This window comes from Ranitomeya variabilis, chromosome 5 (genome assembly GCF_051348905.1).
Source record: "Ranitomeya variabilis isolate aRanVar5 chromosome 5, aRanVar5.hap1, whole genome shotgun sequence".
Taxonomy (NCBI): Eukaryota; Metazoa; Chordata; class Amphibia; order Anura; family Dendrobatidae; genus Ranitomeya; species Ranitomeya variabilis.
The window spans coordinates 30434819-30578997 of NC_135236.1; the positions used below are offsets into that span (position 1 = coordinate 30434819).

The following is a 144179-nucleotide window of genomic DNA, read 5'->3' on the forward strand; positions in this document are numbered from 1 at the left end:
GTGTACAGGTCACGGTGCAGCAGTGTGTATATATACGGTGTGTACAGGTCACGGTGCAGCAGTGTGTATATATACGGTGTGTACAGGTCACGGTGTAGCAGTGTGTATATATACGGTGTGTACAGGTCACGGTGCAGCAGTGTGTATATATACGGTGTGTACAGGTCACGGTGCAGCAGTGTGTATATATACGGTGTGTACAGGCCACGGTGCAGCAGTGTGTATATATACGGTGTGTACAGGTCACGGTGCAGCAGTGTGTGTATATACGGTGTGTACAGGTCACGGTGCAGCAGTGTGTATATATACGGTGTGTACAGGTCACGGTGTAGCAGTGTGTATATATACGGTGTGTACAGGCCACGGTGTAGCAGTGTGTATATATACGGTGTGTACAGGTCACGGTGCAGCAGTGTGTATATACGGTGTGTACAGGTCACGGTGCAGCAGTGTGTATATACGGTGTGTACAGGTCACGGTGCAGCAGTGTGTATATATACGGTGTGTACAGGTCACGGTGCAGCAGTGTGTATATATACGGTGTGTACAGGTCAGGGTGCAGCAGTGTGTATATATACGGTGTGTACAGGTCACGGTGTAGCAGTGTGTATATATATGGTGTGTACAGGTCACGGTGCAGCAGTGTGTATATATACGGTGTGTACAGGTCACGGTGCAGCAGTGTGTATATATACGGTGTGTACAGGTCACGGTGTAGCAGTGTGTATATATACGGTGTGTACAGGTCACGGTGTAGCAGTGTGTATATATACGGTGTATACAGGTCACGGTGTAGCAGTGTGTATATATACGGTGTATACAGGTCACGGTGCAGCAGTGTGTATATATACGGTGTGTACAGGTCACGGTGCAGCAGTGTGTATATATATGGTGTGTACAGGTCACGGTGCAGCAGTGTGTATATATACGGTGTGTACAGGTCACGGTGTAGCAGTGTGTATATATACGGTGTGTACAGGTCACGGTGCAGCAGTGTGTATATATACGGTGTGTACAGGTCACGGTGCAGCAGTGTGTATATATACGGTGTGTACAGGTCACGGTGTAGCAGTGTGTATATATACGGTGTGTACAGGTCACAGTGCAGCAGTGTGTATATATACGGTGTGTACAGGTCACGGTGCAGCAGTGTGTATATATACGGTGTGTACAGGCCACGGTGTAGCAGTGTGTATATATACGGTGTGTACAGGTCACGGTGTAGCAGTGTGTATATATACGGTGTATACAGGCCACGGTGTAGCAGTGTGTATATATACGGTGTATACAGGTCACGGTGTAGCAGTGTGTATATATACGGTGTATACAGGTCACGGTGTAGCAGTGTGTATATATACGGTGTATACAGGTCACGGTGCAGCAGTGTGTATATATACGGTGTGTACAGGTCACGGTGCAGCAGTGTGTATATATATGGTGTGTACAGGTCACGGTGCAGCAGTGTGTATATATACGGTGTGTACAGGTCACGGTGCAGCAGTGTGTATATATACGGTGTGTACAGGTCACGGTGTAGCAGTGTGTATATATACGGTGTGTACAGGTCACGGTGCAGCAGTGTGTATATATACGGTGTGTACAGGTCACGGTGCAGCAGTGTGTATATATACGGTGTGTACAGGTCACGGTGCAGCAGTGTGTATATATACGGTGTGTACAGGTCACGGTGTAGCAGTGTGTATATATACGGTGTGTACAGGTCACAGTGCAGCAGTGTGTATATATACGGTGTGTACAGGTCACGGTGCAGCAGTGTGTATATATACGGTGTGTACAGGCCACGGTGTAGCAGTGTGTATATATACGGTGTGTACAGGTCACGGTGCAGCAGTGTGTATATATACGGTGTGTACAGGTCACGGTGTAGCAGTGTGTATATATACGGTGTGTACAGGTCACGGTGCAGCAGTGTGTATATATACGGTGTGTACAGGTCACGGTGTAGCAGTGTGTATATCTACGGTGTGTACAGGTCACGGTGCAGCAGTGTGTATATATACGGTGTGTACAGGTCACGGTGCAGCAGTGTGTATATATACGGTGTGTACAGGCCACGGTGCAGCAGTGTGTATATATACGGTGTGTACAGGTCACGGTGCAGCAGTGTGTGTATATACGGTGTGTACAGGTCACGGTGCAGCAGTGTGTATATATACGGTGTGTACAGGTCACGGTGTAGCAGTGTGTATATATACGGTGTGTACAGGCCACGGTGTAGCAGTGTGTATATATACGGTGTGTACAGGTCACGGTGCAGCAGTGTGTATATACGGTGTGTACAGGTCACGGTGCAGCAGTGTGTATATATACGGTGTGTACAGGTCACGGTGCAGCAGTGTGTATATATACGGTGTGTACAGGTCACGGTGCAGCAGTGTGTATATATACGGTGTGTACAGGTCACGGTGCAGCAGTGTGTATATATATGGTGTGTACAGGTCACGGTGCAGCAGTGTGTATATATACGGTGTGTACAGGTCACGGTGTAGCAGTGTGTATATATACGGTGTGTACAGGTCACGGTGCAGCAGTGTGTATATATACGGTGTGTACAGGTCACGGTGCAGCAGTGTGTATATATACGGTGTGTACAGGTCACGGTGTAGCAGTGTGTATATATACGGTGTGTACAGGTCACGGTGTAGCAGTGTGTATATATACGGTGTATACAGGTCACGGTGTAGCAGTGTGTATATATACGGTGTGTACAGGTCACGGTGCAGCAGTGTGTATATATATGGTGTGTACAGGTCACGGTGCAGCAGTGTGTATATATACGGTGTGTACAGGTCACGGTGCAGCAGTGTGTATATATACGGTGTGTACAGGTCACGGTGCAGCAGTGTGTATATATACGGTGTGTACAGGTCACGGTGCAGCAGTGTGTATATATATGGTGTGTACAGGTCACGGTGCAGCAGTGTGTATATATACGGTGTGTACAGGTCACGGTGCAGCAGTGTGTATATATACGGTGTGTACAGGTCACGGTGTAGCAGTGTGTATATATACGGTGTGTACAGGTCACGGTGCAGCAGTGTGTATATATACGGTGTGTACAGGTCACGGTGTAGCAGTGTGTATATATACGGTGTGTACAGGTCACGGTGCAGCAGTGTGTATATATACGGTGTGTACAGGTCACGGTGCAGCAGTGTGTATATATACGGTGTGTACAGGTCACGGTGCAGCAGTGTGTATATATACGGTGTGTACAGGTCACGGTGTAGCAGTGTGTATATATACGGTGTTTACAGGTCACGGTGCAGCAGTGTGTATATATACGGTGTGTACAGGTCACGGTGTAGCAGTGTGTATATATACGGTGTGTACAGGTCACGGTGCAGCAGTGTGTATATATACGGTGTGTACAGGTCACGGTGCAGCAGTGTGTATATATACGGTGTGTACAGGCCACGGTGTAGCAGTGTGTATATATACGGTGTGTACAGGTCACGGTGCAGCAGTGTGTATATATACGGTGTGTACAGGTCACGGTGCAGCAGTGTGTATATATACGGTGTGTACAGGCCACGGTGCAGCAGTGTGTATATATACGGTGTGTACAGGTCACGGTGTAGCAGTGTGTATATATACGGTGTGTACAGGTCACGGTGTAGCAGTGTGTATATATACGGTGTGTACAGGTCACGGTGCAGCAGTGTGTATATATACGGTGTGTACAGGTCACGGAATAGCAGTGTGTATATATACGGTGTGTACAGGTCACGGTGTAGCAGTGTGTATATATACGGTGTGTACAGGTCACGGTGCAGCAGTGTGTATATATACGGTGTGTACAGGTCACGGTGTAGCAGTGTGTATATATACGGTGTGTACAGGTCACGGTGCAGCAGTGTGTATATATACGGTGTATACAGGTCACGGTGCAGCAGTGTGTATATATACGGTGTGTACAGGTCACGGTGCAGCAGTGTGTATATATACGGTGTGTACAGGTCACGGTGTAGCAGTGTGTATATATACGGTGTGTACAGGTCACGGTGCAGCAGTGTGTATATATACGGTGTGTACAGGCCACGGTGCAGCAGTGTGTATATATACGGTGTGTACAGGTCACGGTGTAGCAGTGTGTATATATATGGTGTGTACAGGTCACGGTGCAGCAGTGTGTATATATACGGTGTGTACAGGTCACGGTGTAGCAGTGTGTATATATATGGTGTGTACAGGTCACGGTGTAGCAGTGTGTATATATACGGTGTGTACAGGTCACGGTGCAGCAGTGTGTATATACACGGTGTGTACAGGTCACGGTGCAGCAGTGTGTATATATACGGTGTGTACAGGCCACGGTGCAGCAGTGTGTATATATACGGTGTGTACAGGTCAAGGTGTAGCAGTGTGTATATATATGGTGTGTACAGGCCACGGTGCAGCAGTGTGTATATATACGTGTGTACAGGTCACGGTGTAGCAGTGTGTATATATACGGTGTGTACAGGTCACGGTGCAGCAGTGTGTATATATACGGTGTGTACAGGTCACGGTGTAGCAGTGTGTATATATACGGTGTGTACAGGTCACGGTGCAGCAGTGTGTATATATACGGTGTGTACAGGTCACGGTGCAGCAGTGTGTATATATACGGTGTGTACAGGCCACGGTGCAGCAGTGTGTATATATACGGTGTGTACAGGCCACGGTGCAGCAGTGTGTATATATACGGTGTGTACAGGTCACGGTGCAGCAGTGTGTATATATACGGTGTGTACAGGTCACGGTGTAGCAGTGTGTATATATACGGTGTGTACAGGTCACGGTGCAGCAGTGTGTATATATACGGTGTGTACAGGTCACGGTGCAGCAGTGTGTATATATACGGTGTGTACAGGTCACGGTGCAGCAGTGTGTATATATACGGTGTGTACAGGCCACGGTGCAGCAGTGTGTATATATACGGTGTGTACAGGTCACGGTGCAGCAGTGTGTATATATACGGTGTGTACAGGTCACGGTGCAGCAGTGTGTATATATACGGTGTGTACAGGTCACGGTGCAGCAGTGTGTATATATACGGTGTGTACAGGCCACGGTGCAGCAGTGTGTATATATACGGTGTGTACAGGCCACGGTGCAGCAGTGTGTATATATACGGTGTGTACAGGTCACGGTGTAGCAGTGTGTATATATACGGTGTGTACAGGTCACGGTGTAGCAGTGTGTATATATACGGTGTGTACAGGTCACGGTGCAGCAGTGTGTATATATACGGTGTGTACAGGTCACGGTGTAGCAGTGTGTATATATACGGTGTGTACAGGCCACGGTGCAGCAGTGTGTATATATACGGTGTGTACAGGTCACGGTGCAGCAGTGTGTATATATACGGTGTGTACAGGTCACGGTGCAGCAGTGTGTATATATACGGTGTATACAGGTCACGGTGTAGCAGTGTGTATATATACGGTGTGTACAGGCCACGGTGCAGCAGTGTGTATATATACGGTGTGTACAGGTCACGGTGCAGCAGTGTGTATATATACGGTGTGTACAGGTCACGGTGCAGCAGTGTGTATATATACGGTGTGTACAGGTCACGGTGTAGCAGTGTGTATATATACGGTGTGTACAGGTCACGGTGTAGCAGTGTGTATATATACGGTGTGTACAGGTCACGGTGCAGCAGTGTGTATATATACGGTGTGTACAGGCCACGGTGCAGCAGTGTGTATATATACGGTGTGTACAGGTCACGGTGTAGCAGTGTATGTATATATACGGTGTGTACAGGCCACGGTGCAGCAGTGTGTATATATACGGTGTGTACAGGTCACGGTGCAGCAGTGTGTATATATACGGTGTGTACAGGTCACGGTGCAGCAGTGTGTATATATACGGTGTGTACAGGTCACGGTGCAGCAGTGTGTATATATACGGTGTGTACAGGTCACGGTGCAGCAGTGTGTATATATACGGTGTGTACAGGTCACGGTGTAGCAGTGTGTATATATACGGTGTGTACAGGTCACGGTGTAGCAGTGTGTATATATACGGTGTGTACAGGTCACGGTGCAGCAGTGTGTATATATACGGTGTGTACAGGCCACGGTGCAGCAGTGTGTATATATACGGTGTGTACAGGTCACGGTGTAGCAGTGTGTGTATATATACGGTGTGTACAGGTCACGGTGCAGCAGTGTGTATATATACGGTGTGTACAGGTCACGGTGCAGCAGTGTGTATATATACGGTGTGTACAGGTCACGGTGCAGCAGTGTGTATATATACGGTGTGTACAGGTCACGGTGTAGCAGTGTGTATATATACGGTGTGTACAGGTCACGGTGCAGCAGTGTGTATATATACGGTGTGTACAGGCCACGGTGTAGCAGTGTGTATATATACGGTGTGTACAGGTCACGGTGCAGCAGTGTGTATATATACGGTGTGTACAGGTCACGGTGCAGCAGTGTGTATATATACGGTGTGTACAGGCCACGGTGCAGCAGTGTGTATATATACGGTGTGTACAGGTCACGGTGCAGCAGTGTGTATATATACGGTGTGTACAGGCCACGGTGCAGCAGTGTGTATATATACGGTGTGTACAGGCCACGGTGCAGCAGTGTGTATATATACGGTGTGTACAGGTCACGGTGCAGCAGTGTATATATACGGTGTATACAGGTCACGGTGCAGCAGTGTGTATATATACGGTGTGTACAGGTCACGGTGCAGCAGTGTGTATATATACGGTGTGTACAGGTCACGGTGTAGCAGTGTGTATATATACGGTGTGTACAGGTCACGGTGTAGCAGTGTGTATATATACGGTGTGTACAGGTCACGGTGCAGCAGTGTGTATATATACGGTGTATACAGGTCACGGTGTAGAAGTGTGTATATATACGGTGTGTACAGGTCACGGTGCAGCAGTGTGTATATATACGGTGTGTACAGGTCACGGTGCAGCAGTGTGTATATATACGGTGTGTACAGGTCACGGTGCAGCAGTGTGTATATATACGGTGTGTACAGGTCACGGTGCAGCAGTGTATATATACGGTGTATACAGGTCACGGTGCAGCAGTGTGTATATATACGGTGTGTACAGGTCACGGTGCAGCAGTGTGTATATATACGGTGTGTACAGGTCACGGTGCAGCAGTGTATATATACGGTGTATACAGGTCACGGTGCAGCAGTGTGTATATATACGGTGTGTACAGGCCACGGTGCAGCAGTGTGTATATATACGGTGTGTACAGGTCACGGTGTAGCAGTGTGTATATATACGGTGTGTACAGGTCACGGTGCAGCAGTGTGTATATATACGGTGTGTACAGGTCACAGTGTAGCAGTGTGTATATATACGGTGTGTACAGGTCACGGTGTAGCAGTGTGTATATATACGGTGTGTACAGGTCACGGTGTAGCAGTGTGTATATATACGGTGTGTACAGGTCACGGTGCAGCAGTGTGTATATATACGGTGTATACAGGTCACGGTGTAGCAGTGTGTATATATACGGTGTATACAGGTCACGGTGCAGCAGTGTGTATATATACGGTGAGTACAGGTCACGGTGCAGCAGTGTGTATATATACGGTGTGTACAGGTCACGGTGCAGCAGTGTGTATATATACGGTGTGTACAGGTCACGGTGCAGCAGTGTGTATATATACGGTGTGTACAGGCCACGGTGCAGCAGTGTGTATATATACGGTGTGTACAGGTCACGGTGTAGCAGTGTGTATATATATGGTGTGTACAGGTCACGGTGCAGCAGTGTGTATATATACGGTGTGTACAGGTCACGGTGTAGCAGTGTGTATATATATGGTGTGTACAGGCCACGGTGCAGCAGTGTGTATATATACGGTGTGTACAGGTCACGGTGTAGCAGTGTGTATATATATGGTGTGTACAGGTCACGGTGTAGCAGTGTGTATATATACGGTGTGTACAGGCCACGGTGCAGCAGTGTGTATATATACGGTGTGTACAGGCCACTGTGCAGCAGTGTGTATATATACGGTGTGTACAGGTCACGGTGTAGCAGTGTGTATATATATGGTGTGTACAGGTCACGGTGCAGCAGTGTGTATATATACGGTGTGTACAGGTCACGGTGTAGCAGTGTGTATATATATGGTGTGTACAGGTCACGGTGTAGCAGTGTGTATATATACGGTGTGTACAGGTCACGGTGTAGCAGTGTGTATATATACGGTGTGTACAGGTCACGGTGCAGCAGTGTGTATATATACGGTGTGTACAGGCCACGGTGCAGCAGTGTGTATATATACGGTGTGTACAGGTCACGGTGTAGCAGTGTGTATATATATGGTGTGTACAGGTCACGGTGCAGCAGTGTGTATATATACGGTGTGTACAGGTCACGGTGTAGCAGTGTGTATATATATGGTGTGTACAGGTCACGGTGTAGCAGTGTGTATATATACGGTGTGTACAGGTCACGGTGCAGCAGTGTGTATATATACGGTGTGTACAGGTCACGGTGTAGCAGTGTGTATATATACGGTGTGTACAGGTCACGGTGCAGCAGTGTGTATATATACGGTGTATACAGGTCACGGTGTAGAAGTGTGTATATATACGGTGTGTACAGGTCACGGTGCAGCAGTGTGTATATATACGGTGTGTACAGGTCACGGTGCAGCAGTGTGTATATATACGGTGTGTACAGGTCACGGTGCAGCAGTGTGTATATATACGGTGTGTACAGGTCACGGTGCAGCAGTGTATATATACGGTGTATACAGGTCACGGTGCAGCAGTGTGTATATATACGGTGTGTACAGGTCACGGTGCAGCAGTGTGTATATATACGGTGTGTACAGGTCACGGTGCAGCAGTGTATATATACGGTGTATACAGGTCACGGTGCAGCAGTGTGTATATATACGGTGTGTACAGGCCACGGTGCAGCAGTGTGTATATATACGGTGTGTACAGGTCACGGTGTAGCAGTGTGTATATATACGGTGTGTACAGGTCACGGTGCAGCAGTGTGTATATATACGGTGTGTACAGGTCACAGTGTAGCAGTGTGTATATATACGGTGTGTACAGGTCACGGTGTAGCAGTGTGTATATATACGGTGTGTACAGGTCACGGTGTAGCAGTGTGTATATATACGGTGTGTACAGGTCACGGTGCAGCAGTGTGTATATATACGGTGTATACAGGTCACGGTGTAGCAGTGTGTATATATACGGTGTATACAGGTCACGGTGCAGCAGTGTGTATATATACGGTGAGTACAGGTCACGGTGCAGCAGTGTGTATATATACGGTGTGTACAGGTTACGGTGCAGCAGTGTGTATATATACGGTGTGTACAGGTCACGGTGCAGCAGTGTGTATATATACGGTGTGTACAGGCCACGGTGCAGCAGTGTGTATATATACGGTGTGTACAGGTCACGGTGTAGCAGTGTGTATATATATGGTGTGTACAGGTCACGGTGCAGCAGTGTGTATATATACGGTGTGTACAGGTCACGGTGTAGCAGTGTGTATATATATGGTGTGTACAGGCCACGGTGCAGCAGTGTGTATATATACGGTGTGTACAGGTCACGGTGTAGCAGTGTGTATATATATGGTGTGTACAGGTCACGGTGTAGCAGTGTGTATATATACGGTGTGTACAGGCCACGGTGCAGCAGTGTGTATATATACGGTGTGTACAGGCCACTGTGCAGCAGTGTGTATATATACGGTGTGTACAGGTCACGGTGTAGCAGTGTGTATATATATGGTGTGTACAGGTCACGGTGCAGCAGTGTGTATATATACGGTGTGTACAGGTCACGGTGTAGCAGTGTGTATATATATGGTGTGTACAGGTCACGGTGTAGCAGTGTGTATATATACGGTGTGTACAGGTCACGGTGTAGCAGTGTGTATATATACGGTGTGTACAGGTCACGGTGCAGCAGTGTGTATATATACGGTGTGTACAGGCCACGGTGCAGCAGTGTGTATATATACGGTGTGTACAGGTCACGGTGTAGCAGTGTGTATATATATGGTGTGTACAGGTCACGGTGCAGCAGTGTGTATATATACGGTGTGTACAGGTCACGGTGTAGCAGTGTGTATATATATGGTGTGTACAGGTCACGGTGTAGCAGTGTGTATATATACGGTGTGTACAGGTCACGGTGCAGCAGTGTGTATATATACGGTGTGTACAGGCCACGGTGCAGCAGTGTGTATATATACGGTGTGTACAGGTCACGGTGTAGCAGTGTGTATATATATGGTGTGTACAGGTCACGGTGCAGCAGTGTGTATATATACGGTGTGTACAGGTCACGGTGTAGCAGTGTGTATATATATGGTGTGTACAGGTCACGGTGTAGCAGTGTGTATATATACGGTGTGTACAGGTCACGGTGCAGCAGTGTGTATATACACGGTGTGTACAGGTCACGGTGCAGCAGTGTGTATATATACGGTGTGTACAGGCCACGGTGCAGCAGTGTGTATATATACGGTGTGTACAGGTCAAGGTGTAGCAGTGTGTATATATATGGTGTGTACAGGCCACGGTGCAGCAGTGTGTATATATACGTGTGTACAGGTCACGGTGTAGCAGTGTGTATATATACGGTGTGTACAGGTCACGGTGCAGCAGTGTGTATATATACGGTGTGTACAGGTCACGGTGTAGCAGTGTGTATATATACGGTGTGTACAGGTCACGGTGCAGCAGTGTGTATATATACGGTGTGTACAGGTCACGGTGCAGCAGTGTGTATATATACGGTGTGTACAGGCCACGGTGCAGCAGTGTGTATATATACGGTGTGTACAGGTCACGGTGCAGCAGTGTGTGTATATACGGTGTGTACAGGTCACGGTGCAGCAGTGTGTATATATACGGTGTGTACAGGTCACGGTGTAGCAGTGTGTATATATACGGTGTGTACAGGCCACGGTGTAGCAGTGTGTATATATACGGTGTGTACAGGTCACGGTGCAGCAGTGTGTATATACGGTGTGTACAGGTCACGGTGCAGCAGTGTGTATATACGGTGTGTACAGGTCACGGTGCAGCAGTGTGTATATATACGGTGTGTACAGGTCACGGTGCAGCAGTGTGTATATATACGGTGTGTACAGGTCAGGGTGCAGCAGTGTGTATATATACGGTGTGTACAGGTCACGGTGTAGCAGTGTGTATATATATGGTGTGTACAGGTCACGGTGCAGCAGTGTGTATATATACGGTGTGTACAGGTCACGGTGCAGCAGTGTGTATATATACGGTGTGTACAGGTCACGGTGTAGCAGTGTGTATATATACGGTGTGTACAGGTCACGGTGTAGCAGTGTGTATATATACGGTGTATACAGGTCACGGTGTAGCAGTGTGTATATATACGGTGTATACAGGTCACGGTGCAGCAGTGTGTATATATACGGTGTGTACAGGTCACGGTGCAGCAGTGTGTATATATACGGTGTCACGGTGCAGCAGTGTTTATATATACGGTGTGTACAGGTCACGGTGTAGCAGTGTGTATATATACGGTGTGTACAGGTCACGGTGCAGCAGTGTGTATATATACGGTGTGTACAGGTCACGGTGTAGCAGTGTGTATATATACGGTGTGTACAGGTCACGGTGCAGCAGTGTGTATATATACGGTGTGTACAGGTCACGGTGCAGCAGTGTGTATATATACGGTGTGTACAGGTCACGGTGCAGCAGTGTGTATATATACGGTGTGTACAGGTCACGGTGTAGCAGTGTGTATATATACGGTGTGTACAGGTCACAGTGCAGCAGTGTGTATATATACGGTGTGTACAGGTCACGGTGCAGCAGTGTGTATATATACGGTGTGTACAGGCCACGGTGTAGCAGTGTGTATATATACGGTGTGTACAGGTCACGGTGCAGCAGTGTGTATATATACGGTGTGTACAGGTCACGGTGCAGCAGTGTGTATATATACGGTGTGTACAGGTCACGGTGCAGCAGTGTGTATATATACGGTGTGTACAGGTCACGGTGCAGCAGTGTGTATATATACGGTGTGTACAGGTCACGGTGTAGCAGTGTGTATATATACGGTGTGTACAGGTCACGGTGCAGCAGTGTGTATATATACGGTGTGTACAGGTCACGGTGCAGCAGTGTGTATATATACGGTGTGTACAGGCCACGGTGCAGCAGTGTGTATATATACGGTGTGTACAGGTCACGGTGCAGCAGTGTGTGTATATACGGTGTGTACAGGTCACGGTGCAGCAGTGTGTATATATACGGTGTGTACAGGTCACGGTGTAGCAGTGTGTATATATACGGTGTGTACAGGCCACGGTGTAGCAGTGTGTATATATACGGTGTGTACAGGTCACGGTGCAGCAGTGTGTATATACGGTGTGTACAGGTCACGGTGCAGCAGTGTGTATATACGGTGTGTACAGGTCACGGTGCAGCAGTGTGTATATATACGGTGTGTACAGGTCACGGTGCAGCAGTGTGTATATATACGGTGTGTACAGGTCAGGGTGCAGCAGTGTGTATATATACGGTGTGTACAGGTCACGGTGTAGCAGTGTGTATATATATGGTGTGTACAGGTCACGGTGCAGCAGTGTGTATATATACGGTGTGTACAGGTCACGGTGCAGCAGTGTGTATATATACGGTGTGTACAGGTCACGGTGTAGCAGTGTGTATATATACGGTGTGTACAGGTCACGGTGTAGCAGTGTGTATATATACGGTGTATACAGGTCACGGTGTAGCAGTGTGTATATATACGGTGTATACAGGTCACGGTGCAGCAGTGTGTATATATACGGTGTGTACAGGTCACGGTGCAGCAGTGTGTATATATATGGTGTGTACAGGTCACGGTGCAGCAGTGTGTATATATACGGTGTGTACAGGTCACGGTGTAGCAGTGTGTATATATACGGTGTGTACAGGTCACGGTGCAGCAGTGTGTATATATACGGTGTGTACAGGTCACGGTGCAGCAGTGTGTATATATACGGTGTGTACAGGTCACGGTGTAGCAGTGTGTATATATACGGTGTGTACAGGTCACAGTGCAGCAGTGTGTATATATACGGTGTGTACAGGTCACGGTGCAGCAGTGTGTATATATACGGTGTGTACAGGCCACGGTGTAGCAGTGTGTATATATACGGTGTGTACAGGTCACGGTGTAGCAGTGTGTATATATACGGTGTATACAGGCCACGGTGTAGCAGTGTGTATATATACGGTGTATACAGGTCACGGTGTAGCAGTGTGTATATATACGGTGTATACAGGTCACGGTGTAGCAGTGTGTATATATACGGTGTATACAGGTCACGGTGCAGCAGTGTGTATATATACGGTGTGTACAGGTCACGGTGCAGCAGTGTGTATATATACGGTGTGTACAGGTCACGGTGCAGCAGTGTGTATATATACGGTGTGTACAGGTCACGGTGCAGCAGTGTGTATATATACGGTGTGTACAGGTCACGGTGTAGCAGTGTGTATATATACGGTGTGTACAGGTCACGGTGCAGCAGTGTGTATATATACGGTGTGTACAGGTCACGGTGCAGCAGTGTGTATATATACGGTGTGTACAGGTCACGGTGCAGCAGTGTGTATATATACGGTGTGTACAGGTCACGGTGTAGCAGTGTGTATATATACGGTGTGTACAGGTCACAGTGCAGCAGTGTGTATATATACGGTGTGTACAGGTCACGGTGCAGCAGTGTGTATATATACGGTGTGTACAGGCCACGGTGTAGCAGTGTGTATATATACGGTGTGTACAGGTCACGGTGCAGCAGTGTGTATATATACGGTGTGTACAGGTCACGGTGTAGCAGTGTGTATATATACGGTGTGTACAGGTCACGGTGCAGCAGTGTGTATATATACGGTGTGTACAGGTCACGGTGTAGCAGTGTGTATATATACGGTGTGTACAGGTCACGGTGCAGCAGTGTGTATATATACGGTGTGTACAGGTCACGGTGCAGCAGTGTGTATATATACGGTGTGTACAGGCCACGGTGCAGCAGTGTGTATATATACGGTGTGTACAGGTCACGGTGCAGCAGTGTGTGTATATACGGTGTGTACAGGTCACGGTGCAGCAGTGTGTATATATACGGTGTGTACAGGTCACGGTGTAGCAGTGTGTATATATACGGTGTGTACAGGCCACGGTGTAGCAGTGTGTATATATACGGTGTGTACAGGTCACGGTGCAGCAGTGTGTATATACGGTGTGTACAGGTCACGGTGCAGCAGTGTGTATATATACGGTGTGTACAGGTCACGGTGCAGCAGTGTGTATATATACGGTGTGTACAGGTCACGGTGCAGCAGTGTGTATATATACGGTGTGTACAGGTCACGGTGCAGCAGTGTGTATATATACGGTGTATACAGGTCACGGTGCAGCAGTGTGTATATATACGGTGTGTACAGGTCACGGTGCAGCAGTGTGTATATATACGGTGTGTACAGGCCACGGTGCAGCAGTGTGTATATATATGGTGTGTACAGGTCACGGTGCAGCAGTGTGTATATATACGGTGTGTACAGGTCACGGTGTAGCAGTGTGTATATATACGGTGTGTACAGGTCACGGTGCAGCAGTGTGTATATATACGGTGTGTACAGGTCACGGTGCAGCAGTGTGTATATATACGGTGTGTACAGGTCACGGTGTAGCAGTGTGTATATATACGGTGTGTACAGGTCACGGTGTAGCAGTGTGTATATATACGGTGTATACAGGTCACGGTGTAGCAGTGTGTATATATACGGTGTGTACAGGTCACGGTGCAGCAGTGTGTATATATATGGTGTGTACAGGTCACGGTGCAGCAGTGTGTATATATACGGTGTGTACAGGTCACGGTGCAGCAGTGTGTATATATACGGTGTGTACAGGTCACGGTGCAGCAGTGTGTATATATACGGTGTGTACAGGTCACGGTGCAGCAGTGTGTATATATATATGGTGTGTACAGGTCACGGTGCAGCAGTGTGTATATATACGGTGTGTACAGGTCACGGTGCAGCAGTGTGTATATATACGGTGTGTACAGGTCACGGTGTAGCAGTGTGTATATATACGGTGTGTACAGGTCACGGTGCAGCAGTGTGTATATATACGGTGTGTACAGGTCACGGTGTAGCAGTGTGTATATATACGGTGTGTACAGGTCACGGTGCAGCAGTGTGTATATATACGGTGTGTACAGGTCACGGTGCAGCAGTGTGTATATATACGGTGTGTACAGGTCACGGTGCAGCAGTGTGTATATATACGGTGTGTACAGGTCACGGTGTAGCAGTGTGTATATATACGGTGTGTACAGGTCACGGTGCAGCAGTGTGTATATATACGGTGTGTACAGGTCACGGTGTAGCAGTGTGTATATATACGGTGTGTACAGGTCACAGTGCAGCAGTGTGTATATATACGGTGTGTACAGGTCACGGTGCAGCAGTGTGTATATATACGGTGTGTACAGGCCACGGTGTAGCAGTGTGTATATATACAGTGTGTACAGGTCACGGTGCAGCAGTGTGTATATATACGGTGTGTACAGGTCACGGTGCAGCAGTGTGTATATATACGGTGTGTACAGGCCACGGTGCAGCAGTGTGTATATATACGGTGTGTACAGGTCACGGTGTAGCAGTGTGTATATATACGGTGTGTACAGGTCACGGTGTAGCAGTGTGTATATATACGGTGTGTACAGGTCACGGTGCAGCAGTGTGTATATATACGGTGTGTACAGGTCACGGTGTAGCAGTGTGTATATATACGGTGTGTACAGGCCACGGTGCAGCAGTGTGTATATATACGGTGTGTACAGGTCACGGTGTAGCAGTGTGTATATATACGGTGTGTACAGGTCACGGTGCAGCAGTGTGTATATATACGGTGTGTACAGGTCACGGAATAGCAGTGTGTATATATACGGTGTGTACAGGTCACGGTGTAGCAGTGTGTATATATACGGTGTGTACAGGTCACGGTGCAGCAGTGTGTATATATACGGTGTGTACAGGTCACGGTGTAGCAGTGTGTATATATACGGTGTGTACAGGTCACGGTGCAGCAGTGTGTATATATACGGTGTATACAGGTCACGGTGCAGCAGTGTGTATATATACGGTGTGTACAGGTCACGGTGCAGCAGTGTGTATATATACGGTGTATACAGGTCACGGTGCAGCAGTGTGTATATATACGGTGTGTACAGGTCACGGTGCAGCAGTGTGTATATATACGGTGTGTACAGGCCACGGTGCAGCAGTGTGTATATATACGGTGTGTACAGGTCACGGTGCAGCAGTGTGTATATATACGGTGTGTACAGGTCACGGTGCAGCAGTGTGTATATATACGGTGTGTACAGGTCACGGTGCAGCATGTGCTGTGGGATCCTGTCCTCCTTCTTCCAGCTCTTCCTCCTCCTCTGGGCGTTGCTGGATTGCTGGCACGGTGTCCCAGGGAGGGGCGGTGTGTGGCTGACCGGACGGTGTGTGGCTGACAGGACGGTGGCGGGTGCACACTGCAGGATGGCGGAGCAGTGAAGTCCCAGAAGTGAAGCTCAGCGGCTGAGGTGACGGGTGTGGTGACACAGGACCCCTGTGTGCTGGGGGTAGTAGTGCGCTCGGGCGGCTGTGCTGCTGACTGTATGAGGTGTGATCACTGCTGCAGTGCAGAGCGGAGAGTGCGGCACAGGACACTGCGCAGGAATAGCAGAGCCGGCCACAGTTATGGAGTGGGGGGAATGTGTCATCATCTGTGCGGGAATAGCAGAGTTAGATGTGTTGTTGATGACATGAGGCCTATAGGAATAGTCTAATAATGGCAGCTGTAGTGTTAATAACCTGTGTAGTGCAGGAGTAGCAGAGCTGGGTGTGATGGATAGGAGTGAAGGTGACAGGAGCGGAGTAGCAGAGCTGGGTGTGATGGATAGGAGTGAAGGTGACAGGAGCGGAGTAGCAGAGCTGGGTGTGATGGATAGGAGTGAAGGTGACAGGAGCGGAGTAGCAGAGCTGGGTGTGATGGATAGGAGTGAAGGTGACAGGAGCGGAGTAGCAGAGCTGGGTGTGATGGATAGGAGTGAAGGTGACAGGAGCGGAGTAGCAGAGCTGGGTGTGATGGATAGGAGTGAAGGTGACAGGAGCGGAGTAGCAGAGCTGGGTGTGATGGATAGGAGTGAAGGTGACAGGAGCGGAGTAGCAGAGCTGGGTGTGATGGATAGTAGTGAAGGTGACAGGAGCGGAGTAGCAAAGCTGGGTGTGATGGATAGTAGTGAAGGTGACAGGAGCGGAGTAGCAGAGCTGGGTGTGATGGATAGTAGTGAAGGTGACAGGAGCGGAGTAGCAGAGCTGGGTGTGATGGATAGGAGTGAAGGTGACAGGAGCGGAGTAGCAGAGCTGGGTGTGATGGATAGTAGTGAAGGTGACAGGAGCGGAGTAGCAGAGCTGGGTGTGATGGATAGGAGTGAAGGTGACAGGAGCGGAGTAGCAGAGCTGGTTGTGATGGATAGGAGTGAAGGTGACAGGAGCGGAGTAGCAGAGCTGGGTGTGATGGATAGTAGTGAAGGTGACAGGAGCGGAGTAGCAGAGCTGGGTGTGATGGATAGTAGTGAAGGTGACAGGAGCGGAGTAGCAGAGCTGGGTGTGATGGATAGGAGTGAAGGTGACAGGAGCGGAGTAGCAGAGCTGGGTGTGATGGATAGTAGTGAAGGTGACAGGAGCGGAGTAGCAGAGCTGGGTGTGATGGATAGGAGTGAAGGTGACAGGAGCGGAGTAGCAGAGCTGGGTGTGATGGATAGTAGTGAAGGTGACAGGAGCGGAGTAGCAGAGCTGGGTGTGATGGATAGTAGTGAAGGTGACAGGAGCGGAGTAGCAGAGCTGGGTGTGATGGATAGTAGTGAAGGTGACAGGAGCGGAGTAGCAGAGCTGGGTGTGATGGATAGTAGTGAAGGTGACAGGAGCGGAGTAGCAGAGCTGGGTGTGATGGATAGTAGTGAAGGTGACAGGAGCGGAGTAGCAGAGCTGGGTGTGATGGATAGTAGTGAAGGTGACAGGAGCGGAGTAGCAGAGCTGGGTGTGATGGATAGTAGTGAAGGTGACAGGAGCGGAGTAGCAAAGCTGGGTGTGATGGATAGTAGTGAAGGTGACAGGAGCGGAGTAGCAGAGCTGGGTGTGATGGATAGTAGTGAAGGTGACAGGAGCGGAGTAGCAGAGCTGGGTGTGATGGATAGTAGTGAAGGTGACAGGAGCGGAGTAGCAGAGCTGGGTGTGATGGATAGTAGTGAAGGTGACAGGAGCGGAGTAGCAGAGCTGGGTGTGATGGATAGGAGTGAAGGTGACAGGAGCGGAGTAGCAGAGCTGGGTGTGATGGATAGGAGTGAAGGTGACAGGAGCGGAGTAGCAGAGCTGGGTGTGATGGATAGGAGTGAAGGTGACAGGAGCGGAGTAGCAGAGCTGGGTGTGACGGTTAGCGGTGTAGTGAAGGTGACAGGAGCGGAGTAGCAGAGCTGGGTGTGATGGATAGTAGTGAAGGTGACAGGAGCGGAGTAGCAGAGCTGGGTGTGATGGATAGTAGTGAAGGTGACAGGAGCGGAGTAGCAGAGCTGGGTGTGACGGTTAGCGGTGTAGTGATAGTGATGAGTGATACATTTATCTACATGAAGTGACATTGACCATTTATTTGTGTGGCGGGGGCAGGAATGTAGCAGAGCCGGTGTGTGTAGTATTGCCATGTGCTCAGGTGTATACATCAGGCACAGAGCCACCGCTCGCCTACCGCACCTCCACCTCCCCCAGCCTCCATTATTGATGTAGTGCCGCCACACCTCTCTGGTTAACCCTTTACTGTCTGAGCGTAAGACGCTGTCACAAAAAATTAAAAATACACCCCCTCTTATAGAGGGGATTGTCCAGACTGCCCCCGATGTTCTGTATCTGGAAATATGAAACTGGTCGGTCCACGTGTATATACTGTACGCTGCCCGTGATGCGCACTGATGCTCCATATAATGTGTGTAATATACGGTATAATGTGTGTGTAATATACGGTATAATGTTGCGTGGAAATGAGGGATATGTGAGATCATGTGACTTGTATCCGCCATTTTCCTCCTCACCAGCCCGTACCTCCGATGTCTGAGCTTCTGTAATGTTTCCCACACACAGTGTCTCCTACCTCTCTGTAGCTCGTGTTCAGACGCAGCAGCATGGCAGGCTTTACACTTCCGTACTGAGCAGTGTAGCTGTGAGTCCAGCTCTGTGATGGGATGAAACACTAGAGAGCATCAGCATGGAGTACTGAACCTTGTAGCTGTGAATCCATTCAGCTCTGGGGTGAGATAAAAAACGAACTAGAAATCTACTGTCCCATTTTTTTCTACCACTCTTCCCCACCCTAGTTAGCTGGTAATCAGCCTAACAGTGAATGATGACTTCAGGAGGGAGAGGAAGAAGTGGCTCATAAGTGGGGAAAGAAGCCGATTTTCCTGATGAGATACATTACCCGGTTTATTATTGTCGCTTTTCACCAAGTTTCTTTGAATAATAACATTTTCCCTAGATACTATGAATCATCCGCTGCTAGTTCCTGTTTCCCAGTATATACGGTAACTATTTTCTTTATTCTCCGAGGTGTTTTATAGTCGGAGTTACTTGTACAGTGGAGAAAATAAGTATTTGATTCAATAGAAAAACAGAACGTAATATTTGGTCCAGAAACCTTTGTTTGCATTTACAGAGGTCAGATGTTTCCTGTAGTTGCTGGTCAGGTTTGCACACACTGCAGCAGGGATTTTGGCCCACTCCTCCATACAGGTCTTCTCCAGATCTTTCAGGTTTCGGGGCTGTCGCTGGGCAACATTGAGTTTCAGCTTCCTCCAAAGATTTTCTATAGGGTTCAGGTCTGTAGACTGGCTAGGCCACTCCAGGACAATGAAATGCTTCTTACGGAGCCATTCCTTAGTTGCCTTGGTTGTGTGTTTCGGGTTATTGTCATGCTTGAAGACCCAGCCACAACCCATCAAGTGCTCTTACTGAGGGAAGGAGGTTGTTGGCCAAAATCTCACGATATATCACCCCATCCATACTCCCTTCAATAGTCATCCTGTCCTCTGTGCAGAAAAGTAGGATGTTTCCTCCACCATGTTTCACGGTTGGGATGGTGTTCTTGGGGTTGTACTCATCCTCCTTCTTCTTCCAAACATGGCGAATGGAGTTGATACCAAAAAGTTTTATTTTGGTCTCATCTGACCACATGATCTTTTCCCATGCCTCCTCTGGGTCATCCAGATGGTCACTGGAGAATGTGCCTGGACATGTGCTGTGTGAGCAGAGGAACCTTGTGTGCCCTGCAGGATTTTAATCCATGGCGACGTAGTGGGTTACTAACGGTAATGTTTGAGACTGTGGTCCCAGCTCTCTTCAGGTCATTGACCAGTTCCTCCCGTGTAGTTCTGGGCTGATTTCTGACCTTTCTCATAATCCTCCTTACCCCACAAGGCGAGATCTGTAGACACTGTGCACTAAACTCATGTATGGTTTTTTATGGTCGTGTATAGGGTTGAGCGACTTTTGCTTTTTTAGGATCGAGTTGGGTTTTGTGAAACCCGACCTTCTCGAAAGTCGGATCGCGTGAAATCGGCCGATTCTACTGTAAAGTCGGGTTCCGGCCCGGAACACGAAACCCAATGCAAGTCAATGTGGATTTTTTTTTTTTTTTTCCTTTTTAATCTCCCTCTCCCTCTCCCCTCTGTGCAAAGCATATGTTGTGTTTGACTGCGGAAATCACTGCAGCCCAAACGGTAATATGGCTCTATGACGCCACAGAAACCAGGCCGGAACCTATGTCATCACGCTGCCCACACTCCTTAATTGGCTGAAAAAATGGTGGGGAAGGCGTCATACAAAACGCGACTTTGGCGCCAAGATCGCCGACCACGTGGCCGATCCCACGCTGGAGTCGGGTCGGGTTTCACGAAACCCGACTCTGCCAAAAGTCGGCGACTTTTGAAAATGAACGATCCGTTTCGCTCAACCCTAGTCGTGTAGTCTATGCAGGAGTCTGCATGCTCGCATCTTCTCTGCGGGAGCACCTGCGCTCTGAATGAAGGCCTGTATCTACAATATATGGTTGAGTCTGGACCTATAAATGCTCAGGGTGTATTATGTATCCTCAGGGAGGGTTCTCCAGAATTCCAGTGTATGTTCTTTATGGTCGTGTAGTCTGAGCAGGAGTCTGCATGCTCGCATCCTCTCTGCGGGAGCACCTGCGCTCTGAATGAAGGCCTGTATCTACAATATATGGTTGAGTCTGGACCTATAAGTGCTCAGGATGTATTATGTATCCTCAGGGAGGGTTCTCCAGAATTCCAGTGTATGTTCTTTATGGTCGTGTAGTCTGAGCAGGAGTCTGCATGCTCGCATCCTCTCTGCGGGAGCACCTGCGCTCTGAATGAAGGCCTGTATCTACAATATATGGTTGAGTCTGGACCTATAAATGCTCAGGATGGATTATGTATCCTCAGGGAGGGTTCTCCAGTATTCCAGTGTATGTTCTTTATGGTCGTGTAGTCTGAGCAGGAGTCTGCATGCTCGCATCCTCTCTGCGGGAGCACCTGCACTCTGAATGAAGGCCTGTATCTACAATATATGGTTGAGTCTGGACCTATAAGTGCTCAGGATGTATTATGTATCCTCAGGGAGGGTTCTCCAGAATTCCAGTGTATGTTCTTTATGGTCGTGTAGTCTGAGCAGGAGTCTGCATGCTCGCATCCTCTCTGCGGGAGCACCTGCGCTCTGAATGAAGGCCTGTATCTACAATATATGGTTGAGTCTGGACCTATAAGTGCTCAGGGTGTATTATGTATCCTCAGGGAGGGTTCTCCAGAATTCCAGTGTATGTTCTTTATGGTCGTGTAGTCTGAGCAGGAGTCTGCATGCTCGCATCCTCTCTGCGGGAGCACCTGCGCTCTGAATGAAGGTCTGTATCTACAATATATGGGTGAGTCTGGACCTATAAATGCTCAGGGTGTATTATGTATCCTCAGGGAGGGTTCTCCAGAATTCCAGTGAAAGTTCTTCCTAGGGTTGTGACTGGACGTGTACGATCTGTAGGTCCTCGGCAGCGTGTCGGAATGTATTTTGGTGTTCTGAACAAATAACTTTTCCAAGCGAGTATATGACTTTGCATATTTCTGTCTGTCTATTCTGCCAGTATGTTCTCAGTAGGGGGTCTTTTTGGCACCCTGGGGCCCATCGGGTAATTCTCCAGCTCTCCTATGGGGCAGTCCGAGCCTGCTTCACAGCCATTTTGACCTGTCTCTTAAATGTGTTGTCTCTGTCCATACCTACTGAGCACAATATGAAGAGGTAATTCTCTTCATTCTGGTTGAACCCATTGGTCACTCTTACTATCACAAACTATTCTTGGACTCTGTCCATATTGTACATCTTTCCATAAAAATGCCTGTGGTCCCTCTGCGTTCCCCTGTGTGTTGCTTTGGACTTTCCATTTCGCTCTGGTCTGTCCTCCTGGCCTTGTGGTTTCCAGTGTTTTCAAGTCGTAGCTCTGTCACATGCCTTGCAGACGATTATCCAGCGTCCTGGGTCCCGGTGTCTATGAAAGCAATGTACTTAAGGAAGAGGGTATAAGACTACTGAATGCCAGGAAGAGGTTGTCCACTGTCGCAGATATCACCCGGGCTTAACTATCCCTAGAAACTTTGGCAACAATGGGCTGAGCCTTCAAAGTATTGGGTCCAAAGGCAGTTCTGGGTCACAAAAAATGAAGTTTAGGTCCCCGGACCACTGGATACCAAATACACAATGAAGACCACTGGATGCCAGTCACGGGCTGGGCCTTCCAACCATAGGACTTGTTTGGGGCATCAAAAAATAACCTGCCAGGTTGGGCCTGAAACTACTGGATACCAGGGATTTTTATGAATCGTGAAACCCCCAAGATGCCGGGCTGAGGTTTTAAGCCATTGGACGTCCGACTTCCACGTAAAAAAACTGGATTCTATGACCTTTATTGGCCGTCAAACCACTGGATGCCGAGGACGTGGTGGGGCACTCAACCACAGGATGTAAAGCTGGGTAATCACCAGACGCCACTCCAGGGCAGAAACTGAACTTTCAGCAGCTGACCCATAGCTCCTGAGCTGGTATATGAGGTACAGGAGGGGCGAAGCAGCACGGGTTTAGAGTGCAAAGCCGAGGTCAGACAGAGCAGGTACACCAGCCAGGTCGAAAATGGGTGACATGACATAATACAGGACTGATTGCAGAGACTGAGAAGAACCAGGAACCTAAGCTCAGGCAAAAGTGAGTGAGTCGTTCTGAGTAGTGATTGTTTGACTGGGGAATCCAAACCCTGCAGGACACAGAAGGGTTAAATTCCTGCAGGATCTGTCCGCGCCCTCCAATAGCCATGTGGAGACATTACGGATATGCAGCAGAGATGGAAATGCTGCATGGACTCAGCAAGGCAGAGCAGCGAACACAGTGAGTAGCGTGGTGGCGGAAGCGCATGCAAGGTACCACCGGGATACTGGGCACAGGCCGGGCATGACACCAATGGACTCCTTGCACAATTTGGAATAAATTAGATTGAATCCTACTACTACACACCAGGTTCATGCTGATTGGGTCTTTATATCTCTTCAGGAAGGGGGAGTGGATCTTTATCGCTCTTCATTAGGTGGGGGCAGGTCTTTATCGTTCTGCAGGAAGCATGGGTATGTCTTTATCGTGCTTCATTAGGCGAGGGCGGGTCTTTATCGCTCTGCAGGGAGCTGGGGCAGGTCTTTATCACTCTTCATTGGGCGGGGGCGGGTCTTTATTGCTCTACAGGGAGCTGGGGCAGGTCTTTATCGCTCTTCATTAGGTGGGGGTAGGTCTTTATCGCTCTGCAGGAAGCATGGGTAGGTCTTTATTGTGCTTCATAAGGCGGGGGCGGGTCCTTATCACTGCAGAGAGCTGGGTCAGGTCTTTATCGCTCTTCATGTTGCAGGGGCGGGTCTTTATCGCTCTGTAGGAAGCTGGGGCAGGTCTTTATCACTCTTCATTGGGCGGGGGCGGGTCTTTATCGCTCTACAGGGAGCTGGGGCAGGTCTTTATCACTCTGCAGGGAGCTGGGGCGGGTCTTTATCGCTCTGCAGGGAGCTGGGGCAGGTCTTGCTCTGTTGCTGCTTTCCTATCTCTCAAAATACGTATGGATATAACGGAAAGAAGCGTTTTAAGGTTCAGAGAAGAAATTAACTGGTGAATGATTGCATGTTAGGAGGTGAAAGAAAGGATGGTCCGGCTCCTATAGTTCTGGCAGAATACTGATGAAAAATCCAGAGCCTGAGAATTGGGAGTGTACACCAGATGCTGTTTTGCCTCAATCTAAAATAAAAATGGTCTTTTTGTGATATTTGAGATAAATTTCCCTGAATGTCGCAGCTCAGCGCTTTGCATTGAATCGTATAAATATGCGTTGCACCCACCCGCTGTATATGATTGCGGAAACTTTATGTATTGTGTTCCATAGGGTTAGTTTAATGTGGTGGTTTTTTTTACATGTTTTTCTGGGCTGAGCAGGGCGGTACGTCTACTAATTGTCAGGGTGTGACGAGGTACAGATTAATACTAGTTCTCCAAAACTAGTCACGGCCGACAGCGTTGGCACTTTTGACACTTTTGAAATTGTTTCAGAAAATGAAGTATTTCTCCCAGACAATTATTGCAGTTGCGCACGTTTTGTTGTAGACCTGTTTATTTCCTTTGTGTTTATTGGAACAACACAGAAATACTGAGACCAAAAGTCAAATTGGACATAATGTCACACACAACCCCAAATTGTTGTCCCCCTCAACTTAATATTTGGTTGCACCCTTTGGAATAAATAAATGCAATCGCTTCCAATAACCTTCTCACACCTCTCAGCTGGAATTTTGGACGACTCTTCTTACAAAAATGCTCCTGGTCTCATATCTGATAGCGCCTTCTCCTTGGGCATTACATTGTGACCCAAAATCCTTTGGTAATCTTCAGATTTCATGATGTCTTGCACTCCGTTCCAGAGGCAGCAAAACCACCCTAAAAAAGTTTGACCCTCCACCATATCTGACTGTAGGTACTGTGTTCTTTTCTTTCTAGGCCTTATTCCATTTCTGATAAATAGAGCTTTTTGGTAAAGCACATCACTCTACTATTTTGGTCTCATCTATCACTTTCCCAGAAGGATTTTGGCTTGCTCATGTTCATTTCAGCAAACTGCAGTCTGACTTTTTCTGTCCATGTGTTAGCAGTGAATCCTCGTGGGTCTCCTGCCATGCGTTTCATGTCATTCACATGTGGATGTTAGTTCTCCCTGACACTGATGCACCCTGAGCTTGTAGGACAGCTTGAATTTCTTTTGGAACTTGATTGGGGCTGCTTATCCACCATCCAGACTATCCTGCGTTGCATCTTTTTCAGCACTTTTTCTCTGTTGTACAGGTTCCAGAGCAATTAGCTGCAGTGCTTTGGATTGTAAACTTCTTGATTTATGTTGTGCACCGTGGAAAAAGGAACCTCACGATCTTTGGAGATGGACTTAAAACTTTGAGATTGTTGATATTGTTCAACAAGGTTGGTTCTCAAGTCCTCAGACAGTTCTGTTCTCCATGCTTAGTGTGGCACACACAGACACATAATGCAAAGATTGAGCCAACTTCTCTCCTTTTTTATCTGGTTTCAGGTGGGATTTTCATATTGCTCGCACCAGTTACTTGCCACAGGTGAGGGTGAACGAGCATCACAAGGTTGTTTACCCACAATTTTGAAAAGGCACCAACAATTTTGTCCAGCCCATTTTGGGGGTTTTGTGTGAAATTGTGTCCAATTTGCCTTTTTTCTCAGTTTTTTTTTGTGTTGTTCCAATACACACAAAGGGAATAAACGTGTATGATGAAACATGTGTACTTAAAATAATTGTCTGGGAGAGATACTTCATTTTGGTTTGTCCTATGTCGGCAAACTATCGCCTATTCTTAGCCTGGGAGGAGACTTGCTGTTTGCTGTGAATATGGGGGTATTCCAGAGCTCATTCTCCTGTTGAGTAAACCCGTTAACCCCTTCCTTCTATAGTCGATTTTCAGTTTTTAGTTTTTCTCTTTATGTAGCCGTTTGTTTTTTTACGAGTTGTAGCTGTGAATGATTTATCTTAAAATGTTATGTTTTATGTTGTGTTTTTTTTTTTTTTTTTTTTTTGGCGTTTGTGATGTTGTTTTCAATAACCTATAAGAATTTATTTCTCGCTGGCGGAGATGAAGGTGGTCAGGGGGGACTTGTATTTTATTTTGTTTGTATCTTTTAGTCCATAATGCATAACTTCTATACAGTTGTGTATTGTCATGTAACATAAAACTGATAAGCGGCCCACGGTCCTGGACATGGCCATGCGTAGACCCCTGGCTGCGATCGTCTCGCAGGTTGGAGGGGCGATGGCTGCCGGCCGGAGCCCGTCCTACGTCTGCTTCCTAACGTCATCGCTCCGAGTGCTATGTAACGTGATATTTGCATCACCGTGAGATGGGTCAGGAGCCGGCGGTGTATTATGTCAGTGTTTACACAGGTGAGGGCGACCGGGAGACATGGATGTCTGTTCTTGCCAAGGGGAGCCCTGAATGCGAGAACTGTGTCAGTGTTACACACCTTTCCCAGGTCCGGGCTGTGCTCCTTACACCTTGGGCTGCTCAACTTTCTTGTGCTGTACATTGGGCTTTGCAAGTAGCCGAGTGTGCGCCCATGTGTTGAGCTTTTTAGGCCTAAACAAGGCCTCCCAGGACACAGACCTGAGTATTGATGTAAGACTTTTATTCTGTGCACAGTTCCTGTCCACGGTCTCCCAGATGTCTCCAGTCTGCCTTTGGCTTCCAGTACCTCTACCTGTCTGCTGTCTCCTGGATGTCTCCGGTCTGCCTGCAGCTTCCAGTACCTCTACCTGACTGCGGTCTCCAGGACGTCTCTGGTCTGCCTGCAACTTCTAGTAATGCGACTACCTATGCATGGTCTTCTGGACATCTCTGGTCTGCCTGCAGCTTCCAGTACCTTTACCTGACTGCTGTTTCCAGGACGTCTCTGGTCTGCCTGCAGCTTCTAGTAATGCGACTACCTATGCATGGTCTTCTGGACATGTCCGTTCTGCCTGCAGCTTTCATTACTTCTTCATCTAGTCTGCAGTCTTCAGGATGTCTCCTGTCTACCTGTAGCTTCCAGTATCTCTGCTTATAGTCTACTGTCTGTGTTCTGCATCCCTCACCTGTTCTAGTAATTTGACTACCTATGCATGGTCTTCATGACATCTCCGGTCAGCCTGCAACTTACAGTACCTCTGTTACCTGTCTGCAGTCTTCAGGACGTCTCCAGTCTGCCTGCAGCTTCTAGTAATTTGACTACCTATGCAAGGTCTTCAGGACATCTCCGGTCAGCCTGCAACTTACAGTACCTCTGCTACCTGTCTGCAGTCTTCAGGACTTCTCCAGTCTGCCTGCAGCTTCTAGTAATTCGACTACTTATGCATGGTCTTCTGGACGTCTCCGTCTTCCTGCAGCTTTCATTACTTCTTCATCTAGTCTGCAGTCTTCAGGATGTCTCCTGTCTACCTGTAGCTTCCAGTACCTCAGCTTATAGTCTACTGTCTGTGTCCTGGATCCCTCACCTATCTTCTGCACAAACGGCCTTGGCCAATGCACCCATCCAGACAGTCAGGACCTGCTGTTGCATGGACATTCGTGTATACATTTTTTTTTGGTACAGCTAGTATAACCTGGGCATCCGCTGTATATAATCTGGGTATCTGCTGTATATAATGATACATATACAGCTGGTAAAACCCGGGCATCTGCTGTATATAATGATACATGTACAGCTGGTATAACCTGGGCATCTTCTGTATATAATTATATATGTACAGCTGGTATAACCTGGGCTTCTACTGTATATACTTATATGCAGTATGTAGAACTGGTATAACGTGGGCATCTACTGTATATAATTATATACAGTATGTACAGCTGGTATAACCTAGGCATCCCCTGTATATGATTATATATGTATAGCTGGTATAACCTGGGCATCTCCTGTATATAATTATATATGTACAGCTGGTATAACCTGGGCATCTTCTGTATATAATTATATACAGTATGTACAGCTGGTATAACCTGGACATCTCCTGTATATAATTATATATGTATAGCTGGTATAACCTGGGCATCCCCTGTATATAATTATATATGTATCGCTGGTATAACCTGGGCATTTCCTGTATATAATTATATATGTACAGCCGGTATAACCTGGGCATCCCCTGTATATAATTATATATGTACTAGACTGTGGCCCGATTCTAACGCATCGGGTATTCTAGAATATGCATGTCCCCGTAGTATATGGACAATGATGATTCCAGAATTCACCGCAGACTCTGCCCGTCGCTGATTTGTCGAGGCAACCTTTATGACCTCATCGTCGCCATGGCAACCATTATGACATCTACGTCGATACTGTGCCCGTCGCTGATTGGTCGAGGCCTGGCGGCCTCGACCAATCAGAGACGTGGGATTTCCAGGACAGACAGACAGACAGAAAAAGCCTTAGACAATTATATATATATAGATAGCTGGTATAACCTGGGCATTTCTTGTATATAATTATATATGTACAGCCGGTATAACTTGGGCATCTCCTGTATATAATTATATATGTACAGCTGGTATAACCAGGGCATCTCCTGTATATAATTATATATGTACAGCTGGTATAACCTAGGCATCTCCTGTATATAATTATATATGTACAGCTGGTATAACCTGGGCATTTCCTGTATATAATTATATATGTACAGCTGGTATAACCTAGGCATCCCCTGTATATAATTATATATGTATAACCTGGACATCTCCTGTGTGTGTGTGTATATATGTATATGTGTGTGTGTGTGTGTGTGTGTGTGTGTATATATGTATATATGTGTGTGTGTGTGTGTGTGTGTGTATATATATCTATATATCTATATCTGGTATAACCTGGGCATTTCCTGTTTATAATGATAAGGCCCCGTCTCACTTAGCGATTTACCAACGATCACGACCAGCGATATGACCTGGCCGTGATCGTTGGTAAGTCGCTGTGTGGTCGCTGGGGAGCTGTCACACAGACCGCTCTCCCCAGCGACCAACGATCAGGGGAACGACTTCGGCATCGTTGAAACTGTCTTCAACGATGCCGAAGTCCCCCTGCAGCACCCGGGTAACCAGGGTAAACATCGGGTTACTAAGCGCAGGGCCGCGCTTAGTAACCCGATGTTTACCCTGGTTACCAAAAAAAACAAACAGTACATACTCGCCTTTCGGTGTCCAGGTCCCTTGCCGTCTGCTTCCTGCTCTGACTGAGATCCGGCCGTACAGTGAGAGCAGAGCGCAGCGGTGACGTCACCGCTGCGCTCTCACTTCTCACTGTACGGCCGGGAGTCAGTGAGAGCAGGAAGCAGACGGCAAGGGACCTGACGGACATCAGAAGGCGAGTATGTACTGTTTGTTTTTTTTTACATTTACGCTGGTAACCAGGGTAAACATCGGGTTACTAAGCGCGGCCCTGCGCTTAGTAACCCGATGTTTATCCTGGTTACCAGTGAAGACATCGCTGGATCGGTGTCACACACACCGATTCAGCAATGTCAGCGGGGCCTCAACGACCAAAAAAAGGTCCAGGCCATTCCGACACGACCAGCGATCTCGCAGCAGGGGCCTGATCGCTGGTACGTGTCACACATAGCGAGATCGCTACTGAGGTCGCTGTTGCGTCACAAAACTAGTGACTCAGCAGCGATCTCGCTAGCGATCTCGCTATGTGAGACGGGGCCTATACATGTACAGCTGGTATAAGATGAGCTTATAGGGTGGGGCTGTGATGCTGGGCGTTGTAGTACCTGTGTGTTCTGGTGTACTCTATGGCTTGCCTCGGTAGCTCAGTTTCCTCTCCGGCACGTCTCCGCACTTGGGCTGAGCTTTCTTGGCAGCGAGGTGACGTTACATAAGACTCCTTGGCCGGGCTTTGTCTTCCCTCATTAGTGTTCCCTGAGAGTATGTGTTGTGAGATGATGGGGGGAGTTGTCCATTAGGGGTTACACATGAACTCCTGTGCCCCCGGGGGGCTCTGTGCCGCTGGCAGGGTTGGCCGGTCCGCCACGTCTTGGCTGTGCGCCATTGTGTAATCACTTTGATATAAATGTTTTCTCCGCCATTTCCCAGGCAGACGCAGCCAGGATTTTTTGTTTTGTCCCTTCCGGTAAGCTGAGCCTCCCGAGCCCCTGCTCTTCGCTCCGTGTGACTATTCCTCGCGGACACAGTGTTGGAATACATAAAACAAACCATCTGACGCTCAAGTCCCTTAAATATTAATATAACGATTCGCATTACCCTGATTTCCCACATTAATAAACACCAGTGGACGTTCCACTCTGCCAGTCTGTGCAGATGACTTCTGTTACATACCCAGATGCCTGCAGCCACCACTAGGGGGAGCTCACTATGTAAGTGCAGACACGCTGCCGAAATCCGTGAGCTACCCCACTGGTGGTTGTAGGTAGCGCAGATTTCTCATTATTTTTTTACAATTGGAGATTTTTCTTTCGTGTCCAATCCCTAATATATTCCCACTTTCATCCTTTCAGGTGTCTCTTAATATGCAGTCTCCAGAATCGCCCGATGGCTGCTTCCTGCCCCAACACCTGGACACTGCGGCCCTAGACTTGGATGTCGATGAGCTGGACTCTATACGGGAAGATGAAGAAGGTACTCCACACCTCTAGCAGAACTCCTAAAGGGCCTCTGTCCCAATCCTAAACCTTCTGTGTGCGGCAGAATGCTCCTCTCTGACTTTGTCTTGTAAGGGCAGCAGTTTGTGCTCCCCTATTCTAAAGGGGGCATGCAATGTTGTCATGGGGTCTGAGGCTTTCCTGCAGCGCCTCTTCTCTACCGGTGCTTCCACCTTCTGTGGTTGTTATAAATGGGGCGGACTTCTTGGTGCATCCACATGACGGCCCTGGCTCATTACCAGTCCGGCTGGCTTCATTTTACTCTGCTTCACAATGAATTCCTCAGAAATGCTGACGTGGACCTGATCTGCTCAGAGGTTTATCCCATAAACCGTGCCTGAGAAGCCACAACCTCCTCCGCTAATGAGGGTTAAAGGACATCCCGGGTGAAATATTACATGGCGGTCAGCGCCTGGGGTTTATGATTAGTTTTCTCTAGTACAGCGATTGTGTCCTTCACCCCATAAAGCAGCAGTAAGTTCTGAATCGAGATTTTTATTACACTGCTGAGCTTCTCAGTGTGGGAAATCATCACTGCTCACATCATATTTATAGAACTCAAGCAGTGGGAGATATACATCACATGGGAGACACTGAGACTGCTATATGTACATCATATAGGCGACACCGAGACTGCTGTATGTACATCACATGGGGGACACCGGGACTGCGGTATATACATCACATGGGGGACACCGGGACTGCGGTATATACATCATATAGGCGACACCAAGACTGCTGTATGTACATCACATGGGAGACACTGAGACTGCTATATGTACATCATATAGGCAACACCGAGACGGCTGTATGTACATCACATGGGGGACACCGGGACTGCGGTATATACATCACATGGGGGACACTGGGACTGCGGTATATAAATCATATAGACGACACCGAGACTGCTATATGTACATCACATGGGTACACCGGGACTGTTGTATAAACATCGCATGAGACACGAAGGCTGCTGTATGTATATCACATGGGGGACACTGAGACTGCGGTATATACATCATATAGGCGACACCGAGACTGCTGTATGTACATCACATGGGGGACACCGGGACTGCGGTATATACATCATATAGGCGACAGCGAGACTGCTGTATGTACATCACATGGGAGACACTGAGACTGCTATATGTACATCATATAGGCGACACCGAGACGGCTGTATGTACATCACATGGGGGACACCGGGACTGCGGTATATACATCATATAGGCGACACCAAGACTGCTGTATGTACATCACATGGGAGACACTGAGACTGCTATATGTACATCATATAGGCGACACCGAGACGGCTGTATGTACATCACATGGGGGACACCGGGACTGCGGTATATACATCACATGGGGGACACCGGGACTGCGGTATATACATCACATGGGGGACACTGGGACTGCGGTATATACATCATATAGACGACACCGAGACTGCTATATGTACATCACATGGGTACACCGGGACTGTTGTATAAACATCACATGAGACACCAAGGCTGCTGTATGTATATCACATGGGGGACACTGAGACTGCGGTATATACATCATATAGGCGACACCGAGACTGCTGTATGTACATCACATGGGGGACACTGGGACTGCGGTATATACATCATATAGACGACACCGAGACTGCTGTATGTACATCACATGGGTACACCGGGACTGTTGTATAAATATCACATGAGACACCAAGGCTGCTGTATGTATATCACATGGGGGACACTGAGACTGCGGTATATACATCATATAGGCGACAGCGAGACTGCTGTATGTACATCACATGGGGGACACTGGGACTGCAGTATATACATCATATAGGTGACACCGGGGCTGCTGTATGTACATCACATGGGGGACACTGAGACTTCTATATGTACATCATATAGGCGACACCAAGACTGCTGTATGTACATCACATGGGGGACACTGGGACTGTGGTATGTACATCATAAAGACGACACCGAGACTGCTGTATGTACATCACATGGGTACACCGTGACTGTTGTATAAACATCACATGGGAGACGCCGAGGCTGCTGTATGTCCATCACATGGGAAACGCCGAGGCTGCTGTATGTACATCACATGGGAGACGCCGAGGCTGCTGTATGTACATCACATGGGAGACGTCGAGGCTGCTGTATGTACATCACATGGGAGACGCCGAGGCTGCTGTATGTACATCACATGGGAGACGCCGAGGCTGCTGTATGTACATCACATGGGAGACGCCGAGGCTGCTGCATCTACGTCATATGGGAGACACCGAGGCTGCTGTATATAATCACATGGAAGACATCGAGGCTGCTGCATTTACGTCACATGGGAGACGCTGGGGCTGCCCCTGCTGTTGTCATTGGTCGGACTGGAGCACAGAGCTCGCTGACCCCGCCAACAAAAAACAACAAAGTTGGCCTGGGCGCTGTGGTACCCGGCCCAAGCTTTGCGTTCTCTGTGAAATTGTCAGGGGTTTGAGAAAAGTACGTCGCAGACTGGAGGTTCCTCACCCCTGCCTTAAAGGGATACATATTGCAGGGAGACTGCTCTCAATTTGCCATGCAAGTAATCTCTATTGTTACCTGTCATCAGCCATTTCAGTCTGAGAAGAGACTGACTGCAGGACAGGTGAATATTCTATCCTAATGTGTTGTCAACCAGACCTTCCATAACTAATGGATTCAGCCTTTTCTTCTCTCTGGGCGACCATGACTCGAGTGCGTACAGCTTCATGCCCCATAGTGAGCTCTGGATGCTTATGTACTATACATTAGGCTGCCTCTTCCTGCTGCACAGACTTGTTTTATGTGTCCCCACTACAGCCAGCACCAGTGAAGACAGTCAGAATTCTACATTTTTGATGGCTATGCTTTTTTCTAATCTTTCTTCTCTCTCTCCAGGATCTCAGTTCAGCTCGTTCCTCAATGTCTATTATCTAAAACCACTGAAGCACCAGGGGTCTGTATTCCTGAAAGGTGTCCCCGTGACTGCAAATATATTACAGACCGAGCGCTATACCAGCGGCTCCAAGGTAAGCGAGCAGAGCTTACCAAGAAATGGGTCTCAGTGATTGATAGACAGGAGGAGCTATAGGGCTCCGCCTCCTGCAGGGTGATACAGATAGGAGCTAGGAGTCTCCTCCCCCTGCAGGGTGATACAGATAGAAGGAGCTAGGAGTCTCCTCCCCTGCAGGGTGATACAGATAGGAGGAGCTATGAGTCTCCTCCCCCTGCAGGGTGATACAGATAGGAGGAGCTATGAGTCTCCTCCCCCTGCAGGGTGATACAGATAGGAGGAGCTATGAGTCTCCTCCCCCTGCAGGGTGATACAGATAGGAGGAGCTATGAGTCTCCTCCCCCTGCAGACACTATGAGCAGGTTGGAGATTTAGTGCTTGACCAGGGGAGGGCGAGGAAACCACAGCTTGTCGGAATTTTTTTTTTTTTTTTTTTTTTAATTAAAATACTACAACCCTTTTAATGTTTCAGTCCAAATATACCGTAAATAGAATGAAAATAGTTAATGGAAATAGAGGATTTATATAGGAATAATAGCCATGAAAAAAAGCTGCAACTCGTCTTAGAAGAAAACAGAAACCTCATTCGGCGATGTTTACACAAAAATAAGTCATTGCTGTTATGTAACAACAGATTTCTTCTGGGGAACATTAGATAGAAGAATGCTGCTCCTTCCGGCAATGGACAGGAGCAGCCAAAACTTTTCAGCCTGACACAAGCCTTGGTTATCACATTTTGCTGCTTTTGATATTTCTATTGTTGCTGACGGACGATTATAAATATTCCATAAGTGTTTACACTTTTATTGACAAATACTTGAAGTTTCTGCAACGCCACAATGTTCCCAGCACTTATTCTCCAGACTGCTGCCCCGATCTGATTCATGACAGTGTTCTCAGGTTCGGACCTGCACTTATTATACAGGTGGTTCTGGTGATGTAATGACCCGCCCCCTTGTACATTTCAGGTTCAGACCAGCAATTATTATACAGGTGGTTCTGATGATGTAATGCCCCGCCCTCTTGTACATTTCAGGTTCGGACCAGCACTTTATATTCCATATGTCTCACACACGGGCCATTCCAATGGACGATCAAGAAGAAGTACAAACATTTCCAGGAGCTGCACCGCGATCTCCTTCGACACAAGATATTTGTCTCCCTCCTGCCCCTAAACCCGCTGTCTCGGTAAGAGGAGGGCGGGGTGCCTTGAGGTACGGGTGATGGCTCCTCAGGGGCGGGGTCTTGTGGTCTTTGAGGAGCCCGCAGTTTCTTGTATCCCATCAATGAGTCTGTCACATCTGGTTCTCACCAACACTTTATGGATACATCGGACATCTCAGTGTATCTAAGTGTCTTAGATGCAGTAGTTGGTACATCTGAGACTCTTATCTGTTCTCCCATTGCCAGGTTTTCTGTGACGAGGTCCCGGGCTGAAACCACCTCCGAGGAAATGCCCTCCCTGCCCCACGCCTCCGGGGAGTCCTCACGGAGGACCTCAAGTAAGCAGGTCGGTATGTAACCTACCAAAGGGCTTAGATACACAGCTCAGCAGATGGTAATACTCGGGATAGGATTAGATACACAGCTCAGGAGTACAGTATCGCTCAGGATTAGATACACAGCTCAGGAGTACAGTATCACTCGGGATTAGATACTCAGCTCAGGAGTACAGTACCACTCGGGATTAGATACACAGCTCAGCAGATGGTAATACCCAGGATAGGATTAGATACTCAGCTCAGGAGTACAGTATCACTCAGGATTAGATACACAGCTCAGGAGTACAGTATCGCTCAGGATTGGATACACAGCTCAGGAGTACAGTGTCACTCGGGATTAGATACACAGCTCGGGAGTACAGTATCACTCGGGATTAGATGCACAGCTCAGGAGTACAGTACCACTCGGGATTAGATACACAGCTCAGCAGATGGTAATACTCGGGATAGGATTAGATACACAGCTCAGGAGTACAGTATCGCTCAGGATTAGATACACAGCTCAGGAGTACAGTATCGCTCAGGATTAGATACACAGCTCAGGAGTACAGTATCACTCGGGATTAGATACACGGCTCAGGAGTACAGTACCACTCGGGATTAGATACACAGCTCAGCAGATGGTAATACTCGGGATAGGATTAGATACACAGCTCAGGAGTACAGTATCGCTCAGGATTAGATACACGGCTCAGGAGTACAGTATCACTCAGGATTAGATGCACAGCTCAGGAGTACAGTACCACTCGGGATTAGATACACAGCTCAGGAGTACAGTATCACTCGGGATTAGATACACAGCTCAGGAGTACGGTATCACTTGGGATTAGATGCACAGCTCAGCAGATGGTAATACCGGGATAGGATTAGATACACAGCGCAGGAGTACAGTATCACTCGGGATTAGATACACAGCTCAGGAGTACAGTATCACCCGGGATTAGGTACAATGCTGTTTATGGACAGTCTGAACCGTTCTCTACTCTGAGGATCTCACTTGTGTTTTCTTGTAGAAATATCTGGCTGAATACCTCAATGTGCTCCTGGCCAAGTCCTTCTACCGAAACTACCACGCCATGGTGAGAGACGGGTGGACCGGGGGAGCGCTGCTGTTGTGTCCTGATGACGGACCTCCTTGTGTAGAGTGTCGTCACACTGCGGTGCCTACATGGGCCCGGACCACCTCATATACGTCTCTTACACAAACTGCACAATAACTGCAGCTCGTTCTCACTGCTGAGCTCCGACCCGGCACACCTCATCCCAGATACTTCTGGTGGGCAGGGGTCCGATGGGCAGGGGCCCGGTGGGCAGGGGTCCGGTGGGCAAGGGCCTGGTGGGTGAGCAGGGGTCGGCTGTCCCCACCCTCGCCTTGGGTAGTGAAGCTGTGGCTGTGTATGGCCGATCTCTGCCCTCCAGAGTCTGTATGAGGTCACTTTCCACTGTTCGTTTTCTGGTCAGTGATGATCCGTCAGGACTTCTTCATGTTCACACTGTTCTCTTCCAGATGGAGTTCCTGGAGGTCAGTCAGCTCTCCTTCATCACAGACCTGGGGAGCAAAGGACTGTGAGTATTCAGTGTGTCGCTCTGTGCCTCAGGCATCATTATCCTGTCCCTGAGTGTCAGTGTCCTTTACCCGAAGTGTCAGGGTCATTATCCGTTTTCCGGAGTATATCCTGAGTGTGGGTCAATACCCCGAGTGTCAGTGTCATTATTCTGTAACCCGACTGTCATTATCCCATCCCCTGAATGTCAGTGTCATTATCTTGTACCTCCAGTGTCTGTCCCCCGAGTGTCATTGTCCTGTCACCCAAGTGTCAGCGTCATTGTCTTTTATCCCGAGTATCAGTGTCATTATCTCGTCCTCCAAGGCTCTCTACCCTGAGTGTTGGTGTCGTTATCTTGTCCCCGGGTGTCAGCGTTAGTGTTGCCCTCCCGTCCCCCCGTGACTGCGGAATATCTTGGGGTTGTACATCCCTCAGCATTGGGGTCTCCATTACTTTTGTCCCTTTCTCTATCTTTCTCTTTCAGAGAGGGTTTTATACTGAAGAGATCGGGGGGTCATCGAATTCAAGGTCTCAATTGCTTCGGCCATCACCAAATCTGTTACCGATGGTCAAAAAGGTAAAGGCTACATACTCTGTATAATATGGTATTACTATAAACTCTTATTATATGATATTACTATCCTCCTATATTATATGGTATTACTATACTCCTATATTATATGGTATTACTATCCTCCTATATTATATGGTATTACTATACTCTATATTATATGGTATTACTATACTCCTATATTATATGGTATTACTATACTCCTGTATTATATGGTATTACTATACTCCTGTATTATATGGTATTACTATACTCCTGTATTATATGGTATTACTATACTCCTGTATTATATGGTATTACTATACTCCTGTATTATATGGTATTACTATACTCCTGTATTACATGGTATTACTATACTCCTATATTATATGGTATTACTATATTATATGGTATTACTATATTATATGGTATTACTATACTCCTGTATTATATGGTATTACTATACTCCTGTATTATATGGTATTACTATACTCCTGTATTATATGGTATTACTATACTCCTGTATTATATGGTATTACTATCCTCCTATATTATATGGTATTACTATACTCTATATTATATGGTATTACTATACTCCTATATTATATGGTATTACTATACTCCTATATTATATGGTATTACTATACTCCTGTATTATATGGTATTACTATCCTCCTATATTATATGGTATTACTATACTCTATATTATATGGTATTACTATAAACTCTTATTATATGATATTACTATCCTCCTATATTATATGGTATTACTATACTCCTATATTATATGGTATTACTATACTCCTGTATTATATGGTATTACTATCCTCCTATATTATATGGTATTACTATACTCTATATTATATGGTATTACTATACTCCTATATTATATGGTATTACTATACTCCTGTATTATATGGTATTACTATACTCCTGTATTATATGGTATTACTATACTCCTGTATTATATGGTATTACTATACTCCTGTATTATATGGTATTACTATACTCCTGTATTATATGGTATTACTATACTCCTGTATTATATGGTATTACTATACTCCTGTATTATATGGTATTACTATACTCCTGTATTACATGGTATTACTATACTCCTATATTATATGGTATTACTATATTATATGGTATTACTATATTATATGGTATTACTATACTCCTGTATTATATGGTATTACTATACTCCTGTATTATATGGTATTACTATACTCCTGTATTATATGGTATTACTATCCTCCTATATTATATGGTATTACTATACTCTATATTATATGGTATTACTATACTCCTATATTATATGGTATTACTATACTCCTATATTATATGGTATTACTATACTCCTGTATTATATGGTATTACTATCCTCCTATATTATATGGTATTACTATACTCTATATTATATGGTATTACTATAAACTCTTATTATATGATATTACTATCCTCCTATATTATATGGTATTACTATACTCCTATATTATATGGTATTACTATACTCCTGTATTATATGGTATTACTATCCTCCTATATTATATGGTATTACTATACTCTATATTATATGGTATTACTATACTCCTATATTATATGGTATTACTATACTCCTGTATTATATGGTATTACTATACTCCTGTATTATATGGTATTACTATACTCCTGTATTATATGGTATTACTATACTCCTGTATTATATGGTATTACTATACTCCTGTATTATATGGTATTACTATACTCCTGTATTATATGGTATTACTATACTCCTGTATTATATGGTATTACTATACTCCTGTATTATATGGTATTACTATCCTCCTATATTATATGGTATTACTATACTCTATATTATATGGTATTACTATACTCCTATATTATATGGTATTACTATACTCCTATATTATATGGTATTACTATACTCCTGTATTATATGGTATTACTATCCTCCTATATTATATGGTATTACTATACTCTATATTATATGGTATTACTATAAACTCTTATTATATGATATTACTATCCTCCTATATTATATGGTATTACTATACTCCTATATTATATGGTATTACTATACTCCTGTATTATATGGTATTACTATCCTCCTATATTATATGGTATTACTATACTCTATATTATATGGTATTACTATACTCCTATATTATATGGTATTACTATACTCCTGTATTATATGGTATTACTATACTCCTGTATTATATGGTATTACTATACTCCTGTATTATATGGTATTACTATACTCCTGTATTATATGGTATTACTATACTCCTGTATTATATGGTATTACTATACTCCTGTATTATATGGTATTACTATACTCCTGTATTATATGGTATTACTATACTCCTGTATTACATGGTATTACTATACTCCTATATTATATGGTATTACTATATTATATGGTATTACTATATTATATGGTATTACTATACTCCTGTATTATATGGTATTACTATACTCCTGTATTATATGGTATTACTATACTCCTGTATTATATGGTATTACTATCCTCCTATATTATATGGTATTACTATACTCTATATTATATGGTATTACTATACTCCTATATTATATGGTATTACTATACTCCTATATTATATGGTATTACTATACTCCTGTATTATATGGTATTACTATCCTCCTATATTATATGGTATTACTATACTCTATATTATATGGTATTACTATAAACTCTTATTATATGATATTACTATCCTCCTATATTATATGGTATTACTATACTCCTATATTATATGGTATTACTATACTCCTGTATTATATGGTATTACTATCCTCCTATATTATATGGTATTACTATACTCTATATTATATGGTATTACTATACTCCTATATTATATGGTATTACTATACTCCTGTATTATATGGTATTACTATACTCCTGTATTATATGGTATTACTATACTCCTGTATTATATGGTATTACTATACTCCTGTATTATATGGTATTACTATACTCCTGTATTATATGGTATTACTATACTCCTGTATTATATGGTATTACTATACTCCTGTATTATATGGTATTACTATACTCCTGTATTACATGGTATTACTATACTCCTATATTATATGGTATTACTATATTATATGGTATTACTATATTATATGGTATTACTATACTCCTGTATTATATGGTATTACTATACTCCTATATTATATGGTATTACTATACTCCTATATTATATGGTATTACTATACTCCTGTATTATATGGTATTACTATACTCCTGTATTATATGGTATTACTATACTTGTATATTATATGGTATTACTATACTCCTATGCTGTACTCCTATATTATATTATCGTGCTGAGTTCACATCCCCTTTGTGTCTTCTCCAGATGGGTCGTGGTTAAAGACTCCTTCCTTCTCTACTTAAAACCAGATTCTGGAGAGATCTCTTTCGTTTTGCTCTACGATCCTCAATTTAGGACTGAAGTTGGCAAAAAAACGACCGAGACGAAGTACGGGGTCAGCATCGAGAACTATCTGAGGTACGGGATTGATGGCCAGTGGTCTCGAGAGCCCACTACTGACATCACCGAGGGACATCAGACATTTCTGACATCACTGTATTCATGATCTCTGCTTACTGTCAATGAATTGCTTTGTACTCCAGTCTCTCGCACAACTGTGGGTTTGTTTCAATGTGTTTGTGCAGCTAAAGGAAACCTCTCACTTTCTGTAAATATGTATTATTTTTTTTATGTGGTATAAGTGCCGCTGTTCTCCCGAATCCAGCGTTATTTTTCCTGCTCCTCTCCGTTCCTGAGATATGGCTCCTTCTTCCTGGAGCTTAAGTCAAGTTTTGTTATCCAAATGGGCGTGTTGTTCAACTCCTTTGTGGGTGTCATCCTGAAGACCCCACCATCTTGTAACTTGATTTATATGTAGGGAATATAGGGCCATATCTCAGGAATGGAGAGGCGCAGGAAAAACAACGCCGGATTCAGGAGAACAGCGGCATTTATACCAGGTGAAAAAATGACTTATTTATTGCAAGTGACCAGTCCTTTCAATAAGGGACCTACATGAAGTCTAGAACTGAGATTTGTTTTTCTGCTATGTTTACTGAAGATCATATAGTCTTCTACATTGTAGCGAAACCTCAGCTGTGCGTGACAAGGGCAGGCAAGTGTTGTCTGTACCTGTCAACAATAATATCTTGTTTCTATTCACTGACAAGAAGCAGATCCATAGATAAATCAAGTGGCCATCCTAATCTGAGTAATATGACCTCGTCCCGCAGTGACTTCTCTGTAAGGCGCTTATAAATAGTTAGTGCCCCTCTCCCTTTCCTGATATCTCTATAAAAACGATCCGCGTATCGAATATTCTGCTTATACAGGGATCGGATGATGGCCGGGGGCTGCGCATCATGAGGCTGATAAGATCCCAACTTTCCATGTTCTCTTGCTTTGTGCTCCTCACATAGTTACCAGCATTGAAGTTGGCATTACATTAGCAATATGTTCGGCAGCAATTTGTGCTTCGGAGCTGCACTTCCCTCTGTAACACAGTGGATCACTGTTATCTTACATTTTATATAGACATGTTTGTGAAGACTTGCTGCTTCTAGGGTTGAATGGAGAGGGAGGAGGAGGATGTGGGGAGTCTGGAGAGGGAGGAGGAGGATGTGGGGAGTCTGGAGAGGGAGGAAGAAGGACGACGGTGTTCGAGGGGGAAGGAAGGAGGACAATGATGTGGGTGAAGAATCTGGGGGGAAGGAGGACAATAATGGGAGTGAAGGAGTGCGACAATGGGGGGGGGTCTGGAGGGGAGGAAGGAGGACAACAATTGGGGGTGGGGTAGTCTGGAAGGGAGGAAGGAGGACAACGGTGTGCGAGGGGGAAGGAGGACAATGATGGGGTGAAGAATCTGGGGGGAAGGAGGACGATAATGGGAGTGAAGGAGGGCGACAATGGGGGGGCGAGTCTGGAGGGGAAAAGGAGGACAACAGTGGGTGGTGGGGTAGTCTGGAAGGGAGTAAGAAGGACGACGGTGTGCAAGGGGTAATGATGGAAGAAAATGATGGGGTGAAGAATCTGTGGAGGAAGGATGACGATAATGGGAGTAAATGAGGGCGACAATGGGGAGGGGAATCTGGAGGGGAGGAAGGAGGACAACAGTGTGGGGTGGGGTAGTCTGGAAGGGAGGAAGGAGGACACCGGTGTTATGATCCTTAGTGGCTGAGGATCACAGAACTGACGAGCTAAGTAACTGAACATAGAACGAGCTCTAGGGAGGTGGTAACTGGACTGACCGCAATCCTGATCCTAACCAAACACACTAAAGGTAGCCGGTGAACGTGCCTGAATTCCTAGACGTCACGACGCAGCCTGAGAAACTAGCTACCCTTAGAGATAGAAAGTAAGACCTCACTTGCCTCAGAGAAATAACCCCAAAGATATAGAAAGCCCCCAACAAATAATAACAGTGAGGTAAGGGGAAAATACAAACATAGAAATGAAAACAGATTCAGCAAATGAGGCCCGCTAGTACTAGATAGCAGAAGACAGATGGGAAACTGTGCGGTCAGTAGAAAACCCTACACAAAATATCCACGCTGAGAATTCAAGAACCCCCACACCAACTAACGGTGTGAGGGGAGAAACTCAGCCCCCTAGAGCTACCAGCAAGCAAGGAAATCACATATTAGCAAGCTGGACAAGGACAGATAATAAACCAAGAAACATATTGAACACTGATGATCAAAAAATGAACAAACAGAAACTTAGCTTCTCTTGGAGAGACTGATAACAAAGGTAGTCAGGAGAGATCAAAATAGCACTGAATACATCGACAGCAGGCAACAACTGAAAGTCCAGGTGAGCTAAATAGGAAACCAACTAGCAGATAACGAGACAGCTGATCCCAGCCACAGACCTGCAGAATGACAAAAAGAGCCACCAGAGGGAGCCCAAAGACAGCACTCACACAGTACCACTTGTGACCACAAGAGGGAGCCCAAAAACAGAGTTCACAACAGTACCCCCCCCTTGTGGAGGGGTCACCGAACCCTCATCAAAACCCCCAGGGCGATCAGGATGAGCAACATGGAAGGCATGAACCAAATCGGCCGCATGAACATCAGAGGCGACAACCCAGGAATTATCCTCCTGACCATAGCCCTTCCACTTAACCAAATACTGAAGCCTCCGTCTAGAAATACGAGAATCCAAGATCTTCTCCACCACGTACTCCAACTCGCCCTCTACCAGCACCGGAGCAGGGGGCTCAACAGAAGGAACCACAGGCACCACATACCTCCGCAACAAAGACCTATGGAACACATTATGAATGGCAAACGACGCTGGGAGGTCCAAACGAAATGACACAGGGTTAAGGATTTCCAAAATCTTATAAGGACCGATGAAGCGAGGCTTGAACCTTGGAGAGGAGACCTTCATAGGAACATACCGAGAAGACAGCCATACCAAATCCCCAACACGAAGTCGGGGACCCACACCGCGACGGCGGTTGGCAAAGCGCTGAGCCTTCTCCTGTGACAACTTCAAATTGTCCACCACATGGTTCCAAATCTGCTGCAACCTATCCACCACAGAATCCACCCCAGGACAGTCAGACGGCTCCACCTGACCCGAGGAAAAAGAGGATGAAAGCCAGAATTACAAAAAAAGGCGAAACCAAAGTAGCAGAACTAGCCCGATTATTAAGGACAAACTCGGCCAATGGTAAAAAAGTAACCCAATCATCCTGATCAGCAGAAACAAAACGTCTTAAATAAGTTTCCAAGGTCTGATTAGTTCGCTCGGTTTGGCCATTCGTCTGAGGATGGAAGGCAGACGAAAAAGACAAATCAATGCCCATCTTAGCACAAAAGATCCGCCAAAATCTGGACACAAACTGGGATCCTCTGTCAGACACAATATTTTCAGGGATGCCGTGCAAGCGAACCACATTCTGAAAAAATAGAGGAACCAAATCGGAGGAGGAAGGCAACTTAGGCAAGGGCACCAAATGGACCATTTTAGAAAAACGATCACACACCACCCAGATGACAGACATTCTCTGAGGGACTGGAAGATCCGAAATAAAATCCATGGAAATGTGCGTCCAAGGCCTCTTCGGGACAGGCAAAGGCAAAAGCGCACCGCTGGCACGAGAACAGCAAGGCTTAGCCCGAGCACAAATCCCACAGGACTGCACAAAGGAACGCACATCCCGCAACAAGGAAGGCCACCAGAAGGATCTAGCCACCAAATCTCTGGTACCAAAAATCCCAGGATGACCTGCCAACACCGAAGAATGAACCTCGGAAATAACTCTGCTGGTCCATCTATCTGGGACAAACAGTTTCTCTGGTGGACAACGGTCGGGTCTATCCGCCTGAAATTCCTGCAGCACTCGTCGCAAATCTGGGGAAATGGCAGACAAAATCACTCCCTCTCTGAGGATACCAGCCGGCTCTGAAACTCCCGGAGAGTCAGGCACAAAACTCCTAGAAAGAGCATCAGCCTTCACGTTCTTCGAACCAGGCAGGTACGAGACCACGAAATCGAAACGGGAGAAAAACAACGACCAACGAGCTTGTCTAGGATTCAGCCGCTTGGCAGACTCGAGATAAATCAGATTTTTGTGATCAGTCAAGACCACCACACGATGCTTAGCTCCCTCGAGCCAATGTCGCCACTCCTCAAATGCCCACTTCATAGCCAACAACTCCCGATTACCAACAACATAATTCCGCTCGGCAGGCGAAAACTTTCTTGAATAGAAAGCACAAGGCTTCATCACAGAGCAATCAGAGCTTCTCTGCGACAAAACAGCCCCTGCTCCAATCTCAGAAGCATCAACCTCGACCTGAAAAGGAAGAGCGATATCAGGCTGACATAAAACTGGAGCCGAAGAAAACCGGTGCTTCAGCTCCTGAAAGGCTTCCAGGGCCGCAGAAGACCAATTAGTCACATCAGAACCCTTCTTGGTCAAATCCGTCAAGGGTTTAACCACGCCAGAAAAATTAGCAATGAAGCGACGGTAAATATTAGGAAAACCCAAGAACTTCTGAAGACTCTTAACAGATGTAGGCCGAGTCCAGTCATGAATAGCCTGGACCTTGACTGGGTCCATCTCAATAGTAGAAGGAGAAAAAATAAAACCCAAAAAGGAAACTTTCTGTACTCCGAAGAGACATTTTGAGCCCTTCACAAATAAGGCATTAGCACGCAGGACCTGAAACACCATCCTGACCTGCTTCACATGGGACTCCCAATCCTCAGAAAAGACCAAAATGTCATCCAGATACACAATCATAAATTTATCCAGATATTCTCGGAAGATGTCATGCATGAAGGACTAAAACACAGAAGGAGCATTAGAGAGTCCAAAAGGCATCACCAAGTACTCAAAATGGCCTTCGGGCGTATTAAATGCTGTTTTCCATTCATCCCCCTGCTTAATACGCACAAGGTTATACGCACCACGAAGATCTATCTTGGTGAACCAACTGGACCCCTTAATCCGAGCAAACAGATCAGACAATAATGGCAAAGGGTACTGAAATTTGACCGTGATTTTATTTAGAAGACGATAATCTATACAAGGTCTCAGAGAACCATCCTTCTTGGCCACAAAAAAGAATCCTGCACCAAGAGGGGATGAGGACGGCCGAATATGTTCCTTCTCCAAAGACTCCTTTATATAACTCCGCATAGCGGCATGTTCTGGTACAGACAAATTAAAAAGTCGTCCCTTAGGGAACTTACTACCAGGAATCAAATTTATAGCACAATCACAATCCCTATGAGGAGGCAGGGCACCGGATCTGGGCTCATCAAATACATCCTGGTAGTCCGACAAAAACTCAGGGACCTCAGAAGGAGTGGAAGAAGCAATTGACACCAAAGGAGCATCGCCATGAATCCCCTGGCAACCCCAACTTGACACAGACATAGCTTTCCAATCCAGAACTGGATTATGGGCCTGCAACCATGGCAGACCCAAAACGACAGCATCATGCAAATTATGCAGCACAAGAAAGCGAATCACCACCTGATGTACAGGAGTCATGCACATGGTCACTTGAGTCCAATACTGAGGCTTATTCTCAGCCAATGGTGTAGCATCAATTCCCCTCAGTGGAATAGGGAATTTTAAAGGCTCCAGGACCAAACCACAGCGCCTGGCAAATGACAAATCCATCAGATTCAGGGCAGCACCTGAATCCACAAAAGCCATAACCGAGTAGGATGACAAAGAACAAATTAAAGTAACAGACAAAATGAATTTAGGCTGTATAGTACCAACGGTGACAGATTTAGCAATTTTTTTTTTATTTTTTTTTATTTTTTTTTTAAGCGGTTAGAGCATGCTGAGATAACATGAGTAGAATCACCACAGTAAAAGCACAACCCATTTTGACGTCTGACTTTGCCGCTCAATTCTGGTCAGAATTCTGTCACATTGCATAGACTCAGGTCTCTGTTCAGAAAACACCGCCAGATGGTGCGCAGATTTGCGCTCCCGCAAACGCCGATCAATCTGAATGGCCAAAGCCATTGAGTCATTCAGACTTGCAGGCGTGGGGAACCCCACCATAACATTCTTCTTAATGGCTTCAGAAAGACCTTCTCTGAAATTTGCAGCCAGGGCACACTCATTCCATTGAGTAAGCACTGACCATTTCCGAAATTTTTGACAATACACCTCTGCTTCATCCTGTCCCTGAGATAGGGCCAGCAAAGCCTTTTCTGCCTGGTTCTCAAGATTAGGTTCCTCATAAAGCAGTCCAAGCACCAGAAAAAACGCATCCACATTCAGCAATGCAGGATCTCCTGGCGCCAGGGAGAAAGCCCAATCTTGAGGGTCGCCACGTAACAAGGAGATAACAATTTTAACTTGCTGAGCGGAATCACCAGAGGAACGAGGTCTCAAGGAAAGAAATAATTTACAATTATTCTTAAAATTCAGAAACCTAGATCTATCTCCAGAAAACAACTCAGGAATAGGTATTTTTGGCTCTGACATAGGACTGTGAACAACAAAATCCTGAATGCTTTGCACCCTTGCAGCAAGATGATCCACACTAGAAGTCAGACTCTGAATATCCATGTCTGCAGCTGAACTCAAAGCCACCCAGAGATTAAGGGGATGAGAGAAGCTGGACAGACTGCAGCAAAGGGAGAAAAAAAAATAAAAAATTGCACTCAGGACTTCTCTTATCCCACTTCTGCGATGCATTAAACACTCTTTGGCCTGCTGTACTGTTATGATCCTTAGTGGCTGAGGATCACAGAACTGACGAGCTAAGTAACTGAACATAGAACGAGCTCTAGGGAGGTGGTAACTGGACTGACCGCAATCCTGATCCTAACCAAACACACTAAAGGTAGCCGGTGAACGTGCCTGAATTCCTAGACGTCACGATGCAGCCTGAGAAACTAGCTACCCCTAGAGATAGAAAGTAAGACCTCACTTGCCTCAGAGAAATAACCCCAAAGATATAGAAAGCCCCCAACAAATAATAACGGTGAAGTAAGGGGAAAATACAAACGTAGAAATGAAAACAGATTCAGCAAATGAGGCCCGCTAGTACTAGATAGCAGAAGACAGATAGGAAACTGTGCGGTCAGTAGAAAACCCTATACAAAATATCCACGCTGAGAATTCAAGAACCCCCACACCAACTAACGGTGTGAGGGGAGAAACTCAGCCCTCTAGAGCTACCAGCAAGCAAAGAAATCACATATTAGCAAGCTGGACAAGGACAGATAATAAACCAAGAAACATATTGAACACTGATGATCAAAAATTGAACAAACAGAAACTTAGCTTCTCTTGGAGAGACTGATAACGAAGGTAGTCAGGAGAGATCAAAATAGCACTGAATACATCGACAGCAGGCAACAACTGAAAGTCCAGGTGAGCTAAATAGGAAACCAACTAGCAGATAACGAGACAGCTGATCCCAGCCACAGACCTGCAGAATGACAAAAAGAACCACCAGAGGGAGCCCAAAGATAGCACTCACACAGTACCACTTGTGACCACAAGAGGGAGCCCAAAAACAGAGTTCACAACACACCGGTGTGCGAGGGGAAGGAAGGAGGGCAATGATGGGGGTGAAGAATCTGGGGGGAAGGAGGACGATAATCGGGAGGGGAGTCTGGAGGGGAGGAAGGATGACGACGATGTGGAGGTGGGAGAGTCTGGAAGGGAGGAAGGAGGACAACGGTGTGCGAGGGAAGGAAGGAGGACAATGATGGGGGTGAAGAATCTGGGGGGGAAGGAGGACGATAATTGGAGTGAAGGAGGGCGATAATCGGGAGGGGAGTCTGGAGGGGAGGAAGGATGACGACGATGTGGAGGTGGTAGAGTCTGGAAGGGAGGAAGGAGGACAACGGTGTGCGAGCGGAAGGAAGGAGGACAATGATGGGGGTGAAGAATCTCGGGGGAAGGAGGACGATAATTGGAGTGAAGGAGGGGAGTCTGGACGGGAGGAAGGATAGCGACGATGTGGAGGTGGGAGAGTCTGGAAGGGAGGAAGGAGGACAACGGTGTACGAGGCAAGGAAGGAAGGAGGACAATGATGGGGTGAAGAATCTGGGGGGAAGGAGGACGATAATGGGAGTGAAGGAGGGTGACAATGGGGAGGGGAGTCTGGAGGGAAGGAAGCAGGACGACTGTGGAGGTGGGAGAGTCAGGAGGGGAGGAAGGAAGATGTTGATATGGGATGAAGAATCTGGAGAGGAGGAAGGAAGACGATGGGGGAGGAAGGAGGATGACGACAAGGAGGCAGTCTGGAGGTGAGGAAGGAGGACGACTGGAGGGAGGGAGTCTGGAGGGGAGGAAGGAAGATGTTGATATGGGATGAAGAATCTGGAGAGGAGGAAGGAAGACGATGGGGGAGGAAGGAGGATGACGACAAGGAGGCAGTCTGGAGGTGAGGAAGGAGGACGACTGGAGGGAGGGGGTCTGGAGGGGAGGAAGGAGGACAACTTGAAATGAGTCTGGAAGGAAAGAAGAATGATGTGGGGGAGGGAAGGAATGAAGACAACTGGAGGGTAAATCTGAAGGGGAGGAATGAGGACGACTGCGGGATAAGTTTGGAATGGAAAAAGTAAGATGATGTGGGGAGGAAGGGCAGGAATCAGGACATCATGGGGCCGGAGTCTGGGGGGGTGGAGTCTGGAGGGGCGGAAGCAGGTGGATGTGTGCTGGAGGAGGGAGTCTGAGGGCAATGAAGGAAGATGTGGGATGAAGGGGAGGAAGGAGGAAAACGTAAGTGTAGTCTGGAAGGGAAGAAGGAGGATTACGTGGGGGGGATGAATGAGGACTACTGGAGGGCAAGTCTGAAGGGGAAGAAGGAGGTCTACTTGGGGGGAGTCTGGAATGGAAGAAGGCGGATGATGTGTGGTGGAGGGGAGGAATGAGGATGACGGTTGAGTAAGGCTGGAGGGTAAGAAAGGGGATGGCTTTGGGGGAGGGGAGGAATGAGGACATCGTGGGGCATGAGTCTGGAGAGGAAGAAGGAGGACGACGGGTGGGGGGTGTCAGGACGGAAAGAAGGACGACGTGGGGGAAGGAATGAGGACTACTGGGGGATACGTCTGAAGGGGAGGAAGGAGGTCGACGATGGGGGGGGGATGATGACTGTGGGAGGGGGTCTAGAGAGGAAGGTGGATGAGGGGAGGAAGGACAATGTGGGGGCAGGGTGGAGTCTGGAGTAGGAGAGAATGGTGGGGGAGGGTAGAGAGGGGACTGGAGGGATGTGAGAAGAGCACTGATTAATTTGTTGTAGTGTTACTAAATATTATTAAACGTGTACATGTACGTGACACCAGTGACTATTACTATCTAGTCGCTACTTTGTGTGTCTGTTATGTCACATTCTGCTGACCCTTTCATGCACATGGTAGGACGCTGATCCTGAAGTTCGGGGGTTATCGTCAGGCTCGTTGGTGGAAGCAGCAGATCACGCAGATTGCGGAGGAACAGGGTAAAGATTTCCTGAGTCTTCATCGGTTTGATGCTCACGCTCCGATGAGGCAGAAAACCCAAGTGAAGTGGTGAGTATCGGCATCTGGTCTTCTGCTCTCCTCCTTCTGTGGTTATGGACGATTTTCATCCAATCTTTCTTCATTCCTTGGCCTCTGCCCTCCAGGTTTGTTAATGGTGCCAGTTATTTTGCTGCTGTTGCTGATGCTCTAATGCAGGCTCGAGAAGAAATCTTCATCACTGACTGGTGGTAAGAGGGGATTTGGGGTAAATTGTGTCTTTTGTATTGGACGTGTATGATGGGCGACCATATGACCATTGGGGGCCACCACGCAATCTTTGCAACGACACCTAGGTCTTAGTGGAGAATGACAAGTTCTGAATTTCCACAGTAGAACATTCTGGAACGTCTCCATATTCTAGAGCAGGTAAATGCATCCCTGGTCACAGGTAGGACTGGACTAGGGGATGTTGACCCTCATTACATGGTGGCCAGTTTGGGCTCAGAGTCATTAGTAGTCATTTCTGTAGGTAAAGTATCAAGGTGCGAAACTAGATGTGATTACATAAGACTGCAGCCCCGAGGACGGCAAAATGTTCGCCGTGTGTCCTCTACCCACAAGAAAATCCAGACCAAAGATAAAGAGCTGCGTCCTCAGTCTTACAAATGCACTCCACTTTTTCCTTTTTTTAGAAATGCAGCTCAAAATCCTAAAATGGTCAATAATGAAGTAGAGGGTTATTCTAGATCCCATCCCATGTGGAAATCTCATGAACAGTCCTCTTTATATCCTGGACGATGGGTTTGCTTTAGATCACATTCGGATGCTTGATATATTCCAAGCAGGGTCCACTCTACATTTCCCAGGGGTCTGCTCCGGACCCCAGGCAGGGGGCGTTGGGTCTGCTCCGGACCCCAGGCAGGGGGCGTTGGGTCTGCTCCGGACCCCAGGCAAGGGGGCGTTGGGTCTGCTGTGGGCCCAATGCCTTAGTGGGGCGTGACGTCAGCTCTAGACCCCAGGCAGGGGGCGTGGGGTCAGCTCTAGACCCCAGGCAGGGGGCGTGGGGTCAGCTCTAGACACCAGGCAGGGGGTGTGGGGTCTGCTCTAGACACCAGGCAGGGGGCGTGGGGTCAGCTCTAGACACCAGTCAGGGGGCGTGGGGTCTGCTCTAGACACCAGGCAGGGGGCGTGGGGTCTGCTCTAGACACCAGGCAGGGGGCGTGGGGTCGGCTCTAGACACCAGGCAGGGGGCGTGGGGTCTGCTCTAGACACCAGGTAAAAGGCTTTTTAGATCCCAGGAAGTTTCAGTTTTGATTTCAGTCAGGGGCACATCCAAGGCAATGGGCACACTTGATCCCAAGCCATGCACTTTCTAGATCCCAGTTAATGGGCACAGTAGATCTCTGGGGGATAGCTAGACCTAGGCAGGATCCATTCTAGACCTCAGGCACATAAATCTTGCCTACCTGGTATGATGTGTTAGGCATGCTGTGCACATATGTGGCCTTGGCACTTCTCCCCCCGTTGCACTTCTACTATATTGTGTTTTCCTTATTTCTCCCCTTTGTAGGCTCAGCCCAGAAGTACATCTGAAGCGGCCGGCGCTGGACGACCTGTACAGACTGGACATTATCCTGAAGCGTAAGGCGGTCAGTACCTCAGGCCACCATCATAATGGTGCTTTATTCATAGTCATTGGTAGCTGTAAGGTCCACACCCTGGAAGGAGGTGAACATGGATGGTGGCCACTCATGGATAACTCCACACAAGAGACCAGTATGTTCCCAACCACTTCTTTGGGTGACTGCCTTAGTGTGAGGCTATGGTTGGGTAGATGACCCATATACAACTACGGGGTCAGATGCATTGTCACGGCTCTGTTGTCAAGTGCTGTTCTCTGGGTTACTTCTGATGGTGAAGATGCAGGGGCCACGCACCTTGCCTTAGCACCTGAATCCGCCCTCAGTCTGTGCCCTTCCCCCACCGAGGGAAGAGGGAAGTAGTAGTGTACCATAATACTCCAACCAGACTATCAAGGTAATACGAACAGGGATAAAGGAAAATACCAATCATATAAATATACACACACAAACAACAGAGGTAAACACCTGGGAGTGGAGGATGGAGTTAAACCAAAGTAGGAGAAAAAAGGGAATTATCACACATGCAAAACCTAGCAACAGTCACAGATAAATCCACCAAACACCTTCTCCAATAACAACCACCAACAACCTCCAGTCATGCAGCATAAGCTACTCTGACAATGAGTGATAGCCAGGACCCAGATTATATAGGAGATGGGAGTGGCTAACTGAACAGCTGAGAGCCTTAATGCAGGAAAGCCTCCAGGAGCACTCAACTGAGCAGATTAACCCCTGCAGTGCTCAAAGATACCTGCACCGTTTAATATCAAGGTGAATTGCTTCTAATCAGTGCAGGAGTAGTAGAAATGGCACCTCTGACATTGGTGTCTTCCTTGCAGGAGGCCGGGGTGCGAGTGTGTGTCATTCTCTTTAAAGAGATGGAGCTGGCGCTAGGGATCAACAGTGGATACAGCAAGAGAGCACTGATGCTGCTGCACCCAAATATCAAGGTGAGGAACCCCATTCCCCTGGCACAGCTCTGGCGGATATCATGATAGCCTTGATTCTCCCCATCTTCCAGGTCATGCGCCACCCGGATCACGTGTCGTCCATTGTCTTCCTCTGGGCTCACCACGAGAAGATGGTGGCCATTGACCAGTCTGTGGTGTTTTTGGGTGGCTTGGACTTGGCCTATGGGCGATGGGATGATCATACATACCGACTAACGGATGCAGGGCCAAGAGAGAGGCAGCAACAGGTACCCACTAACCCTGGGCGACCTGTGACCCTTACTGAATGGGCTCCGGTGCTTTTCTTCCACTATGGTGTTACTCTATTACTCCGATTACTCTCTCCACCATGAACCCCTAATTACTCCTAATAACTGCTCCTGTGTTCTCCTGTACACCCACCTATTAATCCACTCCCCTAATAAAGCGCCCCCTACTGATCCTCCCTCCATGTAACCACCATTACTGCTCCTAATAATTGGTCCCGTCTTCTGTACACCCACCTATTACTCCACTCACCTAATAAAGCGCCCCCTGCTGATCCTCCCTCCATGTAACCACCATTACTGCTCCTAATAACCGCTCCCGTCTTCTTCTGTACACCCACCTATTACTCCACTCACCTAATAAAGCGCCCCCTGCTGATCCTCCCTTCATGTAACCACCATTACTGCTCCTAATACTCGGTCCCGTCTTCTTCTCTACACCCGCCTATTACTCCATTCACCTAATACAGTGCCCCCTACTGATCCTTCATGTAACCACCATTACTGCTCCTAATAACCGCTCCCGTCTTCTGTACACCCACCTATTACTCCATCCACCTAATATAACGCCCCCTACTGATCCTCCCTCCATGTAGCCACCATTACTGCTCCTAATAACTGCTCCCATCTTCTTCTGTACACCCACCTATTACTCCATCCACCTAATATAGCGCCCCCTACTAATCCTTCATGTAACCACCATTACTGCTCCTAATAACCGCTCCCGTCGTCTTCTGTACACCCACCTATTACTCCATACACCTAATATAACGCCCCCTACTGATCCTCCCTCCATGTAACCACCATTACTGCTCCTAATAACCGCTCCCGTCTTCTGTACACCCACCTATTACTCCATCCACCTAATATAACGCCCACTACTGATCCTCCCTCCATGTAACCACCATTACTGCTCCTAAGAACCGCTCCCGTCTTCTGTACACCCACCTATTACTCCATCCACCTAATATAACGCCCCCTACTGATCCTCCCTCCATGTAACCACCATTACTGCTCCTAATAACCGCTCCCGTCTTCTTCCCTACACACACCTATTACTCCATCCACCTAATATAACGCCCCCTACTGATCCTCCCTCCATGTAACCACCATTACTGCTCCTAATAACCGCTCCCGTCTTCTGTACACCCACCTATTACTCCATCCACCTAATATAACGCCCTCTACTGATCCTCCCCCCATGTAACCACCATTACTACTCCTAATAACCGCTCCCGTCTTCTGTACACCCACCTATTACTCCATCCACCTAATATAACGCCCCCTACTGATCCTCCCTCCATGTAACCACCATTACTGCTCCTAATAACCGCTCCCGTCTTCTGTACACCCACCTATTACTCCATACACCTAATATAACGCCCCCTACTGATCCTCCCTCCATGTAACCACCATTACTACTCCTAATAACCGCTCCTGTCTTCTGTACACCCACCTATTACTCCATCCACCTAATATAGCGCCCACTACTGATCCTCCCTCCATGTAGCCACCATTACTACTCCTAATAACCGCTCCCGTCTTCTTCTGTACACCCACCTATTACTCCATCCACCTAATATAACGCCCCCTACTGACCCTCCCTCCATGTAACCGCCATTACTGCTCCTAATAACCGCTCCCGTCTTCTTCTGTACACTCGCCTGTTACTCCATCCACCTAATATAGGGCCTCCTACTGATCCTCCCTCCATGTAACCGCCATTACTACACCTGTGAGCAACATGTAACCCTCCTATATCTTCTCCTGTCTCTGACCTCTTCTCTTTCACTGTCTGTCCCTTTGTTGGTTGTCTCTTTGCTCCTTTAAGGGTGGCCTCCCGCTGTCTCTCACCAGAATGGAAACACAGCCACCGACCCTTCTACAGAGGAAGCCGCCATGATGTGCCAGACCTGGATGGGCAAAGACTACAGTAACCTCATCCTCAAAGACTGGGTGCAACTGGACAAGCCGTTCGAGGGTAAGAGACGAACTGTTACAAGGAGGAGGAGCCAATGTATTACTCCTCCTATCTGTATCACCCTGCAGATGGCGGATATTTGGCTTCTCCTATCTGTATCACCCTGCAGGGGGGGGAGACTCCTAGCTCCTCCTATTTGTATCACCCTGTAGGGGGAGAAGACTCCTAGCTCTTCCTATCTGTATCACCCTGCAAGGGGTGGAGACTCACGGCTTCTGTGTCTCCCTGCAAGGGGAAGAGTATCATAGCTCCTCCTATCTGTATCACCCTAAAGGGGTGACGAGACTCGTAACTCCTCCTATCTGCAGGGGAGGAGACTCGTAGCTCCTCCTATCTGTGTGACCCTGAAGGGGGTGGAGACTCCTAGTTCCTCCTATCTGTATCACCCTGCAGGGGGAGGAGACTCATAGCTTCTCCTATCTATAATTCCAGATTTCATTGATCGGATGAAGAACCCGCGGATGCCTTGGAGAGATGTGGGTGCTGTGATTCATGGTAAAGCCGCCAGAGATGCCTCCCGACATTTTATCCAGCGGTGGAACTTTAACAAGGTGATGCTGACAAAGGACGCACACAATGTTATTAACCCTTGCTGTCAGTGATCCTCATTAACACTTTATTTTGTGTTGTAGACGATGAAAAGCAAATATAAAGGATCGGAGTTTCCATATTTGCTTCCTAAGTCTCAGTGCACTGCGGACAAATATCATTACTCCGTACCTGGGTGTCACAGCGCCAACGTGCAGGTGCGGTACTGAGTGTGGGGCATTACAGTCTGTCCTCACTGATGGGGATTCGCATACTATAGGAGGAGACACTAGTAACTGGGAGAGGGAAAGGGAACATAATTGTGTTCAGCTATAGTGATACCTTCTCATGGTGCTCCAAGCACCCTGCACACATACAACATATAGTGCCGCACTGTGTAGATTGAGTGCTGTGTGGGTTGAGAAATAGCAGGGAGCTCTAAATGTAGTGTGCGGTGTCCTGTGCCCCGGCCGGAGCTCTGGATGTAGTGTACAATGTACTGTGCCCCGGCCGGAGCTCTATATGTAGTGTGTTGTGTTCTGTGACCCGGCCGGAGCTCTGTATGTAGTGTGTGGTGTTCTGTGCCCCGGACGGAGCTCTGTATGTAGTGTGTGGTGTTCTGTACCCTGGCCAGAGCTCTATATGTAGTGTGTGGTGTTCTGTACCCTGGCCAGAGCTCTATATGTAGTGTGTGGTGTTGTGAATTTGGTTTTTGGGCTCCCCCGGTGGTCACTGGTGGTACTGGACTTGTGTGCTTCACTTTCTCTGTTCACCTGTTTCCATCAGGATATGGGTGTATCCTATTTAGCCTTGCTGCTCAGTTATTCTAGTGCCGGCCATCAATGTAACCAGAGCCTTTCTGTTGCATGTTCCTGCTTCTAGACTACTATCAGCTAAGTTGGACTCTTAGTCCTAAGTTTGTTTTGCATTTTTGTTCCAGTTCACAGTAATGTTATTTTTCTGTAGCTGGAAGCTCTTGTGGGCCGAAATTGCCACTCCGGTGTCATGAGTTGACACATGAGTCTTAAAGTAATTTCGGGATGGTATTTTAATAGGGTTTTCAGCTGACCGTGAAGTTCCCTATTGTATCTTCTTGCTATCTAGTAAGCGGACCTCGCTTTGCTGAACCTACCTTCATACTGCGTATGTCTTTTCCTCTGAACTCACCGTCAATATATGTGGGGGGCTTCTGTCTCCTTTTTGGGGGAATTTCCCTAGAGGTAAGCCAGGTCTGTCTTTTCCTCTATTAGGGTTAGTTAGTCCTCCGGCTGGCGCTAGGCGTCTAGGGATAAAACGTAGGTACGCCACCCGGCCACTGCTAGTTGTGTGGTAGGCTTAGCCCACGGTCAGCTCGAGATTCCATCACCCAGGAGCTAGTCTGTAGTTTAAGTTCTCTGACGTTCCCTTGCCATTGGGAACCATGACAGTATGGCCGGCCAAGGGTTAAAACCGTTGGCAGAAGAAAGGAGAGAAAAAGAAGTCTGCAGATTTTTTTTTTTTTTTTTTTTTCCTTCTGAGCTTGCTTTTTAGTTGACTCAGTTGCATTTCTGCTCTAATTGCAGCCTTTCTCTCTCTCTCTCCTTCTAATCCTTGAATGGCTCTGATCTCACCTGATTAAAATGGATCCTCAGATTTTGGCTACAGGTTTGAATAATCTTGCTACGAAGGTTCAAAATTTACAGGATTTTGTTATTCATGCTCCTATATCTGAACCTAGAATTCCTATACCAGAATTTTTCTCCGGGGATAGATCTCGTTTCCTGAATTTCAAAAATAATTGTAAATTATTTCTTTCCCTGAGATCTCGCTCCGCTGGAGATCCCGCACAGCAGGTTAAGATAGTAATTTCCTTGCTGCGGGGTGACCCTCAAAACTGGGCATTTGCATTGGCACCCGGGGATCCTGCGTTGCTCAATGTGGATGAGTTATTTCTGGCTTTGGGGTTGCTTTATGAGGAACCTAACTTAGAGATTCAGGCTGAAAAAGCCTTGATGGCCCTATCTCAAGGGCAAGATGAAGCTGAAATATACTGCCAAAAATTTCGTAAATGGTCTGTGCTTACTCAGTGGAATGAGTGCGCCCTGGCGGCGAATTTCAGAGAGGGTCTCTCTGATGCCATTAAAGATGTTATGGTGGGGTTCCCTGCACCTACAGGTCTGAATGAGTCCATGACAATGGCTATTCAGATTGATCGGCGTTTGCGGGAGCGCAAACCTGTGCACCATTTGGCGGTGTCTTCTGAGAAGGCTCCAGAAAATATGCAATGTGATAGAATTCTGTCCAGAAGCGAACGGCAGAATTTTAGGCGAAAAAATGGGTTGTGCTTCTATTGTGGTGATTCAACTCATGTTATATCAGCATGCTCTAAACGTACAAAAAAGGTTGATAAGTCTATTTCAATTTGCACTTTACAGTCTAAGTTTATTCTGTCTGTGACCTTGATTTGTTCATTATCGTCAATTACCGCGGATGCCTATGTCGACTCTGGCGCCGCTTTGAGTCTAATGGATTGGTCCTTTGCCAGGCGCTGTGGGTTTGATCTAGAGCCTCTGGAAGTTCCTATACCTCTGAAGGGTATTGACTCTACACCATTGGCTAGTAATAAACCACAATACTGGACACAAGTGACTATGCGTATGAATCCAGACCATCAGGAGATGATTCGCTTCCTTGTGTTGTACAATCTACATGACGTTTTGGTGCTCGGATTACCATGGTTACAATCTCATAACCCAGTCCTTGACTGGAAAGCAATGTCTGTGTTAAGCTGGGGATGTCAGGGGGCTCATGGGGACGTACCTTTGGTTTCCATTTCGTCATCTATTCCCTCTGAGATTCCGGAATTTTTATCTGATTATCGTGATGTTTTTGAGGAGCCTAAGCTTGGTTCACTACCTCCTCACAGAGATTGCGATTGTACCATAGATCTGATTCCGGGCAGTAAATTTCCAAAGGGTCGTTTATTTAATCTATCTGTACCTGAACATGCTGCTATGCGAGAATATATTAAGGAGTCCCTGGAAAAGGGACATATTCGTCCTTCTTCATCTCCCTTAGGAGCCGGTTTTTTCTTTGTATCTAAAAAGGATGGCTCTTTGAGGCCGTGTATTGATTATCGACTCTTGAATAAAATTACAGTCAAATATCAGTATCCTCTGCCACTGCTGACTGATTTGTTTGCTCGAATAAAGGGGGCTAAGTGGTTCTCTAAGATTGATCTCCGTGGGGCGTATAATTTGGTGCGAATTAAGCAGGGGGATGAGTGGAAAACCGCATTTAATACGCCCGAGGGCCATTTTGAGTATTTAGTAATGCCTTTTGGTCTTTCAAATGCCCCTTCAGTCTTTCAGTCCTTTATGCATGACATTTTCCGTGAATATTTGGATAAATTTATGATCGTGTATCTGGACGATATTTTGATTTTTTCGGATGACTGGGATTCTCATGTCCAACAGGTCAGGAGGGTTTTTCAGGTTTTGCGGGCTAATTCCTTGTGTGTGAAGGGTTCTAAGTGTATTTTTGGGGTTCAAAAGATTTCTTTTTTGGGGTACATTTTTTCCCCATCTTCCATTGAGATGGATCCTGTCAAGGTTCGGGCTATTTGTGATTGGACGCAACCTTCTTCTCTTAAGAGCCTTCAGAAATTTTTGGGCTTTGCTAATTTTTATCGTCGATTTATAACTGGTTTTTCTGATGTTGCTAAACCTTTGACTGATTTGACCAAAAAGGGTGCTGATGTTGCTGATTGGTCCCCTGCTGCTGTGGAGGCCTTTCGGGAGCTTAAGCGCCGCTTTTCTTGCGCCCCTGTGTTGCGTCAGCCTGATGTTACTCTTCCTTTTCAGGTTGAGGTCGATGCTTCCGAGATCGGAGCTGGGGCGGTCTTGTCGCAGAAAAGTTCCGACTGCTCCGTGATGAGACCTTGTGCGTTCTTTTCTCGAAAATTTTCGCCCGCCGAGCGAAATTATGATATTGGTAATCGGGAGCTTTTGGCTATGAAGTGGGCTTTTGAGGAGTGGCGTCATTTGCTTGAGGGGGCTAGACATCAGGTGGTGGTATTGACCGATCACAAGAATTTGATTTATCTTGAGTCTGCCAGGCGCCTGAATCCTAGACAGGCGCGCTGGTCGTTGTTTTTCTCTCGGTTTAATTTTGTGGTCTCATACTTACCAGGTTCTAAAAATGTGAAGGCGGATGCCCTTTCTAGGAGTTTTGAGCCTGATTCCCCTGGTGATTCTGAACCTACAGGTATCCTTAAGGATGGGGTGATATTATCTGCTGTTTCCCCAGACCTGCGACGGGCTTTGCAGGAGTTTCAGGCGGATAGACCTGATCGTTGCCCGCCTGGTAGACTGTTTGTTCCTGATGATTGGACCAGTAGAGTCATCTCGGAGGTTCATTCTTCTGTGTTGGCAGGTCATCCCGGGATCTTTGGTACCAGGGATTTGGTGGCTAGGTCCTTCTGGTGGCCTTCCCTGTCTCGAGATGTATGAGTTTTTGTGCAGTCTTGTGATGTTTGTGCTCGGGCCAAACCTTGTTGTTCTCGGGCCAGCGGATTGTTGTTATCTTTGCCTATTCCGAAGAGGCCTTGGACTCACATCTCTATGGATTTTATTTCTGATCTCCCTGTTTCTCAGAAAATGTCTGTCATCTGGGTGGTGTGTGACCGTTTTTCAAAGATGGTCCATTTGGTGCCCTTGCCTAAGTTGCCTTCCTCATCTGAGTTGGTTCCTCTGTTTTTTCAAAATGTGGTTCGCTTGCATGGTATTCCGGAGAATATCGTTTCTGACAGGGGGACCCAGTTCGTGTCTAGATTTTGGCGGGCGTTCTGTGCTAGGATGGGCATTGATTTGTCTTTTTCGTCTGCGTTCCATCCTCAGACTAATGGCCAGACTGAGCGAACTAATCAGACCTTGGAGACTTATTTGAGGTGTTTTGTGTCTGCGGATCAGGATGACTGGGTTGCCTTTTTGCCGTTGGCGGAGTTTGCCCTCAATAATCGGGCTAGTTCTGCCACTTTGGTTTCTCCTTTCTTTTGCAATTCGGGGTTTCATCCTCGTTTTTCTTCCGGTCAGGTGGAGTCTTCGGATTGTCCTGGAGTGGATACTGTGGTGGATAGGTTGCATCGGATTTGGGGACAGGTGGTGGACAATTTGGAGTTGTCCCAGGAGAAGACTCGGCATTTTGCTAACCGCCGTCGTCGTGTTGGTCCTCGTCTTCGTGTTGGGGACTTGGTGTGGTTGTCTTCTCGTTTTGTCCCTATGAGGGTTTCTTCTCCTAAGTTTAAGCCTCGGTTCATCGGCCCGTATAAGATTTTGGAGATTCTTAACCCTGTGTCCTTTCGATTGGACCTCCCAGCATCTTTTTCTATCCATAATGTCTTCCATCGGTCATTATTGCGCAGGTATGAGGTACCGGTTGTGCCTTCCGTTGAGCCTCCCGCTCCGGTGTTGGTTGAGGGTGAATTGGAGTACGTTGTGGAGAAGATCTTGGACTCCCGTGTTTCCAGACGGAAACTTCAGTATCTGGTCAAGTGGAAGGGCTACGGTCAGGAGGATAATTCTTGGGTGACAGCCTCTGATGTTCATGCCTCTGATTTGGTCCGTGCCTTTCATAGGGCTCATCCTGATCGCCCTGGTGGTTCTTGTGAGGGTTCGGTGCCCCCTCCTTGAGGGGGGGGTACTGTTGTGAATTTGGTTTTTGGGCTCCCCCGGTGGTCACTGGTGGTACTGGACTTGTGTGCTTCACTTTCTCTGTTCACCTGTTTCCATCAGGATATGGGTGTATCCTATTTAGCCTTGCTGCTCAGTTATTCTAGTGCCGGCCATCAATGTAACCAGAGCCTTTCTGTTGCATGTTCCTGCTTCTAGACTACTATCAGCTAAGTTGGACTCTTAGTCCTAAGTTTGTTTTGCATTTTTGTTCCAGTTCACAGTAATGTTATTTTTCTGTAGCTGGAAGCTCTTGTGGGCCGAAATTGCCACTCCGGTGTCATGAGTTGACACATGAGTCTTAAAGTAATTTCGGGATGGTATTTTAATAGGGTTTTCAGCTGACCGTGAAGTTCCCTATTGTATCTTCTTGCTATCTAGTAAGCGGACCTCGCTTTGCTGAACCTACCTTCATACTGCGTATGTCTTTTCCTCTGAACTCACCGTCAATATATGTGGGGGGCTTCTGTCTCCTTTTTGGGGGAATTTCCCTAGAGGTAAGCCAGGTCTGTCTTTTCCTCTATTAGGGTTAGTTAGTCCTCCGGCTGGCGCTAGGCGTCTAGGGATAAAACGTAGGTACGCCACCCGGCCACTGCTAGTTGTGTGGTAGGCTTAGCCCACGGTCAGCTCGAGATTCCATCACCCAGGAGCTAGTCTGTAGTTTAAGTTCTCTGACGTTCCCTTGCCATTGGGAACCATGACAGTGTGGTGTTCTGTACCCTGGCCGGAGCTCTGTATGTAGTGTGTGGTGTCCTCTGTCCCGGCCAGAGCTCTGTATGCAGTGTATGGTGTTCTGTGCCCCGGCCGGAGCTCTATATGTAGTGTGTGGTGTTATGTACCCTGGCTGGAGCTCTATATGTAGTGTGTGGTGTTCTGTACCCTGGCCGGAGCTCTGTATATAGTGTGTGGTGTCCTCTGTCCCGGCCAGAGCTCTGTATGTAGTGTGTGGTGTTCTGTGACCCAGCCGGAGCTCTATATGTAGTGTGTGGTGTTCTGTGCCCCGGCTGGAGCTCTGGATGTAGTGTGTGGTGTCCTCTGTCCCGGCCAGAGCTCTGTATGTAGTGTGTGGTGTTCTGTGCCCCGGCTGGAACTCTGGATGTAGTGTGTGGTGTTCTGTGCCCCGGCCGGAGCTCTGGATGTAGTGTGTGGTGTTCTGTGCCCCGGCTGGAACTCTGGATGTAGTGTGTGGTGTCCTGTGCCCCGGCTGGAACTCTGGATGTAGTGTGTGGTGTTTTGTGACCCGGCTTGAGCTCTGGATGTAGTGTGCGGTGTTCTGTGCCCCGGGTGGAGCTCTGGATGTAGTGTGTGTTCTGTGACCCGGCCGGAGCTCTGGATGTAGTGTGTGGTGTTCTGTTTGCCCCGGCTGGAGCTCTGGATGTAGTGTGTGGTGTTCTGTGCCCCGGCCGGAGTTGTGGATGTAGTGTGTGGTATTCTGTGCCCCGGGTGGAGCTCTGGATGTAGTGTGTGGTGTCCTGTGCCCCGGCTGGAACTCTGGATGTAGTGTGTGGTGTTTTGTGACCCGGCTGGAGCTCTGGATGTAGTGTGTGGTGTTCTGTGCCCCGGGTGGAGCTCTGGATGTAGTGTGTGTTCTGTGACCCGGCCGGAGCTCTGGATGTAGTGTGTGGTGTTCTGTGCCCCGGCTGGAGCTCTGGATGTAGTGTGTGGTGTTCTGTGCCCCGGCCGGAGCTCTGTATGTAGTGTGTGGTGTCCTGTGCCCCGGATGGAACTCTGGATGTAGTGTGTGGTGTTTTGTGACCCGGCTGGAGCTCTGGATGTAGTGTGTGGTGTTCTGTGCCCCGGGTGGAGCTCTGGATGTAGTGTGTGTTTTGTGACCCGGCCGGAGCTCTGGATGTAGTGTGTGGTGTTCTGTGCCGCGGGTGGAGCTCTGGATGTAGTGTGTGGTGTTTTGTGACCCGGCTGGAGCTCTGGATGTAGTGTGTGGTGTTCTGTGCCCCGGGTGGAGCTCTGGATGTAGTGTGTGTTCTGTGACCCGGCCGGAGCTCTGGATGTAGTGTGTGGTGTTCTGTGCCCCGGCTGGAGCTCTGGATGTAGTGTGTGGTGTTCTGTGCCCCGGCCGGAGCTCTGGATGTAGTGTGTGGTGTTCTGTGCCCCGGGTGGAGCTCTGGATGTAGTGTGTGGTGTTCTGTGCCCTGGGTGGAGCTCTATATGTAGTGTGTGGTGTTTTGTGACCCGGCTGGAGCTCTGGATGTAGTGTGTGGTGTTCTGTGCCCCGGACGGAGTTCTGTATGTAGTGTGTGGTGTTCTGTGCCCCGGCTGGAGCTCTGGATGTAGTGTGTGGTGTCCTCTGTCCCGGCCAGAGCTCTGTATGTAGTGTGTGGTGTCCTCTGTCCCGACCGGAGCTCTATATGTAGTGTGTGGTGTCCTGTGCCCCGGCTGGAACTCTGGATGTAGTGTGTGGTGTTTTGTGACCCGGCTGGAGCTCTGGATGTAGTGTGTGGTGTTCTGTGCCCCGGGTAGAGCTCTGGATGTAGTGTGTGTTCTGTGACCCGGCCGGAGCTCTGGATGTAGTGTGTGGTGTTCTGTGCCCCGGCCAGAGCTCTGTATGTAGTGTGTGGTGTTCTGTGCCCCGGCTGGAGCTCTGGATGTAGTGTGTGGTGTCCTCTGTCCCGGCCGGAGCTATGTAGTGTGTGGTGTTCTGTACCCTGGCCGGAGCTCTGTATGTAGTGTGTGGTGTTCTGTGCCCCGGCCGGAGCTCTGGATGCAGTGTGTAGTGTCCTGTGCCCCGGCCGGTGCTCTCTATGTAATGTGTGGTGTTCTGTGCCCCGGCCGGAGTTCTGGATGTAGTGTGTGGTGTCCTGTGCCCCGGCCGGAGCTCTGGATGTAGAGTGTGGTGTCCTGTGCCCTGGCTGGAGCTCTGGATGTAGTGTGTGGTGTCCTGTGCCCTGGCTGGAGCTCTGTATGTAGTGTGCGGTGTCCTGTGCCCCGGCCGGAGCTCTGGATGTAGTGTGGTGTTCTGTGCCCCAGCCGGAGCTCTGGATGTAGTGTGTAGTGTCCTGTGCCCCGGCCGGTGCTCTCTATGTAGTGTGTAGTGTCCTGTGCCCCGGCCGGAGTTCTGTATGTAGTGTGTGGTGTTCTGTGCCCTGGCCGGAGTTCTGTATGTAGTGTGTGGTGTTCTGTGCCCCGGCCGGAGCTCTGGATGTAGTGTGTAGTGTTCTGTGCCCTGGCCGGAGTTCTGTATGTAGTGTGTGGTGTTCTGTGCCCTGGCCGGAGTTCTGTATGTAGTGTGTGGTGTTCTGTGCCCCGGCCGGAGCTCTGGATGTAGTGTGTGGTGGTCTGTGCCCCGGCTGGAGCTCTGGATGTAGTGTGTGGTGTTCTGTTCCCCGGCCGGAGTTCTGTATGTAGTGTGTGGTGTTCTGTGCCCCGGCCGGAGCTCTGGATGTAGTGTGTGGTGTTCTGTGCCCCGGCCGGAGCTCTGGATGTAGTGTGTGGTGTTCTCTGTCCCGGCCGGAGCTCTGGATGTAGTGTGTGGTGTCCTGTGCCCTGGCTGGAGCTCTGGATGTAGTGTGTGGTGGTCTGTGCCCCGGCTGGAGCTCTGGATGTAGTGTGTGGTGTTCTGTTCCCCGGCCGGAGTTCTGTATGTAGTGTGTGGTGTTCTGTGCCCCGGCCGGAGCTCTGGATGTAGTGTGTGGTGTTCTGTGCCCCGGCCGGAGCTCTGGATGTAGTGTGTGGTGTTCTCTGTCCCGGCCGGAGCTCTGGATGTAGTGTGTGGTGTTCTGTGCCCCGGCTGGAACTATGGATGTAGTGTGTGGTGTCCTGTGCCCCGGCCGGAGCTCTGGATGTAGTGTGTGGTGTCCTGTGCCCCGGCTGGAACTCTGTATGTAGTGTGTGGTGTTTTGTGACCCGGCTGGAGCTTTGGATGTAGTGTGTGGTGTTCTGTGCCCCGGCCGGAGCTCTATATATAGTGTGCGGTGTTCTGCCGATCCTGACGTGTCCTGTGCCTCGGCCGCTCTCTTCCAGGTGCTGCGCTCAGTTGATCGCTGGTCTGCCGGCTGTAATGAGTGCTCCATCCTGAATGCATACCTGCACTGTATATCCCAGGCTGAGCACTACGTGTATATAGAGGTGAGTCCGGTCCGTATACTAGCGTGTTACATGTGTGATCTGTGCACTGGGACGCACCCCAGGACGTGTTACTAGTGACACCAGTAGTGGTATAGGTCCTGGTAGTGCAGTAATGATACTAATACTCGTCATTTAAAAATCCAATGTACCAGAGCGGAAAAATCGAAGTTTAAACCCACATCCTGAAGTGTTTAGGGGTGTGTTAATGTTATCTGTGTAGGGACACAGCCACAATGTATTTCCACGATAATTTGCATGTGACTTCAAATCAGGGGTCCCCTTGTCACACACAGGAGAGCTGAGGATGACACCCACCAGGGGGCGCGCACTACTTTTATGGTAAATGGGTGCTGTATAAATCTCAATGCCATTAGTGCAATCTTATGATTTGACTCCATTGGAGTTAAAAAAAAAAAAAAAAAAAAAAAAAAAAAAGGGGGTAAAACTTTTTTTTTATTTTTTTTTGACTTGTGTTTTGATTTGTCCCTCTAAAATTTCTGTACCCACCCTTGTTCCTCTCACCAGTGATGAGCCCACCTTTGTAAGCCATTGTCCAATCCAAGATTGTCCTCCTCACCCTCCGAGGAGGACAACTACTCAACTACTTACTCACAAATTAACACAAGAATGTTATTGTGTAGCAGATAAGAAGTTGTAGTGTCCTCGTCTGTCAGTGGTGATGGTGGCAATGATTGTAGCCTGGTGTAGTCACCGCTGCAGGGAGCCATCGCTCCGTCGCCTGGGTGTCCCCATAGCCTGGGTGTCCCCGTCGCCTGGGTGTCCCTGTCATCTCCTCTCTGTCTTTCTAGAATCAGTTTTTCATAAGTTCTACCGAGGGAAGAACAATCCAGAACATGATCTCAGACGCCATCGTCCAGCGCATATTCTGGGCTCACAGGTGAGGAGACATACCCTTGTGTCCTCCAGATCATATGTATTCGTGTGACTGTGCAATGCGTGACTACATCTCCCAGCATGCCTTGTACAATAATACTCAGGTTAGAGGATAATGACCATGATGTTGGAGTTGCCGGGACTATGACACTGGGGGTTGAGGGGATGTTGACGCTAGGGTTGCGAGGACCATGACATTGGGGGTTGCGGGGACCATGATGCTGGGGGTTGAGGGGATGTTGGCGCTAGGGTTGCGAGGACCATGACGTTGAGGGTTGCAAGGACCATGACGTTGGGGGTTGCGGGGACCATGACGCTGGGGGTTGAGGGGATGTTGGCGCTAGGGTTGCTAAGACCATGACACTGACAACCGGGGTACATGACAGCTATCTAATTCTCCCTGGATATTTCTCTTTATTGCTCCAGAGAAGGCAGAACGTTCCGCGTCTTCATTGTGATCCCGCTGTTACCCGGCTTCGAGGGTAATATTGACATGGGAGGTGGAAACTCCATCCAGGCCATCCTGCACTTTACATACAGGTAACACAGCGGTGACACCTCGTCACCAGACGTCCTGAAGGAGTTGTCAGGGGTCGGTAATAATGGAGCTGAGGCTGTTTCTAATGGGGGACGTATCTGGCATCAGATCACATTAGAAAAGTTTGAGGCTCATGTGACGCGGAACAGAGTCTAAACATCCCGGCCACTCGGGCCCAACTCTAGAAATGCCGGCCGCTCTGACCTGGCCTGGCCTTGCGTTGCCACTAATGCTTATCGGCGTAGACCCCGCCACTCTACCCACAGCTATTCTGCTCAGGACCTGGTACTTGCACCCTTGTGAGGTCTTCTCTTTCCTCCTTTGCAGCTCTCTCTGCCGTGGGGACAATTCTATTATTTCTCGTCTGAAGGAAGGAAGTAAGTGAGATCTGATGTAATATTCAGAGAGTGGCGCCACGCTCCTGCCCCCCTATGCTGTTTATTAGAGGAGGAAATGTCACCATTGGGGTAATGACTAGCACTATGCCACCTCGTCCTGTCGCGCGCCCTCCTCTCGTCCTGTCGCGCGCCCTCCTCTCGTCCTGTCGCGCGCCCTCCTCTCGTAATGTCGCGCGCCCTCCTCTCGTCCTGTCGCGCGCCCTCCTCTCGTCCTGTCGCGCGCCCTCCTCTCGTCCTGTCGCGCGCCCTCCTCTCGTCCTGTCGCGCGCCCTCCTCTCGTCCTGTCGCGCGCCCTCCTCTCGTCCTGTCGCGCGCCCTCCTCTCGTCCTGTCGCGCGCCCTCCTCTCGTCCTGTCGCGCGCCCTCCTCTCGTCCTGTCGCGCGCCCTCCTCTCGTCTCCTCCTCTCACCCGTCATCCTGTGCCGTCCTCTCCCCGCAGTGGGCGATGCCTGGCGCCACTACCTCTCCGTCTGCGGCCTGCGGACACATGGTGACATGCCGGATGGATCTCTGGTCACAGAACTCGTTTACATTCACAGTAAAATGCTGATCGTGGACGACAGAAGAGTCATCATCGGTAGGTGCCAGATAGTGGCGGTGACCGTGTAGATGGCGCTCTCCTCTCCGCAGCTCGAGGCATCGCTCTGTATGACGTCTCCATTTCTGTCTCTCTGTGGAGGCTCGGCAAATATCAATGACCGGAGCATGCTGGGAAGGAGGGACAGCGAGTTGGCCATAATAGTGGAAGACACGGAGTACGAGAGGTCCGTAATGAATGGCGAGCCGTACCAGGCGGGGAGATACGCGCTCAGCCTGCGCACTGATTGCTTCATGTAAGAGATTATGTCATACACTACTCCTCCATCATCCCCTCGTCCCATACAAGTCCTCCTCATACTTCTATTTCTCCCCCATCATCTCCCAGTACCATACATTTCCTCATACTACTCCCCAATCATCTCCCGGTACCATCCTCCACCTCATACTACTCCCCCATCATCTCCCGGTACCATACTACTCCCCCATTATCTCCCGGTACGCCCCCTCACTTCTCCCTCTCTCTCCAGGACGCTGCTCGGGGCACACACTCCGCCATGTCTGGACGTCTCTGATCCGGTGTCAGATCCGTTCTTTGAGCTCTGGACGCAGACGTCCCTGAATAACACGGCGCTGTACGACCAGGTAACGGCCTGGCATCTCTAGTCACACCCGGAGCTGCAGCAGATGATTGCTCTAATCTCTCCTCCATCTTCTTGTCTCCCAGGTCTTCCGCTGCCTCCCGACCAACGCTGTGCAGAGCCATCGGGTGCGGCAGGTCTACACCACCGTGGCCAGCCTGGCCAGCACGGACCCTGAGCTCTCCCGCCAGATCCTGGCCCGGGTGCGGGGGCATCTGGTGGAGTTCCCCCTCTACTTTCTTGTTGAGGAGAATCTTCTACCTCCTCTCGGCAGCAAAGAAGGAGTGATCCCCACCGAGGTGTGGACGTGAACACCGGAGGGGATCAAATCCGATTCTGCAATGTCCAACACATAGAGGATCTGCCGGATCTAAAGACTTGTCATTCATAGTGTGACTGGATCGTGGTACACATGCCCCCTCCATGCTCTGCGAGAGAAGCCATAGCGGGCGTGAGACCACCACATTCATAAATGATCAAAAGAGATCCCTCACCTGTATACACCGTATCCCCCGGAGAGATCCCACTTTTGTGTGCACCGTATCCCCCTCGCCTCTGTGAGCACGGTATCCCCTGGAGAGATCCCCCCGCCTTTGTGTGCACCGTATCCCCCGGAGAGATCCCCCTCGCCTCTGTGTGCACCGTATCCCCCGGAGAGATCCCCACTCTTTGTGCACTGTATCCCCAGGAGAGATCCCACTCTGTGTGCATCGTATCACCCCTGGAGATCCCCACCTCTGTGTGCACCGTATCCCCTGGAGAGATCCCCACTCTGTGCACCGTATCCCCCGGAGAGATCCCCACTCTGTTCAGCGTATTCCCCGGAGAGGTCCCCCCTCTGTGTGCACTGTATCACCTTGAGAGATCCCCCCCCCCCTGTGTGCACCGTATCACCTGGAGAGATCCCCCTCTGTGTGCACCGTATCCCCCGGAGAGATCCCCCCCCCCTCTGTGTGCACAGTGTCCCCTGGAGAGATCCCCCCCCTCTGTGTGCACTGTATCACCTGGAGAGATCCCCCTCTGTGTGCACCGTATCCCCCGGAGAGATCCCCCCCCCCCGTGTGCACCGTATCCCCGGGAGAGATCCCCCGTGTGCACCGTATCCCCGGGAGAGATCCCCCCCCCTCTGTGTGCACCGTATCCCCTGGAGAGATTCCCCCCCCTTTGTGTGCACCGTATCCCCTGGAGAGATCCCCCCACCCCTGTGTGCACCGTATCCCCGAGAGAGATCCCCCTCCGCGTGCACCGTATCCCCTGGAGAGATCCCCCCCCTCTGCGTGCACTGTATCCCCTGGAGAGATCCCCACTCTGTGTGCACCGTTTCCCCTAGAGAGATCCCCTCTATGTACCGTATCCCCTGGAGAGATCCCCACTCTGCACCGTATCCCCCGGAGAGATCCCCACTCTGTTCAGCGTATTCCCTGGGGAGATCCCCCTCTGCGTGCACCGTATCCCCTGGAGAGATTCCCCCCTCTTGTGTGCACCGTATCCCCTGGAGAGATCCCCCCCTGCGTGCACTGTAACCCCTGGAGAGATCCCCCCTCTGTGTGCACTGTATCCCCTGGAGAGATCCCCCTCTGTGTGCACTGTATCCCCTGCAAAGATCCCCCCTCTGTGTGCACTGTATACCCTGCAAAGATCCCCCCTCTGTGTGCACTGTATCCCCTGGAGAGATTCCCCCCCCCCCGTGTGCACCGTATCCCCTGGATAGATCCCCCTCGGCGTGCACCGTATCCCCTGGAGGAGAGATTCCCCCCTCTGTGTGCACCGTATTCCCTGGAGAGATCCCACCTCTGTGTGCACTGTATCCCCTGGAGAGATCCGCCCCCCCTCTGTGTGCACCGTATCCCCTGCAAAGATCCCCCCTCTGTGTGCACTGTATCCCCTGGAGAGATCCCCACTCTGTGTGCACCATATCCCCTGGACCCCCCCCTCTGTGTACTGTATCCCCTGGAGAGATTCCCCCCCCCCGTGTGCACCGTATCCTCTGGATAGATCCCCCTCGGCGTGCACCGTATCCCCTGGAGGAGAGATTCCCCCCTCCGTGTGCACCGTATCCCCTGGAGAGATCCCACCTCTGTGTGTACTGTATCCCCTGGAGAGATTTCCCCCCCGTGTGCACCGTATCCTCTGGATAGATCCCCCTCGGCGTGCACCGTATCCCCTGGAGGAGAGATTCCCACCTCTGTGTGCACCGTATCCCCTGGAGAGATCCCCCCTCTGTGTGCACCGTATCCCCTGGAGAGATCCCCCTATCTGCGTGCACCGTATCTCCTGGAGAGATCCCCCCCTCTGCGTGCACCGTATCCCTGGGAGAGATCCCCCTCTGCGTGCACTGTATCCCCTGTAGAGATCCCCCTCTGTGTGCACCGTATCCCCTGTAGAGATCCCCCTCTGTATGCACCGTATCCCCTGGGGAGATCCCCCCCGCCCTCTATGTGCACCGTATCCCCTGGAAAGATCCCCCCTCTGTGTGCACCGTATCCCCTAGAGAGATCCCCCCTCTATGTACTGTATCCCCTGGAGAGACTCCCCCCCCCCCCATCCCCGTGTGCACCGTATCCCCTGGAGAGATCCCCCTTGGCGTGCACCGTATCCCCTGGAGAGATTCCCCCCTCTGTGTGCACCGTATCCCCCGGAGAGATCCCCCCCCTGTGTGCACTGTAACCCCTGGAGAGATCCCCCCTCTGTGTGCACTGTATCCCCTGGAGAGATCCCCCTCTGTGTGCACTGTATCCCCTGGAGAGATCCCCCCCCCCCCTGCATGCACCGTATCCCCGGGAGAGATCCCCCTCTGCGTGCACCGTATCCCCGGGAGAGATCCCCCTCTGTGTGCACCGTATCCCCTGTAGAGATCCCCCTCTGTATGCACTGTATCCCCTGGAGAGATCCCCCCCCTCTCTGTGTGCACCATATCCCCTGGAGAGATCCCTACCCCCCCCTGTTGTGCACCGTATCCCCGGGAGAGATCCCCCTCTGCGTGCACCGTATCCCTGGGAGAGATCCCCCTCTGCGTGCACCGTATCCCCTGGAGAGATCCCCGCTCTGTGTGCACTGTATCCCCTGGAGAGATCCCCCCCTCCGTGTGCACTGTATCCCCTGGAGAGATTCCCAAGCATGCACCGTATCCCCTGGAGAGATCCCCCCTCTGTGTGCACCGTATCCCCCAGAGATCACCCCTCTGGGTCCCCGGCCTCCCTCTGGCCGTCCCTCCTGTGTCCCCGGCCTCCTCCTGTGTCCCTGGCCATCCCTCTGTGTCCCCGGCCTCCCTGCATTGTCCCTTCTGATATTGTTTCCTTCTGACCTCGGCAGTCCAGAAGGCAGGACTCCGTATCCATGTCTGGGACTCCGGCTGGTAAATGGGGATGTGTGATTTAGGACTTGGGGTCCACACATGGCGGACATTCATCTCATGTGACCCCGCACCATGCTGCAGTACAGAGAACAGACTCTTCAGCCTCTTATAGGATCATTATGATGGTGACTTCTGACTATGCATTCTCCTATAGGACCATGTCTTCCACGCAGCGACCTGTTTTAATAAAGGGTGAACACTAACAATCGTTGCAATAACTGGAGGCTGCTCTACCAATAAACACTCATTGTATTTTATCTACTACACTTCGTTAGCTCAGATTTATTGCGATGTTTCCAGCACAGAGTATATTGGGTGAAGCGTATGCAGAAGCACAAAGACTGAGGATTATGTGACGAAAGAGTCTCCGAGCTTCAGTTGTTTAATTGTCCACACTTGTGTGCAGCAGTCCTTTTTATTGCTGCCATACTTGTCCTGAGATCATTGTAGGGAGATTGAAATTGTGCTACAGTCCTTGTCTTTTTTCATATATCTTCCAGCCACTTGCTGCCACTCACATTGCGTTGTTTTATACACTGGGCCTGAGTTTTGGTTCAGTCTCCCCCCAAAAAAAGGGAGATTCAAATTCTCACAAAGTGGATATATTTCTGTCCTGTTAGTTTGTCGTATATCAGCCAGCCACTTTCTGCCACTTACATTGTGTTGTTTTATGCACAGGGCCTGAGTTTTGGTTCTGTCTCCCCCCCAAAAAAGGGAGATTTAAATTCTCAAGTTTATATACACCTTCTACCTTGTTTTACAGTACCATATAACGGTTGTTATTTTGGTTAGATTTTCCAAAAAATGAGGAAGTCTGGTGGAAGAGGCTGTGGGCGTAGGTTGTCAGCTGGTACTGATGGTGGTGGTGGTGCATTTGGTGGTAGTGGGAAAAGCACAATAGCACCTAAGGCTGGAGGTGTTGAGCCAGCGTCATCGTCTGGCTACACAAGGCCTCGAAGGCTCCCTTACCTGGGAGTAGGTAAACAGCTTTTAAAGCCGGAGCAGCAGGAAAAAGTTTTGGCTTTCCTTGCTGACTCAGCCTCTAGCTCTTTCGCCTCCTCTTCAGAAAGTTCAAAATATAAAAGCAGCGAGTCGTCAGTGCAAGTTGCTTCCTTGTGTCCTTCACCCAAACCAAAAGTGAAGGATGCGTCAGGCGACACTACAGGTTACTCCATGGAGCTCTTTACACATACCGTGCCTGGGTTAGAAAGGGAAATTGTTAACTGCCCATTACAAGATGAATCGGACATGGAGTGCACTGATACACAGCCACAGCTAGATTATTATGCTGTTCCATTGACTCAGATCACTACATTGCCCTTGCAGTGTACTGAGCCTGAATCTGACCCTGATGAGACTATCGTGCCCCGTCCCGGACGCTATATCACCTTACACGGTGACACAGAGGAAGGTGCACATGACATTGAAGAGGAGGTGATAGATGACCTAGTTGTTGACCCAGATTGGCAGCCATTGGGGGAAGAGGGTGCCGCTGCCAGTAGCTCAGAAGCGGAGGAGGATGCTCCTCAGCAGCCATCTACATCGCAACAGCTGTCATCTGGCAGGCCCGTATCAGGCCAAAAACGTTTGTCAAAAACAGTTTTAGGACAGCGTGGCCATCCGGTGAAAGTAGCACAGTGTGCAATGCCTGAAAAGGAATTCCATAGTAGGAAGAGTGCAGTGTGGCAATTTTTTAACCAAGATCCGAATGATCAGTCAAAAGTTACCTGTAAGAAATGCTCAAAGACCTTTAGCAGAGGGAAGAATCTTCAAAATTTAAATACAACGTGCATGCGTAGACATTTAACCAGCATGCACTTGCAAGCCTGGACTAACTACCAAATGTCCCGTACCGTTGGTGCACCTGCTCAGAATGAAGGTAGTCAGCAACGCTATATTGCTTCCCTCACTGTAAGCCCACCGGTTAGGACACCACCAGCAGCAAATGTGGAGTTATCGTCGCAAGGCTAAAGCAGTCGGAATCACAAGGTTCTTGGTAGGAAACACTGTATGTAGGCCAACATCAAGAATACCATCACCAACCCTCTCTCAATCCACCATGTCCACCACCCCCACCGCTAGTTCCACCATGTGCAGCTCTCCAGTCCAGCTCACCCTACAAGAGACTCTCGTTAGGAAAAAAAAAGTACTCATCCTCTCATTCGTGTACACAGGGTTTGAACGCCCACAGTGCTAGACTAATCTCGTTAGAGATGATGCCCTACTGGTTGGTTGAAAGCAAAGCTTTCAAAGACCTGATGGCCTACGCAGTACCACGCTATGGCCTACGCAGTACCACGCTATGACCTACCCAGTCGGCACTTTGCAAGAAAAGCCATCCCAGCCCTCCACCAGCATGTCAAAGACCGCATTGTCCATGCACTGAGGCAAGCAGTGGAAAGGTGCACCTCACAACAGATGCATGGACCAGTAGGCATGGCCAGGGATGTTACGTGTCCATCACGGTGCACTGGGTTAATGTGGTGGATGCAGGGGACAGCCATAGTGGGACAGTTCTGCCTAGCCCACGGTCTAGGAAACAGTTGGCTGTAGGTGTTCGCCACCCCTCCTCCTCCTCCAGAAGCGAAAGCTCGTCCACAGACTGCAGTAGCACGACCACTCCATCCGCAGCTGCCAGTGTTGCACACGAGGTGTCCCATTATTGAACAGCTAGTGGTAAGGGTCAGCAGGCTGTGTTACAAATGAAGTGTTTGGGCGACAACAGACACACCGCGGAAGTACTGGCCGAGTACTTGCAGCAATAAACGCAGTCATGGCTGGGCAGTGTACATCTTGAGGCAGGCAAGGTAGTCAGTGATAACGGAAGGAATTTTATGGCTGCCATAGCCCTTTCAGAACTGAAACACATACCTTGCCTGGCTCATACCTTGAACCTGGTGGTGCAGTGCTTCCTCAAAAATTATCCGGAGTTACCAGCCCTGCTCCTGAAGGTGCGAAGACTTTGCTTGCACATCCGCCGGTCGCCTGTACACTCCAGCCGTATGCAGAACCATCTGCGATCGTTGAAGCTTCCCCAGCACCGCCTATTAATCGACGTTGCAACAAGGTGGAATTCCACACTGCATATGGTTCAGAGGCTGTGCGAACAGAGGAGTGCTGTAATTAATTTGTGGGAGGATACACATACATGGGCAGGCACTTGGATGGCAGACATGGAGTTGTCTGGTGTGCAGTTGTCAAAGCTACAACACCTCTGTCAAGTCCTTCAGTGTTTTGAGGAATGCACACGGCTGGTAAGTGCAGACGACTCCATCATAAGCATGAGCATCCCACTAATGCATCTGCTGATGCAAAGTTTGACGCACATTAAGGAGCAGGCATCTGCAGCGGAGGAGGAGGGAAGCCTTGATGACAGCCATTGTCTGCTCAGGGAACTCTCCTGGACGAGGTGGCAGACGAAGAGGAGGAGGATGATGGGGATGAATATTTATGGGAGGATGCTTCTCTGGGGGCAATAGAAACTGGTGGCGTTGCAAGGTCAGGTACAGGGTTTTTGCGGGACACAAGTGATGTTGATTTGCAAGAAAGTGCTCCTCAACCCAGCACAAGCAGTGAATTGACACCTGGAACATTGGCCCACATGGTTGAGTATGCCTTGCGTATCCTAAAAAGGGACCCCCGCATTATCAAAATGATCACCGATGACGATTACTGGTTGGCCTGCCTCCTGGATCCACGATATAAAGGAAATTTACAAAATATGCCACATGAGAACCTTGAGCAAATATTGTCTACCAAACAAGCAACTCTTGTAGACCGTTTGGTTCAGGCATTCCCAGCACACAGCGGCGGTGATGATTCTCACGAGCCGTAGGGGGCAACATAGCAGAGGTGTTAGAGGTGCACAAATCCGAAGTGGCGTTGGACAGAGGGGTTTTATGACCAGGTTGTGGAGTGATTTTGCAATGACCGCTGACACGACAGGTACTGCTGCATCGATTCAAAGTGACAGGAGACAGCATTTGTCCAGTATGGTTACAAACTACTTTTCCGCCCTTATCGATGTTCTCCCTCACAGGTCATTCCTCTTTGATTCCTGGGCATCTAAAACAGACACCTGGCCTGAATTGGCAGAATATGCATTACAGGAGCTCGCTTGCCCTGTTGCTAGTGTGCTATCAGAAAGAGTCTTCAGTGCTGCTGGTTCAATACTGACCGAAAAAAGGACACGTCTGGCTACCCGAAATGTTGATGATCTAACCTTCATTAAAATGAACCAATCATGGATTTCAAATTACTTTGCCCCACCTTCCCCTGCTGACATGTAGCTTGCCTGAAAAATGTCTTGCTTTTGGACGCCTCTTACTGACTTCTCAAATTCCTCCATTTGCAGCTACTGAATGTCCACCATAGGCCATTTTTATACCTCCCTAAATGGGCTGACTCACCCCACAGGGCCATGGTCACCACCTGGCGCAAGCACCCGTGCAAGTGCCATTTGCCTGGACAGGTGGGTGGGCGCACTCTTGGGCGACGGCACTGGCACAGGGTCCCTCATAGTACAATGAAGTGTCTCTGGCGGTGGTGGTGCACACCCAACGTCAGACACACCGTCGTAATATGAGGGGCCCTGTGCCAGTACCGCCACCCACGAGAGAGCGTTCCCCCCCCCAGCTTGAACAGTACTCTACCACTTGCAATACTTACCTGTCCCTGCTCCACGACTGTGTAGTCTGGGCTGATAAATCCTTCAATGGCATTGCCAATACAAATATAAATTTGTTGAAATGATAGATGATAGTTAAAATATACAAGGGCCCTGGCCTCCATTTAGACCAGTTAATACTTTGCGCCTACTACCACTGTCTGCTACTCAGCAGAGGAGCCCACCCCTGTACCTAGCTATGCCACCTGCTTATTTATGAACAATTTTTTGGCAGACATTTAGCCTACTTTATTATTTGGGCCTACTAACTGTCTGCCACTCATTACAGTTGTCCTCCACCGAACAAACCAATGCCGCCTGTTTAGTCCTGTTACCAATTTTGAATTGCATTTAGCCTACTTTATTATTTGGACCTATATCTGTGTTTCCTCCTCATCTTGCCCATTGCCCAGCCACTGCTGGATGAGTCTGCTGGTACATTGACCCAGACCACTACATTCCCCTTGCACTCTACACAGCCAGAATCTGACCCTGCTGAAAGTCAGGTTCCCCTTCCCGCATACTATACCACCTTACACGGGGACAAAGAGGAAGGCGCAGATGAAAGTGCAGGTTCCTTAATCAGGTGGGGGGGCATACTTGTTGGCGACGTCACAGGCACAGGGTCCCTCATAGTACACAAAAGTGTCTCTGCCAGTGGGAGGCGCCACCCGCCATCAAACACACCGCCGTACTATGAGGGGCCCTGTGCTAGTGCCAATGCCAACGAGTGGGCCCCCCCTGCTTGATCAGGATCACAGCACTTGCAAAGTTGAAATACTTACCTCTCCCTGTTCCACCGCCGTGACGTATTCCGCTTTTCCTGGGCCTACGAAAAACTTGAGCCAGCCCTACCCCCCACAACTTTAGCCAAATGACCCCCTGTTTTCAATGCGTAACTATTATTATAAGGTAAATTAAGATTGACAAGCTTCAGTAACAAGAATTGATGTTTTTGGCATTAAAATGGGCACTGTAGGTGTTTTCCTGTCCTCCACTCTCTGCCAACTTTGATTCCCCATTGACTTGCATTGGGTTTCGTGTTTCAGTCAGATCCCCGACTTTTCACAATAATCGGCCGATTTCACCCGACCCGACTTTTGACAAAGTCGGGTTTCACGAAACCCACCCGACCCCAGAAAAAAGTAAAAGTCGCTCAACTCTAATAGAGTCATGCCTCTGCCTCCCTGATCAGGAAGATGTCAGCCGGGTCGTGGAGTGAAGGTGGCGCATCTCAGGACAGGATTGGAACTAAGACTGATAGGACACAAAACCAAGGGAACATCATTAAAAAGAGACTTTGCCTTAATCTGTATGCTTCAGACATGTGTAAAGGAATTGCACAGTAAAGTTGAACCTGATAACCGGGACCCAAGGTCTTCTGTCTTGTGTGTAGCGGGAAGCCGTGACATGGACGGGGAGGTAATGAGGGCTATAGAAGTAAAAGGGAGTAAGGAATGTACTCCTCCACACCACACACTCCATCCAGACATCCGTTTAGAAGAGGGGTTATGGGGCAACCAGAACTAGACTCCGGCCCACAGCAAACAGAGACATGTGCCCGGCCCTGCTTCACTGGGATAAGGCTACGTTCACATTTGCGTTGTGCGCCGCAGCGTCGTCGCCGCAACGCACAACGCAAACAAAAACGCAGTTGCGTTTTGAACAAAAAACGCAGTGTTTTGCGCCGCATGCGTTTTTTTTGCATTGAGTCATTCTTCATCCCCCCCAAAGTCTAGACAATGTTTTGCATTTTTTATTGGAAAACGCATGCGTCGTACAACGTTGCGTTTGCCGCGCCCTGACAGGTGCGCCCTAACGCCGCATGCGGCGTACAACGCACCAAAACGCATGACAACGCATGTACATGCGGCCCCAATGTTAAAGATAGGGCCGCACGACGCATGCGTTTTGTTGCGGCGACGACGCTGCGGCGCACACCGCAAATGTGAACGTAGCCTAAGAGATGAGCAGGTCAGGAGTACCTGGTGACTGGACGGGAGGCCACGAATCTTTTACCTTCCGGTGTCCCTCGGGCGACTTTTGATGACCCAGGGCAGCGCGACGTCATCTGTGCGTCCTGCTCATCTCTACTTGGGAGCTGTGGATTCATTTTTTCTTCCTTCATTCACAGTCGGAGTCGGCAGAACTTTCTCATCTTTATGTAGCGTCACTATACGACATCTGGCTTGTTTGTGTCTTTATCGCCATGTTCACACGGTGCAGAAATACTGCGTGTTTTGTTTTCTGCAGGAGTCCACAGCAAACTACCATACACAATAAAAATCTCCCCCGTATTTGATGCGTTTCTGGTGCAGATGTGAAGCTTCGTATTAACGTTTTTTATATTACAGAAAATGTTTGATTTTGCACTTTAAAAAGTATCTGCAGCTTTTTACAAGAGAGAAAATAAAAGCACCAAAACCGCACAGTTGAGCCGCGTGTTTAGACCACAGGAGGGCGCAGTTTTCATGAAGTCTCACCCACTTTGCTTGGACAGTTAACCTCTTTCCGACATCAGGCGTATTAGTACTCCGATGTCGGACTCCCTCCCTCATTTTTATGTGGGCTTCAGCTGTGAGCCCACATCTTTCGGGGAACATGCCAGCTATTTTGAACAGCTGATGTGTGCCCGCAAAAGCTGCTATCAAACGCTGACAGCAGCATTAAACAAGTGCTCCCGGCAATCGCACCAGAAATACGCACACCGGTGACCCCGTCACATGATCGCGGGTCACCGGTGTGTTGTCATGACAACGAGAGGTCTCCTGGAGATCTCTATGGTTGTCAGTGCCAGATTGCTATGAGCGCCACCTAGTGATCAGCGCTCATAGCAATTCTACTACATAGCAGTGATCTGATCATCGCCTGTATGTAGCTGAGCTAATCAAGTTGTGCCAGCTTCTAGACTCCTATAGAGACTATTGAAGCATGGCAAAAGTAAAAAACAACAAAAAACCCTGTAAAAATATAAAAAAAATGAAAAATATATAAAAATTCAAATCACCCCCATTCAAAATAAAACAATAAAAATAAAATCAAACCTACATATATTTGGTATCACCACATTCAGAATCGCCCAATCTATCAATAAAAAAAAGGATTAACCTGATCGCTAAACGGCGTAGCGAAAAAGTCAAAACGCCAGAATTACGGTTTTTTGGTCACAGCAACATTGAATTAAAATGCAATAACAGTCGATCAAAAGAACGTATCTGTCCCAAAATGGTATCATTAAAAACATCAGCTCGGCACGCAAAAAATAAGACCACCCAACCCCAAATAATGAAAAATGGAGACGCTACGGGTATCGGAAAATTGAACTTTTTTTTTTTTTTTAAAGCAAAGTTTGGAATTTTTTTTCACCACTTAGGTAAAAGAGAACCTAGTCATGTTAGGTGTCTATGAACTCGTAATGACCTGGAGAATCATAATGGCAGGTCAGTTTTAGCATTAATTGAACCTAGCAAAAAAGCCAAACAAAAAACAAGTTTGAGACTGCACTTTTTTTGCAATTTCACCGCAATTGAATTTTTTTTCCCGTTTTCTAGTACAGGACATGCTAAAACCAATGATGTCGTTCAAAAGTACAACTCGTCCCGCAAAAAAATAAGCCCTCACATGGCCATTTTGATGGAAAAATAAAAAAGTTATGGCTCTGGGAAGGAGGGGAGCGAAAAACAAAAGCGAAAAAGGCTATGTGCCCACGCTGCGGATTAGTGTGCAGATTTTTCCGCACTTCTCTTGTAAAATCTGCACTGCGTTTTATCTGCGGATTTACTGTGGAATTTATGCACATTTTGTGCGGATTCCTATTATGGAGCAGGTGTAAACCGCTGCGGAATCCGCACAAACAATTGAGATGCTGCGGAATAAACAACGCAGTGTTTCTGCGCGGTATTTTTCACACCATGGGCACAGCGGATTTCGTTTAACATATGTTAACATGGTACTGTACAACGCATGTAAAACTGCTGCGAATCCGCAGCGGCCAATCCGCTGAGGATCCGCAGCAAAATCCGCAACGTGTGCACATAGCCAAAAGCTTCGGTCAGGAAGGGGTTAAACAGCAAAAATTCAGTGCAAAAATAGCAGCAGAAAAAATGCAGCATTTACGTTACATGTGAACACGGTCTTAATGTCTAAGCAAAGTGGATGTGAATCCATGAAATCTCTGCCCTCAGTGCATCTAATGACGCTGCTGAAGTCTGAAGTTTTGATATTTTTTAAATCTATAAGCTTCTATACGGAGACTGAAAAAATATGCACAGAACACCGTTGCATTTTATAGGACAGAATCAAAGCTTTTCTGTATTAAAAAAAGCATTAAAAAATGCGGATTCACATCTACAACAACAGAAAAAAAAACGCTTCAAATGCGCAATAATCTGAGAAAATTGTTACTGCATTGTGTGGTGTGGACTCCTGTAAAAAACTTGCAAAAAAAAAAAAAGCAGTTGGAAAAATGCAACATTTACGCTGCGTGTGAACACGCCCTCAATGTCACATTTTAATTACATTTTTTGGGGGGTTAATAGAGAATAAAACACCTTTTTTTTAACGCCATATACCAATTCCTGAAGATAATCTGATCACTGTTTTGTACGGGTCGTTTCGATTACATGGACACCAAATATTTCCATGTTGTGTGCTGATTTATGATATTTTAAAAAAGAAAATTAAAACTCACATTATTGTAATTGATTTTCATTATTTTCAAGTCATTTTATATAAAGAAAAATCTTTCAGATTTCACTCTAGAATCCAGAGACATAGAAATACACTGCTATGTACATATGTCTTGCTGTGTCTTAGTACAATCTGCCTGTGGAGACAGAGCCTGCAATACAGATCAAGTATACACAATTCTCCCAGTGACATCACCGGAGCTTGTGACTCAGCTTCTTTAGCTCCAGCCTGTAATGTTGAGGATTGTAGGTTTGAGACCTGGGGAGACTCACAAAAAGTAGAAAATTATATATTTTTGTAAATCGATATTTTTATTATTTTCAGTAGTTTTATAGGAACAAAAAAAATCTGATATTTCTTCACATCAAGTATACAAGTACAAATAAATACACTGCTGTATACAATGTACATAGAGCTGCTTCCTGAGAACATGGAGACGAGAGTTCAAGTCCTGGTGAGATCTGATCACAGGAGAAGACGTGTGAATAAAATTAAATGTATTCACTGAGCAGAGAGATGTGGACATGCCCCCTGAGGAAGAGATATGGAGCGATGAAGAAATCGGACAGAGTTGAGTTTTGGAAGAAGGACAAAGCCCTGACGTGGGGGTACTGAGCTCTGAAATTGGGACAGTCCTCGGAAAAAGTTGAAGAGTTCACATCCAATTAACTCCTTTCATCTCACTGATATCACCACTAGCGTGCAAAAGTTCTCATGCTCGCAGTGTTGTCAGAAAAGTCATCAGCGTTCATAGCCAGCGTACTCCTTTCACCTCAATGACATCATCGATAGCGATGTGAGAACTTTCCCAAGGCGCTCGCTTACGTCATTGAGGTGACCAGAGTTAATTGGATATGAACTCCTCTCACCTTTTTCCCAGCACCGCGAGTCACTGAACTGCGCAAGCACGCACAGCTCAGTGTCTCTGATTCCTGACATGCTGAATGCTCACATTATGCCAGTGTTCAGCATGCCAAGTAAATGTAGCAGAGCTAGATTCGTCTATAGACAAAATGGATTATTATCTAGCCATCGGAGATGTGAGGAATACAGTTGTTTATATTTTTTTAACTCTTTTACAGGGGACGTAGGCATCGGAGGATTATCTTCATGTCAGGAACAGGTGTTGCTTTTTTTATTACTTTTAACAGGGGACATTGGCTTCAGTGGATTGGGCGTAAAGGCGAGTATAAGTGGTTTTTTTTTGTTAATTCAATAAAGGAGTCTGTTATTATTTCAAATATAAGACTTTATTCAGGGTGTTTTTTTATTTACTGTATAACTATGGGGTTAGTAATGGGGCGTCTTATAGATGCCGCTCCATTATTAAACCCTGGGCTTGATATCAGCTGCCAATATAAAGTGGACATCACCCCCCAAACTATCACCCCACTTGCCAGCACCAAAGGGGAAGTGGGAAGAGTGAGGCTAAGTGCCAGATTTGACACATCTTATGGATGCGCCATTTCTTGGGCAGATGAGAGCTGATGTTTTTAGTCTGGGAGGGGGCCAATATCCATGCCCCCTTCCTAGCTGATTAATATCAGCCTGCAGCTGTCTGTTTAGCCTTTGCTGGTTATTAATTATAGTGGGACCCCAAGTAATTTATTTTGGCATCCCACATTTTAATAACCAATAAAGGCTAAGTATACAGCTGTGAGCTGATAATAATAGCCTGGGAAACTATTGAAGAATATTTACTTGTAATAATGTGTAAATGGCAGAGAATTGCTTTCTGCAAAAGCTCATGTTAAAATCGCATTGCAATCAGATAGCAATCGCATGTAAATCGCCTGTCGATCGGATGCTAGGTGATAAAAATCGGATTGTATTCGCATGACACTCGTCCCTCTTTTCAGGTACAATATTGGACCTTTTTTTTACGGTAATGATTTAAGCCCTTAGAGATTTTGTGGCACTGTGCGTCTTTTGGTGCCATCTTTCTCTATACGCTTTAATGTGCAGGCTGGAAGACTGCATTTAAAAAAAAAACACAGTTGTGTTTTCAAGAGCAGAATCTCAGCGTTTGCATAAAAAAATGTACTAAAAAAACTGCATCAAAAGTGCATAAAAAAGGAGAAAATATGCAAAACGCTGCAATCAGATTGTTATTGCGTACATATAGGTATGGACACCGGCCGAAAGAATGCAGTGGAAAACAGCAGCGTTTCTACATGTGAGAACACGGCCCAAGAGTAGTTTTTGATGCTTTTTTTTCTGCGTGCAAAATTCACGCTGTGGCTAGAAACCTGCAGTATAGATTACATGCGTTTTTGGTGCCAAGCCATTTTGATTTCAATGAGGAAAAATTGCAGAAAAATTCAGATAAAAAAAATGCAAGAAACAAGATGCGCCACTTTCTGTTACTATATACCACTACGTTTTTTACATGCTGTGTTTATACTTTGTGCTTTGTTTTGCTGTAATCACAATTTTGTTTTGTCACAATTTTCAGACATTGCATAGAGAAAAAAAAAGCGCAACCTTATGTGTTCGCAGCCTACTTATTTCTATTGCCACGTGATCATAACATGTAAGAACAGGGATACATATGATGAACATTGCATCTAATCATTTCCTACGGTGTTACATTATGGAGCAACCGCGGCAAAGAGGAGCAGATGTTTCCAAATGGGTTTGGTTTCATGTGGCTGGTCACAATTCACACATGACTCACTTGCCATAAACTTTGATGCAGGCAGCATGGAACCACAACTTGTTAGCAAATTGGTTGGATACTAAAGTAAAACCACATCCCTGTGATAGTCACCCACCAGCAGATCACAGACGAGCTGCACAGATGTCTTTTTTTTTCACATGGCGCCATGTAATCCTAGCCTTAAAAAAAGCAAAAAAATAAATAAAAATAACCCCGGAAATTTAAGACATGCGGCATACAAACCGCATTCATGTGCAACTTATGCTGAAGGCCATGGCAAGTGAGATGCGAGCAGCTACAGAAAGGTTATGTGCACACTTTGCGGTTTTTGCTGCGGATCCGCAGCGTTTTTGGACGCTGCGGATTCGCAGCAGTTTTCCATCTGGTGTACAGTACAATGGACCTATGGAAAACAAAAAACGCTGTGCACATGCTGAGGAAAAAACGCGCGGAAACGCAGCGGTTTTCATTCCGCAGCATGTCAATTCTTTGTGCGGAATCCGCAGCGGTTTGACACCTGCTCCATGTTAAAAACCCGCAGGTGTCTAAAACCGCAGTGGAAACCGCACAAAAAAACGCGATAAATCCGCAGTACTTTTTGCACTGCGGATTTCATCAAATCCGCTGTGGAAAAATCCGCAGCAGAATCCGCAAAGTGTGCACATAGCCAAAATCTACCAAAACACTTATGACTTGGTGTCGCAGTCGTGGTAGGAGATAGGTCACAATCCAACACCAGAGAAAATCATTGGATGCGATGTTCAGAGCCACACATGGACAATATAGCCCTAGTCCAAACCCAAGAAGATGTGAACAAATCCCAGTGTGGCTCCACCTCGTCACTGTGTCCTCTCCAGGTGTGGAGAAGAAGGTGGTCAGCTGAGGGTAATGTGGAATAATGGTGGTGTGATGAGGAGGGTATAAAGCTCTGCTCCCTTCACCTCCTCATTGTGTGTCTTGTGCTGCAGTCAGGATGGAGCTGTGGGTCAGGTGGAGTTGTCTACTAGTGGTTCTTCTATGTGGACCAGGCTTTGGTAGCTCCTTGGTCAGACACCAGCGTCAGTCAGATGGTTGGTGGAGGAACTATCAGCCTGGTAGGGGAACTTCCAGAGGACTGGGACAACCTATATCTGGAATGGGGGCTCCCAGATGGGACAGCAGGTATAATGGCAGAGACCAACATCTCCGAGACCTCACTCAAGCTCCATCCTCTGTCAGTGTGCAGTGTGGTGAGGACAGGATGGTGGTGATGGTGAACAGAGACTTCTATGGGAATGGTAAGCTGGTGAAGCCCTCAGACCTGACCCTGGGTTCCTGCAGGCCGGGACAGCAGACTACAGATACTACAGTGGTGTTTGATAATGGTCTTCAAGAATGTGGTAACCTCTTACAGGTGAGTGCTCAGTATGACAAGTCTACCAGTGACTTTGGCTTTACACTATCTTACTAGACAGGAACACCAAATTGTTTTTTCTATGACTGGCTTTCCTTCTGCTAAGACTCTTATAGTAGCTAACATCTTAGAAGATTGGCTTTTTTGCTTGGTTCTTTGATCACATGTTTAAACTGGTGCATCACAATGATAAACATGGCTTTATATCTAGCAAATAAAACTTGCCAGGAAGTTGTAACCTTTTAACGTTATGTCCAATTGGTGGCTGTAATGGTGTAGAGCAGTTGGAGCTGAGGAGGCTAATATACAAGTTGGAAGGAGAATATTTAACTTGATGCATTATGATTAAGTCCTGCTCTTACTAGGCTTGTGTTATATGTATATGTCTCCTCCCACTGGACAAAAACAGATATTTAACTTCAGGATTTTTATAAGTGGTCTTTTTTTTTTTTTTTTTTTTTGTTTCCCCCCCCCTTCCAAAAAAAAAAAATTGTTCACCTCATTGCTGTGCCCTCTCCAGGTGTGGAGAAGGTGGTCAGTGCAAAACTGCATGTACAAGTATCTTCCTTTTCTAGAACTTAATCCAGGCTCTGACCATTGATGGTGGAAATCTGGGAACAGGTAATGGTACCTGAGAGAAATGGGAATTATGAGAACAGCAAGGCTGTTGCTCCTGTCTGTTAACATGACCCCGCCGCTAATGTTTGGAACCTAGATGGAGTTATCCTGTTTTCCTCCCAAGCCTCTTCCATAAAGTGCTGAGACTAGTGGTCCTTGGGGTCTTTAAAATAAGGCTACAGTTGTAGCTCCAGACCTACTAGAAAGCTTGAGGAGCTAGTGTGCATGAGGTAGCTAATCTTCTGTTACATCTGAAAAGCGTGAGCAAAATAACTAACCTATTGATGATCTTCCAGATGACTCCAGACTGGCTAGTCTACAATTCCAACCTACGCTACACCCCCACCTCTTCCAGGAATGTGCCCATCATCAGGTCCAACTCTGCTGTGGTTCCTATCCAGTGCTTCTACCCAAGGTAAGACTCTCTAGATAAATACAGGATACATCTGAGGAGCTCAGACTAGTCAGATGTTCATTGGAAAGGGTTCACAAAGAAACTTAGTATGGACAGTTTTAGGGGGATCTCAAAGCTATGTTACTGCTGCCATTACAGGCATCAATACTGTTGCCTTCCCAGAAATGCAGCTGATCCTAGTCAATGCCACAATAACTTATCCCTAACATTATTTGGTTTAACTCCCTATGTACATGGAGAAGTCAATGGTTTGTCTTGGATTTTCAATATGGTCTCACAGCAAAAGGAGTTAGACTAACAGTCACCTACACACTACTTTCAAGACTCAAACTAGTGTTGAATTTGGTTAGTAGAACCTAATTGTAGAATGTGATGGATCTGGGGTCATATCCCCACATTCTTGTGTCCAGGTCAATGTACGTGACTATAATATCAATGAAGGGATGGATCAGTTGTGACTTTTATAATTCCTTATTCTTACAACTCTCTCTTGTCTAGACATGGTAATGTGAGCAGCAATGCCATTAAGCCAACATGGACTCCATTCAGCACCACACTGACCTCAGAGGAGAGGCTGGCATTCTCCTTGCAGCTTATGACTGGTAAGCTTACAACTTTTAGGGTAATGGAGCCATGTCTTGTGATCAGTTTAATGAGGGGTGTTTTTCCCTCTTCAGCGGACTTCAGTTCCCCCAGTTCTGTACTGGTCTTTCAGCTTGGTGAGAAATTGTACATAGAAGCCTCTCTTGATATCCAGAACCATGTTCCGATGCTCCTGTTTGTTGACCGTTGTGTGGCCACCATTACTCCAGATATGGACTCTAGACCCAGTTATGACATAATCTCCAACAATGGGTGAGTTATAATAATCAATATTGTACAAGACTCCAAGAAGCCCAATATCTACAACTGACCTGTTCTACAGATGCATGATGGACAGTATGGAAGAAGATTCTTCCTCTGTCTTTGTTTCACCAAGACCTCAAGCCAACAAGCTCCGCTTCATGGTTGATGCCTTCAGATTCACTGACAGCGCTGCCTCTACGGTGAGGACACCTACTTAATTCATCCAGGTCATACATTCAACTTGCACCAAGGCTGCCAAAAAGTGCTGTTACGCCTAATTCTCATATTAAAGAACTCATTATTACTCAAAAAAATCGGTTGCTAAAATTGAATTGCCAACTTCTGGTATCTTGTTCTCCTAGATCTACATCACATGCACCCTGAGAGCCGCTGACATCAACCAGACGCCTGATCCCATGAATAAGGCCTGCTCCTACAACAAGGCATCTAGCAGGTAAGACCCATCATACATCTGGCTGGTGACCATAATTCAATGGTTGGTTATTCACGATGTCTTTGAATTCCATCACAAATCGAATTTTAAACTACTAACATTGACCTACAAAACGTTCCATAATCTATCTCCTCCAAAATCTTTCTCTTCAGCTGGACCTCTGTGGAAGGATCTAGTAGTATCTGTCAGTGCTGCACAACCAGTAACTGTGCTACTGCTGCCGGCCAGAGAACACAGTGGGGATCCTCTTCAGGAAGGCAGAGGGGATTTGGGAAGAGGGATGTTGGTGAGTCAGATTTCTTGCAGTTGTCTATAGTACCCTCAGTTCTGTGACTAATGATGTCTATCTACATGATAAAAAAGTCAGTGTTCTTGATGGAGACTACGCCTTCTGCCCAAGTGATCTTAGATGTGTAGTCTACCAGACCCATAATACATAGGCTAGACCTGTAGTCCACCAACCCTGATCCATAATGTGCAGGGTGCCTTAATGGGCACAAGCTATTGGGATTACTTTCAATATTTGATTACATGTTCCTGACAGGTTCTCATGTAGAGAAGCATGGCACGGCCTCCCTGGGTCCCATACTAGTGACCGGATCCATGTCCAACCAGGTTACCGGAGCAGGAATCCTCCAAGCTTCCCGGATGACTGCAGAACGTCGACCTCTACAGCTGTGGGTGCTGGTGGCCATCGGATCTGTCACTTCAGTAGTTGTTGCTGTTGCTCTTTCTGTGGCTGGAAAATGTCTTCTGAAAAGATTTTCCCACAAAGAATCGGTGTAGCAATAAACACAATTTGAGTAAGATTTGTCTTGTAGTGATTGTTAGGGGACTGGGCAAGAGTCTCTAGATGGCTCCATGCAGTCACGATAGCCTGACACAATTAGATGAATCATTAAATGGCAACTTATGTATTGGCTGGTTTTCCCCTGGAGACGTAGTGCAATAAGATACCAATTGCAACAAGCCCAATCTCAGGATTGCTCTATAGGAGACTTGGACCAGTGGCCACATACACCTTCCCCCCCCCCCCCCACCAAAAACAGAACATATGAAATATTTGCCTTCTATTAAGTATTTAAGTGTCTCACTTTGGTTTTATCAATTTCCAAATTATGACTGCTTTCATAGTACACTGAGTATCGAATTTCTTCTTTTTCAAGAATTTTTGATCAAAGCTTTTAAGATGCCTAGAAAACACTTGTAGTGTAAGAACCCTTGGGGAACATAAAATGGGCATGCACAGAGAATATCTCCAACAACGGTAAGGGCTTGGGACAGGACCAAATGGCATGCACTTTAAGTATTTCCACATCTACATCAACAATCTGAATCTGGTCCGGGGGGGGGGGGGGGGGGGGGTGTTAGTAACCTTTTTAGGAATCCATTTTGTATAAGCATCTCCTGAGTTCACCACCAAGTCCTCCCCTTCACAATTTTGTCCCACTCAACTAGGGTATTTGCTAAAGGTTTTAAGGGAAGATGTAGATAACACAGCTACCTGGCTAATCCTCTTGGGGTTTGTAAACCCCCCCCCCCCCCCCTCAACTCTTACAATTTATTTGCACGATTTGATGGAAGACAAACTGTGCTGTAAAAGAGAGCATTAGTTGATGGAGAATTGGGGAGTCAATGTCAAAGGCTGGGACAGTGGACGAGACAAGTGATTTTAACCCCCCCCCCAAAAAAAAAAAAAAAAAAAAACCGGCAGACCTGCTCTTGCCCAGAATATGCGCTTGCCCAGAATAGAGCTGTAAGGGCGCAATAAGTGACAACAAAGCACTTAGAGAATTAAAGGAAGTAGGTAGAGATGAGGCATTAAATTCTGTAAACAAATCAAGGCAGCAAAGATTGAGACAGAGAGACTCATTGCCAGAGAGAGTAAAAATAATCCCAAAATATTCTTTAACTACATAAATAGTAAGAAACTAAAAAATGATAGTGGTGGCCCCCTTAAAAATAGTATGGGGGAAATGGTGGATGAGGGAAAAAGCCAATATACTGAATTTTTTATCAGTAGTTACACAAGAAAATCCCATGACAGACAACATGATCAGCGATCCAACAAAAATTCCCCATTAAGTGTCACCTGCTTAACCCAGCAGGAAGTACGGCGGCGTCTAAAAATCACTAAAATTGACAAATCTCCGGGCCCGGATGGGATACACCCCCGAGTACTGCAGGAATTAAGTACAGTCATTGATAGGCCATTATTTTTAATCTTTAAAGAGTCCATAATAACAGGGTCTGTACCACAGGACTGGCGTATAGCAAATGTGGTGCCAATAATCAAAAAGGGGATAAAAACTGAACTCGGAATTTATAGGCCAGTAAGCTTCACCTCACTCTACTAATCTGATCAGCTTCTATGAAGCGGTAAGTTCCAGACTGGACCAAGGGAACGCAGTGGATGTAGTGTATATGGACTTTTCAAAAGCTTTTGATACGGTGCCACACAAAAGGTTGATACATAAAATGAGAATAATGGGGATAGGGGAAAATATGTGTAAGTGGGTTGAGAGCTGGCTCAGGGATAGGAAACAAAGGGGGGTTATTAATGGAGCACACTCGGACTGGGTCGCGGTTAGCAGTGGGGTACCACAGGGGTCAGTATTGGGCCTTCTTCTTTTTAACATATTTATTAATGACCTTGTAGGGGACATTCAGAGTAACATTTCAATATTTGCAGATGATACTAAACTCTGCAGGGTAATCAATACAGAGGAGGACAATTGTATATTACAGGATGATTTATGTAAACTAGAAGCTTGGGCTGATAAATGGCAAATGAGCTTTAATGGGGATAAATGTAAGGTCATGCACTTGGGTAGAAGTAATAAGATGTATAACTATGTGCTTAATTCTAAAACTCTGGGCAAAACCGTCAATGAAAAAGACCTGGGTGGATGACAAACTCATATTCAGTGGCCAGTGTCAGGCAGCTGCTACAAAGGCAAATAAAATAATGGGATGCATTAAAAGAAGCATAGATGCTCATGAGGAGAACATAATTTTACCTCTATACAAGTCACTAGTGCGACCACACTTAGAATACTGTGCACAGTTCTGGTCTCCGGTGTATAAGAAAGACATAGCTGAACTGGAGCGGGTGCAGAGAAGAGCGACCAAGGTTATTAGAGGACTGGGGGGTCTGCAATACCAAGATAGGTTATTACACTTGGGGCTATTTAGTTTGGAAAAACGAAGACTAAGGGGTGATCTTATGTTAATGTATAAATATATGAGGGGACAGTACAAAGACCTTTCTGATGATCTTTTTAATCATAGACCTGAGACAGGGACAAGGGGGCATCCTCTACGTCTGGAGGAAAGAAGGTTTAAGCATAATAACAGACGCGGATTCTTTACTGTAAGAGCAGTGAGACTATGGAACTCTCTGCCGTATGATGTTGTAATGAGTGATTCATTAATTAAATTTAAGAGGGGACTGGATACCTTTCTGGAAAAGTCTAATGTTACAGGGTATATACACTAGATTCCTTGATAGGGTGTTGATCCAGGGAACTAGTCTGATTGCCGTATGTGGAGTCGGGAAGGAATTTTTTTCCCCAATGAGGAGCTTACTCTTTGCCACATGGTTTTTTTTTTTTGCCTTCCTCTGGATCAACATGTTAGGACATGTTAGGTTAGGCTATGGGTTGAACTAGATGGATTTAAAGTCTTCCTTCAACCTTAATAACTATGTAACACATGCCTGAATCACCACATTAAGTGGTCAAAGTAAGGCCAGCTCTACAGTTACTCCTGACATGAAGGAACTGCAGCCTCCCAGAGGGTAACACATGCAATACATCTTCGTACACTAACAATAACCATGGTTTCCAGTGAGGTGCAACATAATCCTCTCCACCCCTACTGCTGAGCAGTGTGTAAAGCCATGATGGTGGGCAAAACTTTCCAAAGTTCAAAAGAGAAGCAGTACAGTATTTGTTCACCAGTTTAAGGCTGCATGTGAATGTGGCCTCAAGTATGTAGGAAAGATGAGAGTTCAGGAGAAGAGTAGGGGGAACACCTTCGGGATATCAGATAAAGGATAACCCATTGGCTAAACATGTCAATCAAGAGCATTCAGGAACAATCTTAAAGTCATGGAGCTTTCTAGTTGGAAAACCAGAGAGAACTCCGTCAAAGTATCACCCTTTGGTCTAAAGGTACCTTCACACTGAACAACTTAACAACGATAACGACAGCGATCCGTGACGTTGCAGCGTCCTGGATAGCGATATCGTTGTGTTTGACACGCAGCAGCGATCAGGATCCTGCTGTGACATCGTTGGTCGGAGCTAGAAGGCCAGCACCTTATTTCGTCGCTGGCTCACCCGCTGACATCGCTGAGTCGGCGTGTGTGACGCTGATTCAGCGATGTCTTCACTGGTAACCAGGGTAAACATCGGGTTACTAAGTGCAGGGCCGCGCTTAGTAACCCGATATTTACCCTGGTTACCATTGTAAATGTAAAAAAACCCAAACACTACATACTTACATTCCGGTGTCTGTCGCTTCCCCCGGTGTCCGCTTCCCTGCACTGTGTCAGCGCCGGCTGGCCGTAAAGCAGAGCACAACGGTGACGTCACCGCTCTGCTTTACGGCCGGCGCTGACACAGTGCAGGGAAGCGGACACCGAGGGACGCGACAGACACCGGAATGTAAGTATGTAGTGTTTGGTTTTTTTTACATTTACACTGGTAACCAGGGTAAACATCGGGTTACTAAGCGCGGCCCTGACATCATCGAGGTTACCTTCAGTCACTGAGGCTGCGTTCCCAGCCGAGCTGAACTGCGGTGACCTCAGCATCGGGGTTTTGTTTTTTTTTTTAAATGTACCACAGGTGAAAAAATGTCCTGTGCGCTGTTACTATAAAACATTACTTTTTTGCGCATTCTGCTTTTTTTTTTTGCTTAAAAACAAAAAGATGCACCGTGATCTCAATGTGTGAACACAGCCAACAAATTCTTTGTGGATTTTTAACCATTACTTGACCGATCAATCATGTTCTGCCGCTTGTGTCTTAGTTTTCACATGTTTCACCTGCAAACACTGCAGTGTTTTCCATAAAAAATCACTGTAAAATTATTTCTGTTTCTTAGGCCGGTTTCACACGTCAGTGGCTCCGGTACGTGTGGTGACCGTTTTCTCACGTACCGGAGACACTGACTCACGTAGACACATTAAAATCAATGTGTCTCTGCACATGTCAGCGTGTTTTCACAGACCGTGTGTCCGTTTGAAAAACACGGAGACATGTCAGTGTTCGTGGGAGCGCACGGATCACACGGACCCATTAAAGTCAATGGGTCCATGTAAAACACGTACCGCACACGGATGCTGTCCATGTGCAGTCCGTGTGCCGTGCAGGAGACAGCGCTACAGTAAGCGCTGTCCCCCCTGCGTGGTGCTGAAGCCGCCATTCATTTCTTCTCTCCAGCAGCGTTCGCTGGAGAGAAGGAATGAAAAATCATTGTTTTTTTGGTTTTTTCGCGGTTGAAATAAAGTTCCCGGTAACCAACCCCCTCCCTCCCCCTGTGCGCCCGCCCGCTGGAAATAAAATACTCACCCAGCTCCCTCGATGCTTCCTCTCAGCGTCGCAGCTTGTCCTGTGTGAGCGATCACGTGGTGCCACTCATTACAGTGAAGAATATGCGGCTCCACCCCTATGGGAACTTTATTTCAACCGCAAAAAAAATAAAAAAACAATGATTTTTCATTCCTTCTCTCCAGCGAACGCTGCTGGAGAGAAGAAATGAATGGCGGCTTCAGCACCCAAAGCAGGGGACAGCGCTTACTGTAGCGCTGTCTCCTGCACGGTCCGTTTGGTTCCCAGTCGGCACACGGCTGCCGCACGTGTGCCACGTGAGCACACGGACAAGGATAACTCCGGTACCGATTTTTCCGGTACTGGAATTATCTGGAAGTGTGAGACTGGCCTTATACAGTTTTTAATGCAGTAAAAAACAAAAAAATTGTAACGTGATCATAACATGTAAGAACAGGGATACATATGATGGGACATTGCATCTAATAATTTCCTACGGTGTTACATTATGGAGTAACTGTGGCATAGATGAGCAAATGTTTCCAAGTGCTTTTGATTTTCTGTCCCTGGTCACAATTCACACGTCACTCACTTGCCATAAACTTTGATGCAGGCAGCATGGAACCACAACTTGTTTGCAAATTGGCTGGATATTAAAGCAAAACCACATCCCTGTGATAGTCACCCATCAGCAGGTCACAGACGAGCTGCACAGATGTATTTTTTTTTTCACTTGGCGCCATGTGGTCCTAGCCTTAAAAATTAAAAAAAAACAAAAAATAAAATCCCAGAAAATCTACCAAAACACTTGTGACTTGGTGTCGCAGTCGTGGTAGGAGACAGGTCACAATCCAACACCACAAGAAATTATTAGCTGCAATGTTCAGAGCCACACATGGACAATATAGTCTTGGTCCAAACCCAAAGAGATGTGAATAAATCCCAGTGTGACTCCACCTCATTGCTGTGTCCTCTCCAGGTGTGGAGAAGGTGGTCAGCTGAAGGTAATAAGGTGCAATAATGGTGGTGTGATGAGGAGGGTATAAAGCTCTGCTCCCTCCACCTTCTCCTTGTGTTGCAGTCAGGATGGAGCTGTGGGTCAGGTGGAGTTGTCTGCTAGTGGTTCTCCTCTATGGAACAGGCTTTGGTAGCTCCTTGGTCAGACACCAGCGTCAGTCAGATGCTTGGTGGAGGAACTATCAGCCTGGGCGTGGATCTTCCAGAGGACTTGGACAGCCTATATCTGGAGTGGGGTCTCCCAGCTGGAATAGCAGGTATAATGGCAGAGACCAACATCTCCGAGACCTCACTCAAGCTCCATCCTCTGTCAGTGTGCAGTGTGGTGAGGACAGGATGGTGGTGATGGTGAACAGAGACTTCTATGGGAATGGTAAGCTGGTGAAGCCCTCAGACCTGACCCTGGGCTCCTGCAGGCCGGGACAGCAGACTACAGATACTACAGTGGTGTTTGAGAATGGTCTTCAAGAATGTGGTAACCTCTTACAGGTGAGTGCTCAATATGACAATTCTACCAGTGATTTTTAGCTTTGCACATTGTTTTACTAGACATCAGCACCAGATTTGTATTTTCTATCACTGGCTGCATTCCTACCAAGGCTGATGCAGTTATGGGGAAAAGCTTAGAGGATAGATTATTTCCCCTTCCCCTTTTTTTTTTTTTTTTTTTTTTGCCTCCTTGGTTCTTTGAATTGAACATGAGGTCCAATCTGTGGTCGTGACTGTAGAGCAGGTGGAGCTCAGCAGACTAATATACTGTATGTTGGAAGGAGAATGATTGAACTTAATCATGGTTAGGGCCTGCACCTGCTCCTCATATGCTTGTGGGTTATGTACTAGGTGCCCCCAATTTACTGGAGAAAAGTGGAAGTATAAACTTCAGAATTATTCTCCTCCCTTTACTACCACCCCCCCCACAAAAAAAATCCTGGCTCTGTCCACTGATGGTGGAGATATGGGAACAGGTAATGGTGCTTGAAACGGAAACCATGAACAGCAAGGCTGTTGCTCTTGCCTGTTAACATGGCCACCACTAATGTTTTGAACATGGATAGTTGTCCCATTTCCCTCCCAAACCTCTTCCATAAAGTGCTGAAACTAGAGATCCTTGGGGTCTTTAATACGATTCTACAGGAGTAACTTTCTCCAGGCCTGTTGGAAAGCTCATGGGGCTGGTGTTCATGAGCTAAATAACAAGTTTTCTGTTACATCTGGATAAAGTGTGAGCAAAATAACTAACCTATTAATGATCTTCTAGATGACTCCAGACTGGCTGGTCTACAACTCCAACCTACGCTACACCCCCACCTCTTCCAGGAATGTTCCCATCATCAGGTCCAACTCTGCTGTGGTTCCTGTCCAGTGCTTCTACCCAAGGTAAGACTCTAGATAAATGCAGGATACATATGAGGAGCTAAGATTCGTCAATATTCCTTGGAAAGGGTCCACATAGGAATTGGGCCATGAGATCCTTCAAAAGCTGACATTGGCCACACTGTTAATGCTCCTAATTTCCATGGAGCTTTAACCACCATGTTGTGATTTAATGATTGATTCACTTTGTTCATTGTCATATTGGTTTTCTGGTTGTATAGCCCCCATAAAGTAAATTAGATTATTGACTCCTGTAGCAACAATGAGTCCCGATGACTGAATGCAAAAACATTGATGCCTGGAATTGCAGTCAAAGAAATGCAGCGTAGGGAGGTGATGACTAAAGCTGACCATGATCAATGCTATGATGACTGTTCTCTATGACTACCTGAACTTCATCTTAAACTATGTACAGTGCCTTGCGAAGTATTCAGCCCCCTGGAACTTTTCAACCTTTTCCGACATATCATGGTGATTTGCAGCTGTAATCACAGCAAAAGGTGGTGCAACAAAGTATTAAGTTAAAGGGGCCGAATAATATTGCACGCCCCACTTTTCAGTTTTAGCTTCCACCAAAATTTAAAATAGCCAATAAATTTTGTTCAACTTCACAATTGTGTTCCACTTGTAGTTGGTTCTTCACCAAAAATTTACATTTGCTATCTTTGTTTGAAACCTGATATGTGGGGAAAAGGTTAAAGTTCCAGGGGGGCTGAATACTTTAGCAAGGCACTGTACATGGAGAAGTTAATGGTTTTTAACATGCTCAAATTTATTCTGCTGTGAGACCAGCCTACACATCACTGTCTTAACCCAAAACTAGGCTTGAGTTGGGGTAGTGCAGCGCCCCAGAGTCCTGGTCGTTGCAGTACTGTTGCTCCGCCACCAAGGGGGGCTATGGTACGTCTGATGGCACTGAAGGAGTTCATCTGACCAGGTATCACAGACACCAATACATTTCACAGTCTGGCCTCCAGGGGGAGCTAAGGGTGCCATGTATTAGGCCACTCCTCACAATCTGGTAAAACTGGGGGTTAGGCAGGAAGTTGGATCAGAAAGCTGACTGGGTTGGAACCAGGCAACATCCTGTGGCAGAGGGTGTTGTAGGGGAAGATTCAGAGGGGTCCCTGTCAGGGGTGGGATCCTGACAGAGGCCTAGCAACCAGAGAGAACATTACGGGACCGCGCCTGCACGATATAGCGGCGGTACCCCAAGAAAGGACAAGAAGCGACAAGTTTATTGTGCTGAGTGAGAAACGAGATCAACACAACAAGGAGAATACCAGTAGGAGTCGTGCTGTAAGACGAGGCAACATCCTATTGAGGCGCATAACCGGTGGCCGGAACACCGAGGAAGTATAGAGCTCCAGGCCAAACTTCAAACCTACGGCAGGACAGTCAGTTATAGGCGGGCTGTCTCACCCAATCGACCTAGGAAGACACAGGGGGGTAACAACAGGAGTGGGGCGACGCTAGAGTCCCGGAAGAGCTCCGAGCCTCCCCGTCATACGGGTGCATCCTAGCCATATCATCTGGGGGACGTGGAAGAACATCAGAATCGAGTTGTGAGGGAACACGAGAAACAGACACAACAGTTGTGAGGACTATCCCGTGGTGCTTAGCAGGGAAGGACTACAACACACAAGCGCTAGAAGGTAGGCACAGATTTCCACCTGCAAAGGGAGCTCTGGAGGTGCCATCGGACCGGCCAGGCTTGCGCAGCCTGGTTAACCGTATTGAGGATCCTGAAGTCTTCAGTAAAGAGACTGCAACCTGGTGTCCTCGTTATTTACTGTGACCGGCACTGCACCGCACTACCACCATCTTCTACACCCTATTATTTGGGCGCCCCTCAGCAGGGTCACGGACCGGGCCTAGCCGCCGTGACAACCCCAGAACAGACTCAGAGGCCCGGTACCGGGTACCCCTCGGCCCTGCGGTAGTGAGGGCGCTGCAGTAGCAGCACCTCATTCATTGTAGCATGTGTTGACCATCTTGTGACCGATCTGGGGGTCATGTAGCCTCATCTTTGTTGTACAAGTAACTGTTGTCCAGGTCAAAGTGTCATATAATGGACAATCGTGAATGATTGGATGTCAGTTGTCACTTTTCTAGTCCTTATAACTCTATCTTGTCTAGGCATGGTAATGTGAGCAGCAATGCCATCAAGCCAACATGGACTCCATTCAGCACCACACTGACCTCAGAGGAGAGGCTGGCATTCTCCTTGCAGCTTATGACTGGTAAGCTTACAACTTTTTGGGTAATGGAGCCATGTCTTGTGATCAGTTTAATGAGGTGTGTTTCCCTCTTCAGCGGACTTCAGTTCCCCCAGTTCAGTACTGGTCTTTCAGCTTGGAGAGAAATTGTACATAGAAGCCTCTCTGGATATCCAGAACCATGTTCCGATGCTCTTGTTTGTTGACCGTTGTGTGGCCACCATTACTCCGGATATGGATTCTAGACCCAGTTATGACATAATCTCCAACAATGGGTAAGTTATAAAAAATCAATATTGTACAAGACTCCAAGAAGCCCAATATCTACAACTGACCTGTTCTACAGATGCATGATGGATAGTATGGAAGAAGATTCTTCCTCTGTCTTTGTTTCACCAAGACCTCAAGCCAACAAGCTCCGCTTCATGGTTGATGCCTTCAGATTCACTGACAGCGCTGCCTCTACGGTGAGAACTTCTACTTAATTCATCCAGGTCATACATTCAACTTGCACGAAGGCTGCCAAAAAGTGCTGTTATTCCTTACTCAAAGTAACATGTTACAGAGCTTATATTTAACAAAAAATATCCTGTTGATAACATGAAATTGACAACTTCTGGTATTTTGTTCTCCTAGATCTACATCACATGCACCCTGAGAGCCGCTGACATCAACCAGACCCCTGATCCCATGAATAAGGCCTGCTCCTACAACAAGGCATCTAGCAGGTAAGACCCACCATACAACTGGCTGGTGACAATTCAATGGTTGGTTATTCACGGAGTCTTTGGATTTGTTAGGGAATTCAATTTTACTAAGATTGACCTACAAAACGGTCCATAATCTATCTCCGCCACAATCTCCAATCTAACCTCCTGATCTTTCTCTTCAGCTGGACCTCTGTGGAAGGATCTAGTGGGATCTGTCAGTGCTGCACAACCAGGAACTGTGCTACTGCTGCCGGCCAGAGAACACAATGGGGATCCTCTTCAGGAAGGCAAAGGGGATTTGGGAAGAGGGATGTTGGTGAGACAGATTTCATGCAGTTGGCTATAGAACCCTCAGTTCTGTGTTGTTGTTGTGTGTTTTTTTTTTTTTTGTCAAAGTTCTTGATGGAGACTACACCTTCTGCCTAAGTGATTTTAGATGTGTAGTCTACCAGACCCATATTACATAGGCTGGACCTGTAGTCTACCAACTGAGCCATAATGTGCAGAGTGCCTTAATGGGCACTAATTAGGATTACTCTCAATATTTGTTTACATCTTCCTGACAGGTTCTCATGTAGAGAAACATGGCACCGCCACCCTGGGTCCCATACTAGTGACTGGATCCAAGTCTAACCAGGTTACCGGAGCAGGAATCCTCCAAGCTTCCAGGATGACAGCAGAACGTCGACCTCTACAGCTGTGGGTGCTGGTGGCCATCGGATCTGTCACTTCAGTAGTTGTTGCTGTTGCTCTTTCTGTGGCTGGAAAATGTCTTCTGAAAAGATTTTCCCACAAAGAATCTGTGCAGCAATAAACACAACTTGAGTAAGATGTTCTGTCTTTTAGTAATTGTTAGGGACTGGGAAAGTCTCTAGATGGCTTGATGAAGTTATGATGGCCTGTTGACACTTAAGTGGCCATTTAATGATTCATCTAATTATGTATTGGTTGGTTTACCCCTAGATAAGTAGTGTAATAAGATACCAACCGCAACAAGCCCAATCTCAGGATTCCTCTATAGAACTCAGGCAGAGTCCCCATACCCCTGAAATACTTAATAGAAGGTATTGGATAATTGTCCCATTGGTTTTATTTATCAAATTACAAATTATGACCGCTTTCATGGTACAGAATTTTTTTTTTTCATGAATTTTTGATTAAGGCATTTAAGATGCCTGGAAAACACTTGTGGGGCAAGAACCCTAGGGAACATAAAATGGGCATGCATAGAGAATATCCAACAATGGTAAGGGCTTAGGACAGGACCAAATGACTTGTATACATGTCCCTTAAGCATTTCTACAGCAAGTATCTGAATCTAGTTGAGGAGGGGGAGATTAGTAACTTTGTAGGAATCCATGCTGTATAAGAATCTTTTGTGTTCACCACCAAGTACTCCCCTTCAATTTCGTCCCACTTAACTAGGGTATTTGCTAAGGTTTTATGGGAAGATGTAGATAACACAACTACCTGGCTAAAGGTACCTTCACACTTAACAACGATAACGATCTGTGACGTTGCAGCGTCCTGGATATCGTTGTGTTTGACACGCAGCAGCGATCAGGATCCTGCTGTGACATCGTTGGTCGGAGCTAGAAGGCCAGGACCTTATTTCGTCGCTGGATCACTCGCTGAATCGGTGTGTGACGCGGATTCAGTGATGTCTTCACTGGTAACCAGGGTAAACATGAGGTTACTAAGCGCAGGGCCGCACTTAGTAACCCGATATTTACCCTGGTTACCATTGTAAATGTAAAAAACAAACACTACATACTCACCTTCTGATGTCTGTCACGTCCCCCGGCGTCCGCTTCCCTGCACTGTGTCAGCGCCGGCCGGCCGTAAAGCAGAGCACAGCGGTGACGTCACAGCTCTGCTTTAGGGCCGGCGCTTACACAGTGCAGGGAAGCGGACGCCGGGGGACGCGACAGACACCGGAATGTAAGTATGTAGTGTTTGTGTGTTTTTTTTGTTTTTTTTACATTTACACTGGTAACCAGGGTAAACATCAGGTTACTAAGCACGGCCCTGCGCTTAGTAACCCGATGTTTACCCTGGTTACCTGGGGACTTCAGCATCGTTGGTCGCTAGAGAGCGGTCTGTGTGACATCTCCCCAGAGACCACACAACGACGAAACAGCAACGCTGCAGCCATCGGCATCGTTGTCTATATCGCTGCAGCGTCGCTTAATGTGACGGTACCTTAACCCTTCTTGGTTTTATAATTTATTTGCACTAGATTAGATGGCAGACAAACTGTGCTATAAAGGAGTTGACATAAAAAATAAAGCAGAATTGGGGAGTCAGTCGGGACAGTGAACAAGTTAAATGGTTTACACAAAAAAACCTGCTCTTGCCCAGAATATGGTTGGGAGGTGATCGAGTAGATGGCTGTTGTGCCACAGGTGAGTATGAGGGGAGAGAACATTAATACGTGAGTAACGCATGGTTTAAAAAAAAAAAAAAAATTCAACCAAGGTTCAAAAAACTAAGCAAAACCAAAAGAAACCTTCTATCTCTACAGATCATAGATAAAAAAAAAAAAAAAACAAAAACAAAAAAAAACAAATCTTTATTTCTCACTTTAAAACATTAGACAAACAATCAACATGCAAACAACCGTGCTGGGCTGAGACTGCCCCTCACACTGTTAATCCTAGATTACCCTGCCTTGCAGCGGAGGTTGGCACCCTACACATATATACGAGATAGGCGCCCCTGCTCAACGGTGGCTGTCCCTGTGACTCCTGTATGTCAACTATAGATAATGTGATGCATTTAAACCACCATTCTGACATAACAGGAAAAAATGAAAAATGTTTGCCAATTGATATCTTAGTACATTAGTGGCACTCATAGGACAGTGTGAAAAGGGTGAGTGACAAAGTGCAAAAAGTGCTTGATACACACTAGGTACCTCTCTATAACTGCTCCCTGCCTGTCAGTGGGGGTTGGCGCCCTACTTTTCAGCGGATATGGCACTCCACTCAACGTCGGCTTACCCTAACAGCAAGCCCTACAGAATACACTAATCCCTAAAAACAGGTATCGCATCAAATGGCCCCAAATATGGCCAAACACCTTAGAATTCAGGCAGGCTATATGGGTACAGTACTGATGCACAACTGTAATCCCATTCTACGGTATGTATATCAGTTATAACAATGGGGTACTTATAATTTCTGATGTATTCGTAGACGAACGCCTCAACACGTTTCACCAAATGTGGCTCATCAGGAGGCTTAGATAGATGCTGCCTTTAACGCATGGTTTTAGCAACCACACACGCCTGAGTCACCACATAAGTGGTCAAAGTAAGGCCAGCTCTACAGTTAACCCTGTCACTCCTGACTTGAAGGAACTGCAGCCTCCCAGAGGGTAACACATGCAATACATCTTCATACAATAACCATGGTTTCCAGAGAGGTGCAACATAATCCTCTCCACCCCTACTGCTGAGCAGTGTGTAAAGCCATGATGGTGGGCAAAATGTTCCAAAATTCAACAGGGAAGCAGTGCACTATTAGATTGTTCACCAGTTTAAGGCTGCATGTGAATGTGGCCTCAAGCATGTAGGAAAGATGAGAGTTCAGGAGAAGAGTAGGGGGAACACCTTCAGGATATCAAAGAAATAACATAACCCATTGGCTAAACATGTCAATCCAGAGCAATCGGGAACATTCTCAACAAAGTCATGGAGTTTTATAGTTGGAAAACCTGAGAGAACTTTCAAGGTGCATCTACCGCCTTCCAAAGTATCACCATTTGGTCTAATGAACAACTGACATACAAGAACTTGTGGTCTAACAGAGTTATTTAGTGCCAACCCCTGAAGCAACTAGGGATAGTATATTAGGGATGTTTTTAGGGCAACATAGGTACCATTCCCCCCCCCCCCTTATATACGCCTGTAATGGTCCTTTTCTGATAATGATGTACAATTTATTTCATTAACCACCCAAGCACACTAACCGATTTACAATCTTCATTTTTTTTTTCTAGCGCTCCAGCGTAATAGTGGCCACGATGTCTCCTCATGCGGCGCGCCCCCACACCGCCGCAGGGCCGAGGGGTACCCGGAGCCGGGCCTCTAGGTCTCAGTCCTGGGGTTGTCACGGTGGCTAGACCCGGTCCGTGGCCCTGTCCGTCAGTGGGGGACGTCCGGTGAAATAAGTGGTGCTAATGGTGGTGTAGCGGTGCAGTTGTGGGGTGCAGGTCGCGGTAAATAACGAGGACACCAGGTTGCAGTCTCTTTACCTCTTTACTGGAGATCTCTGAGTCCTCAGTCCAGAATACGGTTCACCAGGCTGCGCAAGTCCGGCCGGTCCAATGGCACCTCCAGAGTCCTCCTCTCAGGTGGAAATCTGTGCCTTCCTTCTAGCGCTATGTGTTGTAGTCCTTCCCTGCTGTGCTCACGGAAAGTGACCCCACAACGGTTGTGTCTGTTTCTTAAGTTCCCTCACAACTCGATTTGATGTTCCTCTGTAATCCACCCCTCCCTGTATTCAGGTTGGAATGGCACCCGTTTGTCAGGTAGGCCTGGAGTTCTTCCGGGACCCTAGAGACGCCCCTCTCCCGCAATTGCCCCCCAAGACTTCATAGGTGATATGTGGTAGACAGCCCGCCTGAGACCGACTGTCCTGCCGCTGTTTGGAGTATGGCTTGAAGCTGTATTCTATTCCACTCCCTCGGCGTTCCGGCCACCGGTATTGCGCCTCAGCAGGGTGCTGCCTCTTTCAACAAAACCCCTGCTGGTATTCTCCTTCTGCTTGATCTCGTTTCTCACTCAGCACAATCTGCCTCGCTTCTAGTCCTTTCTTGGGCACCGCCGCTAAGCTGAGCAGGCACGGTCCCGTTACGTTCTCTCAATGCCAAGCCTCTGCCAGGATCCCACCCCTGGCAGAGACCCTACAGTCTCTCCCTTCACAACACCCTCTGCCACAAGGTGTTGCTCCGTTCAATCCCGTCAGCGTTCTCCCTAACTTCCTGCCTGACCCCCAGTTTACCCACTATGGTGGGGAGTGGCCTAATGAATAGCACCCTTAGCTCCCCCCGGAGGCCCAGCTGTGAAACATATTGGTGTCTGTGATACCTGATTGGAGGAACTCCTTCAGTGCCATCGGACGTACCATGGCTCCCCTTAGTGGCTGAGCCACAGTACTGCAACGACCAGGACTCTGGGGCGCTGCACTCACACTGCTCCAATCTGCAGATGAACCACATAAAGAATAAGGTGCATGTCCTGGATAAACTGTGGCAAACCAGCTTCAGCTTTCCAGCATTGTTCTCTGGCACAATGAAAACCTAGCCATGTGGTTTTGCATTGCGAGCAGTAGGCATAACTTACTCGAAGGCAGTGTTCTCACATGTGTAAATGCAATGTTTTTTTCCACAGAGCTTTTTTTTTTTTTTTTCAAGTGATCACACCAAAATAAACAATAACAATCTGATTATTGTATTTTTCCCTTTGTTTTAGGCCTGTTTCACATGTCCTGATATAGATGTGTCGTGTGTAATACTTGTGTCAACCGTGGGTCACATCAATACCACAAGTACCGGCAGATGTATAGTTAGCGCTGTTGCCTTGTGCTGAAAATGGCTCATCATTCTCTCCAGCTCTGCCGGTGATCAGCACGAGCAGGGGAGGGAGAATGATGGGTTATATTCAACTGATAACAGCGAGAGCAGGCGGCGACTAATGGGAGTATTCTTCAGCCGCTGAGTGCACAATAAATGAAAAACATGATGTTTGTTTCCTTGTATTTTCTATAACTGGCCAGGCAAAACCAACAGCTGGGGGCTGCAACCCTCAGTTGTCAGCTTCAACAAGGCTGGTTATCAAGAATAGAGGGGTCCGCTTGAGTTTTCTTATGTTTAAATAAATAATTAAAAAAAAAATGGCATGGGGTCCCCCACAGATTTGACATTTGACAACCAGACAGCTGAGAGCTGGTAAGTGGCCATGATTATTGGCCCCTCCACTCCAGCCTGAAAATAGCAGTCTGCAGCTGCCCAGAGAAGACACACCTATTAAATGTGCCAATTCTGGCGCTTGACCCGACTCTTCCCACTTGCCATGTAGTGGTGGCAAGTGAAGATCATATTTGTGGGGTTGATGTCACCTTTGTATTGTCTGGTGACATCAAGCCCACAGCTTAGTAATGGAGAGGCATCTTGCTTTTATTACATTTAGGAGGCCGTAATGGCACAGCGAATATAAAAAACGTAGAGTAGGACTGCCCCATTATGAGAATGCGTGGCTCAAAGAATTGATCAATTGTTTGCTAAATGTCTCATTTTGAAATAGTTAGAAATCAATATGTGCACTTTATGTATTTCGTTCTGACCATAAGCAGCGCTGGCTTCTCCCCTTTTTTTTTATCTAAAAGACACCTATCCATTACTAATCCTATAGTTGTATGGTAAATAAAGATACAGCCAGAATAAAGTCCTTTATTAGAAATAAAGCAAGCACAATTTTCCACTTTTATTAAAAAATAACAAACACAGTTATACTCACCTAACGCTTATTCCACCGAAGCCCTCGTCTCCTGTAATAAAACTAAACTAAAAAGCAAAAATATCCCTCACCTGTCCGTTGTTCTGTCCCACACCGTAATCCATGTCTCGGGGATTAATAGTTTTCAACCTGGACGGTGCCTTAGATACAACCATCCAGGCTGAGAACCACTGGTGACCGAACTGCTGCGAGCACAGCGTCAGTGACAGGCGGTGACGTCATCGAGGTTACCTTCGGTCACTGAGGCTGCGTTCCCAGTCGGGCTGAACTGCGGTGACCTCAGCACCGGGGTTTTTTTTTTTTTTAATGTACCACAGATAAAAAAAAAGGTCCTGTGCGCTGTTACTATAACAAACCATTACATTGTTCTGTATTCTGCTTTTTGTTTTTTGCTGCAAACACGACAGAGAAACATTGTATTGTTACAGTTTAAAAAAATAAAATGCACCATGACCTCAATGTGTGAACACAGCCAACAAATTCTTTGTGGATTTTTAACCATTACTTGACTGGTCAATCATGTTCAGCCGCTTGTGTCTTAGTTTTCACATGTCTCACCTGCACACACTGCAGTGTTTCCCATGAAAAATCACTGTAAAATTATTTCTGTTTCTTATACAGTTTTTAATGCAGTAAGTAAAAAAAAAGTTGGAAATTCAGAAAAAAAAGGTGCAATGTGATTATAACATAATGGGGATACATATGATGGGACATTGCATCTAATAATTTCCTACGGAGTTACGTTATGGAGTAACTGTGGCAAAGAGGAGCAAATCTTTCCAAGTGCTTTTGATTTTCTGTCACAATTCACACGTGACTCACTTGCCATAAACTTTGATGCAGGCCACGTACAACCAGAACTTGTTAGCAAATCGGCTGGATATTAAAGCAAAACCACAGCCCTGTGATAGTCACCCACCAGCAGGTCACAGACGAGCTGCACAGATGTATTTATTTTTTCACATGGCGCCATGTAATCCTAGCCTTAAAAATGCAAAAAAACTAAAAAATAAAAGCCGAGAACTTGAAGATGTGCTGCATATAAACTACAGTTGTATGCAACTCACACTGAAGGCCATGGCAAGAGACTTGGTGTCGCAGTCGTGGTAGGAGACAGGTCACAATCCAACACCACAAGAAATCATTAGCTGCAATGTTCAGAGCCACACATGGACAATATACAGGTCCTTCTCAAAAAATTAGCATATAGTGTTAAATTTCATTATTTACCATAATGTAATGATTACAATTAAACTTTCATATATTATAGATTCATTATCCACCAACTGAAATTTGTCAGGTCTTTTATTGTTTTAATACTGATGATTTTGGCCTACAACTCCTGATAACCCAAAAAACCTGTCTCAATAAATTAGCATATTTCACCCGGCCAATCAAATAAAAGTATTATTTGATGGTTTTTTTGTTTGGTATTAAAAAACAATGTTCAGTTATGCACTCAATACTTTGTCGGGAATCCTTTGGCAGAAATGACTGCGTCAATGCGGCGTGGCATGGAGGCAATCAGCCTGTGACACTGCTGAGATGTTATGGAGGCCCAGGATGCTTCAATAGCGGCCTTAAGCTCATCCAGAGTGTTGGGTCTTGCATCTCTCAACTTTCTCTTCACAATATCCCACAGATTCTCTATGGGGTTCAGGTCAGGAGAGTTGGCAGGCCAATTGAGCACAGTAATACCATGGTCAGTAAACCATTTACCAGTGGTTTTGGCACTGTGAGCAGGTGCCAGGTCGTGCTGAAAAATGAAATCTTCATCTCCATAAAGCATTTCAGCCGATGGAAGCATGAAGTGCTCCAAAATCTCCTGATAGCTAGCTGCATTGACCCTGCCCTTGATGAAACACAGTGGACCAACACCAGCAGCTGACATGGCACCCCACACCATCACTGACTGTGGGTACTTGACACTGGACTTCAGGCATTTTGGCATTTCCTTCTCCCCAGTCTTCCTCCAGACTCTGGCACCTTGATTTCCGAATGACATGCAAAATTTGCTTTCATCAGAAAAAAGTACTTGGGACCATATAGCAATAGTCCAGTGCTGCTTCTCTGTAGCCCAGGTCAGGCGCTTCTGCCGCTGTTTATGGTTCAAAAGTGGCTTTACCTGGGGAATGCGGCACCTGTAGCCCATTTCCTGCACACGCCTGTGCACGGTGGCTCTGGATGTTTCCACACCAGACTCAGTCCACTGCTTCCTCAGGTTCCCCAAGGTCTGGAATCGGTCCTTCTCCACAATCTTCCTCAGGGTCCGGTCACCTCTTCTCGTTGTACAGCGTTTTCTGCCACATTGTTTCCTTCCAACAGACTTACCATTGAGGTGCCTTGATACAGCACTCTGGGAACAGCCTATTTGTTGAGAAATTTCTTTCTGGGTCTTACCCTCTTGCTTGAGGGTGTCAATGATGGCCTTCTTGACATCTGTCAGGTCGCTAGTCTTACCCATGATGGGGGTTTTGAGTAATGAGCCAGGCAGGGAGTTTTTAAAAGCCTCAGGTATCTTTTGCATGTGTTTAGAGATAATTAGTTGATTCAGAAGATTAGGGTAATAGGTCGTTTAGAGAACCTTTTCTTGATATGCTAATTTATTGAGACAGGTTTTTTGGGTTATCAGGAGTTGTAGGCCAAAATCATCAGTATTAAAACAATAAAAGACCTGACAAATTTCAGTTGGTGGCTAATGAATCTATAATATATGAAAGTTTAATTGTAATCATTACATTATGGTAAATAATGAAATTTAACACTATATGCTAATTTTTTGAGAAGGACCTGTAGTCCTGGTCCAAACCCAAAGGGTATGTGCACACGTAGGTGGGATGTCTGCGGATTTGTCTGCGGATTTGTCTGCACCTGTTTTTGTAAATCCGCAGGTAAACAGCACTGCGGATTACCTGCGGATTTAGGCTGCCGTCACACTAGCAGTATTTGGTCAGTATTTCACATCAGTATTTGTAAGCCAAAACCTGGAGTGGAACAATTAGGGCCCCTTTCCACTTGCGAGGAAAACGGACGAGTGCAATCCGATAAAAAATCGGATTGCACTCGGACCAATGTTATTCAATAGGTGTCTTTTCATTTGCGATTTTTTTCTCAGCCGAAATCGGACTGAGAAAAATCTGGATCGGCTGAGAAAAAAATCGCAGCTTGCTGCGTATTGCTGCGAATCTCGGACCAGACTCGCCAATGCAAGTCAATGGGTGCGAGAAAAAAATCACACAGCACTCGCACCATGCGAGTTCTGTCCGATTTTTACGCACCGGTGTGCTTTGAAAAGCCGGTAATTCAGCGCGGTGTACAGTAAAATCACACTGACAGGTTAGAATAGAGTAGATATATACACATAGAATGTGTATATATACATATATATATGTCAGTGAGACATCTATATATGTATATTTATATTTAATGCAGCGCTAGATAGCATAAAAGCCGCTAATTCAATTGCCGGCTTTTCATTTCTCCTTCCCAAACCCGACAGGATATGACACATGGTTACATACAGTAAACAATCTCATATCCCTTTTTTTTTGCATATTCCACACTTCTAATGTTAGTAGTGTGTATGTGCAAAATTTGGCCGCTGTAGCTGCTAAAATAAAGGGTTAAATGGCGGAAAAAATTGGCGTGGGCTCCCGCGCAATTTTCTCCGCCAGAGTGGTAAAGCCAGTGACTGAGGGCAGATATTAATAGCCAGGAGAGGGTCCATGGTTATTGGCCCCCCCGTGGCTAAAAACATCTGCCCCCAGCCACCCCAGAAAAGGCACATCTGGAAGATGCGCCTATTCTGGCACTTGGCCGCTCTCTTCCCACTCCCTGTAGCGGTGGGATATGGGGTAATGAAGGGTTAATGCCACCTTGCTATTGTAAGGTGACATTAAGCCAGATTAATAATGGAGAGGCGTCAATTATGACACCTATCAATTATTAATCCAGTTTTATGAAAGGGTTAAAAAAACACACACACACATGATTAAAAAGTATTTTAATGAAATAAACACACAGGATGTTGTAATATTTTATTGCTCTCTCAATCCAACTGAAGACCCTTGCTTGGAAAAATAATAAACCAACAATATACATACCCTCAGATGATCTGTGACGTCCCACGATGTAAATCCATCTGAAGGGGTTAAAATATTTTACAGGCAGGAGCTCTGCTATAATGCAGCTGTGCTCGTGCCTGTAAAACCCAGGGAATGGAGGTAATGTAGGTCAATGACCTATAGTTACCTTCAGTCGCGGTGATGCGCCCTCTGCTGGATGTCCTCATATGACGTCGAGCGTGGGAAAAAGTTCCCAGGCTGCAGTTCATAAGGACATCCAGCAGAGGGCGCATCACCGCGACTGAATGTAACTATAGGTCATTGACCTACATTACCTTCATTCCCTGGGTTTTACAGGCACGAGCACAGCTGCATTATAGCAGAGCTCCTGCCTGTAAAATATTTTAACCCCTTCAGATGGATTTACATCGTGGGACGTCACAGATCTACGGAAAGTATGTATATTGTTGGTTTATTATTTTTCCAAGCGAGGTTCTTCAGGTGGATTGAGAGAACAATAAATTATTACAACAACCTGTGTGTTTATTTCATTAAAATACCTTTTAATCATGTGTGTGTGTTTTTTAACCATTTCGTACTATTGGATTAATAATGGAGAGGTGTCATAATTGACGCCTCTCCATTATTAATCTGGCTTAATGTCACCTTACAATAGCAAGGTGACATTAACCCTTCATTACCCCATATCCCACCGTTACACGGGAGTGGGAAGAGAGTGGCCAAGTGCCAGAATAGGCGCATCTTCCAGATGTGCCTTTTCTGGGGTGGCTGGGGGCAGATGTTTTTAGCCACGGGGGGGCCAATAACCATGGACCCTCTCCTGGCTATTAATATCTGCCCTCAGTCACTGGCTTTACCATTCTGGCAGAGAAAATTGCGCGGGAGCCCACGCCAATTTTTTCCGCCATTTAACCCTTTATTTTAGCAGCTACAGCGCACAAATTTTGCACATACACACTACTAACATTAGTAGTGTGGAATATGCAAAAAAAAAGGGGATATGAGATGGTTTACTGTATGTAATCATGTCTCATATCATGTCGGGTTTGGGAAGGAGAAATGAAAAGCCGGCAATTGAATTACCGGCTGTTCACAGATATCGCGCTGAATTAAATATAAATACAGAATATATATATATATATGTGTCTCAATGATATATATATATATATATATATATATATATACATACTGTGTATATGTTTTACCGAACATTTGAGCACATAAATCCATTAGATGTCGGTTTTGCAAGCCTGCGAGAAAATATCGCCGTACGCATGCCATACGGATTACATACGGACGATGCCATGCGCAAAATACGCTGACACACCCTGCCTACGGAGGACATACAGATCACTATTTTGGGAACATTTCTCCGTATTACGGCCGTATTACAGCCGTAAAAAACGGACCGTATTGTCTTATGCTGAGTGTGACGCCGGCCTGAGATGGTTTACTGTATGTAAACCATGTCTCATATCCTGTCGGGTTTAGGCAAGAGAAATGAAAAGCCGGCAATTGAATTAGCGGCTTTTATGCTATCTAGCGCTGCATTAAATATAAATATACATATATAGGTGTCTCACTGACATATATATATATGTATATATACGCATTCTATGTGTATATATCTATTCTATTCTAACCTGTCAGTGTGATTTTACTGTACACAGCACTGAATTGCCGGCTTTTCAAAGGACACCGGTGCGTAAAAATCGGACTGTAATACGGATGTCATACGGATGATGCGATTACAAAAAACGGATGATGCGATTAAAAATCGCATTGCACTCGCATGACAATCGCATGACAATCGCATACATTACATCTGTATTTTCGGTCCAGATTACGGACCGTTTTTTCTCTCGCAAGTGGAAAGGCACCCTTAGGGTATGTTTCCACGTTCAGGAAACGCTGCGTTTTTGATGCTGCGTTTTTCCGCAGCATCAAAAACGCAGCGTCCAGATGTTACAGCATAGTGGAGGGGATTTCATGAAATCCCAACTCCACTATGCGTTAAAAAACGCATGCGTTTTTGCCGCGAAAACGCACGCGCGGTGCGTTTTTTCAAAACGCAGCATGTTGCTACAATGAGCAAAACACACAGGAACACCGCAGGTGACCTGCCAGTGACCTCAGGTGCAGTTTTGGTCAGGATTTTACTTGCATAAAATCCTGACCAAAGCCTGAAGCAAACCTGAACGTGGACACATACCCTTAGGGTCCCTTTCCACTTGCGAGGAAAACGGACGCGTGCAATCCGATAAAAAATCGGATTGCACTCGGACCAATGTTAGTTAATAGGTGTCTTTTGATTTGCGATTTTTTTCTCAGCCGAAATCGGACTGAGAAAAATCTGGATCGGCTGAGAAAAAAATCGCAGCATGCTGCGTATTGCTGCGATTCTCGGACGAGACTCGCCAATGCAAGTCAATGGGTGCGAGAAAAAAATCGCACAGCACTCGCACCATGCGAGTTCTGTCCGATTTTTACGCACCGGTGTCCTTTGAAAAGCCGGTAATTCAGCGCGGTGTACAGTAAAATCACACTGACAGGTTAGAATAGACTAGATATATACACATAGAATGTGTCTATATACATATATATATGTCAGTGAGACATCTATATATGTATATTTATATTTAATGCAGCACTAGATAGCATTAAAGCCGCTAATTCAATTGCCGGCTTCTCATTTCTCCTGCACAAACCCGACAGGATATGAGACATGATTACATACAGTAAACCATCTCATATCCCCTTTTTTTTTGCATATTCCACATTACTAATGTTAGTAGTGTGTATGTGCAAAATTTCAGCGCTGTAGCTGCTGAAATAAAGGGTTAAATGGCGGAAAAAATTGGCGTGGGCTCCCGCGCAATTTTCTCCGCCAGAGTGGTAAAGCCAGTGACTGAGGGCAGATATTAATAGCCAGGAGAGGGTCCATGGTTATTGGCCCCCCCATGGCTAAAAACATCTGCCCCCAGCCACCCCAGAAAAGGCACATCTGGAAGATGCGCCTATTCTGGCACTTGGCCACTCTCTTCCCACTCCCTGTAGCGGTGGGATATGGGGTAATGAAGGGTTAATGCCACCTTGCTATTGTAAGGTGACATTAAGCCAGATTAATAATGGAGAGGCGTCAATTATGACACCTATCCATTATTAATCCAATTGTAGGAAAGGGTTAAAAAACACACACACATGATTTAAAAGTATTTTAATGAAATAAACACAGCGGTTGTTGTAATAATTTATTGTTCTCTCAATCCATCCGGAACACCCTCGCTTGGAAAAATAATAAACGCACAAGATACATACCTTCTGATGTCCGATCATGTCCCACGAGGTAATCCATCTGAAGGGGTTAACTAATATTACAGGCACGAGCTGCGATAAACCACTCACTGGTGCCTGTAATCCCCGGGTGCTGAAAGGAAAGCAGGATCTGTACTTACATTGAGTCGCGGTGAGGCGCCCTCTGGTGGATGTTCTCATAAACTGCAGCCTGGGAACTTTTTCCCACGCTCCAGGTCATATGAGGACATCCACCAGGGGGCGCATCACCGCGACTGAAGGAAATGTAGGTCAATGACCTACATTTCATTCATTCGCTGGGGAATTACAGGCACGGAGCACACAGCTGCATTTAGCAGGGCTCCTGCCTGTAATATTAGTTAACCCCTTCAGATGGATTACATCGTGGGACGTGATCTGACATCTGAGGGTATGTATCTTGTGCGTTTATTATGTTGCCAAGCGAGGGTGTTCCTGATGGATTGAGAGAGCAATAAATTATTACAACAACCGCTGTCTTTATTTCATTAAACTACTTTGTAATCATGTGTGTGTGTGTGTTTTTTAACCCTTTCCTACAATTGGATTAATAATGGATAGGTGTCATAATTAACGCCTCTCCATTATTAATCTGGCTTAATGTCACCTTACAATAGCAAGGTGGCATTAACCCTTCATTACCCCATATCCCACCGCTACAGGGAGTGGGAAGAGAGTGGCCAAGTGCCAGAATAGGCGCATCTTCCAGATGTGCCTTTTCTGGGGTGGCTGGGGGCAGATGTTTGTAGCCAGGGGGGGCCAATAACCATGGACCCTCTCCTGGCTATTAATATCTGCCCTCAGTCACTGGCTTTACCGCTCTGGCGGAGAAAATTGCGCGGGAGCCCACGCCAATTTTTTCCGCCATTTAACCCTTTATTTCAGCAGCTACAGCGCTGAAATTTTGCACATACACACTACTAACATTAGTAATGTGGAATATGCAAAAAAAAGGGGATATGAGATGGTTTACTGTATGTAATCATGTCTCATATCCTGTCGGGTTTGTGCAGGAGAAATGAAAAGCCGGCAATTGAATTAGCGGCTTTAATGCTATCTAGCGCTGCATTAAATATAAATATACATATATAGGTGTCTCACTGACATATATATATGTATATAGACACATTCTATGTGTATATATCTAGTCTATTCTAACCTGTCAGTGTGATTTTACTGTACACCGCGCTGAATTACCGGCTTTTCAAAGGACACCGGTGCGTAAAAATCGGACAGAACTCGCATGGTGCGAGTGCTGTGCGATTTTTTTCTCGCACCCATTGACTTGCATTGGCGAGTCTCGTCCGAGAATCGCAGCAATACGCAGCATGCTGCGATTTTTTTCTCAGCCGATCCAGATTTTTCTCAGTCCGATTTCGGCTGAGAAAAAAATCGCAAATCAAAAGACACCTATTAACTAACATTGGTCCGAGTGCAATCCGATTTTTTATCGGATTGCACGCGTCCGTTTTCCTCGCAAGTGGAAAGGGACCCTTAGGCTACGTTCACACGATCCGTTTTTTGCTGCGGATCCGTAGCGGAATTGCAGCTACGGATCCGCAGCCGTTTTCCATGCAGGGTACAGTACAATGTTACCCTATGGAAAACAAAACCCGCTGTGCCGACGATCCTTTTTTTCGCTGGGAAATCCGCGTGGATTTGCCAACGGAAAAAAGAAGTACCATGTCAATTATTTCAGCGGATTCCGCTGCGGGTTTCCAACAGCACCAATAGGAAACTGCAGTTGGAAACCCGCAGTGGAATCCGCAGAAGAAAAAGGACACAAATCCGCCGAGAGAAGCACCGCCGTTTTCCACTGCGGATTTCCCCGAAAAAGGACCGGAAAAATCCGCAGTGAAAAACGGATCGTGTGAACGTAGCCTTAGAGGAAAAGTATAACAGAAACATATGCTCCACTTCTGTATTTATCACCCACTCCTGGTTTTGGCTTACAAATACTGATGTAAAATACTGACCAGATACTGATAGTGTGACAGCAGCCTTACTGCGGAATTACCGCGGATTTACCACGGATTTTGTGCGGATTCCTATTATGGAGCAGGTGTAAACAGCAGTGGAATCCGCACAAAGAATTGACCTGCTGTGGAATATAAACCGCTGCATTTCCGTGCGTTTTTTTCCGCAGCATGTGCACTGCGGATTATGTTTTCCATGGTACATGGTACTGTAAACTCATGGAAAACTGCTGCAGATCCGCAGCAAAATCCGCAGTGTGTGCACATACCCAAAGAGATGTGAGTAAGGCTGTGTGCACACGATGCGGATTTAGTGCGGATCCGCAGCATTTTTTTCTGCACAGAAACGCTGCAGATCCGCAAAGTGATTCACAGTACATTGTAAATCAATAGAAAAAAAAATGCTGTGCTAATGGTGCGGAAAATTCCACATGAAGAACGCTGAGGATCAAAAGAAGTAGCATGTCACTTCTTTTGTGCAGATCTGCAGCATTTCTGAACCATTCCATGATAGAAATCCGCAGTGGTAAAAAAAAACGCATTAAATCGGCACAAAATCCACATAAAAAACGCGTCAAATCTGCACCTGCGGTTTCTGCCAGGAGATGTGGATTTTGTGCAGAAAATTTTGCACCCCAATCCGCAACGTGCACACATAATCCCAGTGTGACTCCACCTCATCGCTGTGTCCTCTCCAGGTGTGGAGAAGAAGCTGGTCAGCTGAGGGTAATAAGGTGGAATAATGGTGGTGTGATGAGGAGGGTATAAAGCTCTGCTCCCTCAATCATCTCCTTGTGTGTCTTGTGTTGCAGTCAGGATGGAGCTGTGGGTCAGGTGGAGTTGTCTACTAGTGGTTTTCCTCTATGGACCAGGCTTTGGTAGCTCCTTGGTCAGACACCAGCGTCAGTCAGATGCTTGGTGGAGGAATTATCAGCCTGGGAGGGGATCTTCTAGAGGACTTGGACAGTCTATATCTGGAGTGGGGTCTCCCAGATGGGACAGCAGGTATAATGGCAGAGACCAACATCTCCGAGACCTCACTCAAGCTCCATCCTCTGTCAGTGTGCAGTGTGGTGAGGACAGGATGGTGGTGATGGTGAACAGAGACTTCTATGGGAATGGTAAGCTGGTGAAGCCCTCAGACCTGACCCTGGGCTCCTGCAGGCCGGGACAGCAGACTACAGATACTACAGTGGTGTTTGATAATGGTCTTCAAGAATGTGGTAACCTCTTACAGGTGAGTGCTCAATATGACATTCTACTAGTGATTTTTAGCTTTTACATTGTTTTACTAGACATCAGCACCAAATTGTATTTTCTATGACCAGCTGTATTCCTACCAAGGCTGATGTAGTTATGGGGAAAAGCTTAGAGGATAGATTTTTTTTTTTAAATTTTTTTTATGTGTGAAGGAGAATGATTGAAGCTAATTATGGTTAAGGCCTGCACTTGCTCTTCCTATGCTTGTGGGTTATGTACTAGGTGTCCCCAATCCACTGGAGAAAAGTGGAAGTATAAACTTCAGAATTATTTCCCAAAAAAACCTACTTTTAAAACTAGGGCACTGCAACCCACAGTACTAGAAAGCTTACCTTTAGGAACTTAATCCTGGCTCTGTCCACTGATGGTGGAGATATGGGAACAGGTAAGGCTATGTTCACACTTTGCGGTTTTTGCTGCGGATTTGACGCTGCGGATCCGCAGCAGTTTTCCATGCAGGGTACAGTACAATGTTACCCTATGGAAAACAAAAACCGCTGTGCCCACTTTGTGGAAAATCCCTTTAAAAACCGCGCGGAATTGCTGCGGAAAAAAAGGAGCATGTCACTTCTTTCTGCAGATTCTGCAGCAGTTTTCAACATGCACCAATAGGAAAGTGCTGTTGGAAACCCGCAGGAAAATCTGCAGTGAAAACCGCAGCGGATTTTCAATGCGGTTTTTCCAAATCCGCTGCAGAAAAATCCGCAGCAAAATCTGTAAAGTGTGAACATGCCCTAATGGTGCTTGAAACAAACCATGAACAGCAAGGCTGTTGCTCTTGCCTGTTAACATGGCCACCACTAATGTTTTGAACATGGATAGTTGTCCCATTTCCCTCCCCAACCTCTTCCATAAAGTGCTGAAACTAGAGATCCTTGGGGTCTTTAAAATGATTCTACAGCAGTATATTTCTCCAGGCCTGTTGGAAAGCTCATGGGGCTGGTGTTCTTGAGCTAAATAACCAGTTTTGTTACATCTGGATAAAGTGTGAGCAAAATGACTAACCTATTGATGATCTTCTAGATGACTCCAGACTGGCTGGTCTACAACTCCAACCTACGCTACACCCCCACCTCTTCCAGGAATGTTCCCATCATCAGGTCCAACTCTGCTGTGGTTCCTGTCCAGTGCTTCTACCCAAGGTAAGACTCTAGATAAATGCAGGATACATATGAGGAGCTAAGATTCGTCAATATTCCTTGGAAAGGGCCCACATAGGAATTAGGCCATGAGATTCTTCAAAAGCTGACATTGGCAACACTGTTAGTGCTCCTAATTTCCATGGAGCTTTAACCACCATGTTGTGATTTAATGATTGATTCACTTTGTTCATTGTTATATTGGTTTTCTGGTTGTATAGCCTCCTAAAGTAAATTAGATTATTGACTCCTGTAGCAACAATGAGTCCCGATGACTGACTGCAATTCCAGGCATCACAGTTTTTGCATTGAAAGAAATGCAGTGTAGGGAGGTGATGACTAAAGCTGACCATGATCAATGCTATGATGACTGTTCTCTGACTATCTGATTGAACTTCATCTTAAACTCTATGTACAGTGCCTTGCGAAGTATTCAGCCCCCTGAAACTTTTCAACCTTTTCCCACATATCATCATGGCGATTTTCAGCTGTAATCGCAGCAAAAGGTGGTGCAACAAAGTATTAAGTCAAAGGGGTCGAACAATATTGCACGCCCCACTTTTCAGTTTTTGAACTTGCACAAAAATTTAAATTTTGTTCAACTTCACAATTGTTCCACTTGTACATTTTTGAAGAACCAACAACATTTGCTATCTTTATATTTGAAACATATGTGGGGCAAAAAAGTTGAAAAGTTCCAGGGGGGCTGAATACTTTAGCAAGGCACTGTACATGGAGAAGTTAATGTTTTTAACATGCTCAAATTTCTTCTGCTGTGAGACCAGCCTATGCATCACTGTCAAAGCCCAAAACTAGGCTTGAGTTGGGGTAGTAGCACCTCATTCACTGTAGCATGTGTTGGCCATCTTGTGACCGATCTGGGGACATGTAGCCTCATCTTTGTTGTACTTCTAACAAGTAACTGTTGTCCAGGTCAATGTCCATTGACACTAACGTGTGTGATTGGATGTCAGTTGTCACTTTTCTAGTCCTTATAACTCTATCTTGTCTAGGCATGGTAATGTGAGCAGCAATGCCATCAAGCCAACATGGACTCCATTCAGCACGACAGTGACCTCGGAGGAGAGGCTGGCATTCTCCTTGCAGCTTATGACTGGTAAGCTTACAACTCTTACAGTAATGGAGCCATGTCTTGTGATCAGTTTAACAAGGGGTGTTTTTCCCTCTTCAGCGGACTTCAGTTCCCCCAGTTCAGTACTGGTCTTTCAGCTTGGTGAGAAATTGTACATAGAAGCCTCTCTGGATATCCAGAACCATGTTCCAATGCTCTTGTTTGTTGACCGTTGTGTGGCCACCATTACTCCGGATATGGACTCTAGACCCAGTTATGACATAATCTCCAACAATGGGTGAGTTATAAAAAATCAATATTGTACAAGACACCAAGAAGCCCAATATCTACAACTGATATATTCTACAGATGCATGATGGACAGTATGGAAGAAGATTCTTCGTCTGTCTTTGTTTCACCAAGACCTCAAGCCAACAAGCTCCGCTTCATGGTTGATGCCTTCAGATTCACTGACAGCGCTGCCTCTACGGTGAGGACACCTACTTAATTCATCCAGGTCATACATTCAACTTGCACGAAGGCTGCCAAAAAGTGCAGTTATTCCTTACTCAAAGTAACATGTTACAGAGCTTATATTTAACAAAAAATATCCTGTTGATAAAATGAAATTGACAACTTCTGGTATTTTGTTCTCCTAGATCTACATCACATGTACCCTGAGAGCTGCTGACATCAACCAGACCCCTGATCCCATGAATAAGGCCTGCTCCTACAACAAGGCATCTAGCAGGTAAGACCCACCACAATACATCTGGCTGGTGACCATAATTCAATGGCTAATTATTGACTGAGTCGTTGGAATTCCCTAACAAATTCAACTTAAACTACTAACATTGACCTACAAAGCTGTCCATAATCTATCCCTTTCATAGATCTGCAAGCTAATCTCACAATATCTTACTTTTCAGCTGGACATCTGTGGAAGGATCTAGTGGGATCTGCCAGTGCTGCACCACCAGGAACTGCGCTACTGCTGCCGGCCAGAGAACACAATGGGGATCATCCTCAGGAAGGCAGAGGGGATTTGGGAAGAGGGATGTTGGTAAGTCAGATTTCTTGCAGATGGCCATAGCATCCTCAGTTCTGTGACTACTGATGTAGATATACATGGGGGGGGGGGGGCGAAGCTTTTTGGATAATATACCTTTTGCCCAAGTGACTCTAGATATGTAGTCTACCAGACCCAAAATACTACATAGGCTAGACCTGTAGTTCACCAACTCTGAGCCATAATGTGCAGGGTGCCTTAATGGGCACAAGGGCACAAGCTGTTGGGATTACTTGCAATATTTGTTTACATCTTCCTGACAGGTTCTCATGTAGAGAAACATGGCACGGCCACCCTGGGTCCCATACTAGTGACTGGATCCAAGTCTAACCAGGTTACCGGAGCAGGAACCCTCCAAGCTTCCAGGATGACAGCAGAACGTGAACCTCTACAGCTGTGGGTGCTGGTGGCCATCGGATCTGTCACTTCAGTAGTTGTTGCTGTTGCTCTTTCTGTGGCTGGAAAATGTGTTCTGAAAAGATTTTCCCACAAACAATCTGTTTAGAAATAAACACAATATGAGTAATTCTTTTGTCTCCTAGTGATTGGGTTAGGGACTAGGCAAGAGTCTTTAGATCTTGATGCAATTGCGATATCCTGCAAGCATCATTAAATGGCCACTGATTTACTGGTTGGCATAAAGCTGGTGACAGAATGCTAATACTAATATGATGTCCCCCATGGTGAAGTATTACTGATGACTTTAGAAAAATATGATTCTTACACAAGGGGTTGGGGGGTGAAGTAACCTAGATTATCCTACAAAATCAGTTCTGTCTTGGCAGCATGGTAATGGGAACCCAAGCTCCTTGTAATATATAGACAAAAAATATCATACATCTTGAGAATGCAGAGGAGGATAACAAAGTAGTTCAGGACTAAAGGAAGATACATTTCTATTATTTTACCATGAAATTGAGTCATCAGTGGCTGCCTTAACAAATTGTAAGATTTTGAGTCTAGAATAAAGAGAATACTTTGGCACTCAACTTTGAAAATCATGCAGTAGAGTTAACATCCAAATAAAAAAACAAATGATTTCTAGCATTTGGGCCACTCGGCCTTTGTCAAGGTAATTGTCAGTGAGGGATCCAAAAGTACGGAGTTGTCTCCAGTAGCTGAGAGAGCTTTTGAGACTACTCAGGTCTCTCAATCAGGCATAGAACACTTTCTGGAGACCTCAGTAGTCTCAAGTTTGTTATCTTTGGCCAACAGATGGCAACAACCAATGGCCCCAAGTGAAGAAACTTCAGAACCAACAAAGGCACTTGGAAATGCAGTAAGCTACTAACTGCAACCACCTCAAAAGCTAATTATTTCGGAGGATGCCTCTTCAGAAGTTGTAGCCTCAGACACAAGCCAGAAATTAGATTAGTTTGAACAAAGTACTTCATTTTAGCTAGATTAAGCTAATAACAGAAGGGCTCTCTCGCTTTCCATTTTTGATCGCTCTCCTTGTGCAGAAGAATCGCCTATGAATTCTGGAACAAAGCATTAAGGACTCCTAGGTGACACACTTGTGGTGAGAGAACCCTCAGGAACTCAAAATGGGTATGCATGAAGAGGAATGTCTCCAGCCAGAATGGTAAGGGCTTAGGACAGGACCAGATGTTATGTATAGAAGTCCCTTTTTACGGGACTCTGTTGTATAATAACCTTCTGAGGTCACCACCAAAGACTGAAAGAAGGCATCCACTTCTTCTCAACCTTATATCCTCCCTCCACTTAAAGCCTTTGGAAATACCAAAGTTAAGGAAATATGTAGATAACTAAATTCTATAATAACACAAGGTTTAGCCAGGTATGTTACCCTCAACCACTCTTCTAATTTAGTGCAAGCGAACTGTATATGATGGTAGCCAAACTATGCAGTAAAAGTGAGTCTGACTTGAAGATATGGGGGGGGGGTTGGGAAGTATAATAAGGCATGTCAGTGTCAATCATTGGGACAGTGGATGAGTTCACAAATGGCTACCCCAAAACGTCAGGCCTACTCTTGCCCAGAACATGCTTGAAGGGTAATTTAATAGTTGGGGTAGATGGCTATTGTGCCACAAGGGAGTATGAGGGAGCGATATCAATGTTATCTGAGTAACCATGGTTCTAACAAACACCCCCCCCCCCCATATGCCAGAGTCAACTTTACAGTGACACAGGTTTTAATATCTTTAAAAGTAACTAGATAGTCTTAGTTACTCACCGGTTAACAGTGTTTTTCGGAGTCCATGACAGCACTACGGAGAGAGGGGATCCGCCCTTCAGGAACAGGAAACCTACAGATACATAAGGGCGGCACCTCTCCCACGCATCAGTTGGTTTACAGAGCACAAGAGGACCACCAAGGTTAATAGCATACATAATAAACAATGATACAATATCTAACTATTCACTACCCGTGAATTATATAAATAAAGGAAGAGGTGTACACCCAGAACTTAAGAAGACGGCAGGGTATGTACAGGTGCTGTCATGGACTCCGAAAAACACCGTTAACCGGTGAGTAACTAAGACTTTATCGGTCGTCCATGACAGCACTAGGGAGAGAATTACAGAGAGTAACTAACTAGGGAGGGACTACAGCTTGCAGCACCCTTACACCAAAAGAGAGGTCAGAAGAGGCACCCAAGTTCAATCTATAATGGTTATAGAATGTGTGTGGGCAAGACCAAGTAGCAGCCTTACAAATTTGGTCGATCGACACCTCCAATCTTTCCGCCCACGAAGCCGCCATAGCTCTAGTGGAATGCGCTTTCAGACCTTCAGGCGCCGGCTTGCCCTTTGAGATGTATGCCAGCGAGATAGCCTCCCTGATCCATCTAGCTAAAGTAGATTTTGATGCCCTGTGACCCTTCCTACTACCCTGATAGGACACGAATAGGGCGTTATCTATCTTCCAGGGATCAGTTACTGCCAGATATTCCAGGATACATCTTTTCACATCTAAAGTGTGTAGCTTCCTTTCCTTATCGTTAGTAGGATTGGGGAGGAAAGATGGAAGAACTATTTCCTGTGTTCTGTGGAACCTGGACACTACTTTAGGAAGATATGCTGGATCAGGGGATAGTATCACTCTATCATCCCTAAGCTGCATGTAAGGGGGAACCCTGGATAATGCTTGGATGTCGCCTATCCTACGCGCCGATGTTAGGGCCACCAGGAAGGCTACTTTAAGGGATACATTTTTAATAGAGGCTGATGCAATTGGCTCAAATGGGGCCTCTGTCATGGCCGAGAGGACTAGGTTCAGGTCCCATGGCATGACCCTATTCTTCACCACTGGCCTAGACCGTTTTGTCGCTCTGATGAATCTGCTGACCCAGTGATTCTCAGCAATGTTGCAGCCAAAGAGGGCCCCTAAGGCTGATACCTGCACTTTAAGTGTATTTGGGGATAACCCCATATCCAACCCCTTCTGTAAGAATTCTAAAATCTGGTCTATTGGTATTGACTGACCAGCTATTACCCCCGAGTTTTGAAGGAACTTCTTCCAGATCCTAACATAAATCTTTGTGGTAATTATTTTTCTGCTCTTCAGCAGAGTGTTAATGAGGTCCGGAGAGAACCCCCTATCCTTTAACAGCGCCCGCTCAAAATCCACGCCGTCAGATGAAGGCCAACCGCCCGAGGATGGTAGACTGGGCCCTGGGATAGGAGATCCGGGATGTCTGGCAAGACCCATGGGTCGGATATCGACATAGCCCTCAGGCATGGAAACCACGTCCTTCTGGGCCAGAAGGGGGCAATTATTATTACTGTGGCTTTGTCCTTCCTGATTTTCCTCACCACCAGAGGAAGTAGAGACAGGGGAGGAAAGGCGTAGGCTAGCCTGAAGTTCCAGTCTATGAGGAGGGAGTCTACTGACAGAGGATTTTCTCTGGGGTTGAGAGAGCAGAATTGTGCCACTTTCCTGTTTTCTTTTGTGGCAAACAGGTCTACCTCTGGTTGACCCCATCTTTCCAAGATGAGGTTGAAGATGGAGTCGTTCAGGGACCACTCTCCCTGCCTCAATGTGTTGCGGCTTAAGAAATCCGCCGTAGTGTTTTCTGCCCCTCTTATGTGAAGAGCCGTCAATGAGAGAAGATGTTGCTCTGCTAGATGGCATAGACGATCTGCTACGCACATTAGGGATTTGGAACGAGTTCCGCCTTGGTGATTTATGTACGCCACGGCGACCCGATTGTCCGAGAATACCCGCACGTGGTGGCCCTGTAGATAGACAAGGAGTGATTTAACTGCCTGTTCCACAGCCGTTAACTCCTTTAGGTTGGAAGACATTTCTATCTGAACCCGATCCCAAAGCCCCTGGACCAACGTATCCCCCATGTGAGCCCCCCACCCAGAAGGGCTAGCGTCCGAGGTGACTATACGAGTTACATTATATTCCCAGGGGACCCCTGTAGACAGGTTCTCTTGGTCTAGCCACCATCCGAGGGACATAATAGCGTCTTGGGATAGGGTCATCAGGCTCTCCAGACATCCCCCCAACCTTTTTTGTTGTAACAGCACCTCGCCCTGAAGTATCCTCGTATGATACTGGGCCCATCGGACCGCTGGAATACAGGACGAGAGAGAGCCCAACAGAGACATGGCTCTTCTAAGGGACATGGTGGGGTTTTTAGAGGCATTCAGCACCTGAAGGTGCAGGCGATCAATTTTCTCAAGAGGCAAACGGCATTCCTGAACCTGGGAATCCAGGGTCAGGCCTAAAAATCGCTGCACCGTCATGGGCTGTAAGCGTGATTTTTTAACATTTAGCATCCACCCCAGACGCTCCAGAGCAGACATCACTTTATGTAACTGTTCCAGACAGTGATCCGCCGTTTTACCTACGATAAGGAGATCGTCCAGGTAGGGGATTATTAGAATATTGGACTCATGCAGGTGTGCCATAACTTCCGCCATAACTTTGGTAAACACTCGAGGGGCGACCGATATACCAAAGGGGAGGGCCCTATACTGGAAGTGTCTGATTACCCCATCCAACCTTACCGCCACCCTCAGGTATCGTTGGTGACCTGCATAAATAGGGATATGGTAATAGGCGTCCTTCAAATCCAATACTACCATAAAGCAGTTTTTAAACAGTAGCTTTATTGCGGTGTTAATAGTTTCCATCTTAAATGATTGGACGGTCAGGAAATTATTAAGAGCCCTAAGGTTAATAATTGTTCTGAAGGAGCCATCAGGTTTACTTATTAGGAATAGAGGAGAGTAGAATCCTCTACCCTGTTCTCCTTCCGGAACCTCTGACAGGACATTCTTATTGAGCAGGTCGTGAACTTCTGCTTCCAGGGCCGCCTGTTCTGCTGGAGAGGACCTGAGTGGGGTAACTCTGAAGAAGTTCTGAGGGATGGAAGAGAACTCTAGCCGCAGACCCGTAGCTATTAACCCCAAAATCCAATCACTACTGGAGATTTTGGACCAGGCCGGGTAGAAGGCAGATAGTCTACCTCCCACCGGGGCGACTAGTCATTGGGGTGGTTTTTTGACCTCACGGGATGGCTCCTGACGTCCTCCACCTCCAAACATAAATCCAGTACCTTTCTTCTTTTTCTCATCCCATCTGCTCTGGTCTCTGGCTGGTCTCCTCCGAAAGAATCTCTTCCCTGCGAAGGGACACCTGTAAGAGGTAGTTGGTAGATTGGGAAACTTTTTCTTCTCGTCTCCAGCTTTCTCCAGCAGTTCGTCTAGGACTGGACCAAACAGGTATTCCCCTTCGCATGGGATAGAGCACAGACGGGATCTGGATTGAAGGTCACCCGGCCAACATTTCAGCCATAGGGCCCTGCGTGCTGCGTTTGATAGTCCGGCCGCCCTAGCCGCCATTCTTGCCGAATCCGCAGACGCGTCCGCGAGAAAGGCAGCGGCATTCTGAATTGTTGGCAGGAATTTCAACATAGAATCTCTGGAAACACCGCCTTCCAACTTAGACCCTAGCTGATCCAGCCAGACCATCATCGATCTGGCTGCACATGTCGCGGCTACAGCAGGTCTCAGGGCACCCGCCGACATCTCCCATGTCCCTTTAAGGAATGAGTCAGCCTTCTTATCGAGAGGATCCTTTAGGGAAGCCATGTCGTCGAAGGGGATAGATGATTTTTTAGACGCCTTAGACACCGCTGCGTCCAATTTCGGCGCCTTATCCCATGTATTCACCATGGGGTCCTCAAAGGGATATCTGCGTTTAAAGGCAGGTGGAAAAGAGCCTTTCTTCTCTGTTTTTTTCCATTCCCTTTTGATGAGGTTCTGGACCTTGTCATTGAGCGGAAAAGACCTACGTTTTTTAGGGTCTAGACCGCCAAACATTAGGTCCTGTGCTGAGAGTTCTGGCCTTTCATCAGCCACCCCCATGGTGGATCTAACTGATTTAATTAGTTTGTCCATTTGGTCCAATGGGAAACAGAACCGGTTAGACTCCTCTTCCAAAGAGGACGCTGAGGAGACAGAGGCGTCTGACTCATTCTCCCTACTAGGGCCAGCGGACGAATCCGAATCTGAGGCGCTAGGCTCCCTTCTTCTTTTGGAAGGCTCCCGGGACAGGGATTTCAGGGAATCTTTCACCTCCTTCCTGATAATCTCCCTAAGGTTTGACGTGAAATCAGGAGACTCTTCCGCCACCTATGGGAGCGGAGAAAAAGGCTATGTAATTTATCTGGCGCTACCGCTATCAGTGTTCCCATCAATTTATTTCCTACCGTCTGCCGTAAACACGACTGACAAAGTCTCTTAGGGTAGGCGTCTGGCAAAGGGCAAGCGCATAGCGCGCACTCCTTGTTTTTTGTTTTACCAGCGCTTTTTTTCCCCTACGGAAATAAACATAGGAAAAGACTGCATCAGGGTACATTCACGAAGATCTCTTACCCAGGCAGTAGCGGTAGGTACCGGATTACTGGGGGGTCGGTCCAGATCCTTCTGTTTAGATCTGCGACTGGTCTGGTTACTGCGTCCGCGGGTCTTCAGCTGGGGGTTCGCATGGGATCCGTCCTGCTCCTGCTCCAGCAGACCGACGGCAGCTTCCGGCTCATCCATAGCTGCAGATGGGCTCACAAGCAGTGCTGCAGCATTCTGTTTGGCTATAAATAGCCCTTCCCCCGGATCCGGAATCAGTGCAGGTGTGTGGCCAAATCCACCCCCCCGACTTGCAGGTGACTGCTCCACCCCTCCCTGCACCCAAACGCTCCCCCCCCCGCCCCCGCCGCATGCAGGACAGCGGCGTTTTTAGAAAAAAAACGGCCGGCGTTTGACTTCCGTTTTTGGCCCCGCCCCCTGCGAGTCACTTCCGGTTTCGGGCAGAACGCTCAGAAACGTGCCCGGAAGCCGGGGAACGGTGCCGCCAGACCACTCAGCCGCCCCCCCGCTACGCCACCGCCGCTCCCGCGGCCGCAGCCCAGCGGTGACTGCGGCAGAGGCCGGCATCCGACCCCCAGCTCCGGTCCCGAATCGAAAGGAGCACACAGGACGCCGCGCCGCACCGCACCGACGGGGATCAGAGTGGGGAAGACCGAGGCCCAGGGGGGAGAGCGGACCCCGGGGGGGGGACATACTCACCTGCTGACCACTGGGGATGGACCTCCTCCGGACGTCGCTCCACACTGCACCGCTCACTGTCGTGGAGTCCTACCCGGACCCACCGTGGCGCTTCCAGGGACCCGCACTGCCCGAGGTAGGAGACCCCCTCGCTACCTGGGTCGGACAGCCGGCCTGGGTATTGATAGGAGAAACGAAGTCGTATCTGCAGGGAATCCTGTCCTCCAGGAACAGGAAACCAACTGATGCGTGGGAGAGGTGCCGCCCTTATGTATCTGTAGGTTTCCTGTTCCTGAAGGGCGGATCCCCTCTCTCCGTAGTGCTGTCATGGACGACCGATAAAAACTCATTACCAAGGAGGCTCCATATAAAGCCAAGGTTGGGTTATATCTACGTCTAGCCATCATTTTGCATAAAATTATGCACAAGGGGAGCTGCTAGACATCTGTTCTCCTTCAGGGCCTGCAAGGTCACCAGCTTGAATCAAGGGGAGCTGCCCTGCCAGTGCAATGAGTGTAAGATCTTTTCAAGACATGGGAGAACCTCAAGAGGAGGAAAATAGGACAAGCATATAATATAGAAACTTTTGGGAACCTATATCATTTTAAAGATATTTTACCTAACAGGCATACAGGGAGGTAAGATCACACCTTTTGTTTATTCCCAGCAGCCTCCACCAAAGGGTGTGTCATTGCCTATACGGCTCTAGAATAGGGATCTGAACCCCAAGATATATGAACTGACCAGCTCATTTGGGAGATTGTCCAGTAAGGGGAGTTCTGAGCTACCATGGAAAGAGGGCCAATTTAGCCCAATCAACTCTCAAGCCAGAGAATATTCCAAATTTCTCCACGATATTGAATAGCAGTCAGGGAAGGACCCAAGTTGGTTTGATATACTAGTGTCTTCTGCGTAAACAGATTGTCCTCCCATCTGGGTACCAACAACAGATGAAATTTGACATATAGCAACCACTAAGGGTGGAATTGCCAGTACAGACAGGAAGGCAGGTAACCTTGTCTGGTACCTCTACCAACAGAAAATCTTCTAGATATATACAAGCTACCGGGGAGTCATACAATAGCTGAATCCCGGATAAACGTGGGCCCAATATTGACTCTCCTGGGGAGCCCCCAAAGATAAAGCCATTCACCAGAATTAACAGCCCTACAGGTATCCAGAGACACAGCATAACCCGAGTTTTGGTCTAAATAAACTGCAGCAAAATTTAGGGAAAGGAGGCAAATATTAAATCAGCAGGTTACCATTAACTCAGTGGACTTGGGCATGACCCTGTTCCACCACCATTACTGTGACTACTGCGACTCCTCCTACGAGCGTTCACCTATGTGATATCTGGTTATAGCAGAAGGGGGGCTGCATCACGCTCTGTTCTGACCACTTCTGTTGCTATTAGTAAAGTGACTGATTTAATGCACATGCAGGACTTATCCTCTTCCATGCACGAGAAGTTTTTCTATCTGGTCTCACTTGAGGGCAAGTGGCTTAGTTATATGTGAGCACTCCAGGTGTTGCTCCAAGTTTAGGCTGTCCTCCATTATTGGCTCTCCTTCATTATTGATTCTTTCCCTGGAATCCCTGATAACCATTTATTTAATTTTGCCTATTCTTTATTTTTCCTCTTCTTTCTGTGATTATAGCTTTATTATTTCTTTAATTTTTTCTTTCATGTTGTAGACAGGCAGCAAGATGGCGTCTGCTGCCGTCGAGTCTAAGATGGAGTGATGTGTCACCGAGGTACCAGGCCTCAGTGATATAACACCTGCAAATGTCTCCACCAGTGCTGAGAGGTTTTAGTTAGTGGAGCAGCATGGGTCCAGGATTCAGGAATGACTGGTAAGTGATGGGCGGAACCGGTCATTCCTATCAATGAATCCATCAGGTGCAGCTGGGTTAAAAAGACAGCTGAGCTGGTGATAACTGTCTGTGTGTAGAGGTGTAGACATCTCTGAGGCCTGGTGTCTGTGGAAGCTCGAGAGACCTCCTACTTCTGGTCAGTGGATATAAAGTCTACACACCTCCTGTTAAAATACTAGGTTTTTGTCATCAAGAAAAATTATTTCAAAACTTTCTCCATCTTTAATGTCATCCATAATCTGTACAAATCAATATAGAAACAAACTGAACACATTTTGAGGAGGGAAATAAAACTAAAATATGGTTGCATTAGTGTGAGCACCCTCTTATAAATGCGGATGTGTTTGTGTTCAGAATTAGCCAATCACATTTACACTCATGTTAAATAGCAGTCAACGCACGGTCGCCGTCATTTACAAGGATTCGCATTAACCCCATATACATTTTGGCTGTACTAAGAACATTTTCATGACATGTTCTTTGTTGCATTTTACAACAAAACTAAGGTCCATAAACAGCTGACAACACAGCAAAGGGATCTCGTTGTGGAAAGTTATCAGTCAAAGAGAGGATACACAAAATATAAGTTAGCATTAGATCTACCATGGATCGCTTTGAAGACATCATCAAGAAGTGGCTGAAATTTGTCAAAACGGTGAAATTACATAGAACTCGAAATTCTTCAAAAATTGCTGAAAACCATATCAGACATTTGGTCTGGGAGGCTGCCAAGAGGCCAACAGCGACACTAATAGAACTGCAGGAATTTTTGGCCAGTACTAGTTGTGTACTGCATGTGACAATCGTCCGTATTTTTCATATGTTCAGCATTTGGGCCAGGGGGAGAAGATGAAAGCTTTTTATTAAAAAAGGAAAATATGCAAACCTGGCTATGTTCTGCCAAAGCCTATACCACATCTATGAAAAGCATGTAGATCGTTTTATCGTTTATTGAGTCCAAGGTTGATGTTTTTGGCCATAATTTCAAAAGGTGCAAAGCCAGCACTTCACATCACAAAAAATACATCATCCCCACAGTGAGGCATAGGGGAGGCAGCATTTTGCTATGAGGCTGTTCTGCAGCAATCTCTGATATCCCTCACCCCCTCCCTCCTTTTTCTTATCACACAGATTTCCAGTAAGGGAAACAAGAGCTGACAGTCTCCTAGACTTAGACAATAGACTAATACATGGAGAAAATTGGATGTGGCCAAATAGTGAACCAGCCTAATTAACATGCAAGAACTTCTTTTAGGACAAAAACCGTAAGGATGTCTTTTTGTGTGTAGACAAGAATTCTAGTTTGGACAGGTAATTGAGATGTAGAATAGACCCGAGAACTATTTTCAAAGAGTTAGACAACAATAGGGTACACAGGTTTACACTTAAATAACAAAGTGGAAGGGTCTATGTTCCCAGAAAATGTATTTTGAATTTAAAGGGAACTTGTCACCCCCAAAATGGAAGGTGAGCTAAGCCAACCGGCATCAGGGGCTTATCTACAGCATTCTGTAATGCTGTAGATAAGCCCCCAATGTATCCTGAAAGATGAGAAAAAGAGGTTAGATTATACTCACCCAGGGGCGCTCCCCGCTGTGGTCCGGTCCGATGGGTATCGCGCCTGGGCCTCTCTGACCTTTCCCGATGCCTGCGCACTGCAGTACTTTGCTCTGCCCTCAACAGGGCAGGCAAAGTACGCCTGCGCCGGAGCTGCGGCATGAAGACAAGAAGAGGACGTGATCGTAAGAAGATGGGAGGCCCTGGACCGGACCGCGACTCCCACCGCAGCGGGACCGCCCCTGGGTGAGTATAATCTAACCTCTTTTTCTCATCTTTCAGGTTACATCGGGGGCTTATCTACAGCATTCCAGAATGCTGTAGATAAGTCCCTGATGCCAGTGGGCTTAGCTCACCTTCCATTTTGGGGGTGACAGGTTCCCTTTAAGTGACACCGTGGTTTCCTTCAGGGGTTATATTTACAATAGCTAACCTAGACTCCATGTCTCCAAAAGAAAATATGGAATATCAGAGTTTGTATAAATCCGATACTGATGAGACATACATTTTCAGCGCCAGAACTAGGGAAAAAGAAGCATATTTTCTCATAACTGTAACCCCTGCCTATAGGCCACAAATTGATAATGGGCAAGTCACTGACAGCAGCCATGCCATGTTTGATGTCTGGTTAACCATAAAATCAAAATAAAAAATATGGCGGCAATCTCGAACTGCGATCATCTGGAGAGGAGTTATCGCATAAGTTGGAATTTTCATAAAATCCTGAAAGGCTGAGGACATTACATAATCTGACTCACGTAAGGTCATCATAGGGGATGTCGGTGTAACACAGGTGCTCATAAAAGATCAAGGCAAATTATGATCTTGGCTCTTGTAGAGAGATACATGTCGTATATGTGCAGCGCCCCAGAGTCCTGGTCGTTGCAGTACTGTGGCTAAGCCACTAAGGGGAGCTATGGTACGTCCGATGGCACTGAAGGAGTTCATCTGACCAGGTATCACAGACACCAATACATTTCACAGCCGGGCCACCAGGGGGAGCTAAGGGTTCTATTCACTAGGCCACTCCCCACCATTGAGGGTAAACTGGGGGTCAGGCAGGAAGTTAGACAGAAAGCTGACTGGGTTGGAACCAGGCAACACCTTGTGGCAGAGGGTGTTGCAGGAGAAGATTCGGTAGGGTCCCTGTCAGGGGTGGGATCCTGACAGAGGCTTGGCAACTTGAGCGAACGTAACGGGACCGTGCCTGCTCAGTATAGCGGCGGTACCCAAGAAGGGACTGGAAGCGAGATAGATTGTGCTGAGTGAGAAACGAGATCAAAGCAACAAGGAGAATACCAGTAGGAGTCGTGCTGTAAGACCGAGGCAACATCCTACTGAGGCGCACAACCGGCGGCCGGAACGCCGAGGGAGTATTACAACATTCAGCTTCAAGCAATACTCTAAACTACGGCAGGACAGTCAGTCTAAGGCGGGCTGTCTCACCTAAATCACCTATGCAGTCTTGGGGGGCAACTTGTGGAGAGGGGCGACTCTAGGGTCCCGGAAGAGCTCCGAGCCTACCAGTCATACGGGTGCCGTTCCAACCGTAACATCAGGGAGGGACGGAGGATTGGCAGAACATCATCTAATCGAGTTGTGAGGGAACTTAAGAAACGGACACAACAGTTGTGGGGACTTTCCGTAAGCACAGCAGGGAAGGACCACAACACATAGCGCTAGCAGGAAGGCGCAGATTTCCACCTGTTAAGAGAACTCTGGAGGTGCCATTGGACCGGCCGGACTTGCGCAGCCTGGTTATCCGGATTCCGGACTGAGGACCCATAGATCTTCAGTAAAGAGGTAAAGAGACTGCAACCTGGTGTCCTCGTTATTTACTGCACCGCACCACTACAGCCTCACCACCACCATCATCTACCTACATCTATTACTGTACGCCCCTCAGCAGGGTCACGGACCGGGTCTAGCCACCGTGACGACCCCAGAGCAGAGACTCAGTGGCCCGGTACCGGGTACCCCTCGGCCCTGCGGCAGTGGGGGCGCTACAAATTGGCGTCATGAACAGGATTTACTTAAGCCTGAAGAATCAGGTCGTGTGCCTTGGAACTGTGATTTATTGTGCTTAGAACTGTACTTTATTGCAAAGACTGTGCTGTGCCACTTGCCGCCAAAATCCGCCGCCATTACAGCGCTGAGGAGAACGCAGGAGAAGAAGAGGGGCGTGGAGTGGGCGTAGGCAAGCTGGAGAGCGCGAAAGACAATGGCCGCCCAGTCTAAATATTTCTGCACTGTGAGGACGTGTCCGTCAGCAGCGGAGATCCGCCTCCTGATCCTCAATGGAGGGCAGAGATCGAGAAAACGACACCGCCCACGAAGGAGAGAGCGGGAAAAAGACCAGGAAGTGACCCACGTGGAGGACGCCATGGCCAGCAGCTCCGAACCTGACAGTGGGGTTGAAGTGGAAGTTTCCCCCAACTACCCGGATGAGCACAGCAGCCCGTTCTCCGTGGACAGCACCGAACTCCTGCGAGTTGAGATGGAGAGCTTGCTCGACCAGCTCCTTCAGCTGAACATGAAGGCCCAGGCTCCGCACCAGGCAGCGCCGGAAGAAGGTCCTCAGGCGCCGGATCCTGCACCGTTACTGGAGCGACTGCTGAGATCCTCGCTGACACCGCCAGAGGAACCCGCCGTGGAGGAGGAACCTGCATCGGCTGGTGAGTCCGCCGACCCCGTCCCGCTGGCCGAGGGTTTGCTGGTGGGTCCAGTAGCAGCACCACCTCTCCCGGGAACCCATAAACTCCAACGCCTGCTACCATGGGAGGAAGCCACGGGCATGGAACACCGTATGCGAGCCCCAATCGCCCCCACTTCCCTGCTGTGTGAGGTCCACGCGGAGCGCACAGTGTGCCGCTGGGTGAACCCCGGATCCAATCTTATGGGGTTCCCCGGGGTGGAGACCCAGGAGGGAGAGATGGTGCAGGCCCTAAGCTGGGAAGAATATCAGGTCCAGCTAGAGCAGCAGTGGAAGGAAAAGGAAAAAAAGTACCAGGCCGGGCTGGAGGCCTACCATCGGAAAGACTTGGCGGTCAAGGACCGGGCCCGCAAAGACCCCACTGCTCACCAGGCCCTGCGCAGGCAGGGCATCATCACCACCTTCAAGCTCCGTGGGGGCTGGGGCTTTATCAAAGAACCGGGTCTGTATGCGGAGGTGTTTGTGAACCGGAGGGATGTTGAGTCGCACCTCAGGGAGGGCCACCCAGGCCGGGATCTCTATCCGGGGGATGAAGTCTCATACACCAGGCACTTTGGGGAAAAAGGGTGGTTTGCCCTGAATGTCCGCAAGGAGCCAACCCCTGCGATGCCTCCGATTAGGGTGCCAGTGAAGCTAACCCCTGTAGCAAAGGTGTCCCCTTGCGGTCAGCCCGTGGTCGTTGCCAGGACCACCGAAGACACCCCCACGTGCACTATGGTCAAGACCACGACATGCAGCATTGTCACCTCCACCACCCTCGTGGCCAAGGAGGCACCTCTCTCGGTGGGTGGTGCCCGTGCTGCTGCGGAGCTGAAGACTGTGGGTACACAGACCCCCAGATGGGACGACAGACCCCCTTATGCAGTACCAGGCGGCTCGCAATACCCAAAGGGGTTGCCTCCGCCGGTGCTGCCTCCTGGGTGGTTTGAGTAAATGTCTCAGTATTCTGCACATGTAAATAGTTCGTTAACTGTTTGTTTGATTCCTGATTTTGCTAGACCCGTCCAGGGTTAACTCTTAAAGGGATCCCTTTGTTGACCCGGGATCCCTATAGTTTTGTTTACTTTTTCTAAGTTTTGCACAAGTTTCCAGAACTGCCGCAATCATGAACAGTGCATGATACAAACTGCTTGTAAATAGTTTGCACCTTCTTAAAGGTGCTCCCTACTGGTTTTACTTAACAAGAGACTCTTTGTGAAGTTACCGCACCGGAGCCTTTGCTGAGTACGGACTGGTAGCTTGAGAAGATATGCTACCTCATAGAGACTTGGTCACCTTTTAAAGGGGACGTTCACTTGTTGCATTTAAAGAATGGTATTGCTTTAAGACAGAAAGTAATAATGTCTTGACAAAAGAAAATGATGAAGATGCTTATATGAAGAAGTTATGTGTATTTAACAAGTTAATTGTGAGAAATGTTTAATAATGATGATAGAAACCTGGGGACAGACAGTGAACCCGTACGGGGTTAGTTAGTGAGTCCTCTTAGGAGCCATATAGAGATGGCTCATTGATCCATAACTGAAAGTAATGTTATGTTCTATACTGTGTATAGTAGTTGAAAAGGCAGTAGGCCCGGGCTGAACGGGGCGGTCCTGTAACAGAAAGGAGAGGCAGAAGGTCTGGTGCCGTTAGGACAGGCGGTCCTGCAGATTTAAAGAAGGAGAATGAAAAGTTAAAATTGCCTTATAATGTGATTATAAGAAGGTCTTTAGTGGATTCAGAGTGTACATCCTTAAAGGCAATGTTAAATTATTGTTCGAGCATTTGTACTAAGTAGAATACCCGGTTGGGTAAGAAAAGTTACTTATAGCATGTTGCTATGATATCTAACCATGTTTGTAACGTTCAAGTGTCCTCACCTCCCATAAAGGGAAGCTCTGTTTAAGTATACTTATTGTTATTGCACTCAACAAAATTGTATGTCTTTTTGCTAACCTGTATTGTTGTTTTCTTCCCAGTCCAGGAGTACTGGATTTAACCGGGGGGGGAGTGCAGCGCCCCAGAGTCCTGGTCGTTGCAGTACTGTGGCTCCGCCACTAAGGGGAGCTATGGTACGTCCGATGGCACTGAAGGAGTTCATCTGACCAGGTATCACAGACACCAATACATTTCACAGCCGGGCCACCAGGGGGAGCTAAGGGTTCTATTCACTAGGCCACTCCCCACCATTGAGGGTAAACTGGGGGTCAGGCAGGAAGTTAGACAGAAAGCTGACTGGGTTGGAACCAGGCAACACCTTGTGGCAGAGGGTGTTGCAGGAGAAGATTCGGTAGGGTCCCTGTCAGGGGTGGGATCCTGACAGAGGCTTGGCAACTTGAGCGAACGTAACGGGACCGTGCCTGCTCAGTATAGCGGCGGTACCCAAGAAGGGACTGGAAGCGAGATAGATTGTGCTGAGTGAGAAACGAGATCAAAGCAACAAGGAGAATACCAGTAGGAGTCGTGCTGTAAGACCGAGGCAACATCCTACTGAGGCGCACAACCGGCGTCCGGAACGCCGAGGGAGTATTACAACATTCAGCTTCAAGCAATACTCTAAACTACGGCAGGACAGTCAGTCTAAGGCGGGCTGTCTCACCTAAATCACCTATGCAGTCTTGGGGGGCAACTTGTGGAGAGGGGCGACTCTAGGGTCCCGGAAGAGCTCCGAGCCTACCCGTCATACGGGTGCCGTTCCAACTGTAACATCAGGGAGGGACGGAGGATTAGCAGAACATCATCTAATCGAGTTGTGAGGGAACTTAAGAAACGGACACAACAGTTGTGGGGACTTTCCGTAAGCACAGCAGGGAAGGACCACAACACATAGCGCTAGCAGGAAGGCGCAGATTTCCACCTGTTAAGAGAACTCTGGAGGTGCCATTGGACCGGCCGGACTTGCGCAGCCTGGTTATCCGGATTCCGGACTGAGGACCCATAGATCTTCAGTAAAAAGGTAAAGAGACTGCAACCTGGTGTCCTCGTTATTTACTGCACCGCACCACTACAGCCTCACCACCACCATCATCTACCTACATCTATTACTGTACGCCACTCAGCAGGGTCACGGACCGGGTCTAGCCACCGTGACGACCCCAGAGCAGAGACTCAGTGGCCCGGTACCGGGTACCCCTCGGCCCTGCGGCAGTGGGGGCGCTACAAATGCATGAATCCCGTTCACTGAACGGCCCCAAATGAAATGCTCTCCTTCTGCTAAGTTGACTTGTCTCTGCAAGCAGCATAGTAAGTTCTTTTGTTAATCCCTTTTATTTTCTGTAACTCTATATTATGTATTGTTTTGTCCTCCTTGTAAAATCTTTTGTATATTTTTCATAAACACTGCCTCGCTTTGGATTAAATATAAAATGTAATAGCTCTGTTTCTTTTGTTCTGTAAACTGCACCTCAAAGTCATAAGCTACCTACAAGGCCTCCAGTCAGTCTTTACTAATCAACTGGTGGTGACGATGAGTAGTCTGCGGTTGGGTATATACATATATTCCTTGCTAGGAAATCGGAGGTGTATATACCATACACTCACTGTTAATTTCCGGATAACCGGCCTAGTAGTGGCGACAGCCTGCGTCCTCCCCATTTAATCATCTGCCAATCGTGTAATTGTCTGTACGATAGGGAGCAGCAGAGAGCTGTTCGACACAAAGATCACAGCGGGTGGTTCTGCTTGACCTTCCCGGGCTGCGATATTCTTGACAGGAAGTAATTGTGAACAGCTGCAAATATCAGTCAATTTTGTATCACAATCTTCAGGCCTCCGCTAAAAGCTGAAGATGAAAAGGAATTTCTCCTTTCAGCACAACAACTCGAATCCAGTAGAAAGTCTGTGGTTTACCTGAAGTGGGCACTGTAAATAGGAGATCAGACAGATGTGGAGCTACTGCAAGGAGGCGCAAAGATCGCCAACTCTAGATGAACCGCTCTGATAGACTCCAATCTGAAAAGACTGAATGCTTCCAAAGGGGACTTCAGCAAAGTATTCGTTTAAGGTCACATTCACACATTCAATATTCGGTCAGTATTTTACATCAGTATTTGTAAGTCAAAGTTAGGAGTGGAACAATCAGAGGAAAAGTATAATAGAAACACGTCACCACTTCTTCATTTTTCACCCACTCCTGGTTTTGGCTTCCAAATAAAATACTGACCAAATACTGCTAGTGTGAACTTGGCCTTAGAGTTATCTTCAACATCATCAAGGCATCATCTCATACTTTCTGCTACACAGGGTCAATTTGTGTCTTGTATCTAGATCAAGGATGTGTGATGCGGTTCTATTACCTATCAATACTACTCCACTTTGGATAACTTTGGTTATCTTCTCCTAATGCTTGCCTACTTTTTGGTTATTTCAAATTGGCATCCCACCGAACAATCTATGACTCTTCTCTAGATAAACAGCATTTCGTGTCCTTTCTGCAACTCTCGAAAATGTTTCTGATTCTATAGTCATCTCCTTTTGAATCTATGTCTCATTGCATTTCCACCATTAGAAACTTTTCACTTATTGGGTGATCAAAACCTGACACACCCATAAGATCTATGAAGGATTTCTCTAGATCAAGGTTGACGTACATTGCTTCAGCAATTTACATATCTAGCTTTATCTCAAAACTGTAGCGTTTTCCTCTAGTTTTTCTAGAGTAGGACTATTATCTCTGGGGCTTTGGTGTTAGATGTATAAGGTATTCTGCTTCTATCGTCAATTCACAAGTTATCTAACCAATACTTATGGAAATTTAAGTTATAATATGAATTAATATCCATGGACTTTACTCTCTAAGTTTCTATTGTTTTCCATGGCCTCAAAGCTTGAATATTTTTCAAAATGGCGCCTCGGATGTCCTGGTTTCTTAAGCTGTAGATTAAAGGGTTAACCAAGGGAGTCACCAGAGTGTAGAGAACTGACAGACCTTTGTTCAGATTTATGGAATTATCTCTTGGTGGGAAGATATAAATAGATGACAATGTCCCGTAGTACATACAGACAATGATCAGGTGGGAGCTGCAGGTAGAGAAGGTTTTATGTCTTCCGGTGCTGGATGGAATCTTGAGAATGGCCCGAATGATTAAAATGTAGGTGACCACGATAAATGTGAATGGTGACAAAAGGACAGAAAATGCCACCATAGTGGTGGCCATCTCTACAGAAGACGTACTGGAGCAGGACAGTCGTAGAAGTGGAGCGATATCGCAGTAGAAGTGGTTGATGATGTTGAGGCTGCAAAATTCCAATTTGCTTAAGAAAATGTATACAAAGAAGGACATTGTGAAGCCCAAAAACCAACAGGAGGTGACCATCTGCAGTTGAAGTCTGAGGGTCATAATGGTGGCGTAGTGTAATGGTCTAGAGATGGCCACATGTCGATCAAAGGACATGGCCGCCAGCAACAAGCACTGGGCAGTGGTTGGAACGCCCAATAGATAAAACTGAGAGAGACACCGGGCCACCGATACCTTTCCTCCTTCCACCAGAACTAGCCATAACATACTGGGCACAATGTTAGTGGTGAACAAGATTTCTGACAAGGACAACTGGCTGAGAAAGATGTACATCGGGGAGTGAAGGCTCTCAGTGACCCCAACCAGGACAATCACCAGGACATTTGCAGTCATAGCCATGATGTGGATCATCAAAAAAAGAGTAAAAACTGCAATCCTGAAGTTGTGGAGATTTCCGAATCCCAAGAGAAAAAATTCTGTGATCGTTGTTTGATTTTTCTTATCCATTCCCTAGACGGCAGAACATAAGAGAGTATAAGGCCAAAGACATAAAAGCAGTCAAAAAATTAGATGTATTGGTCAGTTATCAACCACTATGCCCTCCTCATCTCACAAAGCTCTGAACTGGATTCAGATGTAAGGCAGCAGGAGCTTCTGCCCTGGTCTGCAGTAGGAGCTTCTCCCCCACTGCTTGGTCTGCAGAAGGAGCTTCTCCCCCACTGCTTGGTCTGCAGAAGGAGCTTCATCCCCACTGCTTGGTCTGCAACAGGAGCTACTTCCCCACTGATTTTTCTGCAGAAGGAGCTTCTCCCCCGCTTGTTGGTCTGCAGCAGGAGCTTCTCTCCCACCACTCTGTCTGGAGCAGGAGACCAATCACACAAGCACCTGTTCACAAGCACCCGCAGCCCAAAACAGAAGATATCAGGATGAAAGTAACATCAATGTGATATTTCCAGAAAACTGCTGATGTCCACAGTGCCCACCATAATAACCGCAACATCCACAGTGTCCCCATTACATTACAGTGCTACTATGCAGTAATAATGCCCCAATGCTCCAGCTCCAATCATTGTAATATATCCTAGTGATCCTGTAGAAGTCTCTTACCTGATCCCACTCTGATTGGGGGGTGTTACGATGGTACACTCAGATATAAGGACCACCATATAACATGGGCGAACAGTGTACATAGATTTCTGCAGGTCCCTTATTATAGACCTATAGAACACAGATCCATTATGTGGTCTTGTGAATGAGCGTAAATAATATCTGGCCTTTAGATTCCTCCACGAGCCGTGAGCGGCTGCATTAGATCCTTGATCAGATCTGTCCACATCTGGATGGGGGATATCAGTCACACAGTGAAAGACGATATCTGACTGTAGACCCCGCAGTGCATTCTCTGCCGTGATCGGAGATGATGGTGCCAAGATATTCAGGATTTAATTATCCACAATAAGCCATTTAATATCCTGACGTGAGACTCTCCCGGGAGCTTCCTCCAACCTCATTAATGTCAGGAGGCTCGTTAGAGGTTTTCTCCAGTTTTTGCAGATACTAATTATCCCTCGACCTCTAGAGAGAAAGACGGCAGCCATAGATCATCAATACCAACAATTATGTCAAAATTTGCCCCAAAATATTGACCAGTAGAATTAACTTCTTAATGACAATTGGCTATTGTTTTGCTTTCATGCCTCTCCTCTTTGTAGCAGCCATAACTTTTTTAATTTTTCTCAATGATATGGCTGAATGAGGTTTTGTTTTGTGCAGGACAAATTGTATTATTTTTAAGTGTTGTTTTGAGGTACATATACAATTAATTACCAAGAAATTTATATAATTGTTTTTTGTTTATGACACAAATGTACACTGCTCAAATAAATAAAGGGAACAAATATAACTCCAAGTAAATGAAACTTCTGTGAAATGCAACTGTCCACTTAGGATGCAACACTGATTGACAATTAATTTCACATGCTGCTGTGCAAATGGAATAGACAACAGATGGAAATTATTGGCAATTATCAAGACCCCCTCAATAAAGGAGTGGTTCTGCAGGTGGGGACCACAGACCACATCTCAGTACCAATGCTTTCTGGCTGATGTTTTGGTCACTTTTGAATGTTGGTTGTGCTTTCACACTCATGGTAGCATGAGACGGACTCTACAACCCACACAAGTGGCTCAGGTAGTGCAGCTCATCCAGGATAGCACATCAATGTGTGCTGTGGCAAGAAGGTTTGCTGTGTCTGTCAGCGTAGTGTCCAGAGGCTGGAGGTGCTACCAGGAGACACGCCAGTACACTAGGAGATGTGGAGGGGGCCGTAGGAGGGCAACAACCCAGCAGCAGGACCGCTACATCAGCCTTTGTTCAAGGAAGAACAGGAGCACTACCAGAGCCCTGCAAAATGACCTCCAGCAGGCCACAAATGTGCATGTGTCTGCACAAACGGTTAGAAACCGACTCCATGAGGATGGTCTGAGTGCCTGACATCCACAGATGGGGGTTGTGCTCAAAGGCCAACACCGTGCAGGATGCTTGGCATTTGCCACAGAACACCAGGATTGGCAAATTCGCCACTGGCACCCTGTGCTCTTCACAGATGAAAGCAGGTTCACACTGAGCACATGTGACAGATATGAAAGAGTCTGGAGATGCCGTGGAGAGTGATCTGCTGCCTGCAACATCCATCAGCATGACCGGTTTGGCAGTGGGTCAGTAATGGTGTGGGGTGGCTGTTGTGAATTCTGTTGTGGGTTCTGCTCTTGGGCTCCCTCCGGTGGTTATAAGTGGTAGTGCTGCTGTTTGTCCTTCACAGCAGTCATCAGGTGCGTCCACTTTGGACGGGGCTATTTAGTCTGGCTTCACCCTTTTGTGAGTGCCAGTTGTTCATTGTTTCTGGAGGATTCACATCCCTTCCTGGTCGCTCCTGCTTGCAGTTCATTTCTTCAAGATAAGTTCTGCTTGTTTTTCTGCCCACATGTTGTGGGCCTCATTGTTCAGTGCATTGCATGTTTTTTCTTGTCCAGCTTTATCTGTGTAAGGATTTATGCAGCCGAGCTGGAATCTCTGGAGAGGCAGATTTACCCTCCATGTCTTTAGTTAGATGTGGAGTTTTTTGTATTATCTGTGGTGGACATTTCCTAGTATTTTAATACTGACCGCATAGTTCTCTGTCCTATCTTTTCTATCTAGCTAGATTGGCCTCCTTTGCTAAATTCTGTTTTCAGCCTGTGTATGTTTTTTCCTCTCCTCTCACAGTCAATATTTGTGGGGGCTGCCTATCCTTTGGGAATTTTCTCTGAGGCAAGATAGTTTTCCCTTTTCTATCTATAGGGTTAATTAGTCCTCCGGCTGTGTCGAGGTGTCTAGGATTGGTGGGTGCATCCCACAGCTACTTCTAGTTGCGGAGTTAGGTCCGGGGTCTGCGGTCAGTACAGTTGCCACATTCTCCAGAGTGCGTCTCATGCCGCTCCTAGGCCACCAGATCATAACAGTACAACTGGCCGACAATGAGTTAACCGCATCTCAAAAGAAGGGAAAGAAAGTGCTGAGCCATTTTTTTTCTGTACTCTGTTGTGTTTTTTTCCCCTCTTAACCTCTGGGTGGCTCAGGAGTTAGGTGCTGACATGGATGTTCAGGGACTTGCTTCTCGTGTGGATCAACTTGCTGCTAGAGTACAGGGTATTTCTGATTATATCGTGCAGACTCCTGTTTTAGAGCCTAGAATTCCTATCCCTGATCTGTTTTTTGGGGACAGGTCCAAATTTTTGAGCTTTAAAAATAATTGTAAACAGTTTTTTGCTCTGAAGCCCTGTTCCTCTGGTGATCCCATCCAGCAGGTAAAAATTGTCATGTCTCTGTTGCGTGGCGACCCTCAGGATTGGGCATTTTCCCTGGAATCTGGGAATCCGGCCTTGCTTAATGTAGACACCTTTTTTCAGGCGCTTGGGTTATTGTATGATGAACCTAATTCTGTGGATCATGCTGAGAAAACCTTGTTGGTCCTGTGTCAGGGTCAAGAAGCGGCAGAATCGTATTGCCAGAAATTTAGAAAATGGTCTGTGCTTACTAAGTGGAATGAGGATGCTTTGGCGGCAATTTTCAGAAAGGGTCTTTCTGAATCTGTTAAAGATGTTATGGTGGGGTTCCCCACGCCTGCAGGTCTGAGTGATTCTATGTCTCAGGCCATTCAAATTGATCGGCGCTTGCGTGAGCGCAGAGTTGTGCAGACTATGGCGTTGTCTTCCGAGCGGAGTCCTGAGCCTATGCAGTGTGATAGGATTGTGTCTAGAGCTGAACGCCAAGGATTCAGACGTCAGAATAGGTTGTGCTTTTACTGCGGCGATTCTGCTCATGTTATTTCTGATTGCCCTAAGCGTGCCAAGAGAATCGCTAATTCCGTTACCATCAGTACTGTGCAACCTAAATTTCTGTTATCTGTGACCCTGATCTGCTCATTATCGTCATTTTCTGTCATGACATTTGTGGATTTAGGCGCCGCTTTAAATTTAATGGACTTACAATTTGCCAGACGTTGTGGTTTTCCCTTACAGCCTTTGCAGAGTCCTATCCCTTTGAGGGGCATTGATGCTACACCATTGGCTAAAAATAAACCTCAGTTTTGGACACAGTTAACCATGTGCATGGCGCCAGCCCATCAAGAAGATTGTCGTTTCCTGGTGTTGCATAATTTGCATGATGCTATTGTGCTGGGGTTTCCATGGTTACAGGTACATAATCCGGTGTTGGATTGGAAATCTATGTCTGTGACTAGTTGGGGTTGTCAGGGGGTTCATGATGACGTTCCTCTGATGTCAATTTCCTCCTTCCCCTCTTCTGAAATTCCTGAGTTTCTGTCAGATTTCCAGGATGTTTTCGATGAGCCCAAGTCCAGTTCCCTTCCACCGCATAGGGACTGTGATTGTGCTATTGACTTGATTCCAGGCTGTAAGTTCCCTAAGGGCCGACTTTTCAACCTGTCTGTGCCTGAACATGCCGCCATGCGGAGTTATGTTAAGGAGTCTTTGGAGAAGGGGCATATTCGGCCATCTTCTTCTTCATTGGGAGCAGGTTTTTTTTTTGTTGCCAAGAAGGATGGCTCCTTGAGACCCTGTATTGATTATCGCCTCTTGAATAAGATCACGGTCAAATTCCAATACCCTTTGCCTTTGCTTTCTGATTTGTTTGCCAGGATTAAGGGGGCTAGTTGGTTTACTAAGATTGACCTTCGAGGGGCATATAATCTTGTTCGTATTAAGCAGGGTGACGAATGGAAAACTGCGTTTAATACGCCCGAGGGCCATTTTGAATATCTTGTGATGCCATTCGGACTCTCTAATGCCCCATCTGTGTTTCAGTCCTTCATGCATGATATTTTTCGGAATTATCTTGATAAATTCATGATTGTATATTTGGATGATATTTTGATTTTTTCAGATGATTGGGAGTCTCATGTGAAACAAGTCAGGATGGTATTTCAGGTCCTTCGTGATAATGCCTTGTTTGTGAAGGGATCTAAGTGCCTCTTTGGAGTACAGAAGGTTTCTTTTTTGGGCTTCATTTTTTCTCCATCATCTATAGAAATGGATCCGGTTAAGGTTCAGGCCATTCATGATTGGATCCAGCCCACATCCGTGAAGAGCCTTCAGAAATTTTTGGGCTTTGCTAATTTTTATCGCCGTTTCATTGCCAACTTCTCCAGTGTGGTTAAACCCCTGACCGATTTGATGAGGAAGGGCGCTGATGTAACGAATTGGTTCTCTGAGGCTGTTTCTGCCTTTCAGGAGCTTAAGCGCCGATTTACTTCTGCCCCTGTGTTGCGTCAGCCGGATGTTTCTCTTCCTTTTCAGGTTGAGGTTGACACTTCTGAGATTGGGGCAGGGGCCGTTTTGTCTCAGAGGAATTCTGATGGTTCCTTGATGAAACCGTGTGCCTTCTTTTCCCGAAAGTTTTCGCCTGCGGAACGCAATTATGATGTCGGCAATCGTGAGTTGTTGGCTATGAAGTGGGCATTTGAGGAGTGGCGACATTGGCTTGAGGGGGCCAAGCACCGTATTGTGGTCTTTACCGATCATAAGAATCTGATTTACCTCGAGTCTGCCAAACGGCTGAATCCTAGACAGGCCCGATGGTCCCTGTTTTT

At 47.0% G+C, this 144179-nt stretch overlaps 5 protein-coding genes across 7 annotated transcripts; 4 read left to right on the forward strand and 1 right to left on the reverse strand.

Annotated features, from left to right (window-relative positions):
* Nucleotides 1-16464: 16464 nt before the first annotated feature.
* PLD2 (phospholipase D2) lies at nt 16465-72326 on the forward strand. Of its 2 annotated transcripts, none has more exons than XM_077261607.1 (25): nt 16465-16650; nt 30770-30890; nt 33829-33959; nt 34980-35131; nt 35354-35453; nt 36459-36524; nt 36953-37011; nt 37477-37569; nt 40926-41078; nt 50463-50612; nt 50708-50791; nt 52114-52192; nt 53026-53136; nt 53208-53384; nt 55260-55383; nt 55816-55934; nt 56016-56129; nt 65598-65702; nt 66512-66600; nt 67023-67136; nt 67462-67511; nt 67971-68108; nt 68211-68364; nt 68599-68713; nt 68796-72326. In XM_077261607.1, the coding sequence occupies exons 2-25, from the start codon at nt 30782-30784 to the stop codon at nt 69018-69020; spliced, it is 2811 nt and encodes a 936-aa protein (XP_077117722.1). In that variant the 5' UTR covers nt 16465-16650; nt 30770-30781; the 3' UTR covers nt 69021-72326. The 2 variants fall into 2 exon arrangements, with proteins under 2 accessions (XP_077117722.1, XP_077117720.1); XM_077261605.1 differs by having other exon boundaries at nt 16465-16643.
* Nucleotides 72327-85011: 12685 nt separating this feature from the next.
* On the forward strand, nt 85012-89064 carry LOC143774230 (zona pellucida sperm-binding protein 3-like). Its single transcript, XM_077261610.1, has 8 exons — nt 85012-85471; nt 86386-86504; nt 87003-87106; nt 87182-87359; nt 87430-87550; nt 87713-87804; nt 87957-88090; nt 88349-89064. The coding sequence occupies exons 1-8, from the start codon at nt 85052-85054 to the stop codon at nt 88588-88590; spliced, it is 1410 nt and encodes a 469-aa protein (XP_077117725.1). The 5' UTR covers nt 85012-85051; the 3' UTR covers nt 88591-89064.
* Nucleotides 89065-94325: 5261 nt separating this feature from the next.
* On the forward strand, nt 94326-102702 carry LOC143774229 (zona pellucida sperm-binding protein 3-like). Of its 2 annotated transcripts, XM_077261609.1 has the most exons (9): nt 94326-94868; nt 95638-95756; nt 97893-97996; nt 98070-98247; nt 98319-98439; nt 98609-98700; nt 98865-98998; nt 99249-99507; nt 102685-102702. In XM_077261609.1, the coding sequence occupies exons 1-8, from the start codon at nt 94449-94451 to the stop codon at nt 99494-99496; spliced, it is 1416 nt and encodes a 471-aa protein (XP_077117724.1). In that variant the 5' UTR covers nt 94326-94448; the 3' UTR covers nt 99497-99507; nt 102685-102702. The 2 variants fall into 2 exon arrangements, with proteins under 2 accessions (XP_077117724.1, XP_077117723.1); XM_077261608.1 differs by lacking the exon at nt 102685-102702 and having other exon boundaries at nt 99249-99513.
* Nucleotides 102703-115278: 12576 nt separating this feature from the next.
* Nucleotides 115279-119662, forward strand: LOC143774231 (zona pellucida sperm-binding protein 3-like). Its single transcript, XM_077261611.1, has 8 exons — nt 115279-115833; nt 116880-116998; nt 118009-118112; nt 118188-118365; nt 118437-118557; nt 118727-118818; nt 118997-119130; nt 119400-119662. Exons 1-8 carry the CDS (start codon nt 115414-115416, stop codon nt 119639-119641), a joined length of 1410 nt encoding a protein of 469 aa, XP_077117726.1. The 5' UTR covers nt 115279-115413; the 3' UTR covers nt 119642-119662.
* A 17924-nt stretch (nt 119663-137586) lies between these two features.
* On the reverse strand, nt 137587-138429 carry LOC143774772 (olfactory receptor 6X1-like). The gene has a single exon (XM_077262533.1). It carries the CDS (start codon nt 138427-138429, stop codon nt 137587-137589), a length of 843 nt encoding a protein of 280 aa, XP_077118648.1.
* Between the last annotated feature and the right edge of the window lie 5750 nt (nt 138430-144179).

Bases quoted from the DNA above. Each gene is read 5' to 3' on its own strand.
- PLD2 (XM_077261607.1), top strand. From the start codon at position 30,782: ATGCAGTCTCCAGAATCGCCCGATGGCTGCTTCCTGCCCCAACACCTG. The intron at 41,079-50,462 runs GTACGGGATTGA...TGCACATGGTAG, and splicing joins AGCATCGAGAACTATCTGAG to GACGCTGATCCTGAAGTTCG. The intron at 56,130-65,597 runs GTGCGGTACTGA...GCTCTCTTCCAG, and splicing joins GTCACAGCGCCAACGTGCAG to GTGCTGCGCTCAGTTGATCG.
- LOC143774230 (XM_077261610.1), top strand. From the start codon at position 85,052: ATGGAGCTGTGGGTCAGGTGGAGTTGTCTACTAGTGGTTCTTCTATGT. The intron at 85,472-86,385 runs GTGAGTGCTCAG...ATGATCTTCCAG, and splicing joins AATGTGGTAACCTCTTACAG to ATGACTCCAGACTGGCTAGT. The intron at 86,505-87,002 runs GTAAGACTCTCT...TCTCTTGTCTAG, and splicing joins ATCCAGTGCTTCTACCCAAG to ACATGGTAATGTGAGCAGCA.
- LOC143774229 (XM_077261609.1), top strand. From the start codon at position 94,449: ATGGAGCTGTGGGTCAGGTGGAGTTGTCTGCTAGTGGTTCTCCTCTAT. The intron at 94,869-95,637 runs GTGAGTGCTCAA...ATGATCTTCTAG, and splicing joins AATGTGGTAACCTCTTACAG to ATGACTCCAGACTGGCTGGT. The intron at 98,440-98,608 runs GTGAGAACTTCT...TTGTTCTCCTAG, and splicing joins CTGACAGCGCTGCCTCTACG to ATCTACATCACATGCACCCT.
- LOC143774231 (XM_077261611.1), top strand. From the start codon at position 115,414: ATGGAGCTGTGGGTCAGGTGGAGTTGTCTACTAGTGGTTTTCCTCTAT. The intron at 118,366-118,436 runs GTGAGTTATAAA...TATATTCTACAG, and splicing joins GACATAATCTCCAACAATGG to ATGCATGATGGACAGTATGG. The intron at 119,131-119,399 runs GTAAGTCAGATT...TCTTCCTGACAG, and splicing joins ATTTGGGAAGAGGGATGTTG to GTTCTCATGTAGAGAAACAT.
- LOC143774772 (XM_077262533.1), bottom strand. From the start codon at position 138,429: ATGGCTATGACTGCAAATGTCCTGGTGATTGTCCTGGTTGGGGTCACT.